A 144,179-nucleotide genomic window follows, 5' to 3' on the forward strand; every position below is an offset into this window, starting at 1 on the left:
GTTCTAATAATTGTTTTATACTCCTGTATTTCTCTCTCCTGATATCGTACGTATGCTTGTGTAAGACGATTTTGTACTGTTTTGTTCTTTTAAAATATATTTTTTTAATAGCATGTCTCTTTAAATGTCGATATTGTCAAGGTTTTAATAAACTGTACAGTAAAGCTTTTTTGTTTTACATGAATGGCCTATATGTAGGGATATTGGCGCTTATGTACAAGTTAGTGTCACTTTAAGGACTTCAGATGTGATGCCCAATCAGCAGAAAGAAACTGACACTGTTCCAGCACTAGAGGCCTTTCAAAGATGTAGCCATACATGCAACAGACTCACCCATAGACCTTTGAGAGATACTGCATACCAGCCTATGCCTGGTGCCATATTGGCCATGATCCCCAAATTATTTGTGGGTCCTAGGTCATATGCAGACCTATCAACTCACATTCTGCCACCATGTGTTAGACGACATTGGCTCCGTTCACATGGTCACCCGATGAGGAGCCTAGTAAGACAGTAGCAGGGCAGAGGAGTAGGAATCCACTGCACAGAGTGGAAATCCAGCTCGTCTTTGGAGGATCTGAACTGCTGATGTCCATTGAGGGTTGTGAAAACACCTTGGAGCATTGGTGGAAGTGGCAGCAAGCTTTTGCGTTTTTTTCCGGGGAGGTGGAAAATCGTTGGTGGCAGAAGTGCCTCTTACATAGTTCTCGTCATGAGCCCCCCACTTGCCCAAAGGCCCACACTTCATCACAAAATGAAATATTTTTTAATTTGGCAGGCCTGCATATGAGTAATTCCATGGGACAGTTAGATGGTAAGCGTCCCCAGCAGGATATGCTCACTCACATGCATATTGGCCAATGGAAAACACCCCGGAATGAAAGAACTCACTCTAAATCAAGCACAAATAAGCAACTTATTTATTTATTTTGCGAAGCACCAACCATGATGCACAGCGCACATTTTCATCTATAAATCATATACAGGAGTTTGTTGGTTATAATGCCAGGAAGAGTCCTGCAATTCTTGGACAGTTCCAGATATTATGCCTTCAGTTGCTTTCACCCTCTTTTAAACATCTAAAACATTTCAACTGCATCAGGGGGGTCAATTTTATTTAGAAAGTTTGGCGCTTCATATAGCAGCCACTTAGAAAACAACTGCATCCGGCAGAGGTTTGTCACCTTCAACAGGAACAAATTGAACAGGTAGATCTTGTTCCAACCCTCTTCCAAAATTTGCATTGCCTCCCTCGACTGCCATTTCTGTCTGGCTTTACTAAATAGATCACCCTCCTTGTATTTTCGAAATGTGGCTATCCGATGCCTGACTGGTCTGCGTGTACTTCGCTTGATCATTTCTTCCACAAATTCAAGACTGGCCTTAATTTTTATTAAATGTAAATGTGGTTGTATTTGTAAAGCGCACTGCTACCCAATTAGGGTCTCCTGGCGCTTTAACTCATACCGCTGTGGAACCCTTCCTGGCTTTTCCCTGTGAAATGTCCACTCCTGGGCACCCCCAAGGTGAAGCCAGGCATCCCAGCGCTGTTGGGGCCGTTGTGGAGATTAAGCAAGCTATTGCCCAGAGTTGCAGAGTGGGACCCATGATTAGAATAGGCACCGAGGCGACAATTAACAGGTCTGAGGAATTGAGCCCAAGACCCGCCGAGGCGGGAATTGAACCCTGGTCCCGGGCCAGACATCTGCATCAGGGTCTGCCGCTCTAACCATTGAGCCACACTTCTCCACATCCAATTCTTTCCGAAAATATCTAATACAAAGTCTTCCAGTATCTAATGTTAGACTCAGTATCAGGCGACTCTTTTCATGTATCCACATTAAAGAAATGCCCAATACCACGATAGCCATTCAGCCCCCATTTGTGAGCGGCATTCCTAGCCAACAAGGAATACGATCCTTTAAAAATATCAGTAAATTGTGTGGAGCCATTAATAACTGGTATATTAAAATGTTTTAAATGTTGTTCTTTAGGTTTTAAAAACCATTGTAGCAGCCGTAAAAAAAATCTTTTATTTTATATTCCTGCAGGATTACATTTAAAAAGAAGTTCTCAACTGGTTTATCAAGACCTTGGGGGTTAAAAATCTATATGAGAAATGTCAAAGCTGGCAAAATGATACTCTCGCATTAGGCATAGCAAGACCGCCTTCTTTTGCTGGCATATATAAGGCGCTTAGTGCTATCCCCAGTGTTTTGTTTGCCAAGATACAAGTGGAGAACAATCCCTGAAAATGTGTGTCTGCAAGGCACTGGGTGAAGCAGCAAATAATGAGTTGAACAGAGGTGAATTAATAAATGGGGGAACTTATTAAACATACAGCTACTGGTAGAGTATTACGGCACAAGACCGAGACAGGCAGACCAACTTAGTCCTTGAACAGGTGGGTTTTCAGATGTTTGCGAATGGTACTAGTATCCTGGATGCTTTCCAGGGATACAAGTAGAGCATTCCAATGTCTGGAAGCTAGTACTGAGCAGGCTGGGCTGCCCCATTCTTTGTCTGGTGTGAGGGATACACAGGAGAGGAAATGACGGAGATCTCGCGGATCTATTGCAACAGTAGGGAATTATTCTGTCCTGAGTATTTCGGGCCAGACCTATAAAAGCCTGCATGTGCTATTGTCAGTCCTTTAAATATAAGCCTCTTCTTCATTGGCAGCCAATGTAACTAGTTGCGTTAGTGAAATAGTGAAGAGCATTTAGACAGGTTAAACAGAAGGCGTAAGGCCATGTTCTGTACTTTTTAAAGTCTTTGTTTCAGGTGTTCCGCTAACCCAAGGTACAGGACAGTCATTGGGGTATTCATGTCTCAAAAGAACCAGAGTTTGAACCTTGGTTTTCTGAGCATCCCAGGGCAGAAATTATAAAACATTATTTAACAGCCTGAGAATTCAGCAAGAGATTTTAATTATAGCTGAGATCTGAGTTTGAAGGATAGTTTAGTATCGATAAGAACTCCAGGTTCCTGGCTGTTTCAGCAGGTTTGAGTACAGTTGGCGGGCCAGGGAGTGGACCAGCTAAGCAGGGGATGGGTAGCAAGTAATCGAACCTCTGTTTTCTCCGGGTTGCACTGCAGGGCATTGATTATCAGCCATCCCATTACAGCTGATATGCAGGAAGCAAAGTTGTTGGTTTCTTCAGGCTCCTTACTATTGTAAGTCAATAGGAGTTGTGTGCCACCCGCATACGAGACGCACAGATGCCAAAAGATTCAATAAGATGCATTAGTGGGGTCATATAGACATTGAAAAGTGTGTAGCTCAGGACAGGGCCCTTAGGCACTTCATACTTAAATTTTGTGGCATCAAAATAGCAGTGTTTGAGCCAAACTGCCTGCTCCCCCTCTTCCAGAAAGGATCTCAACCAGGTCCGCGCCTTCCCCTCTACTCCAACCTGGGAGAGACAAAGAACGAGGTTCTTATGAGAGAGTATGTCAAATGCCACAGAGAGGTCGAATACAATTAGTGCTGCATTTTGACCTGTGTCCAGAGTGAATTTGATGGAATCCATGGTTTCCATCACAGCAGATTCCATTCCCTGACAGATTGAGATGGATGTAGAAGAGGGTTACTGTCAAGGAGCGGAGTCCGTTGGATACTCACCACTTTTTCAATGGCTTTAGCTGCCCGGGGAAGCAGAGAAATGGGTCGGTAGTCAGGGTTTTTGTAAAACTGAGATCACACTTGCTTTTTTCCACGCTGAGGCCACTATCACCGGCTATATGGAGGTGGTAAATAGTTAATGGAATGTGGGACCTGAGCAATCTCCTAGGAGGCACACAACTTGAGGGGGAAAGAGAGTCACAGGGCGAGCCGAATTTACAATTGGTGATTAGTTTTCCTATGTCCTCGACTGAAGATGTGACAAATTGCTTGAGTTTGACTGGACATGCGATGTGATGGGAATAAAGACCTTAATTGATTCACTGGCCTGTCATACAAGCAGTTTGCCCTGAATTTTCTGTGTTCTAGCTTCAAAAAAGGTGTTTAATTGAGAACATGGGGCGATGGTGGGTTCGAGGGGGGGGGGTGCAGTGCATTTAGGGTCAGTGAAAGTAGATACAATAAAAAAAAAAATCATCTCGTTATCAGCTTTTTCCATTTTGTAATGTAAAAAGTGTGGCGTGCCAATTTTAGTTTCAAGTGGTAGGTGCTAAGTGCTTGTTTGTACTGTCCTTTGCTGGCGGCACTGTATTCTTTCCGCCAGGCACGTTCACATTTCTTGCAAGATTTTCTCTCCTCTGCAAGTTCCCTAGTGAACCAGGGAGCAGAGGGAATGACTCTGGGGGTGCTGTTGGTGCAATGGGCGCAGCTATAGAGGCTGCCTTATGAAGCCAGTTTTTAACCCGGTTTACGTCAGCCATAGAGTGTCCAATAAGAGTAGGCCTGGCTTCAACAAGAGTTTCCTTTAGAAGAGGAATATTGATCTTATTCCAGGCACGATTAGTGGCCAGCCGACACTCTCCCAGCCTGATTTGGGGTCCTCCCAGCATAATGGCTGGCGCTGGCCACGGTCGGGACACAGACTGGCAAAGACAAGCTTGCCTAAGGCGCACCAGCAGCACGTCCGTGCAGCAGCCATTCCCCAAGTAGTGTAAAAGTTATTGGTGCCTGAACCACTAGAGCACTGTCATCAAAGATGGCGCTTCACAGTGGACAGAGCCCCACCTCTAATTCCAGCCTCTTCTCACCACGCCACAAAGTGCATGTTTCGAAGCAGGTCAGAGATGTGTGGAGCGATGAAGGGAGTCAGCACAAGGTAAGAATGCCCTTTAAAGTTAGATTTTGAAGTTAGATGCCAATTTCGACAAGTGCAGAACTTAGGTGCTTGTGGCAGAGCAATGGCTAAGCGGTGTAACGCGATTCACTGAGTAACACCAACATACGCATCAGCGTAATTTGTCCATCTTGAGAAAAGGGACTTAATCTTCCTAATCAAAAGTAGACGATTTAATACAAATAAATCCTTGACGTACTCAGAGTTATATAGTCCCTCTTTTCAAGATTATTGCATACATACGCGGATTTTGTTTTATTTTTTTAAGATTGCCAGGTCATTCTTTTGGGGTACTCTTCAAATGTTAGTATTAATATGTATGATAAGAAACTGTTCTTAGTTCATTTGATTGCTAGTCCGAAGAAGTCCCCACCTTCGAGCACTGGCAGACTAAAATGTCGAAAATAAATGATTTAGAACTCTACTATGTGTGGCAGTCAGGCTCATATACTAAATTTCTTAGGCTGTGGGAAGGTCTGTGAACACAGAAACTCGGTTTACAATTTGAATGATCTCTGATAACGGCCAATTTTGTAAGTAGGTTGAATCACATCTGACAATTTTAACTTTGGGGTTAATAAGGGGTCGTGTTGGGGATGGTGCGTGGGGGCGCCATTTAAAGGTGGCTCACCCTTTTCTCTTATGTTGTCATTTGATTAATTTGTGTGAACTCTTCCAATAAAAATAAAAACGAAAAAAGAAGTCCTATTGACTGTTTGAACACTTAAAAAAATAATTGAATTATTACCTCAAATGAAAATGTGGATTAAAGATTATATTACGAATGTAAATCACATACATATTTTCCATATATTTCGGAGATGATTTTATGAAGGAGTCAAAATGACATTTTAAAACAAGTGGGTACTCTTGAAGTACATTTTATGCCTTTAATGCACACAGGCCAACATTTTACAAGTAGAAGGGGGGGGGGGGTGGTTCAAAAACAAATCAGAGATGTATTGTCCTCATTGAAAATGTGTAGTCAAGTCTGTTGACATGTACTTGGATGTTGTTCTGCTTGGGCATTGAAGGTACGAGGGCTGGCTCTTAATTGCTCTGACTCCGCACAGCAAGCAGCTTTACAAATGATGATCCCTCCTTCACACCTTGTGACGTCCTTCTGAAAGAAGGCGCCTGCCAATGCACAAGCCTCGCGCACGTTCAGCCAGTAAACAATGTGAAAGGTCCTTGCCCAACCTTTGGGCACTAACATAGGTGGGGCCCATGTTCCATAAACTCCTAAAACCAGCTAGGCCTGGTGCCTCACCTTTTGGCAGACATATTAGCTTGTTTGCGGCTGCAAGGATTTGATGTGATTCTCCACACAGCAGGACTGCACAAGGAGCAACAAGTATGTACACTCTCGTCTCGGTGTGCATGCCCAGGCCTGGAGATGGCATTTGCTCAGAGAACGGCCTGCGTGAAACCAAATATGGCGCCCTCTCCGATTCGACATCCTTAACTGTTTGTGTGTTGAAAAAATATGGGAGGGGTTGGTGAAAGGTGGTGGTGGTGGTGGTGGTGGTGGTGGTGGGGGGGGGGGGGGGGGGGGGGTGGTGGTCAAGCAAGAGGAGAGCTACCAGAAAACAAGCATTTGCAATACAATTGGTCTTGGATTAGTGAAAGTTAGACCTATGGGCACTGCAAATGACAAAGTTTCTTAGTTATATTGTTTTAAAAAAAATATCCCAGCAGTAGCATAAGCAATAAAAGAAAATCCACAAAGCAAGGAAAGGGTGCAGTACCACTCACTGTTACTAGTTATCCCTCTGGAGTTAATAAAAACAGACCTCTATTAGCCACATAAGGCACTGCACCCTTAATGTAGCTGCACTGTTTTCTGGTGAATGCAGTATCAGAGGCGCAATGCTCTAATGTCTCGCTTAAACAGCAGTCCCACGCACATTATTGGAGCCACGCATATTACCTCCCTGGTTCTGATTAGATTAATGTGATTTAAATGCCAAGCGCAATGCTTTAATAACTCTGCACAGTTGAGGCATGGAAGGTATCCCCAACACAGGACACAATGCCACGCACATTATTGGAGCTGGCGCGCGAGCAGCTCTCGTAGCTTTTGAGCCGAAACCCCCCCCCCAAAAAATAAACTATATAAACAATGAGGCAGATTTGTGCCGGTCATCCTCCTTCCCCTGCCAAATATTGGAAATACAGCTATTTAACATAACACACAAAGCATTAGTTTGTCCTTAAATCTGCTCACTCGTTTTCTTATAGCTCATTAGACAGGCGTACTAACTCATTTTATAAATTTGCACCTAGAAGTGCTGTTTTTTCACAATGTGTGCATAAACAGACAAGAAAAGGAGAGTTTGGAAATCTGGTCCTCAAGTCTGTAAATTGGAACCTTAAATAGTACAAACAGTGTCACGCTTTCAGGGCAGTTTGTGGGTATCCAAACTCATGGGCTTTCTGTAAATACAGGGCATGTGCAAAACCGAGCTGAAGGACTGCCTGGTGCGTTTTCATGCATAGGTGTTTGCTTCCTGTTGGCCCCGTTCATTTTTATTTCACAAAGAGTGGCCCCCGGGCAGACATGGGGGCGCTGTTTTCCTAGTTTTACATTCGGCTAAAAAGCAAAGTCTGCAATCACATTGGCCCCGTGCACTTAATTACTGATTACCCAGCAGGAAAGCCTTGATCATCAGAACCACAGTCTGCAAAATTAATTCACCTCTGAGACTGAGGCGGCAGCAGGGACCTGGAAGGCGTTTGAAGGTTTTTAACCTGTAGGTGTGGTGATTTTGTGGCGTCTGTTTGTTATTTGGGTGCCGTGTACTTAATTACCGATTACCCAGTAGGAAAGCTCATATAGCAATTCAGCTCAGAGATGGAGGCGCAGCAGCCATAGGAAGGCAGGGACCAGGACGCCAGGCCGTGCGTTTGAAAAGTAGGAGGGAGGAGGAGGAGGAGGAGGCAGTTGCAGCCAAAGTGAGGGAGCCAAAGGGTCGGAGGATCTGGCACCTGCAGCCGAGGAGAGGGAGCAAGCGAAGGCACATACGAGTTCCGGAACAGAAATTAGCAACAAAAAATAAAGAAGAGTGCTCAGAAAGTAATAAATAACACGACTATTAAAAGCACATGTAACGGGCTGTCCTCATGGGAGGTTACAAAAGTAGAAAAGGAGGGACTGAGCATATTAACCAATAAAAATCAGCCATTTACGAAGGACAGTAAAAGGAGACAATTAGAAAGATGGGCTTGCTTAAAGCCCATATTCTAGATACAGCATGTCTCTAAGCGACAGCGCATGCACTGCCTAGGTGAGACCAAATAAAATAATCAAACAGCAGACATGGACACCAGCAACTTCCAGAAACAGTGTTTAAACACGTTTTTCATTGGAGACACCTTTACCGTCTCCTTTTTAGGAGGCTATGATAAAAAATTGAGTGCTTCGTTAAGGGACTTTTTCTTCTTGCCGTTCTCATACAAAGTGTTAGTAAAATGCAGTGGCGTAGCTAGACCTTTGATTGGTGCTGGCGATTCCTCAGACTTCCACCACAGAACGGCCGCACTGAAGAGCGGGAAGGGGTGCTGGAGATTGCCACCGGAGATGGGAAGCCCCCTCCATTGCTACGCCACTGGTAAAATGCATGGCATGACTATAAAGCTTGTTTTTTTGTAAAATACAGCACTAATAAAAGCACCAAATCAATGATTTTTCTTTTTTCCCTTCAACATTTTCATTACAACCATATGGTAGCCACATGTATGTGGCGCTTATTCCATTACTTCATTTTGTGACATATGCTTGCAAAAAAAAAAAAAAAAAAAATTCATTAAAATAAAAAAAAAGCTAAACCATTGCAACAGCCAGACACATTAGCATTGCCAATGTCTGTTTAGAAATGCTTTTGCCAAGACCTTTAGATTTTATGAAAATGTCTAGATTTCTTATACCTACTTAGAGGAGCTTCAGCCAGCCCTCTTCATCCATTGGTTTGTAGTTGTGACTTTCACATTTTCTTCCGCCCACTATAGCATACAAATTACGACAGGGAATCAGTCCTGTTCAGTCATAGGCGAACTATAACTTCATTGTGAGTGGCAGCGTTCTGATCTTTCACAAAGCACAAATCCACACAATGTACTTCCCTTCACTACCAGATGGCAATGTTTGTGTGAGGCAAAAAATAAGTTTGCTTTTAGACAAGGTTGATTTCTTATATTGGTGAGGACCCAGTAGCTCTTCAAAAATAAAGTTCTACAAAAGCCAAATAAAACAAGCATTGGCAAAGACAAAAAGGAGGCTGCCAACACCATATGTTGGCTTTGCTTATGCTGGTTTCATTTTAGTTTTCAGTTTCCTCACGGCAGGCCACTCCTGAATTTCACATTTTTGACACTGTGGAGACAGACAAAACACCCCCTCTTCTGAGCTTGCAGTCAGAAAACTAACTCCATAGTCCTTGATGGGGACACAAATTAAAATCAGTAAAGCAAAGAGAATAATCTTATCGGTAGCTCACAGTTTGGACTGATTTCACTCAGTTTGGCGCAACATAGATCTGACCCTCATCTTCAAGTAACATGTCATCACATTCTCTTATCAGTGTTATTCCATTTTCATAAGTTTTCCCACAAGCAAAAGAGCTGATGATGATACCGGATACCCATGAACATTTGCTTCATGCTTTTTTTTTAACAAACGGTGATATACGTTGCGGAAGTGCGGATATATATTTTCTCACTATTTAGCATGTTTTACCGTTGCAGGAACATATTTCCTCTGAAACCACACTGCATCAGCATTTTTGCATCATTTTTTAGGGGGACTGGATGTGCAAGCATATTATTGACCCACAACTCTTTGGCAGTACATCATGGGACAGGTAGAATTTAATTTTAAAAGGACATCACTGGCCCACAATTCTTTGGCAGTACATAGTGGGACATGTAGATTTCAATTTCTGCAACAGATTTTATTTTCACACAAGAACAGAAATTAAAAAATTTGGAAGCTTTTATTGTAATGAAAATTAGACTCGGTCATGTAGAAAAATAGTACTGACTTTATTAAAGAAGGCAGATTTAAGGTGGGTGAACATAAAGCCCCAACAAAAAACATCCACCCTGCTCAGCCCACCATTATCTTCAAATTCAACCAATACCGTGACATACATCCTATGACATCATCCCTAGCACAGCAGGAAGCAACAGTGAACACATATAGAGTTCCTTAGATCGTCGATGGTGCGAAACTGCTCAATTTTGCTCATTCCCCGGAGCCCCAAGATACTAAACCATTCTAGATTTGCTTCTGAAGTACAATGGGGCTACGTCCATGAGAAACTATAAGCAGGCTTATATTTTCACACTGTAGAGGTCTGATTCTGAAATTTGACAAGTTTAGAGAGGCCCGTGGCCTGTAGGTGATGGAAGATTGAATCACATTCACTCACAGATTATATATAAAGCCACCAAAGGGGTTGGGCTGGCAGAGGCATGAAGACCTCTGGTCCTATTTAATTTCTATAAAGCAGTCAACCGGTTTCCTGCGGTTTTCAACTATAAAATTATGCGCAGATGGAAAATACAACTTGTAGGCACACCCATCTGGTCACTCCTATCCTTTTTTTATTTCATATTTAAGCGAGCCTGCAGTCCAGTTATTTCCCTTCAAGTAAATGTGACTAAAACCAAGGCTGAGATTTTCAACAAATTTAAAAGTTTAAATTGAACAACGTTAATTTTCACAAAATAATTATTTTTAAACTCAGGGAATGTTGATTATATTGTAATGCTGGCACACACTGTCAAGTGGCAACTCCTGTCATCATCAAAGCAGCATGTTGTGATATGTCCATGGGCAGCTTTAAGGCACTGCATTAGAATTGGAATTATACGATTCGCTCATGAAGGAATCACTCATTAAATAGTTTGACCAATGTGGACTGAGCAGTCTTTCTTAGCTAGGTTAAGACATCCCTTAGTCACAGTACATTTATCTTAGACATAACATTTCCATACAAAATCATTCTCACAAAATCTATTAAAAAATAAACATTTTAAAATACAGATCATACAAATCTCCTTATTTACACCATCAATGCAGAGTAAAAAGAAATACTAAATACAGGTTTGCGCGTGGAAAACTGCAAAGGCTTATAACGAGGAGACTCATTCCCCATTATCTTGCGCGGGGGGACAATTTTGGATTTTTTTAAACTTGAAAATGGAAGGTATTGCTTGGAAACAAAGATGAGAAAACCTCTTTAAAATGAAGGCACGTAATTTCCAAATTGTGAAAACAAGCGACTGGTAAAGGGAATAACTCACAATGTACAATAAATACTATAGATTAAATTAAGGACGGAATTGTTTGTCCCTCACAAACATTTAAAGCTGTTTTTTTTCTACAAATAGAACTATAAACAAGTAATGGTAATTTTAGTTTTCATTAAATTTGGAACCAATGAAATACGATTAGATGAAACATGGAGTGAAATTAGATAGAATTCCATTACTCACCTCTACCTTGAGCTCATATCACTAGTATCATAACTTTTAATAATAATAAGATCCTATTTAGCGTTCATATCTCAACTCCCATCGTTTCCAACTGCTTCAAAAAGCAGGTGGCACGCATTCCCAATTTTCTGACTTTGCGCATGTCAAATGGTACAATGCAAACTCAACTCTTCTGTAATTCAGACTCATGACCTGAAGCAGTTTCAGATCTCAGCAGTGGATGCTTAACTCACTGAGTCACCCGACCAGAATACAGGCTTGGGGTCCATTGCCAGTCCCACACAAGGCACTAGTTCTCCTAAACCCCTTTTCATCAGACTTTTCATAGCAGCCGCTCACAACAAGGCACTTCAACTACCCACTTCACCCTGGATATCTGCAAGCCATCTTCTGAAATTGAGGCGGGATATTCCAGGATAAGGTTCCTCACATCACTAAAATCCAACAGGCCCTCTCAACTTCAAGAACATTTATTTGGTAAAAATCCTAATATAAATCACTGACAAGCATTTACCACAAAAAGAAAATGAGTTATATACAAAAATGCATGAATATTCCCTGCAGTTCATATAAACCCCTTTTTATGTAGGTTGGTTTCCCACGTAGACACTTAAGAACTTAGCGCGTCAAGCCAGTCAAAGGCTTCTATCAGCCATGTTTAACTCAACCGTGTAAAATGGATAAAAGGAGTACCAATTAAAAGTGCTACCAATCCACAAGACTGTAGCAGCAAGCGCTATACAAAGCAAACATTAATATAATGGCCTGGTTCCCCAGGATCTTGGCGTTTTTCAGGAGGAAAAAAAAAAGATAGACTTCGAATCAAGGACTCCACAGATGTTTGGAGCCTCTGTTGTATGTGCCAGTGCCTGCCACTGCTCCTCTTACTCAGCATCTTTTCTTTCCACAAGGCACTGGAAGTAATTTAGGTGTTTGGAACGGTGTAAGTGGAAGTTGTCAAACTGAGGCCGTTGTGGACTAGAAGCCTCTAAAGCAGAGCTAGCTTCAGACGAGGTCTACCAGGGCACTCCAAACCCTCAGAGGTGGGTTTAGACTCCACTCCCATTCATTCCATGGCCTCTCTGACGTGGCTACTGAAGGAAGTATGCACATTACGCCATTTGTGATGGTTCTGCAGCAACGTACATGGCAGAGGACATACAAACAAATGCAGGGAAGTACAGGACTCACTATACTAAATGGTTCAGATGTTTTCCCCTCCAAGTGTAAGACGCCATCGCTTAGGTTTTATTTAAAGTCGCGAGCAGCTCTCATAGGGCTTTGCTGCTCCGTGCCTGCTGAATGCGTCTTTTGCAACTAGATGACGAAATATACATTTGACGCTATTTCTTAAAAAAAAAAAGTACACTTAAATTGTTATTGTGGCACATGGTAGCAGTTACACCGTAAATTTGCAGAAGATGTGTATAGCCACTTTCCCTCCACGCATTTACACGCTATAAAAACACTATGAAAAGGAACTAGACAGAGTCCAAGGTATCCCATGTCAGGTCTGAGCAGTTGTTAAGAGTTCATGTTTTCATACTCTTATTTCTGGTGCTTCAAATCAGCTGAATGGAAGGAGGCCAGGGCGCGAGGGAGAATATATATATATATATATATATATATATATATATATATATATATATTAAAAACATTAGTAATTGAGCCCAAGCCTGCAGCGTAACTTACATAAAGGGCAAATGTGGGACTGCGTCAGCCAGTGCCACGTTTTTTTTCTTCCCCTAACAGCACTTTGCATTCTGGGACTTGTAGTTGCACTTTCTTCATAAGTACAGGCTGTCTAAGGACCCACAATTTTAAGTCTGGCTGGCAAAAAGCCAGTCAATCCCCCAGATTGTCACACAGTACCGCTATAAAGGCTTGGCAGCACTATACATCAGTAGCTCATCATATACATTCCATCAGATATAGCAAGAAGAATACGCTCATCCATTTACAGGACGTAGAATCGAATAGACCGGTTGGGTAAAATAAATATAAGATAGGGAGATGCACGTGAGTGTATTTCCAATGCTATAAAAAGAGTTGCTTCTTTATAAAAACGGTTAAGATGAGCAAAGGCGGCCAGGTTTACAGGTGGTTAGCCCCACATCCTCAGCTTAGACGACGGGGCCGGGGTCTCCGCCTCAGGGGACCCAGAGTTCTCCATGGCAAACATATTCTGTGGGTCCAGGATGAACATGTAGTAGAGGTTGGCCAGGAGCATGGCCACCATGGGCAGGAAGGTCAAGCCGTATCCGAAGCCCCGGAAGGACCTCCCCATAGCGAATGCCAGCCAGTACGTCAACCTGCGCGACAAAGGAGAACAAAGAAGTGTAAGTCACAAGTAAGAGACATGGGGCAAGAACTCAACTGGTAAAAGGCAGAAGAGGAGGCTGCAGGAAGTTTGATACAAGGAAAGAAAATATTAACCATCTGAGTCAGCAGTGTCGCAATAACAAATTCCAATATTTACCATTCCACGTAAATAACACACTGTTCATCTCATAAGATGCTTAATATTCCCTCCAACGTTACTACTGTTGTAAAATCTTTTTAAACAAAACATGGTAAAGCACACACCGGAAAGCAAAGCAAACCTTTACTGATGTAACACAAAAAAACTAGATATTCTGAAAGGACAAGGGCTCAAAGACACAGTAAACAGACCAAGTAAGGTAAGTCCTATTAGAAAGACACTGATTCCGTTCCAGCCCTATCGGAGGCACAAGCCGGCCTACAATTTCTAAGGGTTCCTGCATGGACCAATCTATCTCTGGTTATTTAGATAACAGTAGCAGAGTCTTCTGAAAGCAGTAACCAGTCCAGATTCTGTAGTAGAAATCAGTCACTTTGTTACGGACATCAGGATATATTCATGAAACATTAGTCTGGTTTGCAGAAGGCCTCTTCTTCCACCGGGCATTTCCCCAGCAGGTTGGAGCCCTTGGAGGCCGGTCTGAAAGCCCCAGGACCCTCCTGGTGCCACTGTCCCTTTCTCCCATTCCTTCAGGTTTATTGCAACAGAAATGTGGGGAGAGAGAGAGAGAGGGGGAGAGAGGGAGAGAGGGAGGGAGGGAGAGAGGAAGAGAAAAAAAAAAAAGAAGAAAAGATCAGATAGGGCGAGGAGGAGAGAAAAAAAATAAGGATGGATAGAAAAAGAGAGAGATAGTGCGAGGAGATGAAGAGCAGACCTGGTTCGAGCCCCATTTTGCCATGGCAGCTTTTGATACCCTAGTCCAGCCCGGTTTGCTGGTTCAAATATTCAATTACAGGATACCTTACCAAGTACGCAAACTTCAAGGTTTTACAGTCCATGCAGCCAAACTCAGGAACTTGTGTCCCGAGTGAAAAACTGACAGAATGCGCTCCACTCTAGCAGCGAGACCAAGTGTGAGATGCAAGGTTGTTTTTAGCACTACAGTATCAAGTTTCTTATCTTTTGTGCGTGTTCCAAATTTTGCACCTACAGGCAAACGTTTACAAGATTTAAAATCATCATTAGACAGCAGAAGTTTACCAGGCCGAGCCGAAAGGTAAGTGAGCACAGAGAATTACAAAAATGCAAAATCGGGGGAACGGGATAAAATTGTCATAATGTGGTGCGGGGAGCCCAAGGGCAAGAGAGACGGTAAAGAGGAAAAGGTACAACTTCACTACATTAATACTGGTCCCGTGCCTTCAAGCGTACTCTCACTAAGTATGTGCAAGGCTCACTTGCTGGCATTGAGTTGCACTCATTTTTGGTCCATTCCATTTCCTGAAGCACAGCTTCACTTATATGGGATGGATCACAAACATTTCCGTGCAGTGTCTCTGGCTCGGTGCAAGTCTCACTAATTTGCGCGCACTATTTGGAAATCTGGAGCTGTGGAGCCCGGTCACGAAGCAATCGTGCCACTGGTCAGTAAGATTTCTTGGAGAACACACCCACTTTATTTGATGCAAGTCTAAGACTTTGGTGCACCGTCTCAGTGATATGGTGTCCATACAACACTGATGACCACAGACTCAGTGAGCAGGAGTCTTACACCCGAAGTCTCAGAGTGTTAATCTCAGTCATGCTTCACAGCAAAGCGTCGCAAACTGGGAAATCACTTCTTGGAGCGCTAGGTCACTCAATGTGTCGGAGGTTTACATCTTGGAGAACAGAAAAACACTTACTGGGTGTGAATTCATGGCCTGCTCTCAATCACTGGATGGGAGTCATTTGGTGTGAATCCCACACCCTGGAGCTAGGTCTTATGCACTGGGTGGAGGTCTGGCTGTTCAAACTTTGGTAAACGTTCTATTCATTTTACCACAGTCGTGCGATTTTAATGCCTACGGCCATACCATCCTGAATACGCCCAATCTAGTCTGTTGCACTATTCAGATTTTGGTTGAAAACCACTAAAATCTCACTCACAAGCCATGGCCTCTGAATCTCTTCTGGCACCTTACCTAGGATCTAGGTTGCTGGAGGTATATCTAGGAACCGGGAGGGTGTAAAGCAGCTCAAGGCACAAAAAGGAGAGGCTTCCACTTAGAATATACCTGGTCATGCTTTCTGACAACTCTGCTTTAAAAATTATAACTCAGATTACAGAGAGAGAGACTGTGGTGGGAAGAATAAAGAGACACCGTGTAGGAAAATGGAGTGGTGGGAGAAGTGAAGTCAACTCTTGGGAAAAAATGCCTCTAAATAGTCCATTAGAAGTAAAGCATAAGCAGATATCCGGCGGCAAATGATCAATTGGCATTTAAAGCCAGACTGGAAAATCTGGCCGCGTTTTCATTTCTCTTGCTTCAAATTAGATCTTAACGGCTATGTCCCACTCTGAGCAACCTCAAAACACTGATTTTGGTTGGGGTTCAGTTTAGTCCTCCAATCCGGAGATCTTCTGTGGCGGATTCAGAAGCCGCTTGGGAATTTCTAAGGATATGGTAAAACTGGGGACCAAGGGGCATATGTATCAAAGGATTTTGTATTCGCAAACGCTGCGAATCGCAAAAAAACAGCGTTTGCGAATACAAAATCGCAAAAGGAGATGTATGAGGCATTTCAGCCTCGCAATCTTAAGGAATCGCTAAACTTGCGATTTCTTAAGTTTGTGTAAGCATTTAAGAAATCGCAAATTGCGATTTCTTAAATGCAATGTAACACGCACCCAAGTTGTGCGATTTTTCCTTAAGAAATCGCAAATTACCACCAACTTCAAGTTGGTGGTAAGTTGCGATCTCTTTGAAATATGCACTTTTTTGCATATATCAAAGTGCCATGTGGTGCACATACATGCCCTTAGGGCATGTATGTGCGCCATATGTGCACACATGCTGATTTTAGGGGTGCATCAGGGTGTCATCATGACACCCTTGCACCTTTGAAAATATTCTCAATTTGTGATTAGCAAATAGCGATTCGCAAATTGAGAAGGACTTCCCATTCATTGCTATGGGCCTCCTGGCCCATAGGAATGAATGGGAAGGCATTCCTTAATTGCGATTTCGCAATTTGCTAATCGCAATTACGGAATTTTAAGAAATCGCAAGATTTGGGCAATTTTTTAAATACATCCCGTTTTGCAATTCTCAAATAGCGATTCTCAAAAAATTGCTATTTGAGAATCGCAAATGGAGATGATACATATGCCCCCAAGTCTCTGAATGATGTGCCTACTAACAAGTGTCGACTTGAGCACCAGCATACACTGCTCTGTGCCTTCTGCTTAATAAACACAATGCGTGACCACTATCTGTTGAGCCAACCCTGGATCCGTCCCATACGAAACCTTACATGCAGTATCAATTGAACGCAGGATATAATCATTATCGTCACTTATCACCGCTGTCATCGTCAGAGTCTGACATTTTCTAAAGAGGAAACACTCTCTCTTGCTTAAGTTATCATCACTTTCATGTTACTGCTCATACAAATTTCTGATGCATGCAGCGTGAACATGGACTGTGTAGCCAAAGAATAATAAAATGTCTACTTTCCTGTTGCCTAGGTATGGATACATGTTTGGGCTTGCAAAAGATATTTGGTAAATACTCCTGTGGTGCCAAATTATTCCCGAATTGTAGAAAAAAAAAAAATGTACTAGGCTTTCAACCTTTTACAAAGCAGAGGCTCCGTTTCCAATGCCTTGGGCTATGGAGACACAAAAGGGGAATGACTGTGCAAAGTTGTAATTTTGCCTCACACCAAGTGTGGGTCGGGAGGTGCCATCCTTTTTAGGTCTCGCTGAGCCCCAGCGCTTGCGCTGGCTCGGAGAGACATTTTATAGTTGGGATTTTCAAAGTGCTGCTGTGGCCTAAAGCTTCAGTGCACGTGAACGTGCACGCGCGCAGCGCCATGTGTCTTTCCTCCGCAGCACTTTCACTTTCGCGGCGATCGCAATCGCGATCACTTTCACTTTGGGCTGCCTCCTGCTCCAGACTTATTTCACTGCACGGCTATCACGCTCCACAGACCACCCTGCCCTGTGTGGGCATGGCTCCTACGTACAGACTCACTCTCATCATATGCTGCCCGGCAGTCAGGCATTTACCAGCTCCTTAAGGGTCACGCTCTACAGGCCGCCTATGTTCTGCTCTGTGCTCCTCTAGGCACTGGCAGTCCTTCACAGACCGCCCTGCTCTGCCCTCTGCACCGATGTGCACTACAGCAGCCTCAGCACGCCCCTCCCGGTTCACGACGCCGCCCGTGTCAGGCCTCCTCCCTCCCTGCAGACATATGGGGCCTCCTCCGCCGGCCCGTCCAGCCCCTTTGTCTCCGGGCCGCGCTGCGATTCCCTGCCATTGTCTCCGACCATTTCAGATGTTAACAAGGGCTGCGTTTGTTCCAAACACACTGGAGTGGAACGCTTACAAATTAGCTCAAGTGCCCAGGAATTGCGACATGAGGAGAGTTGGCAAATTTTCACTAAAATGTTTTAACTTCATCTAAGGTTGGCCCTTGTAACAGGAACGCCCTTGCCTCAGCACCACAGTTTGTGCAGGCTCCCGGGCTCAGATTTTGATCATAAAGAATGAAAAACATAGAGGCCAATCTTCTTGTTAAATATGCTACCAGTCTAATTACTGGAATGTTTACTCGTATACCGAAGTAATTACACCAAATGCTGGGTGTTGTGGAAGCGCTTGTGCTTATTAGTGGCCAAAAGCCACTGCGACAACTGAAAACATTTTATGAACATGCATGGAAGACTCCTTTAAACTGTTCTTTCATCTTGTGAACACAAGCTTTCACGTGAGAGGGTTCATTTAAAATGTGCATACGCCTCGTGTATACAGATGCTCACAATTGATTTGGGCGGTCTGCTGTGCTGTGGATGCGACTCAAATTACGAAGTTTAATCTGAAAAGAAAAGAGCCCGTGCTTTCTCGAGGGCATGTACCGGTCTGATTAATCAACGGAGAAATCAGGCAAATTAGCACTGCATTTTAGCAGGCTGCGGTGAGGAACTTAACATGCAATAAGTCATGAATGACATCCCGACTAAGTGACACCAACCGAGGCTACCGCACTGCCCCATAGGAATGACCTTGTGGTATATTCATCACAACTAAGCAAAGTTTGCTGCAAATACCAAGTCACGTGACACATCCTAAATCTAAATGACTGTGGTAGAAACTGGCCTCTGAGTTTTAGCAAAGAACTAATTTTTTCCACGTGCCAGTGGTTGTGAAGTAAATGTCTGGGAGGCAGAGGCCGTTCACACCTTATCCTGCCTGCCCCTTTGTTTCCCGGCCTTTAGAGATGCTGCCGAGAGCGTGCCGGCAAACACCCCCTGTAAACCCGGGCACCAAAGGGCAGCTGCCCCTCCCTCCCCCCCTCTTTTATCCCATGCAAATCCGACCGCAGGTAGAGATTCACTTTTATTTTATTCAGTAACGCTTTGGGGCTTAAGGGGGGACGATGGAAATACTAGCCCCAATGAAAACAACATTATTTTTAAGGAGCAATAACCAGATCTCCCTGGAGATGCGAAGAAAGAGACCGGATGTATTGAAGAAACTTTGATCTGGTGCAAATAGCAAAACAGGACAAGTCAGTTTTTCGCTAGGTTTAATGATAGCACACTTGAAAATTATTACTAGAAAGGTAACGCCCGACCATTTGAAAGGCACATTCTTACACGCATGAACGAAATGGAGCGGGAGCCATTGCTTACACTTATGTTATATTAATGGATGAATGTGTCCTTGTGTAATGTAACTGGTGCTCATAGAAAGCGCTTCAATACCTTCGGGTCGAGTTCGCCCTATATAAATCTGCAGCAAAAAAAAAAGGATTATAAATCAATGTGCAATTACAATTCAAAAGTTACAAAACCATTTGTAGTTCATAAAGGGTCATTTTAATTCTCATCATCGATGATACTTAGAAAGGGACAAAATATGTTGCCTCGAGCTTAGTCTCGGCTTTCACGTTTGAAAAGCTGTATACACCTGGTCAGTTTATTATTATTTAAACCAAGCGAAATAGCTTCAGAGTGATTTTTTTTCCCTTATTTTTCTTATTTATTTATTTTGGCATGGTTGAGCAAATACAATTTCTGCGTTTCCTATTTTACAAGGGAAAAGAATGGAGCAAATAAATTTGCACGCTTCTGCCCCAGTGCAAAGTTATCGACAAACAACACTGAAAAAAAACAGCGCAGTTTGCACTATTTTTGCTACTTATGTAATTGAAAGAAAGTGCATAAATATTTTGGTTGAAATGAAGACTCGCATTTCTCATTCGAAAAGTGGAATACGTTTTCTACGTCGTTATTTACATCTTCCCTCCAAAATTATCCATTACCTCTGCTTTTGACCAGGCTGGGTAAATACCATGTTCTATATTATCTATTCCACACGCAGTCTGAATGAATGGCGTCAATTAAATGCTCCTATTTTTTGGTGCCAGTTGAAAGTTTTGGGTGAAAGCCTCTTGGTTTTATCGGACTCCAAGACACCATTTCTCTGTGAGCGGGGGTAAATGTGAATTTAGGGTAGCTGCATTGTTTATCTATTTCTTATTTACACACGACAAAATGTTGACATTAGTTTGATATCTGTGTTGGCCTTGTTTGTACAAAATTCTGTCTTCTCTGTTCCATGATACTCACGCACCAAACGGGCAATGAAATGAATTTGCTCCGTTTTAAGTACAAATGAATTCGGGGCTTATTCACAAGCCGCTTGTGCCGTCGGTGCGCCACTTTTAATATGGGGAAAAAGTACGTAGCGGCAGCGCAATGGGCTTGTAAATAAGCCCCGAATTGTTTCGGTTTGTTCGCTCCTGTGCGAGTGAGGTACATACATACACCCTGTTCCCATCCAATCAGATTGCACGTATGCGGTAATTTATGGATTTTGGGATGTGCTACTCAACATACAAGATGCGTGAAAGTGGAATTTGTGCATTTAACCAAAAGCAAAATGGTGCACAAGCCCGCACATTTTCAAAAGCTCAGTGAAGCATCCTAAAAAGTACTGAGAGTTATTTATTTGGGAAAGAGTCCTAGGACAAAATTCACCACTCGATTGTCACCTTGAAGTGGACTGGTGGTTTAAGTTCCAATAGTATATTTTTTTTAAGGTTTGTTAAATAGCCAAATGCCCCACTAACTGACTCTGCTAAAAAAAAAAAAAAACATACAGTGACACCGTGTCCATGTCGGTGTCTACAAATTAAGTGCTGTAGCTGAGCACCGGCACAAATGAAACACTTCACAACGCATTTTTAAATAACAGCAAACAGTGCTAAACGATGTAGTGTGGGGTTCAAAATATTAGAGTACGTTGTAGTAGCACACGCCGCCCCCCTTCAAGGCATTTTGGTTTGTATGGCAGTGTAGCACAATTAACTCACACAGGGCCAGGTCTCAGTTGCCATGGCACAAACTTTAAAACTCCTGATTTAGCATGATGGTACATTGCATTCTGGGAGCATGTGGAGGACCTGCGTGGAATATGGTCTGGGTCTTGAACCCAATGGCGGGGATAATATCCCTGAGGTTAAGATTCAGACATAGCTACACATGAGATGCCTGCCTGCCTGTCTTAAGATGGCTCCGCTTCATCAGCTTAAGCTATTGGCATTGTAAATGACAATGCCTTTTATTGATGCTTTAAAACAAACATTTAGATAAAAGGCATCGTCATTTACAATGCCAATAGCTGAAACTCTCGCAAATGCGAGACCTATTGCATTGCAAATGCTTGTTTTTATACTAATGGACTCCCTTCGTCCTTTCTGTAAAGGCAGCTTCTCAGCAGAAGCCGTTCGGCTGTACGTTTACCTCCTCTATTAAAAGAGACATATGATCCCTCCTTATATTGGTCTCATTGGGTAGCTTATTTCTAGGTTTGCGAAGTTTTGGTAAGACAGACTCATTATGCCAAAACCTTCTTGCTTTATTCAAGCGCACTCAATAACAGAACAGAGAAAAACTACACTTCCCATCAGACTTGAGAGACACGGGCCAATAGGAAACATTCTGTAATCAACCAATGAACACCAGAGACTCTACTAGGATTGCGATGGAATGATGCCACTGGTTTCTGAAAGGGGTGGGGCTGGGATTGGGATGTAAGAAACATACACAGTAATGTTTGCCGAAGCGTTGAAGGGCCAGAACTTCCAGGGCTCTGGCCTTGTAGGTGAACTCAACCTTGAATGGTGTGGAGTGTTCTGCGGTCAGTCTATCTTGCTAGCCTCTACACTCATCTAGCTATTAGAGGTCACTTTAGAACCAGCAATCCCTTCCTTAAAGCCCATCCAATTAAAATAGGTCAGTTTTGCAACTCCGAGTTTTGGGAGTCCTGGGATTGCTTCATACTCAAGGTTGGCAAGCAACTAACACTTACTAACTAACTAACCAACCAACCAACCAACCAACCAACCAACCAACCAACCAACCAACCAACCAACCCCACCCTCCCAATATGGTCGGCTTTAACAGGCGAAAGTGAAGCGTATATTCCTAAGTAGTAATCACGGACTCAAAAACCTAACAGATAGTGTGATTATTTCACAAATCGCTGTTTGGCATTAGTGATTTTACAAAATTAGAAGCTCTTAGAAACAGTGTAATAACCAGCATTAAACCTGCCTATTCAGGTCCTGCTCTTTTCCCCATAACATGGTTTGACATTCTCAGGAATTACTGCACATAAATTGAAGAATTTTGATTGACCAGCCATGATTACAAAGATGTGTGTTTTTAAGGCTAATTTCAAAATCACACCAATACATTTTCATGTGGTGTTTTGCCAGTAGCAGTAGGGCGAACAAAGGCTCAGTGTTCAGTAGGAGGCAAGCATTTCATCACTGGCACCTGCCTCTGGCCAAACCGGTTACGGCGGATGATGTTTCAAGGCAGGAGGGGAGCGGCTCGCCTCGATGGAAGATGCCACCTCGGGGACTCTGGCTGGCAGCAGACTAACCTTGGTCTGGGAGATTCATGCCATAGTCGGAGGCGTCCTGGCCTCTGGTGAAACTGGGATCTTACCCAACAGGGAAGAAGGCAGCAGACCAGTCTGTCACATGTCAGGCTGCTACTGGTCTTTCAGAAGCAAGGCAGCTGGAGAACTGCCCAAGCACCAATGCTACCTGCCTTTCAAAGCAGTCATATTTCGAAATGCGCTTCTCATAGGGCCTCGGTCATCCCTGATCCCTGCACTGGATCCTCTCTCCCGGTGACAATTGGCAGGTCCTACTGGACAGAACTCTCACCTGGACAGAGGGTGAGTGGCGTGCACTGGACCCCAGGAGGAGTTCACCCACACTCGGATGCAGCCGCAGTCCGTGCAGGTAACAGCGGTCTGGACAACTTGGGGGGGTATTTGGAGGGACGAAGCAGAGGGAAAATTAAATAAATAATAAATTTTCCCTCTGCATCGTCCCTCGAAATACCCCCCCAACGCGGCCCCACCGCTGTTACCTGCACGGACCGCGGCTGCTCAGATGCTGTATCACATTATCACCTCGTCACAGCCCTTACTAATGAAGGGGAAGCCATGGCTCCCTTAGTTAGAGGTGTGACGAGGCCAGTGGCAAGTAGCCACCTGAAGCAGTCATAGTACACCATCCTGTGGAACACTGGTTAGGGCCATGTCTCGGACCGCATTCACCTCGTAGTAGCTGCAGGATTACTGGCTTAGGACCATCCTTGTGGCCTGCCAAGTGTCTCAGTCCTGGGATTCGGTCCCATGGTGTGGCTGCCTAAAGAAGGTTGGTAAATCTTTTCCTGGAAGCCCAGCATCCCGGGCCAAGATTTTGGATGATGACAGAGGTAGTCTGGGTTAAGCCATCCTCATGTCCAAAGACACAGACAGGGCCTTTCCAGTGCACATGCTACTCTGCAAAGGGTTGCTAGTCTTGTGCGTCTCCGTGGCTAGGAACTCGGCGTGGAAATCTCAGGTATTCTGCACTCCGCCTGGTTCCCCTGTTGTAATCTACACACATACTGCTGATCTAAACTCATGAGTGTCTCTCTCCGGTTACCCCTGCTTTATGCACCAGTCGATCACTTTGCTCCGTCTTCTGCCCTCTTGAGAAGGGTCATTTCTCCAATGTAAATGCATCTATAGAAGATGGCCCGGCCAATCGAGGGCAGTGAACAGTGGCTTTGACGGTCCACTTTGTTCACAGAAGCCTCCACACAGCTGTGCAGGTCGGGGGTGCGTGGAAGGACCATGAGTGGACGAGCTCAGAGTACATGGACTGGAAGCGTGCGCAGCTTCGCGGCTGGGCAGTGTAAAGTTGCTTAGGAGATGCGAACAGTGTGAGGTAGCTTGCAGCTTGTGGACAGCACGATTTAGAGAGTGTGGCACATGGACAGTGTGAGCACCTCCGACAACCAAGCATGGCTTTAAACCCCAAAATAACTCAGTACCTTCCCAATGCATTACAACCAAAGCAACTAGAAGCACTTCTCCTCAGCGAGTGCTCTGCACTGAAATATCCCAGGCAAGGCTACTTGTGTACACTTTACCAGTTGGGAAGAGTTCTACAAGGAACTTCGTTTTGAAAGTCTGTCAACCTTCCTTTGTTACAGATGTGGAGGCCACATGCTTAGGATAGGAGGCCACGTGTTGTACTTATAAACAAGTGCCTATCATCGGAGTTAATAAGCAGCCAGTCATTAATTGGCCGGTTAAATACTGGGAGAGACAGATCCTGAGTACAGAGGGAATGTAACCAGAGTTAGAATGGCCCCACAGCTCACCCAGGGCGTGTGGTTATCAGACACTCCCTGTACAACCCGATACCCAGATGGGGTGTGTAATCGGATCAACAGGAGAAGCCACGCGGAGGTTGGATGCTATCACATATTGTAACTTGTGCGTGACGCTGCATTATTCGTTGCATTATGTGGGAATTATACTTACAAAACCTGTAATTTTCATGAGAATTAATTATGCTAAGCGGAGTGCCTGAACATCCTTATAAATTTGCTGATGATAGTTTCCTTGTGTTTCATCAGAACTAGCCAACCGCAGCTCGTTACAGGCAGGTTCTGTCAGGGCAATGCCTGCTGCCAGAGAGGATGTGGAAATGTGCAGCAGTAACAATGCAACCACTAATTATTGACCTATTTTACTCGCCAGCTTCTGAAATCAGCAGTACAGGCTTCAGGTAAGGCTATTGGAGCCCCCTACCTTTAGCGCTCCGGTCTGTTAGCGGTCTAACAGTCTGTTAGCGGTGTAGTACATGGATATTTGCCAGTCTCAGCAGAGTGGCCTATGGTGCTCCATACCCCCCCTCGCTGATACTGGTGGGGAGCCTATGCCGATTGCTGATTGGGGTATTTGGGCACCTGTCACCAGAAGCAAATAGGGCAGACAGAACTGACTTCGGCAAGTGCCACTTTTAGCAAGTTCTGACGTGCGCCTGACTCTAGTATTTTCAAGGAAGCGGCCCATCAGATAATCCACTTTTTCACTCTGGCCTCGCCCACTTGGCCTACATTCTCAATAGGTCCGAAACAACGAGTCAACCTGATTCACTAATGACCAGCTCTTCTCAGTTAGTGCAAGCAGGTCACAGGCAGTCTGGGCACGCGCCTGCTATTTGTTTGAGTATCTGGTCTGCGTGGGTGCCATGGCAGGAACAGCCACAGCTCGTGACTCAGGGCATGAGTTCACCTCCAAGCACCTCGCCTTCACCATGCGCAAGCGAAAATCCCTTCTAAAATTAGGCAGTGTCTCTTATGAGGACTGCAAGTCCTGGTGGGTGCACTTTTTCAGCAATTGGTAACATATTACTGTAAGTAAACTTGAAAAATAGCTTGGTGGGTTAATGCTGCAGCAGCACATAAGTGGGAAATTCAACATTTCATCCTTTACAAGCGAAAGAAGCAGTCCGAAGTGCTAAGGGGATAGCTGAAACAGACTACGAAGAAAGAACTAGTAGCTCCTGATATGCAAGGCCGGACTGACCAATAGTTGAATTAGGGGGGGGGGGGGGGGGGGGGGTGGAGGAAAAACAAAACAGAAAAAAAAAAAAAGAAGTTCCCCAACCCAATCTTTCTCGAGTTTTAAAGATTCAGATTCAGTAAGGTGAGCTTCTTGCAGCAAAACGATTTTAGCATTCAATTTAGATAAATAAGATAAAATTCGTAGTCTTTTAATAGGGGAATTCAAACCTTTAACATTCCATGTAATGATTTTTAAAGCCATAAGTCACGGAAAGAAAATGTATATTGAGATGAACAAACCATAATACATATACCATTCACATATAACTAGGCTGTCCGGAATTCGGTTTAAACCGAATCTAAACGACAGTACACCACCAGATGAAAATCAGCTGACCCGGTTTAAACCGAGTGTCACTGATTTTCATAGTTGACGGGGGAGAGGAGCTGTTGTGGTCTGCCGTCTCTCTGACTGCGGCCGCACTCGAGTACTTCACAGGTCTTTAAAAAGACCATTTACATAATGAGGCTTTGTTCTTCTTTCGCCCCTTCTCAGAGCCCCTGGGGGCGAGGCTGCGCGCAGAAACAGTCTTTGAATGAAAACCTATCGTAATGATGTGCACGCGCTGGTGTCGTGATGCTGTGATGGCCCATATGGTGGACGCCACTCGGAGCGTGGGTAAAATGTCAGCAAGGGTCTGTGTGTTTCCTAGATGCACCCCGGCCGATATCGAGGGTCCTCGATGCAAAGACCCGGTTTATCGAGGGAGACTGGAGAAACATATGAAGAGACCATAACAACAAAGCTTTCTTTGATGAAAGTGGAAGATGTCAGGTCAGTAATACTTCTGAGAGGTTGGGTGGACTCCTCCCCAGCCCAGCATGCCTTTCAGGCCACTGCGTGTCATGAAATCTCAGTTTTGCACGTATGCTAGTCCCCTAACAGGCCAGCCCTCCTCTGCCAATAGCAGAAAGCAGTTCCTGCAATCAAATGAACTTTCAGAAGCACTGATGTCATCGGATCCGCGCCAGCACTAAACACAAACACACGGACATTCTCAATCGGTACGGATCAGGAAAGTATCCCTCACTTGGTAGCAACAATCCCATTATTATCCTAAATTGTTCTCCAGCGGCCGTAGGTGTACTGGCAACTTTTCTCAAGGCACTGATTCTCTTAACTCCACTGCAGTTGCATCTTGGCCTCATCTGCAAACACACACACATGCGCACAGCCACTCCTGCCAACTGCGTGCCTCCTGGACTACCCAGAGCACCTCGGTATCACATCCTCAGTACTGCGGGCATTGTCAGTACTTGTCAGGTCGAGTGGACATTACTGATGCCATTGCGGGTCCAATGGTGCACCCCCGCCCTCCCACGAGAATGAGAAAAAGCAAAAACAGCAGGGAAAGTGGAAGGAATGGACAGGATAAAAGCATCACAGGGCACACGGGGTGGGCATTTAGGGGGGAAACAGAAAACGAGGAAGAAAGCACAAAAATAGATGCACTCTGACGGAGCATTGAAGGATAATGAGGACGTTCTCTGAACGTGAACAGCGGTAGTTCCTCTTTCATCCTTTACTTTTGCTTGCTCAGGACTACATTAGATTACACCTCTCCTGGACATGTTTTTTGTCAAATTCATCCCCAGCTACGGCCTCCGTGCCCTCACCACAGACAAGTGCACCAATCGCCACTTATAAGCGACTGAGTTACATCATTTGATTGTTCTCGCTATGCTTTGTGGGACCTGTAGTTTTGCACTGCCTTGTGCCAGTATTAGTTTTCAAACGCCATCATACTGTCTCTTGATGGCCAGGACTGGCTGCTTGTGTCACACATGGCCTGAGGTACGAATCACATATTATGTCAGCTGTGAAGCTAGCCTCCTTAGCACTTCCCAACGTCTGTTGATTTTGTTTTGCACCTAACTCAAAACTAGAGCCAAATTTCCGGGGGGGGGGGAGGGGGGGACTGCATCTTTAAGCAATAGGCAGAGTGAAGCTGCAGGGGCTCTTAGAAGGGGTGAAACAGCGAGGCCTCATTAACATGCAAATGGTCTTTTAAAGACCGTGAAGTGCTCGGGTGCGGCTGTGGGTGCCCGGGAAGCGTCTCATCCGGGCTGACACACACGAAGTGGGAGGTGGGGGCTGAAGCCCTTTGAGTCCAATGGATGTTGCACGCCTGCTGTTTGCACATCAAAGGCCAAATGCGGAAAGTAAGCAGTGGCTGGCTGGTTCTTTAGTGAGAAAAGATTTTATCAAGGGCTGTAATGTTGTTGGAGTTGCCACACTGAATGGGTTTTAAGACTGCGAATTGCGGAAGATCACAAAATGTTAGGGTGACACTGAGTTTCAAATGTGCTTCTCTATTTGCAAATGTATCAGCTCTGTCTGTAATGCCACACACTGTTCGATGTTTGTTTCGTATCCATTGAATCGAAACTGTGCCCCACAATGCAGTTACACGCACTGCATTTTAAGAATGAAAAAGCCTGCTAGTAAAATTAACGAACTCCTGCCAGGGAGTGTTGTCAGGCACATGGGGAGGGTAATCTCACTGACCCCTACTGCTCACACCCCCTCACGCACCAAAGGGCTCCTGACATCTGCGAATAAAGCCCACATTAAAGAGGCCAAGTAACAGTGACTCCCTCCCCTCGGTTGGGGAGCCCGTTTTGTAGCAGTGCAGCTGTTTTAAAAGCACTGCAGAGGTCCTTGTATTCAACAGTTTTCAGGCAACAATAAAAGTGCCAAGAATGGATAACTCTGGTAATTAACATACCTGCAGGAGAGAGACTGGAGTTTTGTCTGGTGGCAGTGTGGAGTCATCTAAGGTAGCGCGGAGGGTTACTATGTCTGCTGCAAAGACTATGTACTAGGCGGATCACAGAGCAGTATTTTATTTCTAATGCTCAGTGGGTACTGCTTTTGTCATAGAGGTCTGCTTGTGTAGGAATAAAACTTAGATGGTAAGCGCTCCAATATTGATTATTAATTTTATATACAGTCAAATTTATTTGAAGGTATTGCAGCAAGAATATGATTATTTGTGGCACTCCAGGATGTTGTTAGAGAATAAAAATCAACAGCTGAATATAAGTTGCCACGAAGACAATAAAAATTCTAAATTGAATAGATCCGTTGTAAGAATCAACCAAAAATGTAAAAAAAATATTATGGCAATTATTGATTCATTGGACTTTCGTATTTATTGAGCTGGAACTGTGCCCCACAATAGTCACACGGACTGCATATTAAGAATAAAAAAAACATACTGGTATAATTAACGCGCTGTAAGATATGAAACAGTTAATTACAAAATAAACACACACACAAACGAAGTGGCACAAACTGCATTTGAAATCAACAGAACTGAAGTACATGTTTTCCCATTTTCAAAGTTGGAATCTCTATACCATATCCTTGCAACAAAAGTCCACATAAACAAAAAAAATTATGGGGCGAAGAAACACAGCTACAAAAAAACATGCAGTAACAAGATGTGCCTGCTTCTAAAAATAAGCATTTGCAATGCAATAGGTCTCGCGTTTACGAGAGTTTGAGCTATTGGCATTGCAAATAACAATGCCTTTTATTATTATTTTTTTTTTTAAAACATAAATAAAAGGCTTTGTCATTTACACTGTCAATAGCATAAATGTGAGACCATTTGCATTGCAAATGCTTGTTAAACCTGAGCTGCAGAATCAAAGGGCAATGGAAAGTATTTGATGACTGTATTAAGCTTCTGAAATGTAGAGCAGTATACAATTTCTGAAGAAAAATGGAAAAAGCAATAATAAAAACAAAGCGTTCCATAAACACCGGTAAAACACTGTTTCAGTTGGTTTTTATGGCGCAAAAATGAGTAACCACTGAAAAGCACTGTTTTTTTGAAGTATTGAAATCACTGGAAAACACTGAAAAAACACCACCAGAATTTACCAAAAATAGAAACTGAAAACAGGAAAGCCTACATATAACTAAGATGCCATTAATAACGCATACAATTTTAAACTTGTTAAGATGAAGAAAGAGAAGAGAGAGGAAACGGGGAAGAGAATAAAGTAAAGAAGAAGTCATTCGAAGGGAATATGAAGGAATAACAAAACAGTTTAGGAAAGAAATAGTAGGATGAAGGAGAGGAAAAAAGAGAAAGAAGAGGGTAAAGAAAAAGAAATAGTATGCAACACAATAGAGAAGACATAAAGAACATACTTACAGATAATTCAAGAGACATACAAGGTGGGGGGAGGTGGGATCTGCTAATTTCCACTGCTTTTCAACAGATAAAAAAAACTGGAAGGATTCCTCTAAACTTTCATATTTAGCTTGGTGGTACTCCACCATAATTATAGACTTGACACAACCTTTGTTTCTCCCATGTCCCTAAAGCAAAAGCGATTACATTTATGGTCCCCTGTTATGACATTTTTAGATAAGAGTGCCAAAAGCTCCTTTGCTCCAGTACCATCTATTCAGGAAGTCCCTTTACCACCTTGATGTATTCAAATGTAACCTTCATTTATTCAACATAACCTGGTTTTCTCCCACATGTTTATATATTTTTAATTATTATTCTCGTTGTCTTTACCATATATCTTTTTATATTATGTATTCATATGCCTTGATGCCATTGTTAGCATGTTAAATATTATGTTCTTCTTTTAATGATATATTACTTGTCATTTGATGATACATTTCATTGTATTTCCAATAAAAATTTTTGAAACTAGTAACAAGTATGAGATGTAAAGAAGTGTCAAACAAGAATATTCGTTTACACACACGTTGAGAAGATTTAGAATGGCGTTAGTAGGACGCCTCTCCAGATTTGTTGCTAATAAAAGTTAATCACTGCTATGTTTTTGCAGTTGTGGCAAGTTATCTTAGAATATTTTCTGCAAGAATTGGGTATATTGAGGGTTAAAACATTTTTGAACTCCAAATTGCTGCTACTGCTCGAATAGCCAGGTCTTGAGTAGCCTCCTGAAGGTTAGTAGGTCCTGGGTCTGCCGTAGGATGATGGGGAGGGTGTTCCAGGTCTTGGCGGCGAGGTGGGAGAATGATCTGCCACCAGTGGTCGCTCTTCGGATGCGGGCGACGGTGGTGAGGTCGGCGGAGCGGAGCTGGCGGTTCGGGGTGTAGAAGGTGAGTCGTCTGTTGAGGTATGCTGGTCCGGTGTTGTGGAGTGCCTTGTGCGCATGGGTGAGGAGCTTGAAGGTGATCCTCTTGTTGACGGGAAGCCAGTGAAGTTCTCTCAGGTGGGGTGTGATGTGGCTGGTGAGGGATGTCGAGGATCAGGCATGCAGAGGCGTTCTGTATGCTCTATGCCAATGATGTTGCGCTCATCTTGACATTAGCCATATGCCTCATTGCCTCCGCTTCTGCGTGAGATGATAGATTTTGGCCGTGTATCGTGCTTTAAGATCAACCTACAGAAAATGCCAGCCCTTAGCTTAACTATCCCTAGGGATGAGCAAACACTATTCGCGAACATGTCCCCCTTCGCCTGGGCGAATAATGAAGTGATGTACCTGGGCCTACAGGTTTTCCTACAACCGAACGAACATCACAGGAGAACTACTCTACTGTTCTTGCCACGCCAGGACAGAACTCTCAACATCGAAAAGGCATATGCTAAAATTACCTTACTCCCAAGTATATTGTATATGATGCAAACTCAACCGCTGCAGCCTCCACCACTATTCCTAGCGAAGATGCAACACCTCATGGTTGACTTTATATGGTGTGGGAAGAAAGCCTGTATGTCCCACACGCAGACATACCTGAAGCAGAAGGATGGCAGACTAGGAATCCCACACCTAGATACATACTACTAGGTGGCCCAATTGCATTATATGATCGAATGGTACAGGCTTGCCTCTGAAAAAACATTGGTGTTCTTATTAATCGAGCTGTCGCAGGAATCCATATCTGGAAGGTACCCTGGCTACCTAAAAGATACGGGCCTGCCAGGGTGTATATTTCACCGGTTACTAGGGCCACAGTGGGAGTGTGGAATAGGGTACAGAGTCTTGCCACACGTACATCACCCTGGACTCCTTTTATTGGCCATCCAGAGTTCCCACCGGCGACAGCTACATCAGGGGGCAAGAAACTAACTGTAAAAGAATTGGAGACTCCTTTGATGTTGAAGGGTTGATGGATTTTGCACAACTCTACGCTGGTTATGGCCTCCCCACGGAGCCTTACCGGCAGCACATGGCCCTGAGGCACTGGGTTTCACAGCCCCACATCCGCCCACATGCTAGCAGCTGACTGAAAAATGGTTTATTACCCGTCAAACGGACAAATGTTTGCTATCGAGATATATACTCCTTCCCCCCCACAACACACCAAATCTCCGGCGCAGCATAGATGGGAGTTCGAATTTGTGTCCAAATTCTCTCTTAAGGAGTGGCAGGGCATTATACACAGGGCCAGGGCTGCTTCTTGTAGCACTGCCGGAAAGGAAATGTTTCTTAAAATAGCTCACTACTGGTACTATACCCCAGCTAGGGAGGCCTGCTGGAAACGGGGGGGGGGGGGGGGGGGAGGGGGATTCCCATTGCTGGTGCGACCGAATTTATCGAACTGACCTGCCCAAGGTATTTGAGGTTTTCTTTGCCTAACGGGGCCAATCCAAGTATCGTGATAAGCCTGTCAATGATATGCATGGCGCCTATGTGTGACATACTCCATCTTCTGGAGAGAAAATTTCACTAAGCTGTCGAGGAACGGTCTTTACTCTCCTTTCTTTATAAATTATCTTTATCTGCCCATACTTTGTTTCTCTCTCTACTTCTTTTGAACTGTTCTGTTACCCCCACCGGCCATTGGATGTAGGCGGTGCTATTGTTCTCTACCTTTAAATGAATAAAAAGGTTTAAATCACTAAATGATCTGGTGTTAGCATTTATTGAACTAATGTATTGATCTCCAACTGGGCAGCTAGGCCATTTATACCATCAGGCATATCCCAAGGAGGCGGAAGCCACTGGCAGGTGGATTTTGAAGGTAGACACCGCTGCCTCCATCACCAGCTACCCAGGAAATGTAACTAGGAAGAGGAAAAGAAGAGGCGATTCAGGGTGGTTGAAACATTTTCGATGGGGTCGATTCGAACGTTTTTTTCTAGGGCTGCTTTTATTTCCAAGTGCAGACCTGCACTAGAACAATAGCAAGTTTCATCTCTGAAATGCCACACTGCACATTACACTATTTCTGAATGTGCATTCCACCCTCCGAAGTTGAGCAAATCCATTGTCGTTTTCACATATGGGTTTCTAGCCCCTCTTTTTTTCAATCAAAAACATCAAATCAGTCATGTGAAGCAGACACCTTATTGAAGACAGTTTCATTTATAATAGGAGAACCCGTGCAGTGCCACAGATCCAGACACATAGGTTTCTTACACTGACAAAAATAAGTGAAGATTCCAGAGCAGACCATAGGGATCAAGGACAGGAGTAAAGGGAAGAAGTAACAAACTTCAATATACAGATTAAAATACATAGAAGAACTAATGCCGGAATACAGGAAGTAGCATGTATGCATGCAGTGACAATTCTCAAAACCAACAAATAAAATACACAGGAAATAATTAAGGCAGAGAGGTTGTAGCACACATTTGACAAGAAATAAAAAAAGAAAAGGCTTTCGGTTTGAATCAATTGATCAAACCCCCCCCCCAAAAAAAAACCTTGAACCGCTTCCATACATTTCGACCACTCACAATCCCCGCCTCTGAAGTTATTTCCCCACAGTTTGCTACCTTCTGGAACACTCTGAATGGCATGCTCTCTTAGTTCAGTGTCTCTCTTCCTCTGACCTAAATAAAGCAGAACAAGTGGGGGAGGAGAACGGAAACAGGAAGGTGAAGTGTGGGAACAAGAGGAGTGAACAGTAGGATAATGGAGGATAAGTGAAAAAGCATTAAAAGGGGACAAGCAAAGGAATGGAAAGCTGGACACACTTGAAGAGGGGAATGAGACCTGGGGAGGCAGGAAAAAGGCAGGGTGGAGCCAAGTGTTAACCATAGGCTGGGAGGAAAGACTTGGGGCTTGGCATGAAAGGGCGGTGCAAACCTTGCCATTTTCTGCCTGGCCACTCCACAAAAAAATACCTCCACTGTTCCCGATTGCCCACCCACTACCCGTTGCTTCATCCCACCCGCCTGGTATTTTAAAATTGCTTTGATTTTTGTATTGATGTATCTTTTTGGAAAGGCCCATCAGCTTAAATTTGCTGCCGCGCTGCTCCACATTGCCAACGCACTTTTGCACAAATGTCACCATCTTGGACCAGGAAAGAAAGAAGAGATATATATAAATAAACACACATATGGCACTGGTGTCATTCTGTAGGCATATTTCATCATACATGCATGTACATATGTCATCAGACAGGGATGCTCGTACGGAAAGACGTGGTTGTGTCATCATGCCTTTTCTTTTTTTGCCAATGCTGCACAGAATAGGCAAAACGAAGCGGCCAAGCAAATAGGTCAACTAGGTGAGATTGATTGGCTTTGCGAATGCTTGTTTCGGCAATTCTTGCATTTCTAAACAGTTTGTACAAGGCGGCTCTGAACCATGTTCTGGGATTTCACTTGTTTCCTACATTTTGGCAATTTTCAGTATTCGTTTTAAATTCAGATACAGACTGCAGTTAAATACTGCACATCAAAAAATGCTTCTTACCGTGCCAGTGCAAAGAGGCCAGTCAGCAAGGGGATCAACTTCATGAGCTCCTGGGGCAGATAGGTTGCCAACACAGCCAAATTGAAGAAGTACAGGACAAAGAGGTAGACCGACTGCGTCACATAGCGTCGGTGTATCTCCACTTCTCTCTCCCTTTTACCAAAAGGATCCAAGGAGGAGGCACAGATCCGTGAAATGCCATAAACAATCAAGCCTATAAAAAGGAGAAAAAAAAAAAGTCAAGTACACACTTCAGAGAAGGCCAGCGGATCTAAGCAGATTTTACTTGTAACACTACAGGCCTGGGCCCAAGTTGGGTGGTGGGTCCCGTATTCGGTTGGAACAGAATCACAAGTTGGTTGGTTTAACCAAATCTGAGAATTTGTGCCTAGTAAATGGCGAAGTAAATGGGAAAACTGTACCGAAATTGGAGAGGTAATTCAATACGCAATGCTATTCCTCATTCCAGGTGTTGGAAGGGAGGGGGGGGGGGGAAAATGGAGTCAACGTAATAGCGAGAGATGCTTCACTGCAACAGCAATTCTGGCAGCAGACTTACCACCTCCATTACCATGCAGATTGTGGTAGACCCCGATGTCTCTCGTACCTGTACCTACTCTCGCTCATGCTTTACTTTTCAGTAAGCTACAAGCAGTTTAATAAAAATAAAAAAAACATCTCTATGAAGAACATTTTACATTAAGGATATTATACAGAGAGGAAAGGACTACCCCGGTTAAATTGTAATGATTTCCTTTAAAGAAGAACATTTACACCCTCTCCTTCTGGCTCTTTCCCTGTGTGACAATACTAGCAGCAAGAAAGGGAACAGTGAAAGAAACCCTCATGTGAGGCTGTCCAGTCTGCCCACGCCTTCTCGACCTCCAGCAACACAGACATCGGGATGTGGCTCTAAACCAAAGGATACAGGGTTCATATGGTTGCAGATCCAATCCTCATTCAATGTGGTGAAAGGGTCGAGACGTGGTGTAATCGTATTGTTCGGACTCACTTTGTACAGCTGATGGACAGAATGACTTAGGTGGCATAACCCCAGAGCCCACTTTCTGATCTTTGCCTTTTCAAATGTGGTGTAAAGGGATGCAGCAGTTTTAAAATTTGGCTGGAAACCATCCGTAGTTCACAGAACAAACATTTCTAGGAAAAAACTTATATCAGGTAGGAGATCTGAAGAAATAGATCTATAAGCCATTCCCAATGTCAGACATCTAAAAAGACTGCAGATTTTGTAGTGAAAGAATTTTCCTCTGGGTCTGGGGGAACGAGGTATGCACACTCCTGACAGAAGGTTGGTCACCCAAATGGGTAGATATACCCTTCCCCCTCAGACAATAGTCTATATTTTGCCACGCATTGCACTGATAATATCCCACTTTTTTCTTTCAAAGACTAACTTATAATTTGGGTTCTAAAGATGAGCCTTCTTACTCTAACTCTGCAATGGGTTCTCTATCGGAATATGGTGGTCAGAATCTCAATATACAAAAATATCATGGCCGAAATTGCAACTACAATAATATTGTGAAGGGAAATATACAAAGTGTAGATTTACTATACTTCGCTCCACATAAGCCCATCCAGTGGCCAAAGGCCAGCAAGAGTAGGTTTCTAGGCACTTGATTAAGCAGATCATAAAAAATAAATTTAAAAGCAAAACATCTGTTAAGGAAAATCATGGTTTCCTCATTAAATCAATAACTAGCCAATAAGAGCCCACACAAATTTCACTTTAAAAGGGAGATGATAAAGTTCTGTCCAAACATAAAAACGAATACATTTTAAGTTATGATAAGCATTTCGCAGATTACATCATATATCTTATCAATAACATCAGTTATTTTAATTACATTTGTAAAGACATGTAAAGGTTCATGTGGAAGAGTTGCTGCTACAGTTACTTTCACAAGTACATTTCTCTAATGATCCAAGTTACTAAGTGGCACAGGAGTGACAGAGAGACAGATGTAGGTTGCTGCTCTGTAAGTATGAGGTACAGTCCAAAATCCTAATGGGAGAAAGATCGGTCTTAAAAAGCATCCTTGACTACACAGCCTGGGCCCAACCTTCTCTGGCAGAATGCGGGGAGGAGAAACATTCCATGCACTAACACTCAATGCATATACACTCAGTTATGCAGGCAAATTGTGGCACACAGGATATCAAACTCCTACCTCCTGCCACAACATACACATCAGACTCATCCCAATAACAACTGCCAATGTTCACCCTGGACCACCAATCTAGTTGCGCTCCTACCATGAGACGCAATATACAAAAACAGTGTCCTACCTACATGACAATCCGAATCAAAGTCATAGAGGGTGCATACAACACACAACCACTCAGGTCAGCTGATTACCCGAGGGACCACACAACACCCTCCAGACAAGCCACAGGGAAAGGGTGTACAGGTTCAAGAGTACACGATTCTACCATAATTCTATAAGTATAAAATTAATTCCAACTTTCAAACACCATGGGGAACTTCAACACTTTAGGCCCTCTCAATAACATATCTAAACCTTCTACCTAATTTAGGGAAACTCAACCCCTTCCAGTGAGCGCGGGTACATCTCTCAACCTTTCCTCTAGCTAAGGAAAGCACTACCACTTTTAGTCAGCTCAGGTAAACCCCAGCTCAGTTACTCCTCTGAACATGTAACATCATATACCAGTTATACAGGCATACCACCAAATCCCCGCAAATCAGACACGCACAGAAATCAACAACAGAACAAAGAAAGTGGTATCATCCAACCCAAATACATCTATGGCATCCCTCATCAATAAAACAACGTATTTTATTTATTTTAACAACTTGTAAAGCGCACAAATACCCGTAGGTGTCTCGGCGCTATGTGCTGAAAAGATAGGCATAGAGCTGGAAAAAAGCCTATTGCTTGAAAAGCCATGTTTTTATTTGTTTTCTGAATGATAGCAGCGTGGGACTAGCCTTGATCTGCAAGGGAAGAGAATTTCACAGTTTGGATGTGGCAACTATGAAGCTTCTGTCACCCCAGTTGGCTTTCTTGATTCTAGGGACGACCAGAAGATTGGCATCTGCTAAGCGAAGCGATCTGATGGGCGTATAAGTTAGAAAGGCTTTCTTCAAGCATTCCGGTCCTGAATTGTGAATAGCCTTGTAGGCAATACAGATGGCTTTCAATTTCGTTCTCCTTCTTATGGGCAGCCAATGGAGCTGTCACATCATATTAGAGATGGACTTGAACTTGGGAGTACCCAACGGTATCCTAGTGGCTGCGTTCTGCATCATCTACAGCTCACCAAGAACCCTTTCCTGGGCATTATTTAAAAGGCTGTATTAGTAGTCAACCTTAGACATGACCAGAGCACAAATTAACTTTCTCCCGTTACTAGCCGGGACGGAAGGTAGCAATTTCTTTATTATTCGTAAAACATAAAAAGGATGAGGAGACGACTGCGTTAGCATGATGTATAAAAGATAATTATCGTCAAAAATGACACCCATGTTCCTGTCTTTTTTGACAGGGATTGGGGGTAATCCCAAATTATCAGGCCACTAGCCCTGAGACCATCCTGGGGATATATTTCCAAAGACCTTTACGTCTGTCTTGACAGAATTTAATTTAAGGCAGTGACTTGACATCCAGGAACTGATGGCCAACATGCCATCGTGAAAACTGGCCAAAACTGCGTCCCCATTTTTAAGCACGGCGAGCACCAATTGTGTGTCATCCGCATATGACGGGAGACCCATCCCAAACAGTTTAATTACTCGTGCTAAGTCACTGACGTAGATGTTAAACGAAGTTGGACAGAGTGAGGATCCTTGCGGGACTCCACATGGGAGTGAAAAAAATGGTGAATTAAAATCGCCCAGACTAACTGACTGGGTGCGATTGGATAGAAATGGAGGACAGAGACACGATTGATCAGCGGTGCATAATCAACCGTGTCAAACGCTGCAGATAGATCCAATACAGTATTAGTAACAAGGGAACCCGATATAGGTAGCTATTGGACCTCGGGTAATTACGTATTATTCAAGAACAAAGGTCCTTAGCTTAAACTTGGATACTGCAAATATTAAACACATAGACTTGAATAAGACCTATGTACATTCATCCTGTGTCCAGCCGGACAGAGTAACATTTATTTTGAAAAAGTGCAAAAGGTTTCAAACAAGATAAAGGAGGAACAAATGAAACAAGGGCACAAGCCTGTACCGAGTTTTCAACAAGGGAAGAAGAGGAAGATAGCAGGCAAAAAACTTTGGGGGCAACAAAGGTGGCTTACAGTACAAATACAAAAAATCATGTAAGCTCTAACCAACGGTAACCACAGTACATTTTTCGCAATGGATAAAGTGTGGTGCTGTTACAGAAAGTCGACGTTTCGATCCCTAGCTCCTAGTACAGTGGGATCATCCTCAGGACTACAATTAAAGGTTGCCTGATACAAGTTATACGCCTTCAAACGATGGTAGGGTTCGAGGCTTCGATGTGTTAACGTTGGATAATAACAAGGAGCCTGATCTCCGATCGCGTTGCTGGTTACAAGTGAGTGTGCCTTGGCGTGGGGAATTAGCGTCGTAAGTGACGTCCTCAGGTGGGTATGATCCACGGGCTGAGTGTTGGGCAGAATTAGTATCTATATGCCAGGACGCAGCGATCGATGGCTGCCTGTTGAGGTCCGAGCGGGTTTCTTTGGGATACAGGAAGCGCAGCAACCGATGGCTGCCGGTGTTGGGTCCGAGCTCAAGTGAGTCTCGAAATGCCGGAGCGGGGGTTCGTCCGGACTGCCGTGAAACAGTTTAATTACTCGTGCTAAGTCACTGACGTAGATGTTAAACAAAGTTGGACATAGTGAGGATCCTTGCGGGACTCCACATGGGAGTGAAAAAAATGGTGAATTAAAATCGCCCAGACTAACTGACTGGGTGCGATTGGATAGAAATGGAGGACAGAAGGGCTTTGGCCGTGTGCCCAATGCCTATGGCTGAGACACGATTGATCAGCGGTGCATAATCAACCGTGTCAAACGCTGCCGATAGCTCCAATAGTACCAGTACTGCTGCACCTCCATTATCCAGCACAAACCTAATTTCATCAGACGCTTTAATGAGTGCGGTTTCTGTGCTATGGCCTTTCCTAAAGCCAAACTATGTATCATCCAGCAGTTTATTCTCCTCAATAAATTGGGCCAGCTGAGTGTTCATAATCTTTTCAATGAATTTAGCTTGTAAAGGGAGAAGCGCAATTGGTCGATAGTTTTTGGTCTCTCCTAGATCCAGATTAGGTTTTTTTCAACAACGGAAGAATAGAGGCCTTTTTCCATAGGGAAGGATAGGTGCCCGAACTGAACAGTTACAAATGTTGGCCAGGTTGGTACCTATTAGGTCTGGGATCGATTTCAGAACTGAAGGGGGGTACAGGTCAAAGGGAGAGCCTGATTTGACCGTGTTAACCAGATCACTGATCTGTGCCACAGACTGGCCTAAAGTCCATGAAGTAAGAACTGTCCCTTCTCTTGCTATTTCCGACCAGCTGATTCCAGCCTGCAGCGGGGGCAGTGAAGTTTGAATACATTTGCCCCACCTTATCCTGAAAGCAGCTGGCTAGCGAATCGCAGAATGATTGGGATGCTATCTTAGCAGAGCTATCCGCTGGCCCTGTCAACTTAAAAAAACTACCTGAAACAGCTGTTTAGAGGAGTCTTGTGCGGTTTCTATTTTCCTGCTGTAACAGTTACTTTTTTGCTATAATTATAAGACGTTTATAATTTGCCAATGCCAACTTGTAGCGAGATTTCTCCTGGTTGTCATACTCTAGGCGCCAGCGCCTTTGTTTCCTGCAACGTTGTTTCTCCAAACTCAGTGCCTCAGAGAGAACCATGGAGGGAACCTGTTTTTGGAAACTGTTTTATACGGTATTAGTTTAGTAAAAGCATTTTGGAGCCATTCCGTGTAATTTGTAGAGGCCAGTTCTGGGTCTGAAACATCTTCTGGCTGGGTGTCAATTAGATGCTGTTTAAGAAAGGCCTGATCTATAACACTCCAAGCCTTAAACTGTTTGAGGGGCATTAAGCTGGGGTGTAAGGAGGTAGGGTTCAGTATACTAATATCAAATAGTACTGTATGGTGATCAGACCATGTCAAAGGGAGGATCCCCTTTACAGAGATCTGCTCATTGTTTGTGAAAAGACCATCCAGTGTGTGCCCAGCGGAGTGAGTAGGACTCGGGACTCTTTGATAGAGTCCTAACACCTCTAGCTCCGAGTTAAGGGCTATAGAATCCTGATCTTCGGCGGCTTCCAAATGAAAATTACAATCCCCAAGAAGGGTGAAATTACCTTCACCAGCGGCAGGTTCCAGTAAGTTCCCCATCACTGATAAAAAATCTCCCCTGGGGCCCAGTGGACGGTATAGGAGGGTCCCCTTAAACAATGGATGATGATGATTGGAGAGCATTATATTGAAATTAAATGCCTCAAATACCATGGAGGGAACGGTCTCCATCTTGACTGAAAAATCAGTTCGGTGTATGAGAGCCAACCCTCCCCCTCTTTTCTCTGATCTATCGCATCTGTATGCAGCAAAGCCATCTGGTGTAGCAATACAGAAGTCTGGGCCTGCCGAGGAGTCAGCCCACGTTTGTGATAAATAGGAGATCAAGATGATAATTATCTATGAATTCCGCTATTTCGTATTCATGCTTGAGGAGAGCGTGCATTGATCAGGGCCGAATAGACCTAGTCCTTTTCCTCATACTTTTTTGGCTGTGTGTTACTAAATACAGTTTCAGCCAGGTTAGGATGTATCCTGTCATGGGCCTCCAATCTAAACCCACAGGTGGGACACAAAACTATGACCCTATTGGGGAGATTCGCAGGATTTAGGCGGGCACAGACCTGCTTGCACCGATTACCACCATTATTGAGAGCCCTTAGTTGTATACTAGTATAGGACATTATGCATTTTGGTGCTTCTGACAGACGTTGACCAGGGTTCCTGGCACTAGGAGCGGATGGGCACAGAAGGGCTCGACTTTGGCGCGCCTTCAGCGCGCGTCCACTGGGCGCCGGCGCCATGCGGAGTCCTTATCGCAGAGGAGGCGGTAGAGCCCGGCAGAGCCCAACAACTAGAAGGCCAACCTCCTAGGTTCCAGAAGTGGAGAGAGAGAGAGAGAAGGAGAAGTTCCAGCTGCCTTCCCTCCCTCCACTCAATCAGCCGCTTAGAGCTGCGGTGGACCGGGGAGAGGAATGCGGTCGCAACATCAGTTGAGAGGTCAAGTTTAAAAAACAGCCAGATAGCAGCACATTATTTATAAAAATATAATCCACACATTTTAAGAACACTAAAAACCATACAAGGCAATAAAAACAGTCTAGCAGCAAATAACTTCAGGAGAAGTGGCTGTAAAAACCATTTATCCGACAGCGTAAACCTATCTTCTAAACCTCCCGCTCAACATCTCATGAGTACATTGACAATATGTTTACTTATTGTCCATTGGCTCCTTTAAATTTGAGCATCCAATTTTATTTGCAAGCAACAACTAGTAAGTCCTAAATCACATCCAAAAACCAATCCCTGCTCCACATGCTACTTTCAAAATACAGTTTGAATTGAGTGGTGCTACTCACCTATGATAATAGGAAATGTGGCAAACACTCCACACCGCATGGTGTATACTAGCCTCGTGCCAACGGCAGGCATCAGTGGGACATCGAAAGGTAGGAAGACATAAGCACCGTATAGGAAACTAGGGAAGATGACAACAGCTGCAACAAAGGAGGCCACAGCTTTCAGGCTACTACGGGTGCAGCTCTGACAACCACAGCATCTGGGGCTTGGGATGGCCTCTTCAACCAGGCTGTAGTCAGAGCCAGCTCTGCAGGGATGCATTCTGTACTGAGTGTCGCTGGTGGGGCTCTGGCAGAGGAATGGTTGCTTTTCTGAGTCAATGGTTGCCATTTCGTATGCCTCAAACAGCCCTTTCTTCTTCTGAATGCTACTCAAGGATGCCTGATCATGGCCCTGAGCCATGACATGTCTCCCGGATACCACCTGAACACTCGGCACAAATACCTGACTCGCAAGGTCAGGCATCAAATTCTCTTCTTCCTCCTCTTGTTCTTTGACATTTTCCGCCTGATTACCATCTGGCAGATCTTCTTGATTACTGGACAAAGTCCCTAGCCCCTCGTCTGCACTGATCCTTCGATCCAGTTCAGGTAGTTCCTTTCCTCCCTCTGCCACAACCGTGGCCAGCTTCACATCATCGCTCAAGGAGTTGTTCATGGTTTTCTCCCATTGCAAAGTACTGTCATTGTGGTCAAATGAACAATCTTCATCTGCCTCCTGGTCTTGGTCACTGAAGTTCACTTTATGGCTCAAGAAGGGACTTCTTCCCTCTCCAACATTTGGGCTTTCACAACCGTGGGCAGGTTGAGTGGATGCCATCTTCCAGGTACCAAATGGGCTCTACCGTCATAGAAGAATAAGGTTCACTGAGGTGCTTATTTTTTCAAGATTTTAGCATCAGTGTTGTCTGAAGTTTTTCATAACATATTTAATGCCCTTTTCATCCTGCAAAAAACACAAAACAGCACTTGAGTCAGTAAGAACTGGAAAACAATACGAGCTCATTATGCTGGCGTCAATTGGCCTTATTGGGACAGACTGCCATAGCTTTTGCCCAGGATGAAACTTTCCATCACTACATACCCTCACAAACCACCTAACTCCACATAGCCACCTACTGCACTGCATCAGGCTACCCAGTTTCCAGAGACAATAGCGGCCTTTAGACAACACAGTTCATTTAGTGTGTTACAAACAAACGTACGCTTCAAAAGCTCACCTAAAAGCCCTGCCATGTGTTCGGAGACGCCATTCTCATGCAGTGCACTTCATCAAGGTTGTTTTTCTTCACACTTAACGTACGGGTCGGTCATCATGCCGAGCTCCGTTGCTCCCAATGTTCTACACAGTTTCATCTAAAATGGCCTGCCCCAATTTTTCAGGATCCTTCAATTGGACCACCTGTCCTTTTTACACCGATCTCTACCCAATATTTCCATCACACATTCACCATGATGAATGAGGTCCAAGTATTTTTCCCTCCACTGTACACATTCTCTAACACACTCCCTATCCTGCAATCCTCCCCACTCTACTCTGCAATACCTCTGATCAACCACTACTCTCTACTATCCCACTGCACTTCCTCCACCATCCGAGGTGAATCCGATCAGTGGTTTTGTATTTCATTAGTACCGATTAAAAAGGTGCTTGTAAGATATGATGCAGTTACATTCAACAACAAGGTTTGGAAAAGCCAATAGGCCTGGATTTTTGTAAGGGGAAGTGTTTGGTTATGTCAGCACTTTCCTTAGCGACAAATTCATATAAAGCGCATCTCAGGAAAGACCAGGAGCGGTGTTAATCTCCTAAGGATTTTGGTGTTCTAAACCTGAGCCTGGTCAACAAATCAATACATTCAATATTATGTGAAGAACCTTTGTCGCCACAAAAAGGACATAGAATATTCCATTATCAAATCATGTTTATTATAATAAATATTTACAGAAAGCAAATATCAGCTTTTTAGCATTTACTAATCGGAATCATAAGCATCAAATAATAACCAAATCAGGTTAAATCAAAGGATTATAAATAAGAAGACGAGCCAGCACTGGTTGACTACAAAGGGTCAAATGAATAGCCATTGCAGGATGAGAAAATGTTTCTCTCCCAGGAAAAAGAACATGGTGTTTTACAATTAGAACTTCAGCTTACCTAGAAATAAAATGGTCCTGTGCCTCAAAACAAGATGGCAAACAACTTTAGACATTGTGAAACTCGGGCCTACATTTGCTATCTAAACGTGAATAGACGTAAGTTCCATCTGGAAACATTTGTGCAGGTCATGTGAATGCAAAACATTTCATATATGAAAAGACTTCACCAGTAAGAAGTAACTTTTTGTGTATTGCCCACAGCTGTCCTTGAAAATAAATTCCATAATAAATCTACATCTTGGGCAACCACGATAGGAGTGGTGCTTTTTTCAGGCTAGTCTGCATCGGCGAAATAAGGCTATAACCCCTAAGAACAGTATGATGAAAAGGAATCAGCAGATAAAGTTTCCATTGTAGGTGGTAATCCAAACATACATACTAAATACTTTCGACAAGGTCTGGTGTTTTGGATACATTTTTAAGATTATGTGCGAGCAGGTATTTCATTTTTTTAACAAAAAAACTGTAAATCCAACATGTGACAGCAAAGTGAAACAAATGAGCGAGCAAGGGTGGTTCGTGAGTACCATGGTGTCTTTACGACAACCCAACACATCCAAATTGTACGCACTTCCTAAATCAAAAAGCCATATATCCGCAAAATAAATACACTGAAGAACTTACACCGAGTCTTAATTACAACCTACCGGTCATATCCCATGTGAGCGTAACAAAAAGAACTACCTGAAGCGCCATCATCAAAACCTAATGAGAACACAGATGGCACAAAGTAACCATCCCCAGAATCCCATGGAAATGATGAAGAGCCCATCCACGCTATGACTGTCCGATCCGCTCCGGCAGCCACAGGACAGGCAGGGGCTACTGAGCTCCAACCAGTATTCCCTCTAATGCTTTCTTCTTTGTGTGCAGAAACCAAATATATTTGGGCACGTTCTTCTACAATCTGTGCAGAATCAACTCTAATTGCTTTGTGAGTGTTCAAAGTGAGCAAGCTGTCCCTTCTGTGCCAGATCTGTATGGGGGAATTATCCAAGTTGTGTCCACTCAGAGGTATGCTCCCACCATACTGAGGCTCTTACGGGAATGCAGTTACATCATTTAGAACCCTATCTGTGGTGAAATGACCCAACCACTGGCTACTTAATAGTTAATGCTTTCCCACACCACATTGAGAATACGTCTGCACCGATCAGCTAAAGATTCTAGATATGAAGTCATTCCGGCTCATGAAAACTGGATTAAATTCACCTGAGAAATTGTTAAATGTATAGAGAGAGCACTCCCCAATAATTCAGCCGAAGGTGACCATGTACATTAAAAGTTTAACAGTGTTAAAAATGAAAAACACTCACATTCACTTCCTACCAGACTCTTCTGGATTGCCTTTCCCTGTACCCTGATCAGGACAGAGCGGTCTCAGGCAATGCCCATCGCAGCACTTCCAATGGATATTTTAGAACACACATCATTCTGCTGAAAGTCAGTAGAGTCCACAAAGGCATGGTCATCTGATGAGAGGGTGGGTTACAACTGGGTGGCAGGGAATGATGGACATCGTGAACAGAGGCTGAAGTATTCTCTCCTGATGGTGGAGGCCATTTTTCTTCCCCGTATTAGAAAATCCCAAAGTGGTACAAAAGTGAGCTTCATGTTAGGCCATCATTAAGGAGATTTTTTAAGGAAGTGGAGAAACCTTAATGAAGGACAGACTTTATTGATCTGCACAGCTCTGAGGGATCAATGCTGTGAACTTGTGCCATACAGATCTGTTCTTCTCTACTGGTTCTATGTCATACAGATCTATTCTTCTCTGCTGGTTCTATGTCGCAATATTGAACATAGACATTTCGTCTGCCGTAAGTATCATACTCTTCACAGAAATATTGCCCCATTGGGTGCAGATTTTAAGGCAAGATATGCATTTCAGACGACATTCTGACAGTGAGATTTTGGAACCAAATGTCACCATCTGTCTCTGAGCAGTGCACAGGTCTCCATAGACTGCTGTGCTGAACTCCAAGTTAGCTTGACCAAATTTGTCAGAATTACCGCTAATTCATCCCCCAAGGTCACTTTACTCTTTTTAGAAGGCGCGGAAATGGTGTAAGAGGCCTGTTAAGTTTTAGACTTGTCATTGTGCGCGATCCAAATTACTCTGTGTGCAGTATTAAGACGGACGCTGGGCGGTGTGCACATCTCACAGGGATCTGTAGGTCCAACCACTGTAGATGATGTCATTTGCCACTGAAGTCCTGGGATTCGTCCTACTAGGTTTCTGCAAACTGGACTAAGTACACCCTTTCCGCACTCGAATCTCAGGATAAAGAGGTTTCTCAGGGAGGTAGTCTGGTGGGGACAGATCTCAGAAATTAACAGTCAACCAACAGGCAGAATAATGTATTATCTAGCCCAGAGCTCATCTCTTATACAAGAATGTTCTTTTATTTCAAAGCAAAACATAAGAATACAGACCTCTTCTCACTTAAGAGGTTGTAATCTTATTTGCAATCTTCGATGAGGTGCTACGCCCCTCAAAGTACCCCCTACCCGCTACTGGAGCTTCCAAATGTCAAAAGACCCTGCAGTAAAGTGTAGGTATAAGTAGTACTTAATTTTTTTAAATAAAAAGTTTCGGTGTGCAAAGTTTTTCTTAGAAGACCTGGGCCAGCAATGCAGAATGTCGAGGTTGCCAAATGCCAAGGCCGCCTAATCTTTTTGGAGAATAAATGGGATATATGATGAAGAAAATATTCCCTTTCAGTCATTGATTAAGAAGTGGGATCAATAGATTGATGACATCTTAATGATGTGGGTCAGGACTGAGGCACAACTAAAGAATTTTTGGAATGGCTAAACCAACCTACCCAAGATCTGAAGTTTTCAATGACCTTCAATTCAGCCAGGCTCAATTTCCTGGACTTAATAGTACAATTACATAAGAACATTAGGACGGTGAATCTGTTTACCAAACCAACAGACTATAATGCAGTATTACATTTTTTGAGTAGGTAACCTCAGTCTCGGAAGGAGAATTTGCTGTATGGACAACTCTTGAAGATTCTGAAAATTGTTTCCTCATAGAAAATTATTTTGTGAACGTGAACATCCTTGCAAGGAAGTTAACACAGAGAGGCTTATACTAAGAAATTAGCTCGATCCACCATGACAAGAGAGTGGTTTACCCCCAGGGAGACACTATTCAAGTCTGAAGTTAGAGAAAGTGTGAACCCTTTGACATTTATTAACTTTCCATCCCAAAGCGAAGATCAAACTGATTATAAATAAACATTAAAAACTTCTTGAAATTTTTGATTTACCTTGGCCTTTATTCTCTTTCACAAGAAAAAAACTTTTGAGATTCCCAAGTGAAAGCCACTAGACCAAAGAAGACTAGAAACCTTTCCCACATGTTAGGCCTACCTAAACCTGTGGGCATAAAAAACAAGCATTGGCATAGCCAATAGGTCTCGCTTTTGGGACCTTATAAGTGTTTAGTTATGCAACTGTTGCATGGCTAAACACTTATAAGGACCCAAAGGCGAGACCTATTGGCTATGCCACTGCTTGTTAAACTTGTTAACACTGGTTGCTCCTCATTAGTATCCATTCATCACCCAAATATAGCAATACGCAACAGAAAGCTGACCAGTCAAGTTTTGAGAGGGCCTTCCACCACGCTGCTGCATTTTTAGTATTGTTGGAACAGTTTGAGCTAGAATCAAAAAATATTTTTTGTTAAAAATCTGCAGGTAATGCTGCAAATGATGGTTTATGTGGCAAATGCGGCAAATCTATAATTATGCCAAAATCACGCGACCGCACTATCGCATAATTCCAGTAGCCTTGCTTTTAGCCCACATGTACCATTAGGGCAAGTTCAGCGGACTTTGGGACACATAATTCCCCAGAAATATTCTAGGACTCGTGCTGGCAACAAAAACAGAACAGAAATATTTAAGGAATACTCAGTATATTATAGAATACTAATTATAATGGTAATACCACATGAACAGGGGAACAGTAATGGAATTAGTAATACGAATAATGACAATAATAAAACAGTACACACCACAGTAATGCGATACACACCAATGGCAGCACGGCGCTGTAAACATCTCAACATATAACACAATTGTAACTTTGATAGTAACAGTGACAACAGCAATAACGCTGGCACTCACAATAATCACATGAATAGTTATAATACTGTTTGTAGTGATGCGGTGCATACATTCAATAGCTAGTATAGGTCGACCCGTGGTGATATGTTCTGTGCAAGGGAGTTATTTGGAGGGGGGGGCGGGAGACAACCTGAGAGGAGAGAGGCAAGATAACGGACAGAGCCCGACTGTTGCGCCCAATAATAACACGGAACTTGAAAAACGGGTTTGTGGGAAAGGAGGAAAAGTAGAAGGGAAAAGAAAATGCAAGGGGGAGATGAAAAAAGTAACAAAATGGAAGGAAGCGAGGAGAGCGAAAGAGTACATATAGGAGGGAGGGAAGGAAAACCTCCAGGACTTTGGATAAAAGGTGAACGACCGAGACGGAAGGAGGTGAGGAAATGCACAGGTAGGGAAGGAAACGGTGGGAGGAAGGAAGGAAACGACGAAAGGCGGAGTCAACTTAGGGAGGTGAGAAAAGAGAACGAGGCGACAAGACAACGAGTGAGAGAATAATCTAGAAATAAGGAAACAACCCCAGCATGAGAGAAGGAAGGGGTTGAGTAGAGTGGGAAGAAGGGCAGTAAGGACTGGGGTGAAAGGGCAGCGAGAAAGGGGGGGGGTAAGAGATGAGTGAAGAGAGAATGAAGGGCGCGGAGAATGTACTTATCTGATCGTAACTGAGAAAGGAGGACGCGTGTGACATGCTGTAAAGTGAAAGCAAATGTGTGTGCGCGCTTGGCGGGGCGGGGGAGGGAGCGCATTCCAGGCGGGGGAGCGGACCCTTTGAAGTACGATAACAAATGGATTGCATAGCGGCACGATGCATGCGATTGTGCGCGTGCTCGCCATGCAATCCTCTTTTGGGAGCACTTTTGGGAGCCCCTTAATATAGTCTCGCATTGCGATTGCTACGCAATAGCTAGGCGAGACCTAAAAATAATCAATTAAATGTATTTCAGTTACAAAACATAATTTTCTAAATGCAATACGAAAAACGTAATTAATTGCATTAAGTGCCCCGTGACAAGGTGTCATGTATATTATGTATATACAGTCATCCATCAAAGGTTGATGAAGAAAGACAAATATCTAAGTATAAAAGATTTTTTGTATGATGTACCTTGTCTTGGTCAAAATATAAAAGCATTGCTTAAATCTGCGATGGTGGGAGTGTTTAAGCATCAGAATTGATGGTTTTATCAACTGCAATCATCAGCTCAACTTGAGCACGGGGTATGGGCATGCATTAAGCACAGGTGATGTTCAAAATACCCCACTGTCCAGATAAGCTAATCAGCTCAAACGTCTTTCACCAATTCAGTTCAAAGACCCTTTATTTCGGCTCAATAGCCATAAAAGCACATAAAAAAACAATTATACAAAAATTCAATAAACTACGCTAAAGTAAAAAAATCAGTGAGGTTTAAAACAAGCATTTAAAATGCAACGGTCTCGGCATTGTTAAAGTTAGAGCTATTGGCATTGCTCATGACATTATTTTTGTTTATGTTTTTGTTTTTAAAACATTTAACCCCTTCGACGCTCATGACGGAGCGGTTCCGTCATGAGCGTCGGTTGCGCTGTGCGCATGACGGAACCGCTCCGTCATGGCCCCGCCCGCGCTCAGAACCTTCAGCACCGCGCGGAAATCCACGCAGCGCTGAAGGGGTTAAAGAAACAGCATTGTTATTTACAATGTCAATAGCTTAATCACTCTGAAATGCGAGACCTATTGCATTTGCAGCCACACACAAAGCCACCCACACACACAGAGCCACCCACACAAAGCCACTCACATAGAGCAACCCACACACAAATAGACCCACCCACAGAGCCACCTACACACACACACACACCCACACACATACCAAATCTTGCCTGTTTCTCACTCCTTATACATCATGTTCTCCTTTAGCCCACTCACATGTTTAAGTCCACTTTCGGTTGTTGCCACCACCATTGTGCTCATACCTGTAAATTGGTTGTTCTCTGTGTAATACAAGGTAGCTGCCCTCCTTCTCTCCTCTGTTAATGTTCACTTTGTTTCTTCAGATCCTATCTCTCTCTCCCCTCTCTCTCTCCATCTCTCTCTGTTCTTCTTTCTCATACCCTCTTTCTCTCTCCAGCTTGTTCTTTTTCTCTCTTACTCTCTCCGACATATAATTGCTAGCACTTTATTGTTTTACATATATTCAATCGCAGACATCCTGCGGCTCCACTCAAAGTAACATCCGACAGCTGATCCGCGGTACCTTCCCTCACGCTCATCCCTTGCCCTATATCATCCTGTCCGTACATACTTCAGCACCCCTCACTGTTCGACCATTCTTCCGTATTCCTGTCCGGTACCCCGAAATAGTCTCCACTGTCTGCTCTTCCCTCCAGCACCCATCACTCTCCAACTACGACCCAGTACCTCACAATGTGCGACCCCAATCGCAATCTATGCGAGCCTCCATGAGTCCCTCACACTGTCCGATGCCACACCAGGGTCCCTCACAGAGATTTCTTTAGTACTTTACACTGTCCGCTCCCCGTAGCCACACGGTCCCCCTTTCCAATGCAGACACGTTTGCGCCGCTAGTTTCTTACCTTCCCGCGAGAGTAGGACCCCCGGCGCAGTCCTCAGTGTTGGGTTCCTGAGCTCCACGTCCGACTTGCGGGAGCACAGGCTGGAAGCCGCGGGAGGGGGCGTGGTCAAGGGAGGCGGGTCTGCCGTGATGTCACCACACGAGCTGTGGAACTACGCCGAAGGAGGATGGTACAACTTGGAAGGCGATAGACATAAAAGATATACTAAGACTTGCACGTTGTTTGCCGAATTCATAGACCAATCAGAATGCCGCGTGAGTGTGGCCGCAGTACTTGCGTACTTAAGGTAGTTAAGACTACTGGTCCGTTTACCGTACATATACCAGAGGAGTGTTTTTTTTAACTTGTCTAACCATTTAATGGTCGTCGTATGTTTTTCAAAATGTATTCTTATCCCGGAGGATTGGCTGGCTCACCTGTAAAAGCAAGCACACCACCGCCTTTCTCCGAGGTGAAGCAGAAATGCCTCGGAGAAAGGCAGCGTCGTTTCCGGATTCGGGGGCGTGTTTTTCTGTTCTCTCCTCTTGCCATTGGCTGGAGGAGATAATCACAAAAGTAGCAAAAAACAAGCCCCCGAATCCGAAAAGGACGGGGCCTGCGGAGAGACAAACCTCTTCTCCAATGGCTGGCCAGCATTCAAGAGGCCAGCCAATGGAGAAGAGGGGCGGGTTCAAGCCCCTCTTCTCCAAAACATTAAATCTCCGGACTTCCGGTTCTGCCTTCGGCAGACCGGATGGTCCCGAGACCTAAGAAGGGAGTGGGGGGGAAAAGCCAATCAAGTTTTAAAACATCCAGGGTCAGACTAGGGATGGTTATGCGTAGTTTTCGCATTATGAATCACATGTCAACACAATGGGGTTGGGTTGCTGCTGGGCGGGGGGGGGGGGGGGGGGGGGGCGGGGACACACATATTTTGGACCAGACTCTCCACACGGCCAACAAATAGTGGTTAAGTGCGTAAATCAGTGGCTAGCTGGAAACTGTTCTTAATCTCTTAAGGACAGCTTTAGGCTCTCTAATGCCCAAATTCCGGCATAACTGAAGTATCCAGCAATGCCTTCTATTCATATAGGCTGTGCAAAAAAAATTGGCATGTTATACCACACCACAAATTGTCGGCCCTGGGAATTTCTGCCCACTTAGCAGTGAACGATTGGAGGGGTAAGGTCCTATATTGAAATAACAAATACAGGCGCCTAGCCATGAGAGGCTCTCTCTCATTCAGGAAGTCTCCTCCAATGAAAAAGAGTCTTTGACTAAGAGAAAGGCATTGGTCTAGGGACCTTGGCTTGTCTGGCTGTGCTGTAAAGAATCTCTATACTACCAGTAGACTAATTTAATGCTGGTCTTGGGAGATTGCCCCAGTCTCACCCGGGGCGCACCACAGAATTGTCATTCCAATCTCTTCCAAAGTGGCTTTGACACTCTTGATCCAGGGTATATTGCGGAAGCCCACAACACTGAGTCTTTCTTCTACAGCCTTCCCGATACGAAGGGAGCTCTGCAGTAGCCCAGATCCTCCTCCAAAAAAGGATAAGGCGTAGGACAATTTTATCCGATAGGGCTCTCAACCAGAGATCAAGTCTAAGGAGGCGTAGGGGAGTGCTTACAGGAACACCGAATAGCGGATGCATAAATCAATTTTCTACTAAATCTAATGTAGATAAATCCAAATCACCCCAGAGCTCTGCTCTGTAGGAACCTGGCCCTATGGCTTGATGTTGTTAAACCAGTAGAGCCAGCTGTGTAGGACGAAACTGTGAGCTGTGCGACAACAATTATACCGCCCACAACTTGCTCTAGCTTTAGCCTGCCCTGCATAATGTGTGCATGCCACCCAGATGTTCAGTTAATGTGATGTCCAGATACATAAAAGTGTGCACTCTCCCTCGAGGGGAGACCCTGCTAGTGTTGAATTGGCCATAGTCGAGTGGCCTGGGTTCAAAATCATATACTTTGTCTTGCCCACATTTATTTCTATGTTTAAGAGTACAATGGTTCCTAAATGGCCAATGTGGTTCAAATAGACATGAACAGTTGCAATAGGAATCATGTTATTCAGTATGCCTCTAGTACAAGTAGGCATATGGGGTAATTAATGCAAAAAAGGGGAGCAGTAAGCAATTTACTCAGCAGGGACATAAGGGAGTTATGTAACACATTTTATTTATACAATATGAAAATATAGCTCAAGGGCTAAAAAAAAAAAGTGACAACAAGCGTGATGTGGTGAGTGAGGGGGACTTAAAATATATACATCGCATTGACAACAGAAAGTAGAGAATTCCAAATTACAATTTTTTAAAGTACAGGGAATCTCTTGTTGTAGGAGGTTGACGGCGTTTCGATCTCGCCAAGTTGAGATCATCATCAGGACAGAACATATGTGAGCAAGTAGAATCTATAAAAAACGTTAAATTAAGTTAATGTATTGTCCCTGGGTCCATATTATTTAAAGCAAGTGATGGTATTGTGCTCTCAGTGAAACAAAATTAATAAGTATCAAGAGAACTACTTATTCAGAGAACATCAGAGGTTACGTGATTTAAAAGAGGTATGTGACATCCTGTGTTTTTATCAAGCATCAATTAGTAGCCGATACTAATATACGTTCACTTGTGAATGCAGCCTAGACACACATTAACAGGTGAAAGTAATACTACTGGTAAGCAGTTATCTTACATAGTAGTAATTAATACAAGTGCCAAGTTTATAGGGAGAGGAGCAAGATGAATCAAGACAAGGATAGGACAAAAAGGAAGCGATCCAGAAACTTACTGGGACACCTGACCGGGGCCGGCGTTGCAGTATAATTAAGGCTCCCTGTTTTCCGTTTTTACTGATTTTTACAGATAAATACGGACGGAAAACATTTGTTGGGTTGCTTTTTGAGTAATTCTAAAAACAGGTCTGCCAGGTCAATAGCTGTGTGGAGCGATAGGTAAGGGGGTTAAAAAAGAAAGGAATTTTAGCAAAGGGGATTTAACAGCAGTAGATATGCAAAGGTTGATACTGAAATTTTCATATTTTCATATAAGTGCGTTGATATATCTTATGCGGATGTTCACAGTATTGAAACCTGACATGCATTCAAGCACGACTGCATGTTTATTGGTTAAATAAATGTGGAAACATACTAATTTCAGGTTCATTTCTCCTAAACACTCAAAATAAATATGGATAAATGCAGATAAAATAGCAAAAAATAAATATGGATAAATATAGACTGAAATGTCAAAAAACATAAATACCATAAAACCAGGAGCCCCAAGTATAATTAGAAGCTGCAGAAGAATTTAAGGCTCGCAGCAGGGAATCGGGGTACTGTAAAAGAAAAAACTAATGAGGACTAATACAGAGGGAAGGATCTACATCAGCCGTCAGTGAGTGGAACACTTACTTATTTACATGAGGTACACGAAGCATGAGTAGTGTCAAGGATATAATTAAGAGTTACGGCAGTGAGGAAGACGCCCAAGTTGAAGTCTTCCGGGAATCGATTGAATTTCACCGAGATACTGTAAAGAAAAATCCCTAATCAGGGCTGCTTGAAGGTGGGAGGAACCTACGCGGGCCTTAAGCAGAGAGGAACACTTAATGAAAGTAGGGAAGTACTCATTTCAGGAGTGGACTCAAATTTCAATTATTCAGTACAGCAGAAGCCCCGGGCGGAGTCTTGCAGGAGTCAAGGAATGTTGCATCCGGACCTGAATGGTACAGGACAACAATTAGAACATAGCATGGCACCATAATCCAGCAAAGAATTGGACTTACAGTGCAAGTCAACTTACTTAATAAAGACTGCGGTAGTCGGTCCGTGCTGAAGGGATATGTACAAATATGAGAAAAAAGACAGGTCCAAGAGGATACCGAACAAAACAAAATCTTCTCCCCAATGACGCCGTAGCCACTTCCCAAGTGGCCAGGGCCATGATGGTCGGGTAAAGGCCCATGCCACTTGTGGCTCTCTAGTATGTTGGATGGTGCTTGCTCCCATTGAAATAGTGGATTGCAGTCCAAAAAAAAACCTGCCTCTTACTGAAGATCATGCCTTATAGGTTTCAGTAACCCCTTCCCAAAGCAGAACGGTCAAGGTTTCTCTCCGGCTTAGGGAGGGGCAAATATTTTACACAATGGAGCAGCCCCTGTTTGATATAGATGGTATAAAAGGACCTGTCCCGCCATAAGTATACTGTGGGTATGGCAGGCCCGGTGGCTAAACGAGTGCTGTAAAGTCAAATGGGGGTTGCCAGGGCTGTGATGGAAGACATTACAGTACCTCTGCACAAAGAGGATCCGGTTATGACCAGCTGCTCAGCCAAGTGGGGGTGGGGGGCCCTGACTCTTCCTGGTGCAGGACACGCCCGCCCTGACGTGGCTCACGCGTGTCCCTCACCGTGGGACCCCAAACGGGCTTAAAAGCGCTGGCAAAAGGTGCAGGCAATGATGCAGGGCTCCTCCTCCTGCTGCATCTTGGGACAGGTGGTCCCCTCGTGTGGCCAAAGTTAACGGCCAATTCAATTCAAGTTCATCAATTCAAGTTCACTAAGCAAAAGTCTTAAGTTCTTATGGCACAGTTCTGTGTTTTTCAGTCTCCTGTTCCACATTCCGTTAGGCCTTCCTTTTACCTACTAATGGTAAATACAGTTCTGATGGTGCATGTGGGCGTGTTTAGTGGCCAAGCAGGAAGGTTGGCAGCACATGAGTTTCACTAGACAGTAATGCCACATAATGTTCCTTAAAAAGCGGTCAGTAGTTCTCGGTGTAGAATGACGGTGTTCAGTACTGTGACCAAGGTGGAGGGGAAAAAAAAAAAAACACATTGGGCTTGAAACTGGCCATTTTTATTATTTGTTGAGCGCTGATCAACCTGTATGAAGCTCAGTATAATATCAACGCCCAAAAATGCAATGAGAGGGGGCCCCCTGTCCGAAGGGACAGGGCTCCATGAAAGATGGTCTAGCCATAAAAAATTCCCTTTGGGACCAATGGTCTTCAAACAACCAATACACCCCCTCCCCCCCCCCAACACCCCCCCCCCACACCCCAGTCCTGAATTAGCCAGATGCTACAAGGTTAACTAAATATTTATAGCACAAACTTTTTAATAAAAATAATCCATAAAGCAAATATCAGTGTAGACTTTCAAAAGCTTAAAATACATTCAATAAAAAGGGTAGACACAAAATTCTTTAAAAATACATAGCAAATGCACAAAATAAATAATTTAAAAGAGAGAAAAACATACAAGAGAATTATATCTGTCATTGATTTGAGCTAGATTGTAGGAATCAATTAAAAAAAAAAAAAAAAAGAAAAAAAACACATGCCAACAAACAACTCCTTTTCTACTGGTTTCATCTGTTCCTCAAACTTGGCACAACATCTGGACGCAAGTTTGATGAATAGATAAACACATCATTCCTTCCTAAAACTACCACTTTGACTGCACCTGCGAGCGATGATTAACATGTCAAAGTACACACCAGGGGATGACGAGAACGGAAGACGCCTTTCGTAAATATTCTTAAAGGCCTCATAAAGATGACAGTGATGTGTACGCGTCGTTCTGTTTTTTTTTTTTGCACTAGACAAACACAGGGAAAAGGATTCGCCATTTCGAAGGAAGAAATCTAGGAAAACTAAGATCTCATCACAAAAGGATTATTTTCTGGTCTCTGCGAGTGTTTTAAAACCCACAAATCCACTGGTCAGCCTCTTAAAAAGAAAACACTTGAAAACGGTGAATGAATGCAATTCCGATTTCCCACCAGATAATTCATTATATTATTCTGCGCACACCTTTTATTATTTGTAGGGGTGTCTGGAAATGTATTTTGCGTAATTAAGTCAAATTCTACAACAATTACGCCAAACCGACATTTAGTGCTATATTGAACCCCGAAATCTGGTTCATTATGACGGGAGCACCCATTTCGTGCTTAAAATAGATTTTTTTTAAAGCCTAAAAAACACCCACAAGTGCTGTGAGCAACAGCCGTTCGATTATTTTCTGTCCTTTGAGTCGTCCCCGTGGCGTAATTATGGCAAAAACATTAACGCGAAATTCTTGAAAGTATGCACGATTATGCCGATGTACAGGGAATTTCGCCCGGGCATCATTTTATCTCTTTCGCGTTGTGCTTCTTTTGAAAGCGGGTTGGTCGCGGTTTGTTTATATTCTCCTTTTCCTGTATTTATTATTTCTTTTTTAAAGCCATCTTTCGTAGGTTAGTGTCTTCGCTCAAACTTCGCTAAAGTGTCCAAGCATCTGAATTTTTACACTTTGAACAACTAATTTCAAGTCCTACTCCGCGTCAAGAACAAGCCATGTCTGAATCATTAAGCCACATGCAGTAAAGCTTTACTGCAGGAAAGGCTTTTGCACTGTTGGACTCGGCTCTTCTGGCAGGTTCACCCCTGAAACTTTTTGCTTTTTATTGTGACCTGGTGTTAGTGATTTTTGGCTTCTGCGCACTTTACCACTGTGTCCCAGGGTAAAGTGCGTGCGTGTAGTGAGGTTGGCCTGCCCTCCCATAGGAATGCATGGGGGAAATGTATGTGTCCCTGGTAGTTCCTGATGCGTGGGGAGTGCAGGTGCGAGTTTGGTATGTGCGGACTCGTGTGATGAAATGCTGCGCGATGATGTGTGCGGTGTCAATGTACCTAGTGTGGAAGTGCCACTTCTAGAAGTTGGCATTTCTGTGTGCAGTGTGAGATAAGTGCCTTGTCTGGCGATTGGCTGGCTGAGGTCATGTGATAGGCTAGGGAATCCCCAGAGTCAGGAGGAGTCACCCAGTGGTGAATGGGGAGACCAGCAGCCAGATGGGTGGGAGGAGTACACCTGGGACCTGAATAGGGCTGGGCTTTCCCCACACAATGCTGGCTCCGCCCCCTGTGGTGCGACTGATGACCCTGGCCTGTTCTGTGAATAGGGAGAGGGGCTGAGCAAACCAAAGTGCTCAGGAACCAGTTGCATCTGGTTCGCCCCTCCCCTACACCTGGAAACAAAGGTAACCTGTGTATAAAAAGGGGCTGTGACCCCAAGTAAAATGTTCTCTACTGATCCCAACTTGAGGGGGGCCTGCTGCTGCTGGGCACCAGGAGAGACCGCCACTAGGGACTGCCTCCCTGCTGGAGGGCCCTGTGAGCTGGCCCCTGGGCCCAGTCTTTGCCCCCCTGCATCTAGAGCCTTTTTCTGGACCTTGCCTGAACCTAGCGCCTGGAAGAGCGCTTTATTTTGCCTTCTTGTAAGAGAAACGCTTTATTTGTGGCTGTCCAAGGAGGCGCTGTGGAGGACGGTGGGTGCCTGCAGCACGAAGCTGCACCGTGTGGGATTCTCCCGATTTGTGCCCCTTTTTGTTGATTAGGTCCTACGAGCAGGTGCCCACCCCGCGTTTATGCGCTTTGGGCGGGAGCCTACCCCGCTACTGAATTTGTTTTATAGATGGCGGGAGCCCACCCCGCATTTTTGCAACCTCGAGCGGGTGCCCACCCCGCTTCGTATGTTTAGGAAGAGGGAGCCTACCCCTCATTGCCACCATATCGAAATCACCGCCGCGGCCGGGTGAAAAGGAAGTCAGGCAGCCTCGGAAGAGACGTGGGCGTGGCCAAGCACAGGAAGCGGACGGGAGCCTACCCCGCTCTCCTGCAACGAAGAGACAGAAGCAGGAAGCAGTCCGGCAGCCTCGCCGGATCAAGAACGAAGTCCCGGTCCCGAGACGAGGGACCGGGTGAAGCAAGGCGGAGAAGAGAGCCCCGCGCCAACACCGGAGGAGGCGTCCCCCGCAGTGAGGAGGCCCCCGCGACAGTCCGGTGAGTGGGGGCTTCTGCCTGCATGGTGAAAGGGGCCCTCATGCTTGTTTTAGAGCGCTAGTGCGCTCCAACGAAGGGGCCCTCATGTTTGTTTTAGAGCGCTAGTGGCTTCAACAGCTGGGGGCACATTTCTCTTTGAGGCTCCAACAAAGGGCATTTCTTTTGGTGATAAGAGCGGCCCCGGAAGGCAGCGAGCCGCTCCAACGTGACTGGGGCATATTTGTGTTTTAGAGCCCACGAGGCTCCCACGCTGTTTTGGGGGCATTCTTCTTTTAGAGCCTGGGTGGCTCCAGTGCTGTATATTTGTTTTGGAAGGCACAGTGGTGCCCCGGCTCATTTTCCCAGCTGCCCAGCAGTTAGTGGGCAGCTGCAACGTTTAGGTTGTGCCCCTTCGTGCTTTGGCTTACGCAGCCTGCGCAGTCCAGCCCTGTCTCGATGGGCAAAGGGCGTTTGAGCCCCTGGAAGGCCAAGTTGGCCTAGGGACAGTTTTTCTGTGGTACATATGTACTATTGCGCCTGCGCAATGCCTTTATGCTATTTTCATTCCTAAACTGTGTTTATGCCTAGGAGATTGTTTTGCTAGTAGAGATTATGCTAGTGTGTTCATGGTTCCCTGCGTGATGTATACCTAAGGTGTTTAGGATTGCGTAGGGTGTACTTACCTTGTACCAGTGGTTACTGGTTGTGCGCTACATTCATTATTTGTTCTACATTTACAATTTGGTGATTTGTGATGATTCTAACAGTGGTCCTTGTGGCCCTGTCTTCTGTAAATAGTCCCCTGTAAATTCTGCCCAGTGCCAGTTGGCACCGTGTAAATTGTGTGAATATTATTTAATGTGTTTTGGTATAATACAAAGGCTATTTTTATATATAACCTTGTGTGGAGTTTCCTTTGTGGTGGGCCTTGGGTGTTGTTGCTGGGTGCGCGCGCAAACGCTTTACACATTGCCTCCGGGATAAGCCTGACTGCTCGTGCCAAGCTACCAAGGGGGTGAGCAGGGGTTATCTTTGGCGTGTAACTCCCCAGCCCTGACTAGAGTGGTGGTTTCTGCCTGGCTTTGGCGCACGCCCTAGCCAACCAGAAATCTCATTTCCAACATGCACGAATTTAAATTCGGGCCTCCCACTGATTACACCTTAAACAGCAACACAAAGAAACGGCTGGATCGAATTCAGCGTTAAACTTCTGGAGGAGTGAGGGGTTTCAAGTAACGCTGCCGGATAACTCCGTGTCATCAGGTTTCAGCATTGGGCATTCATTTAGTAACAAGGTGCATTCTGGGGTCTGTAGTTCTGGTTTACATCAGGACCGAACTATAGTGTAATGGTTAACACATACATGCCAACTTGAAGAAGAATTTCACAATGTGAGGAGGGAAATCAAAAGAAACACAATTGATGGACGGAATGCAGAACAAATCACAACATTCACCCCAGTCAAGAGATCTGGGTTAAATCCATCATTCTTTTGCTCACACCACCACCCCAGTTTAGACCTGGCCATATGCAATCAGTCTTAACCCTGTGCCTCATGGGAACAGTCCAGCCCAAACTGCCAAGCCAGGTCCTCCCTGGACCAGAAACAAGCATCCTAGGACCGGTTTAAGGGTTTCACACAGTGTGAGGAGGGTGCGGGACCTTGAAGGGGGCGGGGCCTCGTGCCAAGAAAAACCTAGGAGGCACTTTTGAACCCCACCCGTCCCCCAATACACCCCCCCCCAAAAGAAAAGCTTGCTGAGACTGGTGCTGATGTCCTGGGGTGCTTTCACACCTCTTAATGGTGGTCAGCAGTTCAAAGCCTCTTGAAAAGGAGCTGGAAAAAAAAAACACTATTTGCAGTGGCTTTCAGCTTGGTTTCCCCGCCACACTGAGATATTAAATTAAAATCTGTATTTGTAAAGCACGAACTACTCACCCTTTACGGGTCTCAAGGCACTGGGGGCCGTCATGGAAATTAAGTGATCTATTGCCCAGAGTCACATGGTGCCGAGCTGAGCAGTCGCCGGAACCGGGATCCAACAGTGATCCCTGTGCTCCGAAGTCAGCTGCCCTGGCTGCTGCACCACAACTCTATTGGCTCCTCACCACCAGGAGAGCGAGTGATGGGAGGCGATATCGTGTGTCACACTGTGGCACCCTGTGAATTGGCAGATATGGGTTATAGATGGAAATTGGAGCAGTAGACCCTAACGATATGAATGCCTTGTTGGGCACACTTTAAAAATTACCTGTATTTGTAATAACGATAGCCATCAAGTGCGCCCCTGAATGTCGAGAACCAAAGATCCAACATGTACAAATTCAAATAACTTCATTACCTAACTAGTTAAAATTATAAAATATATCTCCACATAACTGCACCCAATAGTGAAGGCGCCACACACAGTCGTGGTTACTTCCTTTTAATTGCAGGACATGCAGGGCAAACAACATCGCTTATTCCAGCAATGTTAGCGGCCTGCCCAGGTCGCGAAGGCGCCCCGCCACCAAGCAATGCGGTTCCAGTGCCTTGACTGCACCGTCGCAATAGGAACGTCGTGTCCGCTTTGCTTGGACTCTAATTATACAGAGCAACAGCATCGAGTGTTGGCAGCTACCCACTGAGGTATTTTAAACCTAAACAACGAAGAACATTATGGCACCCACTGTGGAATAAGTAAAGTAAGAACTACTATAACCACAATGCAAATTGATGCCACACCCACATGGGTGGAACTATAAAATCCACCGCAAGTGCGATGGGAGTAATTGCTGCCTTTTCTCCATACAAGCCGGAACCATTGACAAAGGAGGAGATGACGCCGAAACGCGTTTGGAACTTTTGGCATATTAAAAGCTGGAATAAGCGATGTTGTTTACCCTGCAATTAAAAGGAAGTAACCATGATTGTGTGTGGCGCCTTCACTGTTGGGTGCTCTTCATGTGGGGGACAGACACACACACCCTCCCCCACCCCCCTTGCGCTGGATGTCGCAATACCCTAAGGAATAGTATGATTTACTATTCCAACACCTTCCCTACTGTTACGTAGGTTGGAGTTGGATAGTAAATCATACTATTCCTAAATCCAGTGCAAGTCTTTGTAATGACTGCGTTGTAGCCGTATCACGGTGTAAAGCCCGCAATGAAACGTCATACATTCAAACACACACATTCTTTCTATAATCGCGTCACTTCCGCTCTAGGGATAGGATTTAATATCCGCAGCTGCTGTACTGTTCATAATCAGAGTGCGCGCTTTTCACCAAACAGACCACACAAGACACCACCACTCTGGGAAACCGACAACAGCTGAGTCGCGAATCTACACACCAGGCTTGCCAACGCAATAAAAGAAATGTGCTGCCGTACAGTTCGCCATGAAAGTGGGGGCCTGCGCGTGGCTGAGACCCGTTATCTCACCACAGACGCTCTGGAACAATCGGTGCGCAGAATAGAGAGGCGCGCGTCCATTTTTTTTGTTCCATATATTTCTTCCGTAAACGGGCTGCGCGAGAGAGGTAAGGGAGAGGAGGGAATGGTAAAAACAGAGCGCCTCACACCAGTGGGAGCGTGGCCGCGAACACAGTGGGAACAGGTTATGGTGGCAGAAAAGCGAGGAGCTGCTTAGGTGACTGTTGAAGGCGGCTGGTACCCTTTCTGGCACCGTGCCACCCAGAGCGTCTCGGCAGGCCAGAGGCGCCCGGAAGTACCACTACAATTCTGTCAACATTACGTGTTACAATTGACGGCCCCTCCCCCCTTTCACCAAAGCGCCCCTTTGCATTCTTATACATCGAGGCCTCCCCATCTCCCCCATTACGTCATATTTACCAAGACACGTAAATAAAAGCAGTTTAAGCGACGAATGGTTCCTCATTGTGGCTCTTGGCCTCGCTGTGCATGCTGACAAAGGAGTGTAATTAACGCACCTGTGTGGGTCGGGTGGGAATTAACACAATCAGTATTATCTGCATGACAACGGGTGGGGCTGCTGGGCTCTGCTTGTCACTCACCCCACAGGGTTACATTTAGGGCACGGTGCAGGCAGAAGTGCCTTTCGCTTTATTTGCCCTTCCTCCCAGTGTTGCTGGTTTTAAGGTCTGCCGTTAGCCAAGACCTATTGATTCTACTAAAACGAGAAGTAGGCCATGCTTACTTCAAAGGGCTAGCCCTGCTCATCCCTTGCTGTCTCGCGCACATTTCTCTCCCGCCCTCTGCACCCACAAAGCATCGGACACTGTTGCAGCCAATGGCGGACCTCACTGTGAGCATTCGGCCCTTTCACAAGGAGCACATCCGCGCACAGAGTAGTTGCCTTCTGTGCTTTTTGAGGCTGAGCATATTTTTGTTGGTTTAAGCCGTTATTCCTATATTGACGAGGGCTCAACAGTAATGTTTACAAAGACCACGAGAAACCATGCACTGAAAGTCGAAAGGATGGCAGACTAATTGAGTTTGCCAATGCTCGTTTTCATGGTGCATCCAGAGGTGGGTGAGCACTTAAGGGTCGAGCCAGAGGCCCGGCTCCGGGCCAGCTCTATGTTCTCTTGTACCCTCGAGTCGGGCTTTATTGTGGCTTCTGCTTGCCACCCACGCTCTACCATCATGCGCCAAGAATTTAAAACAAAGCGCAAACATTTGGAGTTAAAAAGGAGAGAAAAAGACAATCTCTTTCTCTCCTATTTAATATCTCTTAGAGATACTCACCTCATGGATGAATTGCATAATATGAAAACAGAAAAACAGGGACTAATCCTGGCTTCTCTGCTTAACTAAATTGTGTGATCCTAGGCAAATATTTTACTTTACAGGTCCTTTTCCTATGCCATCCCATATGAGAATGCCTTCCAATACGCGCGTTCAGGGAATGCTCTGTACAAAAACGGTCTGATGTATTAGGGTGAAACTCTTCTGCATGTTAAAGAAATACAATTTATTTATTTTAAAGAGTATAACATTTTCATATGATGGTTTTTGCATGATTTAGAGGCCAATTATTTTCAGGGCGCGGCTCATTCACGGGCTAAGACCCTTGGCTATGCAGCGGTGCTGGGATTAGCCTGGTTTTGGGGGGGGGGGGTGGGGGGGGGGGGGGGTTGGGCACCCTATAAAACTTGAAAAGGTTTAGATTTCTAATTTCTAAGTTTGGTGAAGCGCAACAGCTACCCCAGCAATGGGGCGTCCCGGCGCTGAGAGACATGCTCACACCTACTAGACGGGGGAGTAGATAAGGGCCCTAGAGAGCAGAAAAGAGGAGGGTCTTGATTGCTTTGCGAAAGACTGGGAGACAGTCTATGGAACGTATGCTGAGCGGGAGATCGTTCCATAGTTTGGGGCCGAGAACGCTAAAGGAGCGACCTCCAGTGCGACAGAGCTTAGTTCTGGGTACTTCCAAAAGAAGTTGGTTAGAGGAGCGTAGTTCACGGCCAGGAACATAGGGTCGGGCCAGGTTTCGCAGCAGAGGGGGATTTCCCTGTTTGACAATTTTAAAGATCATGATGAGAGCTTTAAATTTAACTCTGTGTTCCACGGGCAGCCAGTGGAGTTTGCGGATGGTGGCTCTGGCTGAGCATCTGCGTGGGAGACCGACCAGCGTTCTAGCCGCCGTGTTCTGGATTCGTTGGAACCTAGCCGTTTCTGCTTTATTTGCTCCCAGGAGGAGGACGTTCGCATAGTCCAGGCGTGACAAGATGGTTGCCTGGACAATTAGCTGGCGAGCCTTTGAGTCAAAGAGTCCGAGTATAGGCCTGAGGTTCCTTAGGAGACCTATGCAGGTGGCTGCCACCTTTTTAGTGTGTGACTGGAAGCTAAGGTTAGCATCCATCCAGACTCCCAGATTTTTTACACAGTTTTTAGGGAGTGGAGTGGTGCCAAGGGAGGACGGCCACCAGTGCTCGTTCCATAGGCTGGTGTTTCGGCCAAGGAGGAGCACCTCGGTTTTCCCAGTATTAAGTTGGAGGTAATTATCCGTCATCCATTGTGCCACCGCTGCCATGCCCTCTCTGAACTTGGATGCCGCGATGGACGGGCTTTCCGAGAGGGTGACCAGCTGGGTGTCGTCGGCGTACGAAACCAGCGTGAGCCCCCACTCTTTGGCCACATTCGCAAGCGGCTGGACATATAAGTTAAAGAGGGAGGGGCTCAGCGCTGAGCCCTGGGGGACTCCTTGAGCTATGGGATGGGATTTAGAGAGAAATGGGGGGGCTGACACCTTGAAGGATCTGTCCTTAAGAAAGGATTGGAACCATGCAAGAGCGAGGCCAGTCACACCGGCCATCTCCAGACGTTTCAGAAGAATGTCGTGGGATACTGTGTCAAAGGCTGCGCTGAGATCTAGAAGGATCAGCGCAGCACTTTGACCGGAGTCTAAAATCGTCCGGAGATGTTCGGTGGTGGCCAGTAGGGCAGATTCAGTACTATGGCCCGCTCGAAAGCCATTTTGGGATGGATCCAGGATTCCGTGGTGGTCCACATGTTTCGAGAGGGTGCCATTGACATGGGCTTCTGCTATTTTAGATATCCAGGGGAGGAGGGATATTGGCCGGAAGTTTTCCGGCTTGGAAGGGTTCAGGGTGGGTTTTTTGATTATCGGTGATAGCCACGCTTGCTTCCAAGCTATGGGTACAGAAGCAGAGGTGAAGGAAAGATTGAGGATATCCAGCATGGGGGGTAGGAAAAAGTCAATCGAGTCCAGGAAGTGAGAGGGGCTCATAGGGTCAGCTGGGGAGCCAGACTTCACTTTCTTGCAGAGTTTGGTCAGGTCAGCAGCCGTGATGGCAGGGATTTGGGTTAAGAGGGGTGATGGTGGAAGCTGGTGTCTTAAGTTCTCCAGAGTGAGGAGGGTTCTGCAGAAAGGTCGCATAGATTTTTTGGACCTTTTCAACGAAGTATGTGGCCAGCTGCTCGCATTGTTCGTTGGATGAGATTTTGGGAGAGGGCGACCTAGGGTTTTGGAGTTCTTTGACTAGTTTAAAGATCACTTTAGATGGGTTCGGGTTGGAGCTAATTTTGTCAGCATAGAAAGTAGCGCGGGTAGTGCTGATGGCTTTGTGATAGATTTTAAGCTTGGATAAATAGTTAGCCTTATCCTGATTGTCAAAGTTTTTCCTCCATTGACGCTCGGCTTTTTTACCGTCCTTACGCCTCGCTTTAAGGGTATCATCGTACCACGGATTAGAGGGTGTGTTACGTCCTTTAGTCAGCTTGGCTGGGATGAGAGTGTCAAGCCCATTAGTAATCCAGGTAGTGAACGAGGTATCGGTCGCATCTATCTCCTGATTGGCTTTGCAGTGGAAATCTCCTAGGGTTTCATGAAGAGCGGGGGTGGAGAGTTTGTGCCAAGGTCTTTTTAAGCGACGGTTGGATTCAGTTTTATACTGACGTTTTGGTGCTGGGACCATTAGTTTGATGAGGTAGTGGTCCGTCCATCCTATGGGGGTGGGGATCTCTGTAACTGCCTCTTGGATGTTGGTGAAAATCGGGTCTAGGGTATGGCCGGCTGTATGGGTAGGAGCATGGATAAGAGAGTTAAGTTGCAGTGCCGAGAGATCTGCAAGAAGATTAGCGATTGTATGGTCCTTAGTTAAATCAAAATGCAGGTTAAGGTCACCTAGAATCGTGAAATTGGCAGATTTGGTGATGAGCGCCGTGGACGTTTCGAGGAGGGCGTCAATGAATCTCGAGGACGGGCCTGGTGGGCGATATATGTATAGACCAGATATCGTAGACTGAGGGCTAATGCTGATTTTAAATTGGGCGCATTCACAGTCTGGGAGAGATTCTTTGGTAAAAGAGCAGGTGAGGTGCTTTTTATAGATGACTGCGATGCCGCCGCCTCGAGTTTCACGGTTTATGGTGGCCAGGTGAAACTCATCTGGGAGCATCAGGTTAGGGATGGTAGTTACGCCGTCTCGTAGCCATGTTTCGCAGAGAAAGAGGATGTCAGGATTTTCATCCAGTAAGAGTGAATTTACCTCTAGATGGTGTTTAGAGAGGGATCTGACATTGAGCTGTAGTATCGTCAGAGGCGGGGTTATGGTTCTGGCACGGCCTCCCCACACGCGAGTAGGCATGCTGGTGGAAAAATGGCATCGATTGCAGTAGAGTTGCGAGTGGCCCAGGATGCCAGTAGCATCAGAGCATCTTTGGCTAGGGTTCATGCCAAGGAGTTCCTCACGGTCATATCGTATGAGCAAGTGGGGCCTGGTTAGACCAGGGGGACTGGCGACTGGCGATGTCGTGGCGATGAAGGGCGCAGACGGGCTTGCCTTAGGCGCGCCTTCGGCGCGCAAACGGCGCTCCCGCTGCGCTCGTCCGCTGCGCTTCCGGTGACAGCACATGATGTAGGGGGGCGTGGCCTCAGTCCTCGCCGAGATTGGCGTTTTGTCCGAGATTGGTTCGGTTACGAGTCAGCGCTAGTTCCGCTGCTCGCTGTACTTTAGAAAAGGTGAGTGCCCTGGCGCTTTGCTAGCGAGTGGTGAGTTTTGAAATCAACAAGTTATTTCCGTGACACAAAAAGAAGTTTTAACAGTTCTAAAAGCTCCCGGCTTCCGCCTCAGGAGTGCGCGATAGTCTGACTTAGACGCTAGTGGTCAGCGCTTTAAGTACTGCGACAGGGGGGCGTGGCCTTCAGGGGGCGTGGCCTCAGTCCTCGCCGAGATTGGCGTTTTGTCCGAGATTGGTTCGGTTACGAGTCAGCGCTAGTTCCGCTGCTCGCTGTGCTTTAGAAAAGGTGAGTGCCCTGGCGCTTTGCTAGCGAGTGGTGAGTTTTGAAATCAACAAGTTATTTCCGTGACACAAAAAGAAGTTTTAACAGTTCTAAAAGCTCCCGGCTTCCGCCTCAGGAGTGCGCGATAGTCTGACTTAGACGCTAGTGGTCAGCGCTTTAAGTACTGCGACAGGGGGGCGTGGCCTTCAGGGGGCGTGGCCTCAGTCCTCGCCGAGATTGGCGTTTTGTCCGAGATTGGTTCGGTTACGAGTCAGCGCTAGTTCCGCTGCTCGCTGTGCTTTAGAAAAGGTGAGTGCCCTGGCGCTTTGCTAGCGAGTGGTGAGTTTTTAAATCAACAAGTTATTTCCGTGACACAAAAAGAAGTTTTAACAGTTCTAAAAGCTCCCGGCTTCCGCCTCAGGAGTGCGCGATAGATGGGGAATGAACAGTAAAGAAGCCTTTCAAATATTTTTCTTTTGGTAGTATTTTGTTGTTATAACATAAACACTGTCAAATATCCTCTAGGCATTCATTCAGGTGGGCTGCACCCCACTCTAAGATTCCTTCCAGCACTTTTGGGGCTCCAAGTCATCTCTCCCTGTAAATTGGTTGGTTCGCTCACCGCTAACTACAAAACACAACTCTTTGACTCGTATTACAATAGTGATCGAAAAAAAAAATCAATTAAAAGAACAGGCAAAAACTATTCCTGAACACAAGGAAGTAGTCTGATCAGCAGTGTTGTATTACATACAAAGATTCATGTACCCTACCATGCACTCAAGGAAACAAATCTGTCCTAAACCAAGGAGGGGCACCGCAACTCCAGCATCACATTCTTTTATTAGGGAAAAACAACACAAATTGCTCTACATTATCTCCACCCTTTTTTGTAGCAGGGTTGTTAAATGATAAGGGTTCAGATTTGAAAATTAGAATATGTGAAGCCAACATAATCAAACGGGGAGGCCTCCCCGGGGAGCTCATCTGCGCATCGCGACGTCACAGGATTTGAGGCCAGATATAACATCACAGCAGCTAAAGGGCTCCCTGTCGAGTGTGACTACTTAAGCCAACCTGCCATTTTAGCCTGTATACACTGCATTCTGGGACATGTAGTTTTGCCTTTAACTTTGAAAATACAGGCTCAAATATCTCAGCAGGGCAACTGCTGTTAGCTAAAAAGCATGGATTGGCTAAAGATGACATGTTGTGTGGCCACTTGGCAGCCGTTAGCGCAAAACCGGTCCTAGACTGCTTATTTCCAGTGCAGGGAAGACCTGGCTTGGCAGTGCGGGCTGGACTGTTTCCATGAGGCACAGGGTCAAGACTGATTTGCATATAGCTGGGTCTGAACTGAGGTGGCGAAGTGAGCGAAAGAACGATGATGGATTCAACCCAGATCTGGGATTAGAGGTTAGTGTCTGAAAAGTTTCAGCGCGCCGTCCATCATCTCCTTGCGTTCACCTGGCAGCTAGGTCACAGCAGACAGGCAAAGACCTCCGACCGTAATATCTATTGCAAATGTAAGAACTTCTTTGTCATTTTAAATGTCGCTGCTCTCCCAGCCTTGTAGCTTCAAGGCACTGTAAATAGTGAACTATTTTCAATTGTATTATACTCATTTGGTGCACCAACTCAAAGTGTCTTTAAATAGGCTACCAACAGTAAGCAGGATCGTAGCTATCAATGGTGAAGCAGGTGCAGTGGCACCAGGGCCCTGGGCTGTGAGGGACCCTCTACACCCCCGTTTTACTGTTTTACTCCCCATTGGATGGGGGGGGTGGAGATGTGTCCATTTTCAAAGCTTGTATTAAGAGTCCACAGCAGCCTTGCTACACCATATACTGTAATAAAAAGGCCTCTGCAGCAGGCGCGTCATCCTTTCCTAACAACATACAAAGAGGCAACTTCTCAGACCTCAAATTGGGAGAATTTCTCATTGAATTAGGAGTCAACTTACTTCTCCAGTAGGCACAGTTGTCGACTGGAAAATAACAAAGTCAATATTTGTACGTTTACAGTAAAGTGGAAAAAATACCAGTCGAATCACTACATGTAATATCTGTGACGGGCGTGTACAGTCCTACATATCAGTAGCTGAAAATGTAAAGCTGGTGTAGGATAAATGTTTGAAAAACAACTTTTCGGGATTTGCTGTTTAGAAACAAATCTCAAACCGTTGTGCTGTAACCGAAAGATCAGCACATTAAAGATTATTTTGGTGAATATATCACTGGTATTATGTGACGTTTCCCACATAATTATGGATTTGCAACATAGTCCATCATTTGCAGACTTTAACAAAAAATAAAACATGGCAACCTGTGTCCACGTAATAGAAGGCCCTTCTCAAAAGTGTGACTAGTCATCTTTCAGATGCTTTTTGTTGCATTTAGTAGTTAAACATGTACTAATTAGATAAAATCCTAGCCCAGTGTTAGATACCATAAGAAAAATTAAATGAAAAAAAGAAATATTACCAGATAATGTGCCACATAATGGCGCATAGATTGCCTTTTCTTTCCACATATCTTCGCTACAATTCCGCATAATTTAGGCCTCCCCTACCTCATAATTAGATATATATTTTATTTAAACCAATAAACCTATCGGGGTTTGAACCGTAATTATAACCTATAATCTGGTACCAAATTTCCCACATCTGGGGAAAGAATATTTTACTAATTAAGACGAATATCAAAATTTACGATTTCGACAAAACCGCACCATACTCCTGGAACTTTCTAAAACACCACATGATACGAGCACACTGTAAATATCGAACTGTGCCAATAAGGACCCCTGTTTAAACCTCACAGAGCCATTTTCAGATCTAGAGTAGATTCGAATCACTGGACCCTCTTGAGGTAGAGATTTCATGCGGACTAAAGCAGAGCGAACTGTCTCTCTGGCCTTACCTCACTCCTCTCGCGGCGCCTCACTCTTCCAGACTGTTTTCCTGCTTCCCTTCCCCTTGGCTCCAAACCTGCTGAACCAGAGCAGGTGTGGCAAGCCTTAAAGGCGCAGGCGAAACCGCATCTCTCTCCACTTCCCGTCCCACGACCCAAAACAAACAAATACCAGAGCGCACGCGGCGCTCCTGCCTCTTAAAGGGGAGGGCCGGCCGTGACCTCACCCTGCTATCAGCAGGGACTTTCAAGCGTGTCAGCAGCAGGCCTCGGCTGCTTAATATTTAACGGCCAGGCCTCGCCAGAGTGTGGTTTTCATTAGCACTGAAACGGCCTTTCTGTTGATTTCGATCAAATAATTAACTTTTCTGAACATGTCTTTTGTAACTTCAGGTGGACTTTCGGTGTATCCTGTAGCGTCAACAGGCTAACAACAGAAATTCTTATCTGTTCAGTCTTTTTGTGTGGCCCCGCTTCGTGGGATACATCCTAATCTAGTGGATACATTGTATATCATATCAGTGTGTTAGAATCCTGCTGTGACCACTTGACCGAATTGTGTGATCCTCGGCATATCGCTTTATCTCTGTGTCGCGAATCTCTTTGCGAAAATTAGATTACTTTGAATGAGGGTGACACAAGTACTAAATAAGCACCGGCAAGGCCAATACATAGGTCGTGCTTTTATAATGAGGGTGCCAAGTTATTAACTTTGCCAATGCTTTTTGGTAAAGCATTTTTTTTTAAAGGGGAAAAAAATCAAATCCTTGGAGGAAAAGCAAACATACCATAAGGTACTCCAAAACTGTGTATTGGACCCAATATTTTCAATCTTTATAAATGGCATTGTTTATTTGTCAAATGCTTTTCACTCAAGAAACTGTCAACATAATTTAAAAAGAATAAGAAAGCCTCAGAAACAATTGCCATGGACTAATTTTCTCTCCACAGGCCTTTGAACTGAAACAAATGCTCAGCCATTTGGCCCTCTGCAGTAGCGTAGAAAGCAGATTTATCATCCTCCAGGAGAAGAAACATCTCCTTTTCAGTCATCCTAAGTAAATCTTCTGCCTCAAACACCAGCTGTGTGCAGCAGCCGGTGTTAAAGCCTTTGAGTGCCTATATATATGTCATGTAATATGTGGAATGCAGGAGCTAAAACAAAAGCAACCCAATAGGTCTGCTCTTTTGTCATATTGTGGCAAAAATATACTTATTGCACTGCTTTTACAGAGAAGCTGGGAGAAGTGGGGGGCAACACAGAGCGCAAGGGGGTGCTATTTGAGTGCAGAAGCATCAGACGAGGAAAAGAGCAAGAAAACACATGCACTCTGACGGAGTGCTGAATGAAAAAAAGTAGTTCCCTGAATGTGAGCTGTGGAAGGATAGAAGTCATCCAATCACAAGGATGGTAAAGAAGCTATCCTCCAAGCGAGGGACAGACACAAGAAGAGAAAAGGAAAGCCATGGAGTCGGAAAGAAGCAAATGAAATTGACAAAAATGCCACCCAACGGTGTACAATGGGTTAAAACAAAGTCAGTCCTCTTTAGGTTTTTGGTATAGTCCTCAAGAGACTTTTACCTAAGCTGTCTGTAGGCGAGACCTAACAAATAGTTAGACATTGGTCTTCTTGTTTTAGGCCTTTTCAGAGTACTTTTAGATGCCGAATAAAAAAAACAAGTGTGAAAAAATAAAACAGAGAGAGATATTTGTTTTTGGCCTAGCCTTTTTTATAGGCTTTGATTTAGGTTTTCTATTTGACAACACACACTGTATCAGGTTGTTCCACTGTTAGATTTGAAACATGTCAACCAATCCTCGCTTTTCTTTGCATTTTGTAAATGGAGCAATGTATTTATAATAGGAAAAGCAAATCTACAAGTACTAGAGAAAACAGTATTCTAAGAAGTACTCACCATGTAATGCAGTAATTTGAAATCTCTGAACTCTGAGGCAACCTTGGAGTCTCAGAATGTGTTGAATCTTCCGGAAGAGTCTAATGGAGGTGCCACGGGGATTGGCCTTTTTAGTCTTGTCTATGAGAAAGGACATGCTGGCAGACATAGAGAAATTGGAAGCACATGGGTCATTTTCTAATACTTATTTTCAAAGACCTGCAGAGAATGTAAATTTGTGTAATTCAAAATATAATCTTCAACTTGTTCTTTCATGCATGGTGAAGACAGCTTCTTCCAGAAACACGCTTTGTATTATCCCTTTCTCTGCACAATTGAATAATTTGATATTTTATTCTAGGTAAACATTAAACGTATTCAGCGTATGAGACTTCAGCCCCTTTAATTTTCCACAGGCACCCAATTTATCACTGGCCGATCTGCATCTGTCACTACTTCCACCAGACATATCAGTACTCAACATATAACGTAGCATCTATGTTCTCACCCGTGACCAGTGCTGAGCGTTAAAGCGCCTCTGAGCCAACCAGCAATCCCCCTCTCTCACAGGTTCTAACTTTCTTCACCCTGCTTGCCACAGTGCACTGAAATGTTCAGCTGATTCTGAGCTTAGAGGGACCTTCTGATACTCTCGTCCAAGCCCATGAAGACCAGACTGACAAGGTTTGGAATTCAATTCCTACAGGAATAAAATGAATTGACCCTCGCCTCCAGTTTTGGAGAGAATTAAAGACCTGACTCTTTCCATTCACAAAATTGTACGATAAAGCCCAGGACTAAAAAAGATAGTAGCTACTGGCATGCATAACTGTGTGTAGTCTCACATGTTTTTGAGACACCGCCTGCTTAGACGTAGTCACCAGTTTGCCAGACTAAGACTGGTGCACATCTCTGATCCTCAGACACCCCACCACACAGCTCTCGTAAAGGCCAGTCGGCGGCCACGTGCCTATCCGCTCTGACTTCATAAAGGACCTATAGGAATTTTATATTAATTGGAGTGCTTTGTAGCCTCGTCTGGGGTATGAATCTCTTTACAAATTCCACAATACAACTTGTTACACCATATATGAACTCCCGGACACCGGTGAAAGCAGTATCCCAATCTACTCCGCGAACCCCTCACGTGTACATCAATGATATTTTGATATGAAAAATGCATGCCACCCACCACCCCTTTATCCAGACCAACTACCCAGTGCTCATGCACCACCCAAGATGAATACTGTGCAGTGCTTCCAGCTGGAACACTATTTGGTGCCCAACACAATACAAACACAATTTAAGTGCATTGTGGTTGTTCCAGCGGATCTCACTCACTTCATTCCTCAACTGATTGTATTAGCAATTTGGAACTTACAAAAGTCAAGGAACATTCTTTGTCCTAAAACATTTTTGCACTTGTATATTGTTTTGCTTTTATGTAATATTTACAACGGCAGTGTGTAGTATTATGTGTAAGCTCTCTTTGTCATCTTCAGCGCGTCCAGCAGTTGCATCTAAACGGCCTATGATGAAGCATGACACCAGGCGGTGTGTGAGGCCAGCCCTTCACTTTTTGTGAGATGCCCCCATTGGAACCTGTAGGAACCCTCACTAGGGACAGCCCTATTTTGTGTTTACATAAGCTCGCCTGTTCCCTGGAGTGGGTGAAGGCATTCATGGCTGGAAATGTCTTCCTAACTAAGTAAATACCCACAGAATCGCACATTTTTGGGGCCATTCAACCATTTGTGGCACATTCACACCCTGCATCAGGTACAGGGTCGAATGCGAATGTAAACCGCCCTCAACTGTGATGAGGAAGGCGCTTCTTCAATTGGAAAATGTTGTCCCTGTAGTGGAAAAATATTTGTAAGTGCAATTGCACATTGGCAACACATTTACTCTTCTGTAAATGTACATCTGCTACATTTATGTATACAAAAGAATCTCAGACCTGCTGCTGGGAAATTGCGACTGGTTCAGCTTCACAGAAGTAGTTTTTGAATCTCGTGCGAATTCCAAAGAGTCGAAAATTTAAAAACATGTATGTAAGTCAAAGTGAGAGAATTTCAATTTTCTTCAGAATTGGTCTAAGTGTGAGAAAAAAGGGGAAATGGCAGCTGGAAATGTCGAGACTATTTTTGTTTTTTAGCTCATTACATTCAACTAAAGTGAAATAATTACAATACAAGACTTAAGAAACCATTACACTCTTATAACACCAAAACAAAACTTCATCCATTTTAGAATTGTGAATAATACCTTTCCTTCCAGATTATAAGAGTAATGGCTTCAACAGTCCATAATTCATAGCAGTTTGCAAAACAGGGTATTTGTTTTAGTGGGGAAACACTAAGGGTCTGATTTAGACCTTGGCAGTACTCCTGCCTTCCCTCCGTGGCGGTGGTTTCAAGTACTCCAACAAGTTGATGGAGTCCCGCCTGCCGTATATAGATGTGTGCAGGCTTTAAAGGCTTCATCACCATCAGGTTGGCTGTATTCTGCCCAGCCGATTTTGATGTCCCCATTGTGCTGGTGTTGTCCTGGTGGCGCAGTCATGATGGAGTGGATCCCTGGTGCACTAGAGACTGGTAAATGCAACTTATTTTTGTGTCAGTACGCATATATGTTGTGTTTGCTTCCAAAACGTGTGTAGGTAATGTGTTTTGCCCCTTTTTGTTACATATTTCATGCCACACAAACAAAATGGACACACTATTAAATGCACACCCACAGGCACCATAAGCACAGCACCCCAAGCAGCACAGCAACAATGTTTTTATAATTGCCAATACAGGTGTGTTCACATTACCTTGAGGAGTAGGAAAATAAACACTACTGCATTACACATAAGAAAAATATTGCAAGTAAGAGCAATGCAAAAGACGCACGGGGCTACATCAATTGTTAACACACAAATCATAGTGGCACACTTGCACAAGTAGCTTACCCAAGATCCTGGTGACAACGGAATCTTACGGCGTCATGGTGGAGTTGGAGGAGCAAAGGAGGGACCTAGAAGATGATGTAAAAAGATGGGAATGGAAGAGGAAAACAGGAAAAAAGCAAGTTTTGACCTAATTTCCTTAGTATCCGCCAACTCATAGTAGGAGGTATTCCCACCACAGTTGCCTGGATGGAAAGCCACATCGTAATTAGCTGGACAAAATCCTCCGCTGGACTCCCGCTGCCAACCGCTTCTGCCTATGGCAGCATCGACATCGGTGAAGATTCCTGGTGGAGGCAGCGGGACTCTGGCGATCTTTCGCCCATTTACCTGTCAACATCTAATTAGGGCAGACAGACTGCGAAGTCAGCAGGTGGTGAATCCGTAAAAAAAAAACGACTGCGTGATCTTTACCACCAAGATCTAAATCAGTCCCTAAGCACGATTACACTGAAAAACCAAAACCTCGATTCCTTGAGCAAAGAGAAGAAACCATATAAAAACAAAAGGCCTGATACAAAGCACCATTTACGTAAATAGCTGATTTCACAGTGCAAGGTATTCACAAAAGGCTACCGTGCGCCGGTAAATCCACTTACTCCTGCAGATCTCTACCCCACAGTCGTGTAATATTCATGTAAGGGATGGAGAGAGGGCATTTAAAGGTATGGAAAGTCTTGAAATTGGTGGACATCAATTTGTGGGAATTCACAAATTTCTATCTGGCCCATTCAAAGTCTATAAATGTTTGGAGATTTATCTCCTATCCCTTCACACTTTTATTATGTTTTTGAAGTCAGTCATTTAGAAAGGGCAAGGTAAAACTGTACGTTTGAGAATGCAAAATTATTTAGATAAATATTCATCTCATACTTGTCATTAGACAAGATCAAACTTCGATCTATAGATACATTGTTTGTCCAAAAGAGTTGGACACTTCCTAAGGCCCACAAAGATGACTTTAATCCGTTTGTAAAGTAACATGCATATATATTTTGTATGATCATTTGTGTTAACATCAGCTTTAAAAAGCCAGCCCCGCTAGATAGTGGGGTGTGTTGGGCTGTGAAACTCCTTGTATGGCTACCAAATAACTTCCCCAAGCCTATTTGTGTGCCTCTTTCAGTCAGTCCTGGCTTTTTAGTCAACAGCGCTTTGCTTGTAGGAAATTGTAGAACTGTTGATCCACAAAACTACTCCTGAGTCAATACTGCAGCCAGTGTCTACTTCTAGAAGATCCTTAACGAAAATGGGAATCACATGCTGAAATCGGACTCACTCATTAATTTATGGGGTGATTCCCCTATTTTTGACCTTTTTGCGGGAATGGATTCCACCAGGGGAAACCTGGTGAATCCCACAGTATCACATCCTGTAAATTTGAATGCATTATTTCTAAATAGCTTATAATGTTGGCAAAGTGTCTGCTGGCCAGAAGGCACATTGAGCTGTATGTTTGCAGCTAAAAAATGGAGTGATCTTCAAACCCAAATTTGAATCTGTTCCTGCTCAGGCTTCCATCCTTCCTAAGGTCAGTAAATAGAGTACTAGTCGAGTGAGTAACACAGACACTGTTATTTACAGATGTAAGAAATGGTAGAAGTAGGTATGAGGTGCTATGGCCTGGCATTTCTGGCCAGACTTTTGGGAACAGGGTCAGGACTGATTTGCATATGGCTGGGTTTAAACTGGAATTGCATGGAGAGCAAAATAATGATGGATTTAGGCCTAGATCGCTGTACTGGAATGGATGTTTGACATTGTGTAGCATTCTGTCCATCGACTGTTCATTTTGCATTGGTCACCCTGAGTGGGACGGGTATGCCCAGATGTGGGTCGCGTGCTCTCCATGCCACTGGAGTCAAGCTAGCATGGCTGATGAGGGGTGATGCCTCGGAACTGGTCCCAGGATGCCTGTTTCTAGTCCAGGGAGAACCTGGCTTGGCAGTTCCTGCTGGACTGTTCCATAGCTGCCAAGGTTTCAGATTGCTATGTGTGACATGTTCATAATTTCAGTGTGGTTATGAGTGACATTTCAACCACTATGAGTGACACTTTCTTGCGAGCAAAAATCAAGCAATGAAGATGAGGAAACATAAATATAAATTGAGCAACGAGAAACTCTCAGAAGATGTAACACTGCTGCAAACGCCTGCTCCAGCTGACTATAATTAAAATGACAGCTATGGACATTTAGAAAGTAGGTCACATGGCTCCGCTAAGAATTAACACCAAAAAGAGCAAGGACCTGCGGTTAGGCTCTAGAACCACTGGAGCGAAGCTGTGCAATAAGAGCCACTGACGATACAAGACAACAGTTTAGTAGAGAACACAGATTTTTACTGGACCCCTCCAATGTAGAAGGGGTATTGCTGGGTGCACGTGAGGCATTCAGAGTTGTAGTGCCATGAGCATCACCAGAGCCTGCCCGGCTGTCCTGGCATAAATATCTCTAGTGTCGCACAGCGAGTGACAAGTTACACACCGAGTAGTGCTACCCATCCTTATGTAAGGCGTCGTATCGTATTATAGGACGATGTGTTTCTTGTGTGAGTAAGAATACGCCCAATACCAGGCAGAGCTGTTCTGGACCCGCAGATTTAAGTAGTGCGAGTATCACTGTGAAAGACCTATTTAATAATCTCCTGACATCTTCTTGAGTTGTTGCTTTTCAATAGCAGGTTCTTGTGGCCTCTTGTGTGCTTGTTTGGTAATTTAATGCCTGCCAGTCAGCTATTATGATCTCACACATTTGTTTTTATTATTAGGTATATCATGAGTGCATTTAAGCCCATTAAGAGATTTAACAAATTAGATTTTGCTTTGGGGTTGTGCTAAAAAAGTGGAGCAATCCTGATGCAAAATCTGGGCCTCAATGATTTTTTTTTTTTTTTTTAAACCCTGCCACAAAGAGATTGGCAACAAGGAGAAGCATGTTAACCCCTTGGCTGCGGCAGGAATTCTGCCGCAGCGCTGGGGGGGGGGTTTGGGGGCAGGTTTGGGGGCAGCGCGGTGGCGCTGTGCTCATGACGGAGCCACTCCGTCATGAGCCACGGTTGAGCTGTGCTCATGACAGAGTGGTTCCGTCATGACTCCGCCCACTGCGCTAATCGCCCGCACAGGCGGGGAATTAGCGCCGCATGGGAGGAGCGGCGGCCAACGGCCGCAGCATGACAGAACCACTCCGTCATGAGCACACGGCACCCGTGGCTCATGACGGAGTGGTTCCGTCATGAGCGCTGAAGGGGTTAATAGATCTTTTATGCTTAATTGGTAACAAAGTCTGCATTTTCTAATATTTTTATAGGGTTAAGACATCTGCTGTAGAGGTGCCCAGTAACTATCAGGGAATAATAATTGGTGAGATAACCCTGGAGGGGTTGGAGAAATTTCTGTTTTGTGTAGTCCCAGATCTGACTCAAAGTCGTATAGAAGGTTAATGTGCCTGCAAAGCACATCATGTAATATGCAGATGACAGATTTTTTTTAATGTAGCTAGGTAAGGTTACTACTTTGAACACAGATCCTTTTGTTACTTGCAGTTCATAAATAGTAAGCCTTTTAATATAGCACAGTGAGCTATGTGGGATATGTCATTGCTACACCTTTTCAACCTCACTGACTCATGCAACACATCTTGTACACTGATTTACACACTTACATGATTTATTTTCAATCTGTATGTTATGTAAATCGCTCTGACACCCTGCATTGGGATGTGTAGCGTTATAAAAGATAGTAAAATAGTGCTATTTAAATTGTGTGTAAATACTGGGACAGACCAACACATCTGAGATACTTACAGTTCATGCACTTACATAAAGGGACCTAACAAAGTCAAAAGCATGCCTCTCTTAAGTACCTGTGAAGAGATAACAAGCTGTGTGCTTTTGTTTCCCTCCGTTGTATTTACATTTAAGTGTGAGGTTCCAGGCCACTCGATCAAAAGGAGGTCTAATGGCTCCTTAACTTGGCCTTTATCTTTGGTCCAGTTGGAGATGAATATAAAAAAGCCCCCTTCACTGCCTGCACATTGCTGCTGGGAATGAAAAGCAGACAATGTGCAGGTGCTGCTGAACATGTCTAGGAGTCTGAAAATGACACCTGGACAAGTTCAGCATATTTCTGTGGGGCCCAACGTCTTGGCAGGGTGGACGGCGTTCACCCTGTGAAAATAGTGGGTGGATGCTGTGCACCCCGGAATTGTGCCCTGGTTGGTGTCTTTCACTGGCTGCATGGTTGTTTCAATCCGAGTCCTGGCGATTCACAAATAGAAACTTACCTTGACTTTTACTGGCACATCTACTAATGTAACAGACAGGCTAAAACCCTGAGTAGGAACCGAATGGCTATCTGTACATCATCCTGAGTAGTAGTTAATGAAAAATGTATTCACACAACCTTTTGGGCTTCGGAGTGTATTTTTATCCATGGAGAGGGGGTAGTCGACCGGTGGCTCTGATAATTTCTTTTGGTCAAAGAAGTCAAGGTGTATGAAAGAATGACAAGGTCTCAGATTTTTTTTTTCTACTTCATATATTGTGACTCTTTCATGTAGAGATTTTCATTGAGACAAGTCATTTCTAACCGGTGTTTTCAAATGTGTAGCCTTGGACCGTGTCATGTATGTGCATGTAACTTGCATGAGCGGGTTAAACTATTAGCGGCGATACTACGTGTCTCTCGGACCTCTTTCAAGTGCTTGCTGTTCTTTTTCCCCAGCACCCTTTCCCCAGGGTCGGCAATCTGAGGGATAGCCCTGGGCGCTCAAGCTCTAGCTACGCCTCACGTAAAGCCACCAACTGTGGCTAGTAGTGGTACAGAAAAAATCTCTAAATTGAAACAAAATTTAATAAACAAATTACCAACTTTATAAAAAATAAAATGCAAGTTAATATTTAAACAATATAGTATTTCTCATTAACAACAAGTAAACTGACAAGCCTCTTTGCTTGAACTCCTCTCAAGTCAAATGTTTGTCTTCATTATAGACCAAACGTAGCACTCATTTCCATGTTTAGGTCAAGTTGAAATGTATACATTTGAGGGAGATTCTGATCCACATTGGTGAACTCTCTTTATTTCTGGGTCTCATTTCCCTTCCTTATTGAATAGGCCATATCTTCTAATTGTGGTTAGTTGGAGGCCACTTTTGCTAACGCTTTCAATGTTGATATTGTAATATGACGTAAAGGGGGCTCAAATGTTATCAAATGTTGTTTGCTTGTCTCTTATCCGAGCTTCTAAATGTTTCATGACAAAAATGTTCCACATCTTGGACCACCAGAGCTAGTTTTATGTGCTATGATTAGTCTAGTGGCCAAAAACATATGATTTTTATGCTTGGATCTGACGTGCAAGACCACCATAGAAAACAAGGTAGGTCTGCCCACAGAAAACAAGCAATCATTCTGATGCGGAGAGAGAAAACTCCCTGTACATGAGGGCTATTCCTATTTTGTTCTTCAAAAAAAAACTTGCTTTGGGAGTTTGTTTCAGAAAAATAAAAAAAATGATTCCAGAGGGGTTCAAAACAACATGTGGCATCCCACTTGGCAGTGAGTTGTGACTTTTATTTATTTATTTATGCAATTTTATATAGCGCAGACATGGCCCGAAGGCACCAGAACTCTGTACAACACACAATATATAGTATACAGGGTTACAGCGGGTTACAGTAATAGTAGTTAAACTCGGATGTTTACATTGGTTTATGTGTACAAGATTACTACTAGAGACAGTTACAACAATTGGGCAGAGGACATATACAGTTAAACAAAGGCAGGTCAAGGCACAGTAGAGAGAGTACGTAAGTCTGGTCAAGTGTGAATTAACCAACATGTCTGTCAAATAGGAGGAGCTTAAGGTCTGTTTTTAAGGTTGCTATGCTGGTGGTTAGATGGAGTGAGGAAAGCACAGAGTTCCAGATTCTAGTGGCGCTCCGAGAGAAAGAATGGTTCATGTATTGCTCTCAACTAAAGGTGGGGGGGGGTCTCAGGAGCAGGGATTGGGCATTTCTGGAAACCCTGACTGCTCTGGAGCTTTCAGTTTATTGTTTAGCTAGGTGCATCTGCATCTGACATAAGTAGATCTGCCCATACTTCCAATGCACTTTTGCCACAGAGATTCCCGTCAAGCAAGTGGGGATTTGTAAATGTTTGGGACAGTTCTCCGCCAGGACTAAGCAAGGTGCTAAACTCCATTTCCCTTGTACATTCAAGCCGTTGTTGGGATTACATATTGGGACTTTGGAAGGCTATCTAATAAGACTCAAACCAGGAGCCAGACTAAGACTGGAGTGTGATTTTAAGACTGCGCACAACTGTGGACCAGTAAGTAAAACAGAAATACTCTGTGGTGTGGAGGGTTGGGTAATATTACACCACTGTTCTAAAAAAGACAAAAATAGGGGCTAGCATCATTATTGTTATGTCTATTTTACTCAATATGTAGAGTGGACTTATTCACTAAGTTATTTGTAAATAGGTTCAAGTTAGACACTCAAATAGTTGGAGCTATGATTGCATTGTTTTAGAATTGCACATAGTACGAAGAGAGCATTGATAGCAGCTTTGGAGAAGCTGAGATCAATCCTAGATGTTGGCAGCAAGGCTGCACTGATACGCCTGAATCTTTCAGCCGCTTTTGATACGGTCAATAATACCATCCTGATTGACCAGCTCGCCAAGCTAGGGATGAGCGGCCTGCACTCTTCACTGAGCCCTACACTGTTCAATCTTTATGTCATCCCACTGGCCAGCTTGGTTAAGTCATTTTTGTTCTCGGCGGTGTCTTAGGCCGATGATACCCACATTGTGGTGCCAATATTGAGCAATCCCGAAGACACCGCTTCAAGATTCAACTTTCGCATGTCTCAATTAGGTAACTGGTTCATGTCAAATTGTCTAAATCTTAACTCTGAGACAACTGAGGTTCTTCTCTTGGGCTCAGACGTTTCATTTGGTCACCTAGTTGGTGGCCTTAGGAAATGGGGACTCAACCCTCGCCAGTTCGGAAAGTAAAGAAACTGGGGCTTGTCTCTGATAACAAACTTAACTTTGAAGATTAGATCAATGCTGTTGCATCATAAGTAGTTTTCACACTAAAAATAATTAGGACAATTTGCCCCTTTATACCCACAGGTCTTCAGAAAACAGTGGTTACCTCTCTGGCCCTATCCAAAGTAGATTATGGGAATGCCCTATTCATGAGCATCCAGAAAAGATTCCTTGATAAATTGCAGATTCTACAGAATGCACCGGCCCGACTTCTGTCAGGAATCTCAATATATCAGTATGTGTCTCTGACCCTGATCAATCTACAACGGCTGCCAGTGGAAAAGAAGATAGAGTTTAAGGCTCTCTGCTTGGCCCTCAAGGCCCTGCACAACATCGGCCCAGGTTATCTCCAGGATAGATTTATTTGGTATGTTCCATCCAGAAAACTCAGATCCTTGGAAACCTTGTGTTTAGTGCTAACAAGGTTCCAACGAGCATCGTGGCATGGCAGAAGCTTTCTGTTGTGAACGTCAAAGCTAAGGAACTCCCTCCCCATTGCCCAAAATAACGGTTCAGACCTTCTGTCTTTTAGGAAATCTCTAAAGACCTGACTTTTTAATCAATGAGGAGCTCTAGTTAAGGTTTCCATCTACGTTAGGGGCAGCACCAAGACTCCTCCAGGCATTCAAGCACTATGTAAAATTTAAATGAAATCAAATCAAATCAAGGTGTTCACAAAAGGGAGGTGACAGTTATATATCCTCTTATTCATGCACAATATTACACCGTTTGAGAACTCACACAAAAAATAGTTTTGGGTGATTAAGACAGACTTTTCTCTGACCAATACCAACTCGAAAAAGGTTCTGAGATTTACTTTAGCCAAGGTTTGTTGGAAAATCCTTTCAAGAAAGGAACACCTGAAAAAGTGATGAGTATGTAGGTGAAGTAATTTCAACACAGGGAAAAAGATAATTTTTTATGCAGAGATTTGTTTTAACGTGCCATGGCACAAATATGGCATCACCCCTTACACAATTGGTTAGCCTGTACAATTGCTTATAGTTGTCTAGCCACAAATGCAGAGTCACAAAAAGGTTTCTACAAGTACACCTGAAAGCCTGTGGCTTGTTTAGTCTTCCAGGCTAGAGACCTTTCATATTCCTAATCTTGTAAATCAGCACCTAAGCAAGGCTGTAAACTCTTGGATGTACATTTACAACTTTGTGGTGGGATATGTTTGTGACTACTGAGGCCACAGAATGAAAGAATAAGAGTCAGCAAAATGTATAACAGGAGTGAGTGGCTTTATTTTCACGAACTAAACTTCCTTTTACGCCTTTCTATGGAATTTGCATAATTGAGTCAACCTTTTCCCAGCAGAGTCTGCAAGCTTTGTAATCTGAGGCAATAGCATAGTGAAGATTAACCCGTGATTCATCAAGAAAATGCATCGATGGTTGAAATAAACCATTATTAAGAGTAAATAAACTGCTATGAATAGGAGCAGAAACACAATATTTACAACTAATAAAAAAAGTTCATGTGGCTACACAATAAAATGGTTCTCAACCTTTTGACTTCGGGGGACCCACGCTGAATCATTTTTGGAACCCAGAGACCTCCAACTGAGCCATTACTGGTAGCGAGGGGCCCCGGCCTAAGCTTTTTCGATAATTTGAACGGCAAAACAATAAACAGAAAATGCAGAAAAAAGTATTTAACAAACAAATACACAAATAATGATACATTTTATTTAGTTCACAAACATATAAATACAATTTTTTGTTTTTAAAATTTTAATAGAAAGGTTGGAGCGTTTCTAAATTCAATTGAGGCCACTCGTCATCCATACTATATTCTGTTTGATACACCTGCACTGCTCCCACGAATCAATCTTTGGATACTAATTTAATTTTTAGGCTTCAATTTCAAATTCCTTCACATTTACAGTATGTTTTAAAAATTTTCATTGTACATTTAGCTTCATCAATTACATATGCTTTATTAATCTGTTTAATAATATTTAATTTTCTAAGTGGTTGCAGACCCCCAGAGGAATCTTTGCGAACCCCCACGGGGTCATGGACCACAGGTTGGGAACCAGTGCAATAGACAGTTATACATGAATAATTTAATGTACTCCAGGTACCATGAAAATCTCTTCAATCAGAATCAAAATGCAACTACAGAAGGTTTTGTATTGGCAGGCCATTGCGATGGTAAGTTTCTTTTATTGCAAGCATGTGTCACAAAACAAAAAGAAAAACATATTACAACCTTAAATGCCATAGGCTTGAATAAACAAAAAAAAAAATCTGAAAAAAATCCCCCCAAAAATCATCTCATATACTTACAGTAAAAAAGTCAGGGTGCTTCTTAGCAGACAGGTGTACTTGGAATAATTATTTAGTTTTAATAGCAGGAAAATGTTATTCTTATTGGTGTAAAGAAAATGTACTATTGGCTTTTAATTACTGTAGCCTGCTGACATATTTTAACATGCTAAGATGATTGCATAAATAAACATGCATTGTCCAATAGGCCTAGCTTGATTTTGAGGCCTGAATAAAACATTAAAAAGGCTCCTGCAATTAAAAAAAAAAACTAAACAAATAAAGATTATTTCTACGTACAGTGTCCGTAAGACAAATCATTTAATGTGTGATGATTAGAAGCACTTTAGAGATGTAATATTCTGCTTCAACAGAATAAAAAGTGCAATGTCACTGTCGAATATATCATTCGGAATAAATTCAATTTGACTGTATTAAGTTTGTCATCACAAGAGTACAATTCCTATTGTATGCAACCACTATAAATGTATTATGTACGTATGAATGTATGTGGCATTTCTTTAGTGCAGAATTAGACAAAAGAGGTAGAGAAATGCTGTACCAAGACAATGACAAGCATAAAGCCAACAAGTACTATGAGAGGTAGCTGGTTTGGGGATGGTTAATGCATTGTGATGTGATCATGATTGTTAATTCACCAAAATGCCTGGGGTAGCGGACGGTAAATTAGAAAGTGGTCTACCCTAGGGATAAATTCATGTAAACACATTCATGCCATAATGAAATAATTCATTTCCATTGGGAATATGACTTAATCAATCATGAATAAATTCATCAGAACATTTTGAAGCCAATCTGTGCATCCATATACGGTCCACAATGACTTTAGACCAGCGGTAAAAGCGCAAAAGCAAACACGAATTAAATAGGCCCCCCTGGAATTTTGAATATTGTCAAGAAATTGCATGACGGAATTTGTGCAAGCATTAGGTGGTGGGCTAGTGGAGATATATCTGACAACTTCTCAGCCACTGATAGGCACGCTAAGACATTGCATTTGCTACAAATGTATTTTGTGCAGACATTAAATGCTGCCTCTTTAGGTCAGGAGCAAATAACCATGACATTTTGTGCCAATGATGCAGTTTTGTCTTTCAAAACCCCAAGCATCTAATACAATTCCATGACAGTTGCTCATATTTTTGGTGTGATTAGGACACTTACGTATTGTGGGTGTTACAGCTATTTGGAGTTAAAATTGTGGACTTTGAGTACCTAGAGGTCAATCTCAATGAAGACAAAAAACGAATGCGCAGATCACAAAACCTCATTTTACCTGCACCACAGAACAGGTAGACTGAGAGATGCAACTCAAAGGAAGGCAAGAGAGCAATATATCTAACTTTTATGCTATACCCTGCAAACACATTATCTACATCCCTACATAGGACAACCAAAGGTGACGCGTAGAATGCTTTCAAACGTCTTAGCAAATAGCAGTCACACATACCACATGCTAGTCCCTTGTTTTTTGCCCATTGCATCATTCCAGACATGGAGCTGCCATTTGCACGTCCGTCTCGGTCCTTCAGTTATAGGACCGATCCAGCCGGGATTGCAAGCCACTTTGGCTCAGAAATATGGATGTACAGAGACAGAGTGAAAATCGAGACTCCTGACGTTTCTTTAACCCCTTGAGTGCCCATGACGAGATGGTCTCGTCATGGGCCGCGGTTGCGCTGTGCCCATGACGAGTCCAGCTCGTCATAAACCCCGCCCGCTAATGAAACGCCCGGCACAGGGCGTGGAAAGGGCGGGGCACTCAAGGGGTTAAAGGGGCAAGTCAGTATAGAAAAAAAAATAATTCACTTTACAAAGCCCTGCCTCACAAACTATCAAAAACAATAAGTAATTTACAGAATTTTGTTTGATGACGTGCTTGGATTTTAAGATCCATTGAACATTATTCACGAGATGGCTCAGTTGTGATAACGATGCATGTTATATGTCTGATCTAATATACTTAATAGCACCATTTAATATTACAGAATGTGGGTGTAGGAAAGTAGGATCCGCTTCATATGGTTACCCCCATTTTCTGCTTGATGTGATGCTGTTTTTGACCAGTTTGACTAAGATCCTGCTAATCAGGACCCAAGTCTATCTGCTTTCTCCCTAAACTGTTGTGTTTAGCACCTAGGTACATCCCAGATTGGATACTGGGGTACCCTTGTCAGTCCCTAGTATATGGTACCCATGTACCCAGGGCATAGGTACACCAGAGGTCTCCCATGGGCTGAAGCATGCATTATGCCACCCATGAGAGACCATTCAAAATGGAACTACAGGCCTCCCATTGCAGCCTGTGTAAGTTGGTGCATGCACCACTTACTAAAGATATAGGTTTACTATATCTAAGGGTCACTGCACTTAAAACCTATAAGTCACCCTTATAGCAGGCTTTTACAATCCTGAGTGTAGGCTGCTTGGTTCTCAGTAAGAGGGTGCCCCTGCATGAGCAGGAAACCCTTGCAGCCTATGGAGTCCATTCTCCCGGGTTGTCAGTGAACAGCCATATACTATATAGAGGGGCATCGCGTGACCGCACGATGACCATCTCGAAATTGGCTGTAACTAATCCTATCATGTTTGGTATCTACATGTTGGAATCATACCTCTCACACCGTAAAAGGTGTGGGAGGCATGATTCCAAGCATCGGGAGAGCCCTCCGTTAGGCTCCCAGTATTACCGGTACCAACGTTCTAGTCCCGAACAGGACAACATGGTTGCTGCCGACCAGAGGCACATTTCTGCCCTCCTGCTGCTGAGCCAAGCTCGAGCAGGGGAAGGCAGAACAATAGACACTCTGTCAAAGGGAGGTATGACCACCTCCCAGAGGGGATTTAGTGTATTAGGGCTGGGTGGGTGTGGTTTCCAGCACCTGAAAGTATGCATGAGTGGTACATTTAGTTTCCCTGTGCATAGTCCAGTTCAAACCAGTCCTGGAAGCCATTGGTTCTCGCTCTGGCGTGAAAATGGACAAAGGACATGGGAATAACCTCCCCCCCCTGTCCAGTCCCTCCCCTGGGAGGGTCCCCTGAATCTTTCCAACCCTCTCCTTAGGGTACTTAAGGGCTTACCTGTGTGTAGGTCCCTAGATTCATTCTGGAAAAGATTCAGAACTGAAACCACTGCACTTCTACCATCTGGGAACTCTGGACTTCACTGGACTTTGTTTGGGCCTGACTTTGTCTCACTTTCAGTCTGCTGCATCGTCTGTGCCTGTGCACCATACAGGATCTGTGCAGGACGTGTGGAGCATCCAAGACACTTGAAGATAATCCCTGCATTTCCCTGCATTTACAGGCATCTCAGCACTGCTGACTGGTCTTCTGATCCTGACCTCCTGCGGACTCCGAAGGGTTCCCAACAGTAGTGGTGGTTATCTACATCTTTCGAGGCCTGAGCTGTCCTCTCACTGAGTTTGAGATCAGAATCCCTCGTGGGCGCTGCATTAACTGAACTCCTGTGCACTGCATACTTTTGCAAGTGCATATGCTTGTTGGAAACTTTGCAACAAGTGCATTAGGCTCCAAGTAGCCCCAACCACTGGCAACTTCTTCCACCAAGTTCTTCAGCCACACTGTCTTGGGGGCACCGTGGCCTGCTCCTGTTGGTGAGCTGCTTGAGGTCCTCTCATGACTCCTGTGCCTCCGGCCTGTGGGTCCATTTGAGGGTCACCTTTGTTTCCCTTGGGTTTCCCTGATTGCTCGGGGCCTGCCCTGACTCCCCTGCTTGTGGTGAGTCTCCTGGACCTTGCTGGTCCCAATGTTGCACCTTCTTGACTTCCTGTGTGGGTTGCATTTGCCAAAGCTTGTTGGTGCTGTCGTCGGACATCGACCCCTCAGCACTCGACATCCTTCATGAGACAGCTCGTCTCCAGGTCCTGGTCATCCCCAGCATCGCATGGTCCTCACAGCTGCAGAGTCAAGGTCACCCTCATCCTTCCTGAAGCACCCGACATCGGAGGGCATTTGCCTTCCAAGTCTCATGGTCACCCCTGAGTGACATAGACTCTGTCCCCTCTGCTTTCAGGCACTCCTCATCAAGAATCCCATTTGGATTCCTCTGGACACTTTCTTCTCTCCCAGCAGCGGCACTTTCCTGAAGTCCTCCATTGGGTTTGACAGCGGTTTCTGATGCCACTTTACACCTATGCAATTAATAATATTTGTTTAATTGATAATTAATTATGTTAATTTTGGAGGTACATTTAAAAAAAAATGTTGGTTGTGTGAATTTTGTGTTGTTATAGGGTGGGAAATAAAAAATATTACATTTATGTAATAATTAATGTTTTTGTTTATAAAGAATTTCTATTAAAAAATAGTTTTGCGTTTTGAAATTATTTTTGAATTTTTTAAAATAATCTTTCTATGTATTTGTTAGATTTTTTAACATTCTAATCTGATTCTGTCTTTTGTAATATTTAAAACTTTCATATATGTATTCTTTTTTAAAATCTTTTGTGTTGGTGTTGTTAATTTGTTTGTTTTCAATTTTGGAATGACTCCAGTGGAAATATTAATTTGTACCCCTCTGCTATCCAACACTTTCCTTACTGTTGCACAAACTGGGGTGGGAATAGTAATTTTAACCACTCCGCTATCCAACACTTTCCCTACTGTTGCACTCACTGGAGTGGGAATATTAATTTTTACCCCTCCGCTATCCAACACCTTCTCTACTGTTGCACAAACTGGAGTGGGAATAGTAATTTTTACCACTCTGCTATCCAACACTTTCCCTACTGTTGCACTCACTGGAGTGGGAATAGTATTTTTTTCCCCTCCACTATGCAACATTTTCCCTACTGTTGCACCCACTGGAGTAGGAATAGTAATTTTTACCCATCCGCTATCCAGCACTTTCCCTACTGTTGCACCCACTAGAGTTGGAATAGTAATTTTTACCTCTCCGCTATCCAACACTTTCCCTACTGTTGCACCCACTGGAGTGGTAATAGTAACTTTTACCCTTCCGCTATCCAACACTTTCCCTACTGTTACACCCACTGGAATGGGAATAGTAATTCTTACCCCTCCGCTATCCAACATTTTCCCTACTGTTGCACTCACTGGAGTGGGTATATTAAGTTTTGCCCCTCGATTATCCAACACTTTCCCTACTGTTGCACTCACTGGAGTGGGTATAGTAATTTTTACCCCTCTGCTAACCAAACCTTTCCCTACTGTTGCACTCATTGCAGTAGGAATATTAAGTTTTACCCTTCCGCTATCCAACACTTTCCCTACTGTTGCATTCACTGGAGTGGGAATAGTAAATTTTACCACTCCGCTATCCAACATTTTCTTTACTATTGTACTTACTGGAGTGGTAATATTTAGTTTTACCCCTCCACTATCCAACACTTTCTCTCCTGTTGCACTCACTGGAGTGGGAATAGTAAGTTTTACCCCTCCGCTATCCAACACTTTCCCTACTGTTGCACTCACTGGAGTGGGAATAGTAATTTTTACCCCTCTTCTATCTAACACTTACCCTACTGTTGCACTCAATGGAGCGCAACATTTAATTTGAAAGACTATTAAATATTTTAATGTTTTAATTTATAATAGAATGTGTTCATTAGATTTTATGTTATAAGGGTATGTAAATATATATATATTTATTTGTAAATCTTTATATATTCAAACAATTATAAAATAAATACAAATTAATAGTTGATTAATTGTTGTAAAGGATATATATATATATATATATATATATATATACACACACACATATATATCACCAAATCCGCAGTCGAGCAGCAGCAGCAGCACAGCACATACAGACACGGACCAAAGGATAGGTGCAGATTAATTTATTTCACCATAACGTTTCGGCTCGTCCGAGCCTTGTTCACATGACATGACACATATATAGATATATAAATACCCAGAGAGCAACCCGATGGGGAATACGACATGAGGGGATTTGAAAGTGGCACCCACTATGGATTTGACACTATCTGGAACTACATCAACCAGCATGCTTTGCAGCCGACACGCCCAATGGGGCGGTACTGACAATCACCTTAAAACACCTGTGAATATTGAAGCTGCTTTCCAACCCGTCACAAAACGCCAAGCCATGAATAAGGAAATCTCTTTCTGAAACGCGTAGGCAACTGGTGGACACTGCTCGAAGGAGATACCATGTCCGTTGCTGCTGCCCTGCAATAAAAGGAGAAAACTATCGTTGTGTGGGTATCTTCATTTGCGGAGCACATTCGATTGGAGTATTAGGTGGCCGGCTCGGGTCACGAAGATCACCCCACCGCTGCGAGGCGGGTCCGTGTGTTTCAACTGAGAAACATCCAAAGGAACAACGTGCCTTGCAGGACCAGCACAAGAAAAGCAGCAGGCCTGGGCACACCCAGAGAGCAACCCGATGGGGAATACGACATGAGGGGATTTGAAAGTGGCACCCACTATGGATTTGACACTATCTGGAACTACATCAACCAGCATGCTTCGCAGCCGACACGCCCAATGGGGCGGTACTGACAATCACCTTAAAACACCTGTGAATATTGAAGCTGCTTTCCAACCCGTCACAAAACGCCAAGCCATGAATAAGGAAATCTCTTTCTGAAACGCGTAGGCAACTGGTGGACACTGCTCGAAGGAGATACCATGTCCGTTGCTGCTGCCCTGCAATAAAAGGAGAAAACTATCGTTGTGTGGGTATCTTCATTTGCGGAGCACATTCGATTGGAGTATTAGGTGGCCGGCTCAGGTCACGAAGATCACCCCACCGCTGCGAGGCGGGTCCGTGTGTTTCAACTGAGACACATCCAAAGGAACAACGTGCCTTGCAGGACCAGCACAAGAAAAGCAGCAGGCCTGAGCTCACCAAGAGAGCAACCCGATGGGGAATACGACATGAGGGGATTTGAAAGTGGCACCCACTATGGATTTGACACTATCTGGAACTACATCAACCAGCATGCTTTGCAGCCGACACGCCCAATGGGGCGGTACTGACAATCACCTTAAAACACCTGTGAATATTGAAGCTGCTTTCCAACCCGTCACAAAACGCCAAGCCATGAATAAGGAAATCTCTTTCTGAAACGCGTAGGCAACTGGTGGACACTGCTCGAAGGAGATACCATGTCCGTTACTGCTGCCCTGCAATAAAAGGAGAAAACTATCGTTGTGTGGGTATCTTCATTTGCGGAGCACATTTGATTGGAGTATTAGGTGGCCGGCTCGGGTCACGAAGATCACCCCACCGCTGCGAGGCGGGTCCGTGTGTTTCAACTGAGACACATCCAAAGGAACAACGTGCCTTGCAGGACCAGCACAAGAAAAGCAGCAGGCCTGGGCTCACCCAGAGAGCAACCCGATGGGGAATACGACATGAGGGGATTTGAAAGTGGCACCCACTATGGATTTGACACTATCTGGAACTACATCAACCAGCATGCTTTGCAGCCGACACGCCCAATGGGGCGGTACTGACAATCACCTTAAAACACCTGTGAATATTGAAGCTGCTTTCCAACTCGTCACAAAACGCCAAGCCATGAATAAGGAAATCTCTTTCTGAAACGCGTAGGCAACTGGTGGACACTGCTCGAAGGAGATACCATGTCCGTTGCTGCTGCCCTGCAATAAAAGGAGAAAACTATTGTTGTGTGGGTATCTTCATTTGCGGAGCACATTCGATTGGAGTATTAGGTGGCCGGCTCGGGTCACGAAGATCACCCCACCGCTGCGAGGCGGGTCCGTGTGTTTCAACTGAGACACATCCAAAGGAACAAAGTGCCTTGCAGGACCAGCACAAGAAAAGCAGCAGGCCTGGGCTCACCCTGAGAGCAACCCGATGGGGAATACGACATGAGGGGATTTGAAAGTGGCACCCACTATGGATTTGACACTATCTGGAACTACATCAACCAGCATGCTTTGCAGCCGACACGCCCAATGGGGCGGTACTGACAATCACCTTAAAACACCTGTGAATATTGAAGCTGCTTTCCAACCCGTCACAAAACGCCAAGCCATGAATAAGGAAATCTCTTTCTGAAACGCGTAGGCAACTGGTGGACACTGCTCGAAGGAGATACCATGTCCGTTGCTGCTGCCCTGCAATAAAAGGAGAAAACTATCGTTGTGTGGGTATCTTCATTTGCGGAGCACATTCGATTGGAGTATTAGGTGGCCGGCTCGGGTCACGAAGATCACCCCACCGCTGCGAGGCGGGTCCGTGTGTTTCAACTGAGACACATCCAAAGGAACAACGTGCCTTGCAGGACCAGCACAAGAAAAGCAGCAGGCCTGGGCTCACCCAGAGAGCAACCCGATGGGGAATACGACATGAGGGGATTTGAAAGTGGCACCCACTATGGATTTGACACTATCTGGAACTACATCAAACAGCATGCTTTGCAGCCGACACGCCCAATGGGGCGGTACTGACAATCACCTTAAAACACCTGTGAATATTGAAGCTGCTTTCCAACCCGTCACAAAACGCCAAGCAATGAATAAGGAAATCTCTTTCTGAAACGCGTAGGCAACTGGTGGACACTGCTCGAAGGAGATACCATGTCCGTTGCTGCTGCCCTGCAATAAAAAGAGAAAACTATCGTTGTGTGGGTATCTTCATTTGCGGAGCACATTCGATTGGAATATATATATATATATATATATATATATAAATTCAGACGCAAATAGTTCTTTGAGAGGGGAGCTCCTTTCTAGTCGGTGCATGCGGCGAGACAAGGACAAAGTCTCGCAGAAATATTATCCACAAAGGTAAACCACGCAGCACTCCTCTTGGCTGATGAAAGTATTTATTCAAGTCGCAACTCTCCTACGCGTTTCGAACACTCGGTTTAACTACCGTGATCAGGAACCGAGTGTTAGAAACGCGTAGGAGAGTTCGACCTGAATAAATACTTTCATCAGCCAAGAGGAGTGCTGCGTGGTTTACCTTTGTGGATAATATTTCTGCGAGACTTTGTCCTTGTCTCGCCGCATGCACCGACTAGAAAGGAGCTCCCCTCTCAAAGAACTATTTGCGTCTGAATTTATATATATATATATATATATATATTATATATATATATATATATATATATATATATATATATATATATATATATATCTATCTATGTGTCATGTCATGTGAACAAGGCTCGGACGAGCCAGACATCCGACCTAGTTATTGACTTAACTGGAGGGCTCCTATCACCAGGCGAATTGAACCTCTTGAGCAAAGGCCTCTATTTCTGTCCTGTACCGAAGGACCATGATACTGCCAACATGACGAGAGACCTAAAAACCTTCGAGAGAAGATGCAGACTTGCAGAATACTTTTACAATAATTCTAATGTTGATCTGCCAAGCTACCATCCAGATCCATTTAAGAAGTTCCGCCATCCCAAATCATGGACTCCTCAATGTGGTAGAAATCCTGTCCTTGATACATACATTTTATCCATCAAGAAACTCATCAAGGAATCAACACCTAAAAGGATTTTTGATAACATCACCCGAGAAGAAAGACAAGCTCTCCACCTCCTTCAACAGAGAATGGATGTCATTATAAAACCGGCAGACAAAGGTGGTGCAGTGGTTGCCATGAAAGTAAGTGATTATATTGAGGAAGGAATGAGACAACTAATGGATACCAACACTTACAAACCTTTAGAAACTGATCCCACAGAAGACTTGAACAAAGAAATTAAGAACATGGTTGTAAGATACAGGAGCTTAAACCTCATTGATGAAACAACAGCAGATATACTTGTTCATCCCAAACCAAGACCTGGGAGATTTTATATGCTTCCCAAAATTCACAAAATGAACAATCCTGGCTGTCCCATCATCTCTGGCAATGAAACAGCCACTGAGAGACTATCTTTATTTGTCGACCTGCACCTCCAGCCCATTGTACAGGAACTTCCATCATTTGTTAAAGATACCAGTCACTTCCTTCAGATTATTGAAAAATTAAACCAAACCTACACATTTGATGATGATACTCTTCTGGCTACATTTGATGTTACATCATTATACACCAATATACCACATGAGGATAGGCTTATGGCATTATCTGAAGCTCTTAATAAAAGAACTGTGAAAAAGCCATCAACAAATGTGCTTACCAACTTTGCAAGAGTTATCCTTAAATCCAACAATTTTACATTCAATGGTAAACACTATCTGCAGATACAAGGGACTTCCATGGGTACTCGGATGGCTCCATCCTATGCAAATATCTTCATGGGCAAACTAGAGAACTGTATACTTGCTACTTCTAGCATCAAACCACTGGTATGGCTACGATACATTGACGACATATTTCTAATATGGAATTCAGGAAGTAGAACATTGGAACAATTTACAGCTTATATCAACAATATCCATCCTACCATCAAATTTACCAGCAGCAATACTAAACAGAATCCTCATCTCCCTTTTCTGGATGTGCTACTCACCATTCATGGACACAAAATTACAACTGATCTGTACCACAAGCCTACAGATGCTCATTTGTATCTAAACTGGACTTCATGTCACCCACACCACACTAAACTGAGCATCATCTACAGCCAAGCACTCAGAATAAGACGCATCTGCAGCAATGAGGAAACCTGTAAAGACCATCTACAGGAGCTTGCTACATTATTTAAAAGGCGAGGCTATCCTCTGCATATCATACAGCAACAAATTGACAAGTCTTTGCAGTTACCCAGAGAAGCACTTATTTGGAATACCAACGGCAGAAACAAAAGTAACAGAACTCCATTTGTAGTTGACTATCATCCATCAGCTCCTAACTACAGAAATATAATGCAAAAAACATTTCCCTTACTGTCCACTTGTGAAAAATTGCAAAAGGTTTTTCCAAAACCACCAGTCATTGCTTACCGCAGAGCTCCAAATTTACGATCTCTTATTGTGAGAGCTGAACTCAAGCAAGCTGTAACAAATGCAGGGGTTCATTGCTGTGACTCTAAAAGGTGCATCACGTGTGAATATCTTTTACAAACATCATCTGTAACTAGTTCTGTTACGAGAAGGACCTATGCAATAAGGCAGCATCTTACATGTCGCTCAACATGCATTATTTATGTGATTCAGTGCCAACTGCAAAGCTGTAAAAAGCAATATGTAGGCCAAACAGTGAATGACCTCCGTACACGATTCAGGAACCACAAATCTGCAATAATTAATAAGAAAATTGACCAGCCTGTAGCCAATCATTTTAACCTTGTGTATCACTCACTATCAGATTTGAAGATTTTCCCCGTGGAACATGTTTCAAAGGAAGAACTACTGGACTCCAGGGAAAACTTCTGGATGTACCATTTAAAATCACTGCATCCAGATGGACTGAACATTACTGACAAAACAACCTGATTACTGCATATCTCAAGAGCTCTCAGGACTGCATTGATTCCACATTCCAAATGGAATCTTCACTCATGATGCTTTTTGAAAATTCAGCTGTCATCTGTGCAGCCACAGAGCAAACCATCTTGTACTACCTGAGGAAGGCGGAAGCTGAAACGTTGTAGTGGAAATATATTTTTGTTCTTTGGTGAATCTATCTGTTTGAGTCACTTCTTTCTTGTGTGTATATATATATATATATATATATATATATATATATATATATATATATATAATATTTTATATATGTATGTTTAAATGTTTTTTAAATTACATTTTATTATATTTGTTAAAATGTATATTAAATCTATTTTTTTTAAGTTAATTTAATTATTTAATATATTTAACATTAATATTTATTTAAATAAAAAAATCTATATTTTGTACATCTATATTTTTGACATCAATATTTTTGTTTCGATATTTTGTACTTACAATTTTAAATATTGGATGTCGATGTTTTTGACATCTATAATTTTGCCTCGATATTTGTGTATGGGGATATTTTGGGCATCAATATTCAGTGAACCCTTCCGCCCTTGTCTCCTGACAGTATGAAAGTGTTACACTGTAACATTATAAGTAGATGTCTCCCGCCCTTGTCGCTGACAGTATGAAAGAGTTACACAATAACATAAAAGCAGCTGTCCTCCGCCCTCTTCTACTCATGACATGAAAGTGTTACATTGTAACTTTAAAGTAGCTGTCTCACACTCTACTCCCCTCATGACATGAAAATGTTTCTCAGTAGCATTAAAAGTAGCTGTCTCACACCCTTCTCCCGTCATGATATGAAAATCTTTACTAGTTACATTAAAGATAGCTGTCTCACACCCTCTTCTCCTCGTGGCATGAAAGTGTTTCACAGAAACATTAAAAGTAGCTGTCTCACACCCTTCTCCCCTCAAGACATTAAAATCTTTCACAGTTACATTAAAGGTAGCTGTGTCACACCCTCTTCTCCTCATGGCATGAAAGTGTTTCACAGTAGCAATATAAGTAGCTGTCTCACACCCTTCTCCCCTCATGGCATGAAAGTGTTGCACACTAACATTAAAGGCAGCTGTCTCACACCCTCTTCTCCTCATGGCATGAAAGTGTTTCACAGTAGCAATAAAAGTAGCTGTCTCACACCCTTCTCCCTTCATGACATGAAAGTCTTTCACAGTTACATTAAAAGTAGCTGTCTCACACCCTCTTCTCTTCATGGCATGAAAGTGTTTCTTCACAGTAACATTAAAAGTAGCTGTCTCACGCCCTTCTCCCCTCATGGCATGAAAGTCTTTCACAGTTACATTAAAGGTAGCTGTGTCACACCCTCTTCTCCTCGTGGCATGAACGTGTTTCACAGTAGCAATAAAAGTAGCTGTCTCACACCCTCTTCTCCTCATGGCATGATAGTGTTACACAGTAACATTAAAGGCAGCTGTCTCATACCCTCTTCTCTTCATGGCATGAAAGTGTTTCACAGTAACATTAAAAGTAGCTGTCTCACACCGAATCCCCTCATGGCATGAAACTGTTACACAGTAATATTAAAGGCAGCTGTATCACACCCTCTTCTCCTCATGGCATGAAAGTGTTTCACAGTAGCAATAAAGGTACCTGTCTCACACCCTTCATCCCTCATGACATGAAAGTCTTTCAAAGTTACATTAAAGGTAGCTGTGTCACACCCTTTTCTCCTCATGGCATGAAAGTGTTACACAGTACCATTAAAGGCAGCTGTCTCACACCCTCTTCTCCTCATGGCATGAAAGTGTTACACAGTACCATTAAAGGCTGCTGTCTCACACCCTCTTCTCCTCATGGCACAGGGAGCCTCCTATACTGCCCAAGGTTCAACTACGTCACCAAAGGAGGAAGGGCCTTCTCCTCCCTCCTCCCCACTCTATGGAACAGGCTGCCTAGCCAACTCCGCGCGGAAAACCGCCTTCTCCCCTTTAGGAAACAACTAAAAACCATCCTGTTCACAGAAGCCTGGGCGTAACTGTAACTGTATTGCTTGGATTTAACGCTACTCTTCTTACAGCGCTTAGAGACCCTTGGGTATTAAGCGCTCAACAAATCTAAATTAACATAACATAACATAGCCGTGCACCGCTAGCCCCTCCTCTATTCATGGCATGATGCATTTTGTGAATCCTGCACTGGTCTCACATACAGCTTCGTCAGTTCACATCAGTCTCGGTACTGGCTGCTAGTTCGATACCTTAGTCATCAGTGCTAGTTCTAAAGTCTTACAAAGGTCATTTAAATCAATTTGCAAAGTTATATATTTTTTTCCTCCAAGGATGGGAAATTATCTTTCATAGACACGTTAGGAGCAGTGCTGTTGTGTTAAGGCTATTTCTAGATATTATAGTGTCTGAGTTAAAAAAAATCTTTTTGGCAACAAACTGTCACGCAAAGTGTAACACACTACAAATTGCCTCAAAAGGTCACACATAAAAACACCCAAAACTTGGTAATGTCACACCTAAGCAAAACTTTGCAGTTATGAGTCTGGTCAGGCTACATTGCTACTCTTCTAAGAACATTTCTGCTCAGCCTGTGAAAGCATTGCACAAGCAGAAGGAGGTGTGGCCCTGTGGCTAGAACTGCTGACTTTTGGAACTGGGATCTATGTCCAAATCCCAACCTCAGCGCTTAACTTAACATTGTGTGATTCTGGCCAAATCACATAATTTCCCTATAACTAAAAAATGTGAACTGTAAAACATGATATAACCTTGTAACCCCTGCGTGATATGCACAATCTTGATCGTCTCCCAGCACCTCACATAGGGGCCTATTAGGATGGCGGGCGGACTTATGTTCGCCCGCCACCCTAGCGGTGCTGGGACCGGCCGCCAGTGGTGCAGCGGTCCCGCACCGGCAATTAGGATGCCACCGCCACGGTGGCATCCCCCATCCATATCATTGTGGCAGGCGGTACACACAGCACCGCCCGCCACAATACTGTGGCTGCACATTGTGCATTTGCATGCACAACGTGGCAGGCACCGTGCGGTGCCTGCCACGTTGTGCATGCAAATGAAGGGGGGTACCATAGGTACCCCCATGTGCACCCCCCACCCCCCAACATCCTGGGGGCCTGCAACGGGCCCCCAACTGCGAACACCGCATGCCTTTCCGTGGCAGCGTTAAAGGCTGCTTCCCGCCTGCATAGTAATATGGATGGCGGTGTCTTGCAGACACCACCACCATATTCAACCCTTTTCCGCCCGGTCGACTTGGGCGGAAAAGCGGCAGACGGTCTTCCCGTCCGCCGCGGTACCCCCCGCCATCATCATAATATGGCGGGGGGAAAGGGGAGGCGGGTGGGAGATAATGTCTGGGGGATCGCCAATAAAACTACCAAACCAATTTAGGGACATCAAGAAACATATTATGGCCAAAAAGACACCAAAGTGATTTAAATATGATAAGGAGAAACAAAAATATGTTTCTTTTAATGCAAAAAGAGCAATGAAAATGTAAAGAGCCAATTGCAAGTCATTGCTTGTGGTTGACTGGAACCTAGACACGATTACAGGTGGCCTAAAATGGAGCAGCAATCTTGCAAGCCAAGCAAGGCGAATCTGTCAAAGTTTTTACCTTAGAACTTAGAAGATGTGTTTTATGACAAGCACTTCCAGCAGGGCAAGGCACGATGCTGAAGTAGGCAAGGGTACCTCCTACTTGCATTTGTCGTTGCCAAGCTCCAGCTGAAACCTCACGTGTTGATGCCAAAAGCTCAGAGCATGACAAAGCCACTGAGGTCACTTTGCTACATGGGTAGAGTTCCACAATCTGGTCCAAGGTTTTATCTTTGTAGCTAGTCACATTATTGGGTCTCAAAATCCTCCAACACGACAAGGCTGGAAGCTGTAGCTGGGTAGGACTCCACAGTGCTTGATTCCATCCCTGCAAGATCCTTCTGAAGCCTTTTCCTTTGCAGCAAAAAAGTCTAAGCAGGACGAGCCTAGATATGCTGCTCAAGTTTCCCCACTTCCTGAGAAATCCTCAGCAACTTTGTCCTGTGCTCCAGTGACGAAACAAATTACTATGTTCCAATTTCCTCTTCTCCTGGAAAAGTCCTTCCTAGTCACTCCTACAGCTTTTATAGACCAGTTATGTCTCAAGCCAGGGCCACTGCAGGACTCAGTGCACATTGGACAGCTGGGCCTCATGGAGGCAGGAGCCCTTCTACCTTTTGCTTCTATGTAGCAGCAAGCAGCAGGCAGCCAACCCCTTTGCTTGTGTGAGCAGTTGAGGTCCCTAGGCAGCGGCAGGAGTTAGGGGATCTTTGGGCCTTCTTTCTCCCAGCTGTCAACCATATCTAAAGTCTTCCTTTCTTCACAGGTTTTCTCAGGACCACAACTGTTTCTGTAGGTGGTGGTGAGGTTCCACTCTTATCTTGTGCACTGCCAGCTGCAGAGGCCTAGTCCCTGCTTTTAACAGCTGCCCTATGGTGATGAGGTTTTATCCCCTCTGCTAAGTCTAAAACTGACTTTGCTGGCTGCTGGGAGGGCAGACAAAGTCTAGATGGGTTCTAGTCATGGATAGTTTCAGTTCCATTTGGGATTGCCACTTCCAAAACAAGAGCTGTGCAAGCTACCATCTGTCTGCCAACTGTATCTGTTCTCCCTCCCAGAAGGCTAATTCTATTCAGCTGTTAACACCGCTATAGCCTGCCTGATGCCTAGTCCAAGACATTGTTGTCTAGGAGGAGAGTCGTTAACAGGCAGCCATCAATGTGTAATTAGTCTCTGGGGCAAACTATTTCTAAATAATTTCTAAATCAGTTTACTTTTGGGCAGCCAGCAGCCCAAAGTTATGTTATATTATAAAAAAATGTAAGCGCTTGATTACCCATAAGGGCGTCTTGGCACTGATTACTGCAGAGGCACTGTTATACTAAATTGGAGAAGCCTAGTGAGGAAAATTAAAAAGCCAAATCTTAAGGGATTTTCTGAATCCCAAAAGACTGGAGGAAGCTTTCATGAAGAAGGGAAGTTTATTCCAGGCGATGGCGGCAGTTCGCACAAAACTGCAAACACCCCAGTAGCTCACTTGAAGCGGGGAACAATACCTGTTTTAGTGGCAGAGGATCGTAGAGACCTAGTGGGATCGTACAGTTAAACCTGTTTTGAGGACTAAGGGACCTTGGTTGTTCAGGGCCTTAAAGACCAGGCATATGGCTTTGAAGGTTACTCTTTGCCTAAATGGTAGCCAATGGAGTTTCCTTAGATGTAGGGCTACCGAGTGATACTTTGGAATTTTCCGGAGTAGCCATGCTGCCGTGTTTTGGAGTATCTGCAACCTGTTTAGCACATGCTTATGCACAGTGTTTAAAGCTACTTTACCACTGATGTTGTCAAACATTTACTTCCACCATCGAATTAGAGTTTGAATTGCAAGTGCAAAATAACTCAGACTGACCAATCTTTCATTTTACATACTTCAGAAAAAATACAGAGTCTTTCCTTTAAGGAAAGTTGTTCTTTACCTAAGCTTTAATAAACAGTTTTTTGTAATTGTTCACTGTGAGGAACTCCTTTTCCTTAATATAGATAATGACACACTTTTGTATACTAAGCAGCCTGCCCAGTGGACTTCCAAGGACCACCATATGGAAGACTCATCTAAGATATAAAAGTAGGTTTTCCCACATGGCAAAGGCACTTTCCCTTGTCATTTGCTACCGCAGTTCTTTCAAAATCAAACCAAACTAGAACACATAAATGTTTTCAAGAGCTTTACCCTTTTGCCAAACACACTGTAACCCACATGTGACATAGTTGTCGTATGACATATGACATATTTAACTTCATACACTGGTGCACTTTCTGCACCTTTGTGGAAAGTTTAGTGAGGCAGTAAGGTGAAATCAAAGCCAAATTAGGTGAATCCCTAGCATTGCATATATTTATGGGGAAGGCACACATGGTATGACACTGAATAGCAGTGTCATAGCACAAAGAGTCCTAACGCCAATAAACCAAAACTGAAAAAAGTGGTGGATCACAAAAACAAAATTATGTCTTTTCTTAAACAGGCACCCTAGAGTAGAAGTCAGGAAGACTCTAACCATCCCCTTGGGAGTGCTGGAGCAGCATCCACAGGTAAGCATTCCACTGCAAAGTCCATTTCCTTTTAACAAGGGGGACCAACCAACAGTTTGGATTCTCTCTGCACATTTTGATCCCCGACTTGAGTTGAGATACTCAAATACCTCCTCCAAAATCTTCCATAGCACTTAGACTGTAGAGGCTGCACATGTCCCCTACCAACCTGGTGGCAAAGGTGTGACACAGACCCATGCGCAATCTTGTATGTACTGGTAATCAAAGCTGCTTGTTGCCGAGCCTAGGACACTTTCCTTGGTTCTTCAAAGCTGGAGCTATAGAGTGCAATATTGACCAATTGGGCATCACTGAAGCCTTTTGACACAGACAGAAACCTGTGTGCAAACCTATGAAAGGTGGCAAATGTTTCCTTCTGTTCATAGGGCATCACTTTGGATTACAAGTGTCCTTTTGAGGTAGAAAATGTACACTTCTCTTTGGTACCTTCCTTCAGGCCAATCTGCTGGTACTGAAAAGTCAAATCAAAGGTACTTAAGGACTTGGCAGTTTCCAATCTGTCAATGAGCTCCTCAGCTCTAGGGTCAGCCCAGGCATCAGCTTTTGTGGGAGTGCCCTCTAAACCATATGATGTAGAGACGAAGTGGCCTTTGGTACCAGAACCACTGGGCAGGACCATGGACTACTGAAAGGTTCAATGACCCTGGCGACCAACACTTGTGTGACCTTTCTCTTGATGCTGCCTTTCACCTTATCTGACAGGCTGTATATTTAGGGGGCCATTATGATGTCGGGCGGACCGCCCGACATCTTTCCCCGCCCGCACGCCATTTACCCCCACCCTATTACAATGGCGGGGGCACATCGGCAGACTGAAAGACCGTTTGCCGCTTTACTGCAGGCAGGCAATCATTACGATTGCCTACCGTGCGGTCCTGGGCCATAATATGGTGGCGGTGCCTAGCAGGCACCGCCCACCATATTATGATGTTTGGGGATTTTGGCCTTTCCATGGCGGCGATGCTGCCATGGAAAGGCATGTGGTTTTTGGCATTGGGGGCCCATTGCGGGCCCCCGTGGTGTTGGGGGAGTGAGGGGTGCACTTGGGTGGTACCTATGCTACCCCTCTACATTGGCATGCACAAGATGTCACGTTGTGCATGCCAATGCACAACATGCATATTTGACATTGTGGTGGGTGCTGCACAAAGCACCGCCCGCCACAATGTTAAATATGAGGGATGAGTCGCATCCTAATGGGCACAGCGGGGCCGCCACACCTCTGGCGGTCGGTCCCGCATACTGTTACGGTGGCGGGCGGGCAGACGTAATGGACCCCTTAGTGTTTGGACAAATATCAAATATTGTGATACACAAACATTGTGTCAAGAGTATTGAGATATAAAAAATATCATGGGCAGGAATATCGAAGGTAAGAATATAATTTTAAGTATTGTTTTTAATATCATTGTAAAAAATATTGTTGAATATTATATCATTTTTATGGATTAATTTAAGAGTATTTTTTGTAATGTTTTATTTTAGTTTTATATAATATATATTTCTTTATTGGCATTTTGAAAGCATTGTACATTAACACAGAATATTTTACAGTAAGATAAAAAGCAAGGTGCTTCCATGGCCCATCATGGTTCATCAGTAACAACACCCTAAAATGGGTAATCAGTACATCTGTAGCGTCATGAGTTATGTCAAATGCCATTTAAGTCAATCAAACCATAGCATCATTGCCATCAAACAAAAAACAGTATTTTATTTGGGATGTAAAAAGAAAACCCCCTTCCCTCCCACCTGTGCTCAGTTCGATGTCCCTCAAAATTACCACATGGCCCCAGTCTCAGGCCACAAGGTTATAAAGTAAAGTTCCATTATCACCCCTTCCATGGCCTGTCTTCCCTCCCCATAGGGGTTGGTGTCCCCAATGAGTTATTAATTTTGTGTTATTAATTTTGTGTGAGTCAGTTTCCCATGTAATTTCCGGCTCAGAGGGGCTATCAGTATTTTCAGCAGTCAGCAAGTAAGTTGCCTGGCAGTCGGTTGTCTCTCTGAACCCTTTTCATATGGGCTTTCTCGGTCCCAGCCCATTCTGTTATTTGCCTCAGCCAGTCAGTTATCATGGGAGGTCTGGGGCTCAGTCATCGGATGGCATTGCGTTGTTTGGCTAACGTCAGACCGAGTATTTTTTTTTATTGGAGCTAGACTGAACAGGCATTGCTTGAGTTTTCTGGGGATGGTCCAGCCTGTAGCTTCATGCAAATGGAGCAATATCTCCTCCCAGTAGGGAATTATCTGAGGGCAGGTACCGGCAACGTGAACAAAATCTGCCGGGGTATATCAGCAGCGCATGCACCTGGAAACCCTAGTCAGGTAAAGAGGCAGCAAGAGTTGGGTGATAGATACGTAATGTGTACGAAGTTATATTGGAGCAATTCATATCTGGATTTCAGTGAAACTTCTCATACACCCCTATGGACCCAAACCCATTTTGTTTTATTTTAGTTGTATGTTAATTTTTGTGTCAGTATGTTTTGTACCTTCTAAAAAAAAAATTAAATAAATAATTTATTATAAATATGATTAATGTAATTATGTTACGGGAGTTGGAGGTTCAGTTTCTAGGGAAAAGAGCGGGGATGAGGACATTACTAAAATATGTGGAAAATAATTTGCATGTATATTCAGTTTTAACATATAAAACATTATTGAACATTTTGTAATTTGTAAAATGACTCAGTTAGTTTCTAAAATGTTAATTAATTATTCTTTTATTTTTTTTATTTTATTAAATTATATAAAAATGTATTATTCATGTCAACTATCTATAACTTGTTAAGGAACTGTACATTTTGTGATGTAATTCAATAATTTTGGAGATTTTTAAAACGAAATAATATTTTAAATTTTTTAAAGAATAATACATTTTATTGAACATTGTATATTGTTTTATGTTTGAATGATTTGAAATTTGTATATCATTGTTTAAACATGTTGAAATGTTATATTTCACATTAAATCTACTTAAAAAAAAAATGTATTCCCAATAAATAATTTTATGTTATTACTTTTAGGAACAAATAAGAATTTAATTTTATATTAATTATTTTGTTTACAAAATAAGTCAATATTACATTATAAATAATGTAATGCCATTTTTAAATGATTTTATACACTTACTTATTCGTTTTAGCATGTAATTATTTTGTATTAAAATGTATGTATGTTTGAAAATCAAAAAGAATGTTGAGTTCCTTAATTATTTCATAAGTTTGCTTAAAATAGTATACTGTTTAATTGTATTTAGAGAAAAAAAACATTTGAATTAATATTAATTAGGTCATTGTAAAGATAATTTAACTATTACATGTGTAATAAAAATGATTATATGTTATATACATATTATGATTATTACATGGTATTTTAAATATATCATTTAAAAATGATGTGGTCTGTAATTAGTTTACCTATTGTTAATGTGTGTTTTTATGTAGTATTAATATTATTTTAGAATTATTTAGTTGTAATACAAATTATAATTTTTTTTATGTTTTCAATTAAAAATAATTCTCTTTTTAGTCAATTTGTACTCTTAATTATATTATAAAGATTTTGTATGGTAAGAGTGGGTTACAAGTAGGGCTACCAGGTGTCCGTTTGTACCGATTTTTACAGACAACAACAGGCAGAAAACTATTTATTTTCCTGTCTGTATTTATTTTTACAGAATATAGGCCTTCTTTGGATGATTTTTTTCTACTGTCAAACAAGAGTGCCAGGTCAGTAGGTGTACAGATTGAGAGTTAGGAGAGCTGAAAAAAGACAGTGTATTTCATAATTAAGATTAATTAAGTGCAAATCTACAATTATTTGTGCTATTCTATAATGCAAGTGTTTTCAGATAACACTATTGCACTGTATAAAGCTGAAACCTTGTGGACATGCAAATGCGAGTAAACATTTATCAGTTAAATAAATGTGGAAAAATACCCACTGCAGATTCAATTATACAGAATACACAATATAAAAATTGATAAATACAGAAAAAATTAGCAAAAAAGAAATGCAGATAAATACAGGCGGAAATGTCAAAAAACAAAATACCATAAAACCAGGAGCCCTAGTTATAAGTTATTTCATTTCTATAAAATGTATGTAAGATATTCTACCATGGAATCGGGGAAGTAATTGTAACCCCTTTAGTGTTCAACACCTTTCTTAAAATTGTTTAGATTAGATTGGGATAGTAAATGTCACCCCTTTAGTGTACAACACCTTCCCCAAAATGATTTAAATTGGAGTGGGAATAGTATATGTAACCCCTTTAGTGCCCAACACCTACTACGAAATATTTTAGACTGTATTGAGGATAGTAAATATAGCCCCTTTATTCTCCTCTACCTTTTTAAAAATGGTTTAAACTGAAGGAGGGGAAAAAGTAAATGTAGCCCCATTAGTGTCCAACACATTCCTCAAAATGGTTTAGATTGCAATGGGAGGAGTGAACAAAACTCCTTAAATGTCCAACATCTTTCCCCAAAAATGGTAAAGATTGGAGTGGGAATAGTCAATGTAATCCTGTTAGTGTGCAACGACCTACATCTAACCAGTTTAGATTGGAGTTGGTATTGCATTTCTAACGTATATTATTAATATTTGTATTTTTAAAAATAATTAAGGTAAACAATACAGAGGTGCAGATTCCGATCTGGGTCGGAAAGCACTCCGACCGAGCCGGATCCGGAGTGTTTGCCGACCGAGCCGGAGACCTGCAGTCCGACCGAGCGAGTACGATGCGGCTGTATGCTGCCAGACTCGGTTCAGTCGGACTCCCTTAGAAGTCAATGGGAGCTGGTCGTACGACGCGTACATGGGCTCCCATTGACTGAATGGGTACGTCTCGCGCAAGGGCGCCCCCTACAGTGGGTAAGTGTTGGTGCCATCCGCACCGTACATGCCTGTCTGTGTCCGAGTCGTAGGGCTGCGGGTGACAGGGGGTCCGATGAGGACCCCCAAAGGCAACCACAGGACGTTTTGCAAGCCTGATACTACGGCTCGCACAGGCTGTCCGATGCGTGCATCGTACTGGCTCGGTCGTAAATCGCATCCATTGCATGCCACGGTTAGCTTACGACTGAGACGGACGGAGTGGTTCGGACCCGGGAAACGACTCGGTCGGTGAATTTCATGTAGCTCGCATCGTACTTGCTAGCTCGTACAGCTGTACGAGTCAGGTGGAAAACACGCGTACGGCTCGTAGTTTTCCCAGCCGGATCGCGTTCGGTGCCCTTCCGACCCGGATCGGAATCAGCCCCAGATTGTAATTTTTATTATTATGTTTTGGATTTATTCAATGTGTATGTATTCATTTTTAATTACATATATATTCATTCTGATATGAAAACCATTTTCATTGTTATATTTAAGTAATATTTTAGTACATGTTTAATATAAATAAAACATGTAGATCATTTTTAGCCATTTCTAATATTTTCTTCCAAGTTTTCAAGTGTAGGACATATATATATATATATATATATATATATATATATATATATATATATATATATATATATATATATATATATATATATATATGTATACATATATATATATATATATATATATATATATAATTTTGTAAAATTATTTTTTCAATGGTATTTTTTATTTATTATTTTACATAAGTGTTTCAGATTTTCTGTTACCTTTTATTGCCTTCTTTTACATTATTTCAAAATTTTTAAAAAATAAAAACAAATCTATTTAAGTCCCTATTATTTTCAGTAGGCAGATAGTCTTTTTTTAGTTTCATTTAGCAGCCATTTTTTATGATTTACGAACTTTCGTATTCTATTTGTGTCATTTTTCCTTATTTTCCTAAAAGTGACTCATGGGAAGGTGCTGCTTTTTGTCCGATCGGGTCGGACGTTTTTTAAGGTTTGCTATAGGGTTGTGAGGGGGTGGGAATGTAGGGAGTACTAGTAAATGGTAGTTATAGTGCTGCTTTTTAGTTTTTTGAAAGTTTATTTTAATTTGTGTTTTTTGGTTTACTAGTTTTCTGTGTTGGGCCTAGTTAGAGCTTGGTAGTATACTATTGTTATTTTATATAATGGTATGTTATATGTTTTAACATTGTTTTATTGTGATGTTTATGTTAAATTTGAAGATAGTATTTTTTTAACATTGTTTTATTGTGATGTTTATGTTAAATCTGAAGATAGTATTTTTTGTGGGTGGGTATTGTATGTTTTTGTACAGGTTTATGAATCTGAAGTTGTTGTATGGACATTCAGATGCTGCGTTTAAAAAAAAAAAACGTTTTGTTGTCTAGTAAACCAATATTTTCAATTTTGAGTTCCTTAGATTTTTTTGGATTACATGAGCATTTCTTTTTTCACACTTTTTCAGGTTTTGTTTGTGGCTTCTTTAGACTTTGGATTGCTTCATTGTATTTAAACTGGATCGTTTTTTTTTGTTGCTTTTTTGGAATAATTTTTCCCAATTGTGGTGGATTATATTTTGACTACATGGATATGGATTAAGATCTACAACTACAGAACAGTAAGGGGTCAGTCCGCCCGCCATCGCCCCGGGAAATGGGAACGCCCGCTAAGGGTGTGGCAGTCCCGCATGGGCAATTAGGATGCGCCCGCCACACTGGCGGGTGCATCACGCATTTTTGCATTGCTGCGGGCGGTTCTGTCAGCAGCACCTGCCGCAATACAAAAAAGGCATGTGCGCATTTGCATGCACAACGTTGCCTGCTACGTCGTTCATGAAAATGCAGGGGGGTACCATAGGTACCCCCCATGTGCCCCCCCAACCCCCCAACATCCTGGGGGCCCGCAACGGGCCCCCAACTGAGGAAACCGCATGCCTTTCCGTGACGGCAAGGCCTGTCAGACGCTGCGGCCGATGCCGCGGCCGACACCGCCCCCGATGATGACCGCATCAGAGAGCGGAGCCGTGAGCCCTGCCTGCCACTCCCTGACGGAGGCTGGAGGCGGCGCTTTCGGTATTTAAAGACGGGATCCACGCTGGTAACGCGCTTCGCGTTCCAGTTTGGATCCCGCCAGGCCTCACACAGCGTTTCCCAGGATTTCTCTGCTTAACTGTTCTAGGAGGGTGCTCCGGTCCTCGTTCTCGGGGATTCTTGTGGCTTCGTAGAGCCTGTGGGCTCTTGTGATTCCTTCGTGTCCTTGCTTCCTGTTTTTTGGTTTGTTCCAGTACCAGTGCGGTCTGCCGGTTGCTAGGAGACCCTGCTGCTTCAGTGTTCCTGTTGGGATTAACCCCTTAGTGTCCTGATTCTGCAAATTCCATGTGTTGTGCAAGGGGTTTTTACTTACCTCAGGAATTCTTTGTTTTTGAACTAATGTACATATTGTTTATAGGAGCTCGGCTCTTATTCAGAGAACCTGTGTCTTTTTACTTGCCTCAGGAAGTTTCTGTTCTTTATTTCATGCTATAGAGAGAAGGCATACGTAGAATTGCGGAGTACTTTGCTTTAGATTGTGCGACTTATTCAGTCTTGCCCCCTGCCCTTTTTTGGCCTCTTTGCTATTTTATATTTGTCCAGTGTATGCTCCTGCTAAGGGAATAGAGTTTTTTGGTTTTCCCTGCCTTCAGGAGTACCTACTGTAGTATTCACTTTGTTTTGTGGCTTATTATTTCCTTTGAGACCTTGGTTACGACTGTAAAAGGTGTATATCGTTCCTGGGAAGTGGTTTCTTGCACTTACTGGTATCTCCCATACGAGGTAACCTTAAGGATTGGGGAGGACCTGTTATATATCCTCTGTCACCCATACCTTGATCTCACCTCTGTTTCTCTTTTTAGGATTGTAGCAGACCCTCTCTAGAAGACCCAGCTGATGTCTACCCTTCTCCCTTCCTTGTTTTGTTTTCTCTCCTTCCCCACCTTCCCTCTTTGGCTTTGACTTAGTTGGGCTGAGGAGGTGGGTGAGGGAAGTCGGGGACTAGCATCATGTCCCTCCATGCCGCCCCTGCAGTAAACACAGGTGAGCCCTTACAATGCCCCCACGGAAAGGCTGCTTCCCGCTGCCATCATAATATGGATGGCGGTGTCTAGCAGACACCGCCACCATATCAGGCTCCTTTTCCAAACCGGTCACCTGTGTGACAGGCGGAAAACAGGCGGACGGTCTTTCCGTCCGCCGGGGTTCCCCCGCCATACTAATATGGCGGGGGGAAATGGCATGCAGGTGGAGGAGAATGTCAGGTGGATCGCCACCACCATGCGGGCGGTGGCGATCCGCCCGACATTCTAATAGACCCCTAAGTATTATTTGTTCGGGGTGGGAAATGTTATATTTTATTATGCATGAGTATTTGATGTGATTGGTAGTTGTTATATTACATTTTATGTCTGCACAGCTGATTGAGTTACCTTGCTCTCCTATAAATACCATATCTGACATACTGTCACTTCACACGCAGGCTGTGGAGAAGACTTTAAAAGTTATGACGGCAACCACGAGGGAGACTCCCGCGGGGCGTATCCAATGACGTCAGGCCTATCGGAGGAGACCTGCGTCTGGCGAAGAACATCGGGTGGATTGAAGAAGCAGAAAGGAAAGGCAGAGAAAGAGGAAGAGGAGCGGGAGACGCCCACGCCGGTCTGTGACTGAGTACTTCGGAAGTCCAAGGAAGACGAAGCCGAGAACCCCATCCTAGAGGAAAGCGAGACGCCAGGAGGCCAACGAGACCGTGCATCGCCCCGCCACTCTCCAGGAGGAGGGTGGCCATACAAGGTACGGTCCATGCTACGGGGCCTCTCAGGGCACTGGGCAGAGAAGGGAACGCTGTAACTGTTGGGCACCGTAATCTGGTAACAGCCTCAAACCTGGTGCTGGGAAACTGGTGAAAGTCCCTCAAGTCCCATACCCTGTAAAGGAAGGGTTATAATTCCTCCGACTGACCCCTGGTTTTGTTTGTTGTTTTTCCCATTTCGTCACGAGATACAGCTGAAGACCAGTGAACTCAGGATACCTCGTGGAGAACCTTGGTGACTACGGGACTCTTCGGTTTGCTCAACTGGCTGTTGCATATAACAATAAAATGAGTTACAGTACAGAATAAACACGTCACTTTAGAGTCCTTTGCCTCCACAAGAACCCTGCTCAGGAAGGTCCCGTGACACTCTCATGTTAGTGGTAAAATTCTGCCGGCTGTGTCCGGGGGCCATACGACGGCCCCATTACAATAGATGCACTGAAAAAGTCTGACTGTGGCGGTCAGAAAAACAACAATTCCGTCTGCCACGTTCAGAAAGCTTCAAACTCTGTTCAGAAAGCCATTATTTCCACACCCTAACGCCGACTCCACAGCTGCATGACCTCTGAGAAAATTATGTTGAGACCGCAGTCCTGTCGCAATTAACTCTGCTGCGGCCCTTCAAAACCAACATAAAAAAGTGACCATAGCAAACTTTGAAAGAAAAATAAAACAGCTGATGGTCATTCACGGGGTGGACACACCCTCACTGCAGAGTAAAAAACACACCCCTTCCCTGACCAGCATCCTTTGCCAAAACCCAACATTGAAGGCCCTCACACCACAGCTGTTAGGAGAGGGGACATTTTACACTGCACAACATCATACCCACTTATCTGCACGCACCAACCCTTTTCACCCATACACCTGACATAACGTTTTCCCCCTCACTACCACATTCCCATTTTCACTAGCCTTTATTTTAACACCATTTAGTATGTCACACAAAAAAACTTTGAAGTTCTCTGACGGGGAGTTATCAGTGATGGTAGAGGAGATCATTACAGTTGAACCACATTTGTTTGGAACTCTAGTCCAACAGACTCGCTCGCCAGGGAGAATGAAATGTGGGACAGGATAGTGATCAAAATCAATGCAGTAGGTACCACCCTGCGCACACTGTGAAATCAAGAGATGGTATGACCTCAAGGCCCGGGTAAAATACCGGGCCAACAGGAACCACAAGGCGGCTCAGAGGACTGGCGGGGGCCCTCCTATTCCTCCACTAACATTCACTGAATAGGAGGAGAAGGTGCTTGCCACACTGCATCCAGAGAGCTTCACAGGAATATCTGGGGGAGTGGAGTCAGGTAAGTACTAACAACAAAACTGCCACAACACTGTCACATACTGTTTTGCACACCTTTTGCCATAGACTATCACATCCACTACTCACAAATGCAGTACCCACTGCTCCCAACCCAGAGCCATTAGGCAGCCATTTCACTCTCTGTTCCTCTTTAAAGGTAGGTAGCCATCTTGTGCAGCGTAAGCGAACATTGCAGATGAGTATACCAAACATGTTGACAAAAATAGATATTGAAGTGTAAAGTACACACATATCTTTATTGCAGTGTCACACCCGTAGGTGCTTAGGAGAAGGCCATCCACACAATGACATGACTTATCTGTCACTTGGGTAATGTGAAGTACCACATTTCTCACATATCAACATCTCAGATACAAGTATGTTGAGGGAACATCAGACAATGTCCACTGGCGGAGTTATCTCACTGACTTTTCCTTAGTGGTGCCGCAGCCATGTACAGTAAACAACAAGATACTTCACTCAGCCAAACGGTAACAGCAACAGGGGGTCAAAACAATTACTCAGCACTGGTACACTCCAAACAGGTGTAGCTGCATCCTCTGGATAGTTTTCAATCAATCAGGGAATTGTAAGCGCGCTACTCACCTGTGAGGGTCTCAAGGCGCGGAGGGGCGGGGGGGTCCGCAGATCTGTTTAGAAGAGGAGCCAGGTCTTGAGGGTCTTCCTGAAGGGGTTCAGGGAGGGGGCACGTCTGATGTCTGCCGGTAGCTTGTTCCATGTCTTGGCTGCAATGTGAGAGAAGAATCTTCCGTCTGCTCTGGCTCTGTGGATGCAGTGGGTTTCGGCCAGTGCGAGGTTGGAAGATCGGAGGTTTCTTTTGGGTACGTGGAAGTTGATTCTGTCATTGAGGTATTTGGGTCCGATGTTGTGTAGGAATTTGTAGGTGTGAGTGAGGATTTTGAAAGTGACTCTTTTCTCCACGGGGAGCCAGTGGAGACTTCGTAGGTGTTGGCTGATGTGTTCGTGTCGGGGTATGCCGAGGACGAGTCTGGCGGCGGTGTTCTGTATTGACTGGAGTTTGCCGGCAAAGAGTGCATTTCCATAGTGCAGTCTGCTGGTGATGAGTGCGTGGGTGACTGTCTTCCTTCACTCAGGAGGGATCCACTTGAGGGTCTTGCGGAGGATGCGGAGGGTGTTGAAGCAGCTGGAGGTGACGGCGTTGACCTGTCGGTTCATGGTGATTGATGAGTGGAGTACGATGCCGAGGTTCTTGGCGTGGTCTGACGGGGTAGGTGGGCTTCCGAGGGCAGTCGGCCACCAGGGCTGTCCCATGCAGAAGGGGTGGTACCGAGGACCAGGACTTCTGTCTTCTCGGCATTGTGCTTCAGGCAGCTGTTGGTCATCCAGACTGCGACGTCTTGTATTCCTTTCTGGAAGTTGAGTTTGGCAGTGGTGGGGTCTTTGGTGAGGGAGAGGATGAGCTGGGTGTCGTCGGCATAGGATACGATGTTGAGGCTGTGTTGTCGGACGATGGCTGTGAGGGGGGCCATGTAGATGTTGAAGAGGGTGGGGCTCAGTGATGAACCCTGTGGGACTCCGCAGGTGATTTTTGTGGGGTCGGAGAGGAAGGGTGGGAGTCTGATCCTTTGGCTTCTTCCGGTGAGGAATGATCGGATCCAGTCTAGGCCTGTTCCTTGTATGCCTGCGTCGTGTAGTCTGGCGACTAGTGTGCGGTGGGAGACGGTGTCGAAGGCCGCTGATAGGTCGAGTAGGATGAGTGCTGCGCAGTGGCCTTGGTCCAGGAGGGTGCGGATGTCGTCTGTGGCGGTGAGTAGGGCGGTCTCTGTGCTGTGGTTGCTTCGGAATCCGGATTGGGACTGGTCGAGGACAGCGTTCTCTTCAATGAATCGTGTCAGTTTCCTGTTGACTGTTTTCTCTGCAACTTTGGCTGGGAAGGGGAGGAGCGAGATGGGCCGATAGTTCTTGAGGAAGTTTTGGACATCTGTACGTGTTGTCACTTAAGCTTTGTGGCATACAATCATGACACACATGGAAACCTACATCAAGTTCACCCACAGAGAGGTATCAATCAATGTGAACAGTGACAAACATGTATTGGCCCACAAACACAATGGGGTTGATTACGATGTTGTTCGGAAAGGCACCAAACGGCCTTCTATTTGTCTGAATCCGATACGGAACCCGCCTTTCCGACTGACTCGGAAACTTTACTAAATGAGTGATTACTATGGCTGGAAAGCATCTGGAATGTCTGACTCGGTTCCGAAAGGCATTGGGAGTAACCAAGTCGGTTGGAGCCGAATCGTAGCGGTCTATGGACCGCGTTTCCAGTTGAGCGATTAGGATTTCAGATTCAGACAGCCTTTCCAAATCAGTTGCTTGGACATGGATCGGCTGTCGGAATCTGACTTTGGGGGCCCGCAGGCCCCCGTTCACCCAGGCCCTCCAAATTGGGCCCTTGGGGGTACCCATGGTTCCCCTTTCCCATGCATGCTCAGTGTGGCAGGCACCATCGGGTGCCCCCCACAGGATGCAAGGTTTTCTCCAACCACCCCTTTTGTCAATGGGAACCTGTGTTATCGTTCGCAACACAGGTTCCCATTGAAGTCAATGCGAGTCCAACAGAATGATGTCCGGAAGCATCGTAATAGTTCGGTTGGACTCGCAGACCCCGATTCATTCGGAAATTATTCAGAAACTGATTTGGTTGGAAGAGTTTCCGGCTGACATCTTAAGAACACGATGGAACACATAGGCAATGCACCAACACACAACACAATATAAATATAAAGGTGTACCTGAAACATCCATCCTATCGCTGTGCAAGTTGCTTATGAACCTGAGTTGTGCTCATGATGTCAGTGTCTGATTTTCCCAGGAACACCTCATTTCCATTTTGCCAGGCAGAACAGCATCATAGTGCAGATGATGTCAATACACTGACATGTCAGAATGAAAATGACAGTGCGAAGGGACCTACAATACAACAAGGATATTTCATGGAGCTGTTCACTAATGTCACAACAACAACACTCCACTCCTGGAGTACATAGTGCATGGATCAGATCAGATGACTCATACATACACCATAAACATATACATCAGTCAAGAGATCATGCAATTACAGCTCTGCACAAAGTACCCCACAGTTGTGCACACCAAACTGTCAGCAACCCCCCACATCCTCACTGCTTCACAACGACAGCAGATGTAACTGTCACAGTCATGTCATCTTACTGCATACTTACACTCAAGGAAAGTAGTTGTTGATGAGCTGTTGATGCAGGCCAAGACCTTCCTCTTCGCCACTATCATCATCACTGTTCATGTCAGGATTCACACCTGGTGGCTCCTGCTGGTCTCCATCCTCCAAAATCAGAGGGATGTCCTTGTGCAATGCAAGGTTAAGGAGCATGAGGCATGCAACTGTGATCTGACACACCTTCCTGGGTGAGTAGAGCAGGGCTCCTCCGGTCTTGTCCAAACAGCAGAATCTGGCCTTCAGGAGCCCAAAAGCCTGCTCCACTGCACAACGTGTCCTCCTATGGGCCTCAGTGAAGCGAACTTCCCCTGGTGTTGTTGGATTTCTCAGCAGGATCAGCAACCAAGGCCGGTTTGGATATGCTGAGTCACCTAGTTGTGAGACACAAAGATGTGCAATCCGGATTCTGGATTTTGGTGAGGATGACAGCATTTATCACAAACACACACAAAAGATGGACACATCTCACTCACCAATAAGCCCGGCCCTCTTTTGTTGTAGATGTGAAATCAACTGGGTATGGTGCTGTTCCGCATGACATAGGAGTCATATGTAGATCCTGGAAATTTGGCACAGACATGTGAAATGGTCAAATCTGCAAGGCATGTCACTTGCACACTGATAGAATGATAATGTTTCCAGTTCCTATAGATTTGCTCACATGCTTGAGGTGGCACAAGGGCAATGTGTGTGCCATCAATGGATCCTACAACATGTGGGATTCGACCTAGGTCATAAAAGTCACCCTTCACAGTTGCCAATTCTTCTCTTCTTGGCAAATTAATATAACTGTCCATATGTAGCATTAGTGCAGACAGGACATAACAAAACACCATACTGAACATCGGCTGAAACATCCCACCAGTTGTTGCCACCGTGTACTGAAATTAACCAGTGGCAAAGAAACGCAGTGTGGCCATCACCTTCACTGTTGGGGTCAGAGCTGTGGGATAGGTTCTGTGAGCCCTTAACTGAGGCACCAACTGGCGACATACCTCCTAATTTGTCAGGCGATTAAGTTGGAACTTCTTAATGATGTCTCGCTCCTCCATGGGCAACAGGTCTGGAGAAGGCCGGTAGACAGGAGCTTGTCTCCTTCTCCGTCTGCAAGGGTACATGTGTGAGGAAACAGGAAAAGAAAAGATGTTGGTTACAGAGTACACATTGACTCATGCCAGCACAAGATGAACAGTCATGTGGAATCAGTTTCATACATGTGGGAGGTGCAGCCATACATTGTCATCATTTAGGTTATGACATTGACAATATGTACATACAAACTAACAGTATGGGGGTAGTGGATTAGGTGACAGACATTTAGGCCATTGCAAAATCATGGATACTCAGCCATGAGGGTTGTGAACACATCATAGGTGGCACACGGAATTAGACTTGAGATTGATATACCTGTTATCTCTTAACATGACACACCTTGATGTAAAGGATGCATCATCCTCATAATCTGCCATTTCCTCAAATCCGGTAAACACAGGAGTCTGTCGCAGCACTGTGTACAACATATATGCACCTTTTGTACACCATAACTGTCTGAGGCGTCTGCATTAAACACCTTGGCACAGTCACAACAACGATACCCAGCTCGACTGGTGAGGTCTGTCCATGCACACATGGATAACACTGACATGTGAGGTATGGTAGAGCAATGCTGGTAAACCTCTGGTTCCAGCAATTTCATGTGAAAGCTGAGAAAAATGAGTGTTGCACTATTGAGTCCCCTTACAAGGTGCTACTGATGCCTGATATTGTGTGGAACACAATCCTGTAATTTTTTTAGGCAAGAACCGCTAATGCCAGCTGATGTGACCCGCGCTGTAGGTGTCAGCCACGGCGGCCACTGCCATTGACCCCAATTGAAAAATGCCAGTGTCGCGGTGGAGGGATTCTGAGCCTGCCTATGAGAATAACATGGTAGCCAATGGACCCTGTCATCGCGGCCACCGCTTGAGGATTTGAAACTCGCGGTAGGCGTGCTCAGCTGTGCCAGCCACTGCCATTGGCCCCAATTGTAAAATGCAACCGACGCGGACCAATGGCAATGCTGGTCTACCACTGATTCCACCCTTGTGACCTATTTATAGGTAGCATATAGGTATACTTATCACTTGCTAACAAATACTGATGCCTGCTATACCTCCCCATTACCTGCTGCTGTTTGTTACCTCTGGGAGCACTCATGGCCTGTGCTGAGAAGGTAAGGGCCTGTCCCTTCACTCCAGAGAAGCTGGATCTCCTGGTGGACAAAGTCCTTGGCCAGTTTTGGCAATTATATGGTTCACTTGAGGTACCGGTAATTGTATATGTACATATTTTGAACTCATGTGAATGTTTAGCTTATGTAACTGCACACTAGTAAGTGCCACAGAGTGCACGCCAATGTAGATGCCTTGATTGTTGGACCTCTACATGGACCATACATGACAGTCCATATGTTGCACTTAAGTCTGTGGAGCGGATGGCCCTATTGGTACGAGTGTAGCTATCTTTGACACTTTGACCTCAGATTTTGCCCTCTGCATGGCTCTGATTCATGTTAGCTACTTTCACTTTTTTAATGACTACCTGGTTATGGTGCAATGGTAAATAGATCCTTCTTTCCCATGAGCCCTGACTGCATACAATGAGGAGTTAGACAGAATGAGCGTTGCCAATTGTACAGTTCCACTGATGACTGAGACTATTTTCAATTTGTGCACCTGTTCCCTGGGAGGTGTTTCAAAATCACTATCATACTTACAATGTCAACATAAATGAGATGAGACATGTCAATTGGGCAGAGGCTACAGAAAAGTCCATCAAATTGGTATACAGGGGCACAATGGAGATGAGTGCTGTCTGCCCACTATATATAGGCCTGTTTTTGTATTGCATAGATTCAGCTGAACTCACCTCTTTCACATCTGAGACATGTACAGTGTAGATGTAATCATACAATTGGTAGGATATAGTGGTGAGGATCACATATGTAACTACTGTCTCAACATTCACATTCAACATGCAGGTGAGAATTGTGATGGCATCCCATTTTTAGTGTCAGAATTGCCAAAAGGGCTGTCCTGTGAATGCACAGTGCTGAAAGTCCACATATCACAACTGACTAGGTTAGCCTTCTGAGTAGTGCACACTCCTATTTGGTCACAAACAGTACTAGCTCTTATTTAGACATGATAGCCCTCACCGTGTTACCTTAGTGAGCGCATGTTGTGTCACCTACCTTACTGTGGCCTCTGTACCACCTGATGCAATGCAATGGCCCTGATCGTAAAGGTGTTTGTCACAGTGAGTATTTCATTGAGGTTTTCTGAACAGTGTACTGTCGGTCATGTTCCCTCACATCACAAACCACCAAGGATGTTCTTGCTCACCTTGATCTAAGTAGGCAGCCTCAGTATGTGTATGTAATGACCAGATAGTAGGTTCATCCTCACAGACGTTACCATTGTAATTCCTAAGCTTGATTGGAGCGTAGCATGTGACATGGTCTGTATGACTATGCTGTCTACTATATATCTGTGACAATCTGTTCTACATGTCTCCCATGCCCACAGCTCAAAGTCCATCAGCGAAAGGCCATTAGTACACACTGCTGCCTCAGCAAGAATATCACCGAGATGCAGCTGGGGCTGGCTCCCGAAGTGGCAGGTTGTTGTGCCAGACCTTGACCTCCCTAATGACTCACATTCTGGTGGTGACCCAGCCAGAGCTTGATGGACATTTGAGGGCCCAACGGCAGCTAATTGGGGGTGAGTATTAGGCTAAGTGTACGTTTGTGCATGAATGACTACCTTTATTCCAGCCATCATCACCCCAGGAAGCTTCGAGATGTCTCATGTGTGATGCAATGTTTAGGAATTTGATTGTGTAGGAAGGGCAGGAGGGCAGGAGGGGCCTGGTGTCTACAACTGTCTCCACTTAAAGTAGTATTAAATAGGCGGTATCATACAAACAAATCTTACCATGGTTGCAGATCCCATCTGGAGATTGATGTCTGAACTGACCCATTCAGACACATGAAAATAAGTGTGTGATTTGTCTAGCTCTGGATCGTCATTCTTGCGTGTACAGTGTGGCTCCCAGACTAATGTGACTCATTTTTATGGTGTGGCAGTGGCTTGCGGCATGGCCAATTAAGCACTCAGGGTGCAAGGAGTTTGCAGAAGATCCCCTTGTCCTATGTGTTGGGTACGGCCAAATGATACAGATGGCAGCATCACAGTTGAATCTTGAGTTTCCTACCTGCAGCATAGCATCAATCAATCAATCAATCAATCAATGAATTTGTAAAGCGCGCTACTCACCCGTAGGGTCTCAAGGCGCTGGGGGGAGGGGGATCCGCTACTGCACGAAGAGCCAGGTCTTGAGCTGTTTCCTGAAGGAGAGATGGTTCTGGGTCAGTCGTAGGTGGGTGGGGAGGGAGTTCCATGTCTTGGCCGCCAGGTAGGAGAAGGATCTTCCTCCGGCGGTGGTCTTGCGGATGCACGGGACGGTGGCGAGGGCAAGGCTGGCGGAGCGGAGGTGGCGGGTGGGTGTGTAGAATGTGAGGTGGTTGTTGAGGTATGTGGGTCCCATGTCGTGGAGAGCCTTGTGTGCGTGGGTGAGGAGTCTGAACGTGATCCTCTTGCTGATGGGGAGCCAGTGCAGGTCTCTCAGCTGGGGAGAGATGTGGCTGAAGCGGGGGGTGTCCAGGATAAGTCGTGCAGAGGCGTTCTGTATGCGCTGGAGTCTTTTCTGTAGTTTGGCTGTGGTTCCAGCGTAGAGGGTGTTTCCGTAGTCCAGTCGGCTGGTGACGAGGGCCTGGGTGACCGTCTTCCTGGTGTCGGTGGGGATCCACCGGAAGATCTTTCGGAGCATGCTCAGGGTGTTGAAGCAGGATGACGAGACGGCGTTGACTTGCTTGGTCATCGTGAGGGAGGAGTCCAGGATGAAGCCCAGGTTGCGAGCATGGTCCGTTGGCTTTGGAGCGGAGCCCAGGGCAGGGGGCCACCACGAGTCGTCCCAGGCGGAGGGGGATGTTCCCAGGATGAGGACTTCCGTCTTATCTGAGTTCAGTTTCAGCCGGCTGAGCTTCATCCATTCCGCGACGTCTTTCATTCCTTCCTGGAGGTTGGCTCTGGCTGTGGCGGGGTCGTTGGTGAGGGAGAGGATTAGCTGGGTGTCGTCGGCATAGGAGATGATGTTGAGGTTGTGTTGGCGTGCGATGGCTGCGAGGGGGCTCATGTAGACGTTGAAGAGGGTGGGGCTGAACGAGGATCCTTGCGGGACGCCGCAGATGACTTCGGTGGCCACGGACCGGAATGGGGGAAGGCGGACTCTCTGGGTTCTGCCGGCAAGGAACGAGATGATCCATTCCAAGGCCTTTCCTTGGATTCCGATGTTGCTGAGGCGCTGTATCAGGGTGCGGTGGCATACGGTGTCGAAGGCTGCCGAGAGGTCCAGGAGGATGAGGGCAGCTGTTTCCCCGTTGTCGAGCAGGGACCTGATGTCGTCGGTGGCTGCGATGAGGGTGGTCTCGGTGCTGTGGTTTGCTCGGAAGCCGGACTGCGAGGGGTCGAGGGATCCATTGGTCTCGAGGAAGGCGGAGAGTTGTTTGTTGACGATCTTCTCGATGACTTTGGCCGGAAAGGGGAGGAGCGAGATGGGGCGGAAGTTCTTGAGGTCCATGGGGTCCGCGGTGGGTTTCTTCAGGAGGGCGCTGAGCTCGGCGTGTTTCCAGCTCTCTGGAAGGTGGCGGATGCGAAGGAGCTGTTGATGATGTTCCGGAGTTGGGGTGCGATGATGGAGTCGGCTTTGTTGAAGATGTGGTGTGGGCAGGGGTCGGTTGGGGAGCCGGAGTGGATGGTGTTCATCGTGTGGGTGGTATCTTCGGTGCTGACCATCGTCCAGGTGCGGAGGGTGGTGGTGGGGGGTGCCGGATCGGTGGTAGGGTGCGCGGTCTGTGCGCTGAAACTGTTGTGTATGTCGGCAATCTTGCGGTGAAAGAATGAGGCGAGTGAGTCGCAGAGGTCCTGCGAGGGTGTGATGTCGTTGTTGCAGGCGCTGGGGCTGGAGAGCTCTTTGACGATGCTGAAGAGTTCCTTGCTGTTGTGGGAGTTGTTGTCCAGTCGTTCTTTCAATGTGGTCCTTTTGGTGGTGCGGATCAGTTGGTGGTGTTTGCGGGTGGCGTTCTTGAGGGCTGTCATGTTTTCTGTAGTCTGGTCGTGGCGCCAGGCTTTCTCGAGGGTATGGCAGGTTTTCTTGGGGTTTTTGAGGTCGTTGGTGAACCAGGAGGCTTTCTTGCTGCCGTGTCTGCTGGGGGGGTTCTTCAGTGGTGCGAGGTCATCGGCGCAGTTGGTGAGCCGCTGTGTGAGGTTGCGGGCTGCTTCGTTGGGGTCCGTCGTGTTGGTGGGGGGGTTCTGGCTGAGGGAGGTGGTGAGCTGGTCGGCGGTGATCTTGCTCCAGCTTCTGCGGGGAACCTGTTGAGGGTGGTTGTGGGTCGTGGTTCTCCTGAAGTTGAAGTGGACGCAGCTGTGGTCTGTCCAGTGCAGTCCAGTGGAGTGGCTGAAGGAGATGTGCTTGCTGGAGGAGAAGATGGGGTCAAGCGTGTGGCCGGCGATGTGGGTGGGGGTGTTAACCAGTTGCTTGAGTCCGAGGTTGGCGAGGTTGTCCAGCAGGGTGGCGGTGTTGCTGTCATTGTTGTTCTCCAGGTGGGAGTTGAGGTCTCCTAGGAGGATGTAGTCTGAGGAGGTAAGGGCGTGCGGGCTGATGAAGTCTGCGATGGCTTCGCTGAGTTGTGTGCGTGGTCCCGGGGATCTGTAGACGAGGGTGCCTCTGAGGGTGGTCTTGGGGTCGGTGTGTATCTGGAAGTGAAGGTGTTCGGCGGCGGTGAGGGTGTCGTCGGAGTTGGTCGTGATTCGGATGGTGTTTCTGTGGACGATGGCGATGCCTCCTCCGGCTTGGTTGACGCGGTCCTTCCGGGCGATCTTGTAGCCATCCGGGATGGCTATGGCGATGTCGGGAGCTGAGGAGGCGTTCATCCATGTTTCTGTGAGGAAGGCGACGTCTGGTGATGTTGTGTCGAGAAGGTTCCAGAGTTCGACTGCGTGCCTGTGGATGGAGCGGGTGTTGAGCAAGATGCACTTGAGGTGGTCGTTGCTGGAGCCTGGCTTGGTGGGTGCGGTGCAGGATCGGGTGCAGGTGAAGTTGCAGGCGTGGCAGGTGAATGCTCTGTGGGTGCGTTTCGGGTTGGCTTGGTAGCAGGCTGGCTGTCGGCCGGTGTTGAGTGCGTGGAGGGTGGCGTCGTCGTATCTCTGTCGGGTTGGCTGGCTCCGGCGGGGTCCAGGGGTTCTGGCGCTGGGCACGGTCCAGGCGTGGACGGGCTTGCCTTTGGCGAGCCTTCGGCACGCAATCGGCGCGCCCGCTGCGCGTGGCCGCTGCACGTACGCGCGGTCCCCGCCATATATGGCGAAGTGGGAGGGAGGAGCAGCTGGGAGGCGGGAGCGGGGCGGCGAATGGGGAGCGGGTGCCAAGAGAAGGGGGCGGGGCCGCAGGAGAGCAGTGGTGGGGAGCGGAAGGGGGGGGGTGGAAAGAGCGGGAAGACGGAGCGGGAGAGCGAGGGCAAGCCTGGGCAAGCCTGGAGAGCAGGGGCCTTCAGGAGAGGCGGCAGCAAGAGAGGCCAAGAAGGCAGCAGCAGCAGAATCTGGGCACACGGGGGCCATGCGGAGTGGAGTGACCGGGTCAAGGGTCACTGCTCACTGCCGCGCGGTCCCCACCATAAATGGCCAAGTGGGAGGGAGGAGCAGCTGGGAGGCGGGAGCGGGGCGGTGAATGGGGAGCGGGTGCCAAGAGAGGGGGGCGGGGCCGCAGGAGAGCAGCGGCAGGGAGCGGAAGGGGGGGGTGGAAAGAGCGGGAAGACGGAGCGGGAGAGCGAGGGCAAGCGAGGGTAAGCCTGGAGAGCAGGGGCCTTCAGGAGAGGCGGCAGCAAGAGAGGCCAAGAAGGCAGCATCAGCAGGATCTGGGCACACGGGGGCCGTGCGGAGTGGAGTGACCGGGTCAAGGGTCCCCGCCATATATGGCCAAGTGGGAGGGAGGAGCAGCTGGGAGGCGGGAGCGGGGCGGCGAATGGGGAGCGGGTACCAAGAGAGGGGGGGCGGGGCCGGAGGAGAGCAGCGGCGGGGAGCGGAAGGGGGGGGTGGAAAGAGCGGGAAGACGGAGCGGGAGAGCGAGGGCAAGCCTGGGCAAGCCTGGAGAGCAGGGGCCTTCAAGAGAGGCGGCAGCAAGAGAGGCCAAGAAGGCAGCAGCAGCAGGATCTGGGCACACGGGGGCCGTGCGGAGTGGAGTGACCGGGTCAAGGGTCACTGCTCACTGCCGCGCGGTCCCCGCCATATATGGCCAAGTGGGAGGGAGGAGCAGCTGGGAGGCGGGAGCGGGGCGGCGAATGGGGAGCGGGTGCCAAGAGAAGGGGGCGGGGCCGCAGGAGAGCAGCGGCGGGGAGCGGAAGGGGGGGGTGGAAAGAGCGGGAAGACGGAGCGAGAGAGCGAGGGCAAGCCTGGGCAAGCCTGGAGAGCAGGGGCCTTCAGGAGAGGCGGCAGCAAGAGAGGCCAAGAAGGCAGCAGCAGCAGGATCTGGGCACACGGGGGCCGTGCGGAGTGGAGTGACCGGGTCAAGGGTCACTGCTCACTGCCGCGCGGTCCCCGCCATATATGGCCAAGTGGGAGGGAGGAGCAGCTGGGAGGCGGGAGCGGGGCGGCGAATGGGGAGCGGGTGCCAAGAGAAGGGGGCGGGGCCACAGGAGAGCAGCGGCGGGGAGCGGAAGGGGAGGGTGGAAAGAGCGGGAAGATGGAGCGGGAGAGCGAGGGCAAGCCTGGGCAAGCCTGGAGAGCAGGGGCCTTCAGGAGAGGCGGCAGCAAGAGAGGCCAAGAAGGCAGCAGCAGCAGAATCTGGGCACACGGGGGCCGTGCGGAGTGGAGTGACCGGGTCAAGGGTCACACTCAATGTTTTCCCGGCACAATCACAGCCACTGCACACATGAGCAGACAGTATAGATGGGAAAAAAATGGTATGCATTACGTGATGCAAAATTGTACATTGTGTCCATGGCAATATGTCTTTGAGCTTTGAGATGCGCAGACATGGTAAGGTTGATGCAATGGAGCAGTGTGTCTGGATTGGGTGAACGTGTTAACCCATAAGGGTTGACATGGTTGGATGGGATCAGGACGGATGGAAATGTGGTATGTTTTAGATAATTGTACTATACATTGCTACTGAGTCAGCCAATGTTAATCTGAGTGGCAGAGCTTACAGTGTATGCTTTGAGGAGGGGTAGACATGTGCATCAGTGCACTGTCAAGGTGTGGCTACTGACATGCATCAGGGAGTGACATCTTGTGAGACTGATGTGCCCTGTGTGTCAGCAGTCAGGACAACATAGGGATGACATACTCCAGACAATGGCTTGGACATTCCTTGTCCTTGTGGATGCCACTCTCATCTTCATGGATGGGCTTATTTGAAGGACTTCTATCCTTTATGGGTTGTTCTGACATTGACAAATGTTTTGTGGATGAGGTCAGCTCACATGCAACGCCCTTGACTGAGAATGCCCTAGCCAGGCTAATGCGCCTTGTTCTTTATTTACAAAATTACATGGTGATTTGTACAATTTTATTCACACTACCTGTGACATGTAGCAAGTCTGCTGATCAGTATGTGTCAACTGCATCATCTGGCAGTGGACATCAGTGAGCTTGATGATTGGGGGTTTAAGTGTCCACTTCCATGTCAATTATGCCTTCAGATTGTGATGCCACTTATCCCAAGTAGGCGTTCTACAATACAAAGAGACATTGTTGTATTCATGTAAGATTTTTACATATTTGCATGTCTCAGTTTGTATGTGTAGTGGTGTGAGCATAAGGCCTTTCATCATAATGTTAGAGGGACACTACTCCACTGGATGTGCAGCTTGTTTGAGAGGATGCATGTAGGTGTTGCTACACACAAGAGGATGTGAGATGTATATGTTGGCACATGCAATGTGATTTGGCATTGTCAACACAACATGTAGCGTGACTTTACACATGGCATGTGTCAATACATCCTGTTCTCAAGCCAAAGCTTGAGCTGATGCAGCCAATCTGTGTACAAGTAATTTACTGTACTGATGTATAAACAGTTGAATATATATTTGCTTTCAGATTTGTAGCAAGGTAATTGTATTGAACCTATGTATCCTTCTGTTACCACATCAATCAAGGGCAGGGAAGGAGAGGGGGCCTGACACTGTTGGACAAGCAGCTGGCCTGAGTGGTCCCCAAGGGTTGAGCGACACAGAAGGGACCAGTGCCTCGGAGGGTGATGGTAGTGCCCTGGAGGAGACAGGAAATGATACACCAAGTTCCACAACGTCACTCTCCAATGGCAACGCAATGGTGGACCAAGGAAATAGAACATCGGCATCTCCATCCACCAAACCACGTTCTGTGTCCAACATCCCTGCTGCTACGCAACCTGCTATCCGGGCCCGTTCCCCTAAGAAGGGTAGAGTCTCCTTACCCCCAAGCACCGCAGCCCCTGCCCCTGTCTCCCATGCTGCCCCCAGTGTAGAGGCCATTGACGTCCTGCAGCATATCTCTGTGGGTCAGACTGCAGTCCTGAATGCCCTCCAGGATCATGACAACACGTTGTCCCAAGTTGTTGCTTTCCTGGAGGGGATTCATTAGGACATGCAAGACCTGCAGAGATCTGTCCAGTCTCTGGCCTCAACACTGATGACAGCCATCCAGAACTACCTGTCCCTTCCCCCTCCACCCTTCCAATGCCCCCACCTGACCAGAGCACATGCAAACCTGAACACACAGGCACTCCGACATCCACACACAGCCCACATCAACACCACTCCAAGAAACGCAAACACACTAGACTCACCACATCATGCACAACACCCACTCCCAGCACACAAGACACAATACCAACAACACCATCCCAGGACACTCAGACACATGCACACAGAAAAGATGCATCCAAATCTCAGACCTCAGTTTCCTCTCCCTCCAAAACCCCACCCATCACCACACCTCCTCCCACATCTTTGAAAACACTTACCCTGTGTGCCCTAAACCTCTGGCCTGCCACTGCTGCCCCCCCCCCCTCCCAGAGTTAGGAGGGCTGGCTTACCAATCCCTTCAACTTCCACTTTCAGCCACCCACCTGCGAAGGGTGGCACCATCAGACCTGCTGATGAAGTCCCTTCCCAACAGGGGACTAAGGGTAAGAGAGCCACCCTCCCCAATCCCACACCTAAATCATCCAAGAGAGCCAAAAAAGATCCCCCACCCCCTCGTTCTGACAAAAAGGTGGCTAACATAGCCAACTCCATGGCCATCCCCCATCATCACTTTCGGGGTTATTAGATACCCAAATTGATTAAGCTTAGCCCTCCACATACAGAGGACAGCCCTCCCCCTTCCCAAGCCAGCCCTTCCCCTACCAGGTCCAGTCCTCCCACTACCCCAGCCAGCCCTACCCCTCCCAGGTCCAGCCCTCCCAAGTGCAGCCCTGCCAAGGATTGAACCAGCCTCCCACTGCCCACCCATATCCCCCCTGAGTGATGCCTGGAGTGCCCATTTGATGCCCCTATCTTGGGGAGATTTCCCTGGCAGTGAACTGTGTGGCATATTTTGCGGCACACACGTGCTGTCTGATATTTGGATTGGCCATTTTGCCTTGTTGTTTGGCACTTTTTGACAATATCATAGCATTGATTAAAGCTATATTTTCTTTAAGAACTTTGTCGTGGTCTTGCTAATGATGCAAAACAATGTATGTGTATATGATGACCTGTTACAGTATAGTAGTACCACTGTCACCATGTCATATAATGTATTTACAGTTGCAAGAGTACTCAGAGCTTGGGGCAGGTAATGTGTTTGTTGCATCAGAGGATCAGTGGGGACATGATGTGATGGGCTACTATTGGGCTATACATTGCCTTGGTTGGGATCTGCTATGGTACGCATGGCATCTTTGCTTTCACTACATCAACATCAAAGATTTTGCTTTACTGTCTGACTTGTGGGGTGGACAGGGTGCTTCATAATATGAATCATAGGTGTTTTTAACAGACCTAGGTAGGTGTGCTGTTGTCTTAGAAATGTATGACTTCACAGGCACATAAGTGCATTTCCATGTGCGAACTTTCCCACCACTGCATCATTATTACCATGAGAAATGCAGTTGCAGGAATATATGTTAGTGACTTGTCCTTCAACATTTACCACATGTACATGCCAGTTGGTTAAGGCATAGTTTGTCACAATCTCAATGACATGCAACAGTGCTATGTGCAGTGTGTCCTCATGACCTTGACATCCTGGAAACCATCTACTTGTGGGCCACATCAGCTGAGAGTAAATGTAAATGTAAATGTAAATGTATGGATACTTGTATAGCGCACGACTACCCGGAGGTCTCTCGGCGCTTGTACGAATACCGCTGTGGAACCCATCCTGGCTTTTCCCTGTGAGGCGTCCACTCCTGGGCACCCCCAAGGTGAAGGCCAGGCATCCTTAGCGTTGTGGGGGCCGTTGTGGGAGAGTGTGTTGATCAAATGAGCAAGACAATGGTTTGTGGCTATCACAATGTTCAGCCTTTACTTTGTACATGTGAATTCACTGTGCTGCCTAACTCTGCACAACATATTCTTCATTGCCGCAATATGTCATGCATTCATGACCCATGCCACTGTATCCACTCTACTATATTCTACTCCACTCCATACCACTCCTGTACACCAGTCCAATATACAGCACTCCACTGTATGCTGTTACACTGTACCTGACACCACTGTATGACACTACAGTCTACACAACTCCATTATATACCACTCCAATGTGCACTACTCCACTATATCCTATGGCACTCTATGCCAATCCACTGTACAACACTCCTCTCTACGCTACTCTACTCTACGCCATTCCACTGTATGCCACTCCACTGTTTGACACTCCACTGTACCCTACTCCAGTGTGTGTCACTCTACTGAGGCACACTCCATTCTACGCTATTGCATTGTACACGTCACCAGTGTTTGCCACTCCGCCGTATGCCATTCTACTCTACTACATTCCAGTGAATGCCAATCCAGTCTACAACAATTCACTTTGCAACACTGCCCTCTATGCGTATCCCTTGCACATGTAGTTGCTGGAGTTCAAGAGCAGAAGGTGACATCAGCAGTGTAGAGGTGTTTGATGAGCCACTCCCGCCCATCCTGATGTTTGTTGTAGATGGAGATGAGTATGTGACATATGTGAAAATGCATTTGAGGTTGTGCCATGAGATGCAGGCTCAGTCATTTGTGAGGATGTGCAGTAAGTTAGGTTTGTTGAATGCAGACTGCACAGCAAGGGATTGTGATCAGGGCACAGATGTTTGCTTGGTTAGTGTTGGCTTGTCCATGGTGATTGGTGTAGACATAGATTGAACAACTCACATGTAAGTTGGGGTATAGGGTTTGAGATGTTGCGCACAGGCTCACAGACAAAATCTTTGGGGCATCGATGAGAATGTCATGAACTTTCACACTGTCTTGATGCTCGAGGGAGTAGAGTTATATGTTGTGTGCCCACCTTCTTAGATGTTTACTATATGCTATATCTGGCTATGATAGCCTTTAGTCTGGTGATGTTGAGTGTGTGTGAAAGCTCAGTCAGTATGTGTGTTATTGGCACCCTGACATATACATATACTCTCTGTTTGGTCTGTTGTGTTATAAGTGTACAGTGTGGTGGAGGGAATGTTCCTCTTCGTAGCAGATGTGCAATACCTGAGGAGTTTAATTGACATGCATGTGGAGGGTGGAGTTATAAGCTCTCATTAGTCTGTCTAACGTATGTGAGTTTATGTGTTTCATGTGTGTCTTCTGAATTCATGTGATGATGCTCTTGCCCCTCCCTGTGACATCTCTTCCTCTTTGTGTAATGGCAATGCATCTTGATGTCTGATGGACAAAATTACTTCATATATAGAGGTGACACGGTGAGTTGTTGTTGGCAAAGGTTGAGAGTTGCACTATTATTTTTGTAGCAGCTGATATGACATAGTGGTCATACTTTTTGTTGTGTCTTATGTTCTGAGATGGTAAGTGTGGGTATGGAGTATTCTGAGTGTGTTGACAGTTCCACCTGTGGCAGAGGAGTGTGTCATGCTGGCTGACAGGAAATGTTGTACACAGTGAATTAGTGGACACATGAGTTATGTGCCTATGAGTGACACATGGGTATGACATTTAGTGATGTGCTGGTACAGAGTTTAGACCTACCCCTACAGACTACAGTTCATGTGACATGGCTCAGCATGATCACTCTTTCTGAGTTTCCTTAAGACCAAGCAAGCCTTTTGGTGGTTAGCTAATTAGTTTGTGGGGGTGTCCCCGGCAATGTTCTGCCATATTGTGCTGGTGTCACAATGTGGTGACATGTTTACTGCGCATATGTGCATATACAATGATGTGGCAGATTGCAGTTTTGGACAAGTTCTGTGAATGTCAGCAGCTGTGTGAGAAGTGTGCTTTCATATGTGCCAAGCAGGGTCAATGGTATTTGCTGTGGGCTGTGAGTTGCATGTGGTCAATAGTCATGTGGTATGTTTTTGCTGTTTTTGGTAATGTTGTTTGCTGTTGAGAGTGTGAGAGTGCAATGAGGGGCCTTTTTGGAGTGACGCATGGATAATGAAGAGTGATACATGTGCTGGCATGCTTTTTGATGTTGTTGTTCCTGGAGGTGAGGTCAGGTATGTGTGTCCCTGGTTGTAGTGGTGTGAGCACACTGTTTTGTGGGCATGCAGTGCTGTTTGTAGCAGAACCATGGCCTGTAATAGGTGAGAGGCACCCTCATGTCAAGATATGGTTGCTGTGGGATGTAATGGGATGTAAGTAGGTCATTCGTTTGAGGAGGATGAAGGCTGTGATGTTTGTGTATTGGCCCTTTCCACAGACCTGTGTATGTGTGTGTTCTGTTGTCATTACAGGAGAGGGTGTGTGTGCAAAAAGTGTGTGTAATTGAGGGCACTGAGATGAGTGTTGCATATGTTTTATTGTGTTTTTTTTGTGCTGGGCAAATCAGGCAATGGGGAGTCTTGTTCATTTACAATGTAAGTATGTCCAATTGTGCCTTGTCCCCCCTATCTGTGATCATTCTGCTGTCAGCATTATGGCAGCTAATGCGTTGGAGGGAATTGACACCTTGGCCCTCTTGTGACCATTGAAGTGTTTGAGGCCCATCTGCCTCTAAATGTGCATCTCTGCCCACCGCTGCTATTAATGTGACAGTCACGGCCAGCCCAAATGGCAGCAGTCTGGACGGTAAATTGACCCCCTGCTTCAGGCCCGGCAGGAGTGTGGGACGTGCCAATATATTGTGTGTCCATCAAGATGCCTGAGGTTAACAGGTAAGTTGTCCCCAAGTGGTTACAGGGTCATGTTGGGGTCAGGCAGACCTGCGGAGTGCGGTATGGGCCAGCTCCCGGATGGGGGACCTAAACTTGACCGTGGGATATGCATGCAGTGATTGGTCTTTGACTTACCTCGGGTGGGGTCCGCGACGGCATCATATTTGGTAGTAGTGGATCAGGTAGAGCAGCGGCAGGACTTGTAAGACAGAATACATGACATCCAAGAATGTGGTGAGATGCGTGGTGTGGAATTTCTTCTCTATGTGCCTCTGTTTCCGCTAACTCAGATAAGCTGGTTTAACCACCACGGTCGGATGGTCTGATTCACGCATTGTAATAGGGAGGGCGGTCAAAGCGCACTTCTGCCCTGCTGTTTGTCTCCTTTGGCCCCTTCCAACACCGGAGCGGTCTGGATTTCCTGTCAGATTTGGAAAAACTACGTCAGACGGAAATATGCCTATCTTTGCCCATTGTAATATGGAGATCAGGATTACCGCTTCCAGCGCAACCAAATTGTGTTTTTCCGGCTTCTGTTTTTTTAATTCAATTGCAAATTGGGTTTTACTTGCATTTTTTACACTTAGTGCTTGATTATGAGTTTGGCGATGCAGCGATGGGTCTGCACCGCCAAACGTGTGGTTGGGCTGCCCACCAGATTTGGAGTTTCCTCCTGTCTGGCGGGCACTTTTTTGGTGTTCTCACAGTAGTGTCTCTAAAAATGGGCACCGCAATTGGAATGCCAAAAAGAGTTCCTGCACGGCATGGACTAAAAAGTCCATGTCATGCAGGAACTGGGGTACATGCACACATGGGGGCACATGTTGTGTCCCCCTGCATGCACCCCAGGGCACAGAGGCACAGGCACTTTGTTTCCAAACCGCCAGAGTTTTCATGGCGGAGGAACTGCCATGAAAACCATAACGGTCCCGCCAAGCATATCGATTCCTCTTGATCACTGCAAAACCCGTTCCCTGCCGGCTGCAGCAGGGCAATGGCGGTCTGACTGCCCTAATCAAAATAGAGCGGTCGGGAGACCGCGGCCGCCGCACCCACACAAGTCTGGCGTCCGTTGACCGCCAGACTCATAATTGAGCCGTTAGTGTAGATTGTTGGGGGTTCTCCAAATGCTTTGTTAAAATGGTAATAACAGCCTTGTATGGCCGAGTGTGTGTATAGTTTAAGGATAGTTTGGATCATAGTAGTTCAAAATCTATTATTATTGTATGAGGGGAGCAGTTGTCTGTCTTTATTTTAATGTTATTTAGAAGTTTTTAAGATGTACTACTTTGTTCATTAGGTAGCAGGGTGTAGTACATTCGTGTTTTGCTATTCACCATGTATGCTGTATATCTGAGTGAATGGTTTGGCACACATTTTGGGTGTCCCATCTATCATACATGTTTGACATTGGCTTATTTTTCATACGTTTTCGGCTGTAGCAAATAATGCGCTTTTCACTGTTAATATTATCAAGTAAGAGGAAGGGTTCCTAATTATGTGAGTTAGTTGAGTGTTCAGGAATTTGGATAGCTTGGTATCTTCTATGGGCAAAGGGATATCACTGTTGGCTCTATTAGTCGTTGCTATTGAGCATTCATTGGTGGGCATAGCTGGCCTTAGATTTGTTCAGGGACTTTAGGGAGTGTATCTTTTAGTATTTTAGCTGTGGGCTCTCGCGGACTAGTGCTTGCCTCTCTTAAATCTTATAGTACATGCCTTACTTCAATTTTTGTGACATATGAAAAGTGGTTGCAACTCTTACATTAATAACATCTTCTTTTATAGTCCCATCTCATAGCAAACATTAGGGTAATATTTAGTACGTTTCCAATTGATAGTTTCTGTGCTTGTACTTTCTTGGCTGTAAGTGTAGCCCATGTAAGAAAGTAATTGTTTCCCTTTCCGTGATGTGATTTATCTTGCTCTTTCTGTCATTATATCTGAGAATAGTGTAGCATACAAATAATCAAATGTTAAAAAAATTATATTAAATTTATCATTGACATACAAAGTTATAGTATTTGTTTTCAATTTTATACTTACATGTATGTTCTTGCTGGTAATTGCAGTATTTAAAGTCTGGTTTTTCGCTGGCCCTGTTGCTGTTGGGGAAAACAAGTTGCTTAAGTTTTATTTTAAACGTTTGCTTGTTGGTATCCAGTGAGGCTGATTGTATTTCTAGCGTTTTAGGGTGTTAATGAAGGGAAGAAACTTTTAGTCTCCAAGCAGGACTTTCCTGAGAGGATATGTTTTTGATATGTTGTAATTGATGGTTATATGAATATGATGTTCTGGATTGGGGCTTTGAATGAGGTCTCAATCTAGGATGCTGTAGTTGGAGGATAATGAGTGGCTAAGAAAGGTAATAGCAGGGATAAAATGTTTTATTTTATGTGATAACAAAGAGGTAATGGTTAGTTATATTGAACTCATGGGAATGATAAAACCTGTTTGATGGTATGAAGATGGTTAGTGCAAAGGTTTGGATGCAGTGTCATGTAAATTTCAATGTATGGAGTTCTGTCCCGGCAGCTATAAGATTGATATATTAGAAAGTTGTAGTTTGTGTAAATAATATATATCAAAAGTATATTTGGTTTGTGGAGAATATTTTGACGTTATAGGGCCAGATTACCAGTCTGGTGCTCCTTTGACCGCCTAACTTGTGGTTGCCACCGTGGTCCAACAGCCCAATTACGACTCGGGCAGTCAGACCGCACTAAGACCCTCGGCTCCGCCAGGGAACGACAGTTCCCTGTCATAGGAGCGACGGTCAGAGGCCGCAATATGCTTGGTGGGACCGCCACGGTCCTGCCAAGCATATTACAAGTTTCTTCTCTACCAGGCTTTTCATGGCAGTTCCACTGCCATGAAGAGCCTGGCGGAGAGGAAACAAAGGGGGCGCTACAGGGTACCCCTGTGCCTCAGACATATGTGGATGCACACAGGGGGGACATAATATGTGCCGCCTGTGTGACTTATGAGTCCATGCCGTGCCGGAACCTTGTGAGGCGTTCCCATTGCGGAGCCAATTTTAAAGGCACAGCCGCCTTTTAAAGGTCACCGCAATGGGAACCCCCACCCTGCCCGCTCGCCCGACAACAAATATGTTGTAATCAAATTCTCGGAATTTGGCCCTAAAGAGTTTGGATAGAGGCCTTGAATGTGGTGAAATTATAGTTGGGGAAACCTGTTCATTTGACATAATTTGTTTATAACTTATAGGAATAATAACACTTATTAAGTGGTATGAAGTTAGTGAGCACAAAGATTCTGGTGTACTGGCGTGTAAATTATAATATGTGGAACACAAAAAAGTGTCAGTTGGTTGTATTAGAACAATAGGAACAACATAATTTACTTAGTGGCATTAAGGCTGTTAGCGTAACTGTTTCGGCATAGGGGCTGATAACGATCTCGTTCGAAAAGCTTTCCTACCGAGTCGGTTCCGAATGCTTTCCGAACGAGTCAACTGCGAGCTGGCCAAACGACGGAGTACGATGCATTGCATGTAAACTCCCACCGACTCGTTCGGAGCACAATCCGTCCGACCAAATCGTCCGGAACCAAGCCTGATGTGACCGACTCATTTGCTAACGCTGAAATATAACATTCCGGGCATGAATCAGACTCGGTTTACCCCGTGCACAGATGACGATGCATAAGACGAGGTTTCTGAACCGTGTCGTTGGTGTCACTAAAGGCAACTGCAAAATGTCAAATAATGTCAAAACAAGCATTGGCAACGCCCCCCAAAAATATTCAAATACTTAGCCACATCCACCAATGCACCTATGTAAAGGGCCAAACAGATGACCATGATCCATTGCCCCAACTGAACAGCTGAGAGGACACAGAAATAGCCAAAGACTCACTGCTCTCTGCCTCATACACTCACACTTCACCCACCAAACAACTTGCACACATTTTTATTTGGCCAAAGTGTACTCTCAAACACACACTCTTTTACTTATTCACACTCACCCTCACCCTCACCTTCACACTCACCCACACCTCCATCTTCACCCTCACCATGCCCCTGACGAAGCAGCCAAGGTTCACAGAGAAGGAGTTGGAAGTGCTTGTAGATGCCAGTAAAGTAGAGCCCCAGTTATTTGGGAACCAAGTCCAACAGCGCCCCCCCCGTCTCAGAGAAATAAGATGTGGGACATGATAGTCAACAAGGTGAATGCTCAAGTACTTTGCCTGCACACAATGGATGATATCAGGAACAGGTACTAAGATGTGCGAAGGAGGGTCAGAAACTGATGGGCTGAGAACACACCCAGAGCCAGCAAGCTGGCGGTGGCCCTCCTGCACTACACTTCCTGGGAGGAGAAGGTGCTTGACATCCTATGGAATACCATGAGCACAAGAGTCTGGTGTGTACTTACTGCACATTCCAATATTGTTAACAATTACACATCCATACACATCACTGTCAAGGATACAGTGATACAAATGACTGTTTCCCAAGTTCCGAAAAACTAGAGAAATGAGCAGGTGATGTGTATGCCATATTGACTAACAACATACCTGCAATGAAACTTAAAAGTAATCAAATTAAAACCATGGACATACTACTTACAAACTCACAGCAAGGCTTTCTGCTCCAAACAACAGTCGCCAGCATAAGCCATCTTGCCAGCACAGTAACACACACTCTAAGGAAAGCTGAGTCACAGGTAGGCTGTTTGGGATGGCTGGGACAGTGGGTGTGGGCACAGGCTTGATGGGAGTTGTAGTCACAGTTAACACTCCTCCTCCCACCCATCCCAAATAGCTCATCTGGGCCTATGGCTACCTGACAGTGTATGGAAGTGTACTTGAAAGATGACTCTCACTGCTACATGGTGTTGGTCTTGAAGACAAATATCATCATGACCATGTGCTACAAATGGCAGGCCCCAGTGTCAGCCATCTTGCCAGTACATTTCCATACACTCTCATGGATTGGGCGGTCCCAGGTGTGCTGTTTGGTCTGGCTGGGAAGGTGTGTGGAGGACAGGGCATGATGGGAGTTAAAGTCTGTGCAAATACTCCCCCTCCCACATAGCACAACAAGACCACCAGGAAACATGCTTACCTGTTAGTGAGTGGAAAAGTACTGGTAAGATGGCTAACACTGGGGACTGCTGTAAGGAGCGCAAGGCATTGATGGAAGTTGGAGTCAAAACAAATAGATGACACCAGTGTCAGACATCTTGAATGTACACTTTACTCATTGTCAGGACATCACTCTTCCTGATGGCCTGGTTGGGCTTCCTGGGAGGAGGAGTTTCTGCACTGACTACATCTACCATCAGGCTCTGTGCTACACACACCTTCCCACCAAGCTCAAACAGCACACCTGGTACATGCTGTCCCTGATGGTGAGTGAAAAGGTACTGACAAGATGGCTGGCACTGGGGACTGGTGTAAGGAGCACAAGGCCTTGATGGGAGTTGTGTGCAAAGCAAACACAAGACACCAGTGTCAGCCATCTTGCCAGTACATTTCCATTCACTCTCAGGGACCGCATAGTCCCAGGTGTGCTGTTTGGGCTGAATGGGAAGGTGTGTGGAGGACGGGGCATGATGGGAGTAGAAGTCTGTGCACATACTCCTCCACCCACACAGCCCAAGAAGACCTCCAGGAAACATGCTCACCTGATTGTAAGTGGAAAAGTACTGGCAAGATGGCTGACACTGGGGACTGGTGTCAGGTTATGCTCCGCAGAATCCAGATGCAGCGAGTAATGGTCCACCTCCTGATATCACCAACACCCAAATGGTATACACAATGTGTTCGTGTGATCAGGCGAGGGAAGGGAAAGGGAAGGAGCAGCGTTGGAATAAAGGACCTGTAACAACAAAAGGTAAAGATATAAACAGTGCATACATGTAGGCTACTCTCATGAGGTCTCACTAAGTCTTTTCCATACCTTTACTCGCATACAGCGTCTCCTTTTCTGAACACACAATCCGGGGCTTTGCGTTGGCTATACCATACATCTAGAACAGAGACCTCACAGGAATTAATACTCAGACTGCACCACAAATCATCAGTACCATCATCACCATGTAGATCCCCATACATACCAATAATTCTGGTATAGATCTACAGAAATCCATACAAGTCCCAGAAAGGAAAAAGTCACAACTTCTCAAAGAAGGTTGTTGCTGTGATGCATAAAGATCCGTAAGTAATAACACTTCCCTATTCCCAAAGTAAATGAACTAAAGCCAGCAAGTAAACAGAAAAGAAACAAGCTTCCAGAAATATGGCACAGCGCGGTTACCGAACACCACCACCGTGCGCTCTGCCGGTTTTATAACCACAGTTCTGATTCTCCCGAAGGTCTCTCCATACACGGAAACGTGAGGTTGATTCACCACTACGTTCCGCTATGGTTCCGCTATGAATCCAGTCCACTAAAGCTTGTTACTTCACAAGCGGATATGTCAAAAACGAAACCTGAAACAGTAATGCGCGGTTCCAACAAATACACCGCTACATTCCGCTCAGTATCCACGCAGGATCACAAAGCCCCCAGGCTGCTTAACATTGTTCCACGGGTGATGCCCACAAGTTCTAGGACCTGCCAGACCGCCACCAAGTTACTCACGGTTGTTCTTCTCTCACTCTGAACACACTAGCCAGGAATACGGACCGGCACCTCTTCTGCCGTGGAAAGACCTCTCACTCAGCCGAGTGAGAGCGGCACGTCAGACACAAAATTACGCACATGATTGCTTGCGCTACGACGTCTAAATACCTCCTTCCCTTACAGGCATCATGGGAGTTGTAGTCCATAGTTCGCAATGTAGGCGCCGCTACTGTCGAATCCTGACAAAAGGCCCTCCCGCCTAGCGCCTCCTAGGACCGGGTTTCGCCCGATATTTCCTATGGAAGGAGCAAACTGCAACAGGAGCATGTACATTCTGCCACGGTTCCCACGAGTCATCTTCTGCCGAATACCCCTTCCATGAGACCAAGTACTACAGGACTCATCTCCTCATTTTGGAATCCCTAATGCTCTTAACTTCATATTCCAGGCCTCCATCGTACAATACCGGCGGAGGAGCACGTCGTCTTGCCGATAGAGCGGGCTTCAGGAGGTTTCAGTGGAAAACGGGGTGTATCCGAAGAGTGCCAGGCAACCTCAACTTGTACGCAACGGGATTGATCTGCTTCATTATAGTGTAAGGGCCGATGTACCGAGGATGAAACACACTTCGTAAATTAAAGTGAATGTTTTTGGTGGACAGCCACACTCTGTCCCCCACTCGATATTGAGGTCCTTCTGTTCTGTGACAAACTTCCCACTTCTTGTAGCATTGTTTGGCTTTCATCAGATGACCCCGAACTTTTCTGTGCACCATGCGTAATTTCTTGACCTGCTCTAGTACTGTAGGCTGATTCGCTACTTCCTCCCAAATACTGATGGGTAAGGTCCTGGCATCATACCCAAAGTTTGCTCGGAATGGCGGTATGCCCACAGAACTATGCCAGGCATTATTGTATGCCAGCTCTGCCATCCACAACAATGCTACCCATGAGTCCTGAGCCTCCTTCGCATACCATCTGAGATATTTCTTCAGGGACTGGTTTAATCTTTCGGTCTGCCCATCAGTTTGCGGATGGAAGCTAGTAGAGAGCGTAGAATCAATGTGTAGAGCTCGACACCATATCTTCCAGAATCTGGCTATGAATTGAGGTCCTCTGTCTGACACTATCACTTCAGGCACTCCATGCAGACGAATGATGTTACATAACAACAACTGGGCTGTTTGTCCTGCTGTAGTAAGATTCGTACAAGGAACGAAGTGTCCCATCTTAGTGAGGCTGTCAACGTCTGGCAAGATAGCTGAACGAGTGATAGCCCTGTGACAAAATCCAGACTGATATTTTGCCAAGGTCGTTGCGGGGCAGGCATGGGCATGAGCCTCCCTTCTTTCCGAATAGTAAAATTTTTTGCTCTGGCGCATTCTTCACAACTGGCCACCCAAGACTTAACATTGTCACTCACTGTACGCCACAAGAAATGTCTTTGCAACAAATGAAGGGTTTTACTTATTCCTGGATGTCCTGCAAAAGAGACATATGACACCAAGTGAAAGCCTTTTTCTGCAATTCTTTAGTAGGCAGATAGAATTTGTTATCATAGAAAGGTAGTCTCTGCTTCACGGTGTGCTTTGCCTCTTGTTTTGCCCAGTCTTCCCACACATAACTTGCTTTATGGAGCCTTACTTCTTTCAGGAAGCTTTCCACTCTGATGGCACATATCACTTTTGATGGTTCAATAATGGCTTCCATGGCCTTGTTGTTGTTGGACAGGTCCAGTGTTTCCTGTTTGGACAATGAGTCTGCCTTGCGATTGTCAGTCCCAGGCCTAAAAGTAATTACGAAGTCATATTCGGCGAAAAACAGCATCCATCTCATCTGTCGTTGTGAGAGATGCCTAGCCGCCTTCATATATTGCAGATTCCTATGGTCTGAGTATACAGTGACCGGATAGCATGCACCCCAAAGGTAATGTCTCCATTCCTGAAATGCCTTTTTTATCGCCAAAAGCTCTTTCTCGGCTATGGTGTAATTCTTTTCCGCTGTGTTCAATTTATTGGACAAATAGGCCACCGGATGGAGCTGTCCGGTATTCTGATTCCTCTGTGATAGAATGGCTCCGATGGCCTCGTCTGAGGCGTCTGCTTCCACCACAAAAGGATACTCCGGTTGTGGATGTGCGAGAACGGGAGCAGTGGTGAAGGCTCTCTTTAGGTATGTAAAAGCATCATCTGCCTGACTAGACCATTCAAAGGGCACCCCTTTTCTGAGTAATCTTGAAAGTGGAATGGCTACCTGGGAAAAATGAAGAATGAATCTGTGATAGTAGTTCGCAAATCCCAGGAAGCATTGTACGTCCCTCATATTTTTCGGGGTCGGCCAGTCTTGCACTGCCCTCACCTTTCGCTTTGCCATGTGTAACCCTTCTGGACTGAGCATAACCCCGAGAAACTCCACCTCTCTCACACCAAACTCACACTTGCTCAGTTTGCAGAATAGACTATGATCACGTAATTTTCTCAAAACACTGATGACCTGTGTCACATGACTCTCAACATCGCCTGAATAGATGAGGATGTCATCTATATACACCACTACAAAGAGATCCACATACTCCTTCAAGACGTCGTTAAGGAAATACTGAAATGCCGCCGGGGCGTTGCACAGGCCGAACGGCATTACAGTATATTCATATAATCCATAACGAGTCTTGAAGGCAGTTTTCCACTCATCCCCTTCACGGATACGCACCAGATGGTACGCCCCTCTCAGGTCCAATCTGGTGTAGATCCTAGCATCCCTCACCTGATCAAGCAACACAGAGATGAGAGGTAGTGGGAATCTATTCCTTACAGTATTTCTATTCAGCATACGGTAGTCCACACAGGCTCTCAATTCTCCGTGCGCTTTGGCTATAAAAAAGAGTGGAGAGGCAGCTGGAGATCGGGAATGCCTGATAAATTCTCAATCCAGGTAGTGATCTAGATATTCTCTCAAATGTTTTGTCTCAGGCACAGATAACGCATACACCCAACATGCAGGGATAGTAGCCCCCTCTACTAAATCTATACAGCAATTGTACTCTCTGTGAGGGGGTAACTGCTCTGCCTTAGATTCACAAAAGCAAAAACAACAGTAGATGGACAGAATGGAGAACAATGTCATACATTCACCCCAGTACAGAGATCCGGGCCTGAATCCATTGTTTTTTTGCTCACCATGCCGTTCCAGTTTGAACCTAGCCATATGCAAATCAGTCTTGACCCTGTGCCTCATGGGAACAGTCCAGTCCGAACTGCCAAGCCAGGTCCTCCCTGGACTGGAAACAAACAAACAAAACAACCTATGTTTGCTCAATGATAAGACCAGATTTGAGCGGTTTGCCGTCTACTGCAAATACTTCTTCAGGGGTCTCCCTAGGTACTCTATTCAAAGCTAGACTGATTACCAACCCACTGTCAATAAAATTTCCTGTTGCTCCGGAGTCAATCATAACTAAGACCTGATGGAACTGTTGATTACTCTCAAGACTCATGGGGAGCACAATATGCGATTCAGAGTCATGCAAGGCTGTAATAGCCAACGGGGGGAGCCTCCAACCTTTCTCTTCTTCAATATCCCCTCCTACTTCCCCGGTTTTACCCACAGCAGGACTCGAGGTAGACACCACCACCTTCCTATTCCTTAACCAATTACCTGAGGCTTTAGGCTTGGAGGGACAGTCTCTTACATAATGCTCCTTTTTCCAGCAGTACATGCATAAACCCTGCACTCTTCGACTCTCTCTCTCTTCAAGCATTAATGGGGCTCATGGGTACCCACTATTCTACGAGGCATTCTGTCATTTCGGAAGTATCCTCCTCACCTTTTTTTTTCTCCCCCTCTCTCCGACATTCTTCCATCCCACCTCAAAGTCAGATTTATCATTTCAGTACATGTAGTAGGTTGTGGGTCTATCTGGGCCAATACATCTTTCATTTCTTCTCTCAACCCTTGATAGAATAATGACATCCTCTTCTCTTTTGGGCAAGCCGTTTCCGCCACTAACCTATTAAAGGTTGTCAGGTAAGTCACCAGATCAGATCTTCCTTGCTTAAGGTCCAATAGTTCCTTGTCAGCACTGAACGTAGTAGCCCTTCGATCAAATACCCTCTCGAATTCGGTCCTGAAAGCCGACCAGTCTGACAACATTGCGTCGTTATTCCTAACTAAAGGAACTGCCCAGTTAGCAGCGTCACCCACTAAATAAGATATCGCAAAAGCTACCCTTGAATGGTTAATGGGGAAAGAGGCGGGTTTACAAGAAAAATGCAACATAATCTGTGTCAAAAACACCTGGATCTTCAGCGGATCCCCAGCATACCTCTCAGGACTAGCTAATGGAACGGGGGGTGGTACAGTAACCTGTATTTGTGAGGCCGTATGTGTTGCATCAAAAGGTTTCCTGGACAACTTGTCTACCTTTTCCCTTAGTGCAACAGTTTCCGCCTTAGATGCTGCCAATTCCTGCTGAACCATAACTAACGTATGAAGGATATCCTCCATGGATGCCATAACTCAAGACACCTGGATCGGGCGGAGCTATATTCTTGGGTGCGTAATTCTGTCAGGTTATGCTCCGCAGAATCCAGATGCAGCGAGTAATGGTCCACCTCCTGATATCACCAACACCCAAATGGTATTCACAGGGTGTTCGTGTGATCAGGGAAAGGGAAGGAGCAGCATTGGAATAAAGGACCTGTAACAACAAAAGGTAAAGATATAAACAGTGCATACATGTAGGCTACTCTCATGAGGTCTCACTAAGTCTTTTCCATACCTTTACTCGCATACAGCGTCTCCTTTTCTGATCACACAATCCGGGGCTTTGCGTTGGCTATACCATACGTCTAGAACAGAGACCTCACAGGAATTAATACTCAGACTGCACCACAAATCATCAGTACAATCATCACCATGTAGATCCCCATACATACCAATGCTTCTGGTATAGATCTACAGAAAGTCATACAAGTCCCAGAAAGGAAAAAGCCACAACTTCTCAAAGAAGGTTGTTGCTGTGATGCATAAGGATCCATAAGCAATAACACTTCCCTATTCCCAAAGTAAATGAACTAAAGCCAGCAAGTAAACAGAAAAGAAACAAGTTCCCAGGAATATGGCACAGCGCGATTACCGAACACCACCACTGTGCGCTCTGCCGGTTTTATAACCACAGTTCTGATTCTCCCAAAGGTCTCTCCATACAAGGAAATGCGTGGTTGATTCACCACTACGTTCCGCTATGGTTCCGCTATGAATCCAGTCCACTAAACCCCTTTACTCCATGAGCGGATATGTCAAAAACTAAACCTGAAACAGTAATGCGCGGTTCCAACAAATACACCGCTACATTCCACTCAGTATCCACGCAGGATCACAAAGCCCCCAGGCTGCTTAACACAGTTTCACGGGTCACGCCAACAAGTTCCAGGACCTGCCAGACCGCCACCAAGTTACTCACGGTTGCTCTTCTCGCTCTCTGAACACACTAGCCAGGAATACGGACCGGCACCTCTTCTGCCGCTGAAAGACCTCTCACTCAGCCGAGCGAGAGTGGCACATCAGACACAAAATTATGCACATGATTGCTTGCTCTACTACGTCTAAATACCTCCTCCCCTTACAGGCATCATGGGAGTTGTAGTCCATAGTTCGCAATGTAGGCGCCGCTACTGTCGAATCCTGACATCAGGAGCACAAGGCCTTGATGGGAGTTGTGGGCAAAGCAAACAGCAGGCCCCAGGGTCAGCCATCTTGCCAGTACTTTTCCATATACTTTCAGGGACTGCATAGTCTCAGGTGTGCTGTTTGGTCTGCCTGAGTGTCAGAGTACAGATCAAAATACCACTAACCTGGGATCCACTGCACAGCAGGGGCGATGTATGATGATATATATCCTTTTCCCCCTTCCTGGTATCTCCCGAGAATACGTCAATATACTAATCAAGCAAGAAACACCAGTTACGGGAAAGGGAAAAAAGGGACAAAAGAAACAAAACCAAAAGAAGACGCAGCAGTGTTGATTACACGTCAGGCGGACTGTCATGGTAGGATGTGCTTCAACTCTTGCCTCTCTACCCAGAATGATTAGCCTTGTGAGCCCTGCAGAAAAACAAGAGAGGGAGAGAGGGTGATACCAACATGCCTAATAGACAGTATGTAATTCTATTGTAGGGTGAATGTGCACGCACTTACGTTCTACACTGCTGCATTCACTCCACATATAAAGGCCATCCAGAATTGTGGGAAACAAGACACTCCTGTGTGTAGCAAAGAAAAGAAACTGTCCTTTCACATACGATTCTTAGCATAGTCTCACAACAGGTAATGAAACCAAGGAATCATTAAACTCATGTAAACGTAAGTATAAACAATGTACTTATCTGAATGATGCCCTTCAGATATACTCCAGATAACTAGCGCTCCTGCGTTCGTATGGGTAAGAAACGAAGGATAGTTCCCAATGATGAATGTTTCCAAGTAAATATAAAGTATGTCACAAAGCGCTACTGTGAGGTAGAAGCCAATGCCAAAATAAACTGTGCATATGCCTCAAGAAACAAAATAACCAAAGGCACCATAACACGCTCCTGCGCGGAAATGAACAGTAGGCAAAAATAAGCAAGGTTTCCACATTGTCACAAATTTATCATTTCCTTGACGCGCTCCAGCACGGGAATGAGGAAAGCAGAGTACGGTCGTCCGAGCGTTAAACCAATAAACAAGGATTCCCAG

The 144,179-nt window shown here is 45.0% G+C and overlaps 1 protein-coding gene and 1 long non-coding RNA gene across 2 annotated transcripts in view; one reads left to right on the top strand and one right to left on the bottom strand.

Moving 5' to 3' along the window:
- Nucleotides 1–9,820: 9,820 nt before the first annotated feature.
- TMEM79 (transmembrane protein 79) lies at nucleotides 9,821–70,521 on the bottom strand. The gene is made up of 4 exons (XM_085636683.1): nucleotides 70,363–70,521; nucleotides 42,056–43,001; nucleotides 34,409–34,622; nucleotides 9,821–13,609 (listed from the first exon to the last, which is right to left on the bottom strand). Exons 2-4 carry the CDS (start codon nucleotides 42,873–42,875, stop codon nucleotides 13,402–13,404), a joined length of 1,242 nt encoding a protein of 413 aa, XP_085492809.1. The 5' UTR covers nucleotides 42,876–43,001; nucleotides 70,363–70,521; the 3' UTR covers nucleotides 9,821–13,401.
- A 40,081-nt stretch (nucleotides 70,522–110,602) lies between these two features.
- The window catches only part of LOC146772890 (uncharacterized), a 42,562-nt gene continuing 8,985 nt past the window's right edge, over nucleotides 110,603–144,179 (top strand). The window contains exons 1-2 of the long non-coding RNA XR_014972039.1: nucleotides 110,603–110,834; nucleotides 118,976–119,170. This is a non-coding gene — a long non-coding RNA (uncharacterized LOC146772890). The remainder of the gene's footprint in view (nucleotides 110,835–118,975; nucleotides 119,171–144,179) is intronic.

Source organism: Triturus cristatus, chromosome 12 (genome assembly GCF_964204655.1).
Source record: "Triturus cristatus chromosome 12, aTriCri1.1, whole genome shotgun sequence".
Classification (NCBI taxonomy): Eukaryota; Metazoa; Chordata; class Amphibia; order Caudata; family Salamandridae; genus Triturus; species Triturus cristatus.

Coding starts and splice junctions, on each gene's coding strand:
- TMEM79 (XM_085636683.1), bottom strand. CDS start 42,875: ATGGCATCCACTCAACCTGCCCACGGTTGTGAAAGCCCAAATGTTGGA. Junction 34,623..42,055: donor CACATTTCCTATTATCATAG/GTGAGTAGCACC, acceptor TCCTTTTTATAG/GCTTGATTGTTTATGGCATT. Junction 13,610..34,408: donor GGCCTCTTTGCACTGGCACG/GTAAGAAGCATT, acceptor TTTGTCGCGCAG/GTTGACGTACTGGCTGGCAT.